The 144,179-nt window shown below is 41.7% G+C and overlaps 4 protein-coding genes and 1 long non-coding RNA gene across 7 annotated transcripts in view; 2 read left to right on the top strand and 3 right to left on the bottom strand.

The window, feature by feature from the left end:
* LOC128816920 (uncharacterized) overlaps positions 1–21,426 on the bottom strand; it is a 32,330-nt gene extending 10,904 nt beyond the window's left edge. Inside the window, exon 1 of the long non-coding RNA XR_008440052.1 lies at positions 21,233–21,426. This is a non-coding gene — a long non-coding RNA (uncharacterized LOC128816920). The remainder of the gene's footprint in view (positions 1–21,232) is intronic.
* CACNG4 (calcium voltage-gated channel auxiliary subunit gamma 4) overlaps positions 1–28,400 on the top strand; it is a 43,541-nt gene extending 15,141 nt beyond the window's left edge. Inside the window, exons 2-4 of the mRNA XM_053994897.1 lie at positions 17,707–17,790; positions 23,108–23,248; positions 24,065–28,400. Of these exons, the coding sequence (XP_053850872.1) occupies positions 17,707–17,790; positions 23,108–23,248; positions 24,065–24,603 (764 nt within the window). The 3' untranslated portion in view covers positions 24,604–28,400. The remainder of the gene's footprint in view (positions 1–17,706; positions 17,791–23,107; positions 23,249–24,064) is intronic.
* Positions 28,401–32,509: 4,109 nt separating this feature from the next.
* Positions 32,510–42,352, top strand: CACNG1 (calcium voltage-gated channel auxiliary subunit gamma 1). The gene is made up of 4 exons (XM_053994774.1): positions 32,510–32,826; positions 38,371–38,445; positions 40,565–40,702; positions 41,416–42,352. Exons 1-4 carry the CDS (start codon positions 32,586–32,588, stop codon positions 41,640–41,642), a joined length of 681 nt encoding a protein of 226 aa, XP_053850749.1. The 5' UTR covers positions 32,510–32,585; the 3' UTR covers positions 41,643–42,352.
* Positions 42,353–48,770: 6,418 nt separating this feature from the next.
* HELZ (helicase with zinc finger) lies at positions 48,771–134,769 on the bottom strand. 3 transcript variants are annotated; one of them, XM_053994639.1, is made up of 31 exons: positions 134,737–134,769; positions 117,463–117,690; positions 115,640–115,676; positions 112,172–112,296; positions 109,995–110,051; positions 109,093–109,141; positions 108,596–108,671; positions 105,595–105,793; positions 104,457–104,564; positions 103,856–104,153; positions 100,344–100,611; positions 95,525–95,858; positions 91,563–91,693; positions 89,080–89,259; positions 88,458–88,562; positions 81,705–81,883; positions 80,025–80,143; positions 78,512–78,657; positions 75,926–76,073; positions 73,434–73,617; positions 72,222–72,450; positions 68,892–69,096; positions 64,865–64,916; positions 63,841–64,034; positions 61,270–61,477; positions 60,719–60,795; positions 59,948–60,524; positions 59,322–59,562; positions 57,644–58,157; positions 54,563–54,815; positions 48,771–51,387 (listed from the first exon to the last, which is right to left on the bottom strand). In XM_053994639.1, the coding sequence occupies exons 2-31, from the start codon at positions 117,670–117,672 to the stop codon at positions 51,056–51,058; spliced, it is 5,835 nt and encodes a 1,944-aa protein (XP_053850614.1). In that variant the 5' UTR covers positions 117,673–117,690; positions 134,737–134,769; the 3' UTR covers positions 48,771–51,055. The 3 variants fall into 3 exon arrangements, with proteins under 3 accessions (XP_053850614.1, XP_053850616.1, XP_053850615.1); XM_053994641.1 differs by having other exon boundaries at positions 61,270–61,384; XM_053994640.1 differs by having other exon boundaries at positions 88,458–88,559.
* A 6,913-nt stretch (positions 134,770–141,682) lies between these two features.
* PSMD12 (proteasome 26S subunit, non-ATPase 12) overlaps positions 141,683–144,179 on the bottom strand; it is an 8,721-nt gene continuing 6,224 nt past the window's right edge. Inside the window, exons 8-11 of the mRNA XM_053994990.1 lie at positions 144,107–144,179; positions 143,605–143,779; positions 143,023–143,100; positions 141,683–142,131 (exon numbers count right to left, since the gene is read on the bottom strand). The exon at positions 144,107–144,179 is cut by the window's right edge and continues 40 nt beyond it. Of these exons, the coding sequence (XP_053850965.1) occupies positions 141,922–142,131; positions 143,023–143,100; positions 143,605–143,779; positions 144,107–144,179 (536 nt within the window). The 3' untranslated portion in view covers positions 141,683–141,921. The remainder of the gene's footprint in view (positions 142,132–143,022; positions 143,101–143,604; positions 143,780–144,106) is intronic.

Here is a 144,179-nt window from a genome sequence, read left to right as displayed (position 1 = left end):
ATTAACTAGAGCAACATCCAAGCTGAGTTTGGCCCATTGTTAGCCAACCATTTATTACAGGGTTGAATTAAAACCCTTGGCCGTGTAGAAGAAAGGCTTTTATTCTGAAAATTGATTGTACAAAAGTGAAACACAAGGACAGCCCTAATTCACAGCAAGGTGCTAGGTACAAGCTGGTTTATCTGATTTCCTCTATCCTGTCTCCAGAAGCTCCAAGTCCAGCCTGGTTTTCCTGCCTGCTGCACACTGCTGAGGTCAGAAATGGTTTAGTAAAAAAGGAATCCTGATGTTAAGAAGAATGTGCAGCTCACAGTGCTCAATCCCCCTTCCCAGAGAGTATTCTTCTTCTTGTAGGTTTCTTTTTTCCCTTTAAAATAAGTTCATATCAAGGCTGTAAGCACAAAGACCCAGATTTAGACTTCAGTCCCTTCCATTGCTATAGGAAAAGGCAGAAGTCCTGATCCACAGCCCTGCTGTCAGCCTCTAGCAGCTGTTGCTGCTGGTCTTTCATGTGCCTGCTCCATCCACATCGGCTCAAAGCAGAGACCAAAAGCTTCCATGCTGCAGCAGGGAGAAGAGCTGGCATTCAAAGAGTTGTAGCCCTGTCACCACCAAGGCCCCCTTTGCTTCCTCTTTGGTTTCTTTTCTTCCCTTTAGATGTTACAGAACTGCCAAGGAAAGCTACATCCTGCGGGTATTAGAGAGCACTGAGCTGAACCTACAGCGACATGGGAAGACATAATTAATGTTTCTCTGGCGTTTTTTTCACTTCTTTTCACCACACTTCTGTGCTCCCCTGCCTCCTCCCTGCCATGATCTGCCGTGGGCAGATGCTGGTGTCGCTTCTCCCTCCCAAAATCTGGATTTCAGCTCAGCTTGCTGTGCATCCCCCTGGCCAAGGCTGCCATGGGGACAAAGTCACCCATCTGAGGGACAAAGTTACCCTTCTGAATTTATCAGTTTTGATGTTTATTTGCAGGGATTAAATGAACACTCATAACACGTTGGATTCAGCCTGCATTCCTGGCAAAATTCTTCCTGGTCACAGTCACAGTCACAGTCAAATGCAAACTAATTCAACCCCAACTGTGCATGAGGGAGTTACTGGCACAGGGCACTGTCTCAAAGGGAAGTGTTTGCTCCAGTCCATCATTTGCATCACACATGAAGCTTTTCTTGGAGATATCTTTGGGTTTTCTACGTAAGAACTTCAGGGGAGGGGATGGGAATGGGGAATGTTGCTGTTAGACAGGCATGATTCAGGTACCCATGGCGACATGAGATCACTCTGCATTGTACCAGCACAAGGAGATTACCTTATACAAGAATAACTAAGAATAGAATTTTTGACCTTCAATATTTCCTTATCTGTAAACATTAGATCTGCAGAGCAGTGCAGCCCTGCTTGTCAACAAGGAGAAATAAAAGAAAAATAAAACTAATTTAAAACCCCATAGTGGCAGTGAAATAAATCCATACATTTATCATTTCAGAGGTTGCCATCACTCCTTCTTCCTTTCCTGCAAGGTTTAAATGATTACATTTTTTGTGTGTGTGTTATGTTTACTCTCCTAAGGCTAGAACACACTTTACAGAAGCTCATATGGATAAAAAAGCATTTTCCTTTTGCACTGTTGCTTACAGTTAACACACACAAACCTGCACCTTGAGCTTTCCAAAACCTTGGTTCATACCATCAAATAAATTAATGACACATGCACACATTTATTTTTAAGTCCTTAAAAGTTGAATGTTTATTACTTGAACTTTCCTTTTAAGAAATACCATGGATCTTGGCAATTGGTGCAAGACTTTATCTAGTCCAGTAAAAGGGGCAGATTCTTCACAACACTTGCACCTGCCCCTGCTCCTGCCAGCATTAACGTGGAGGTATTTGAATGAAAAAAAGATCCTTAAAGTGAAGAAATGCAGGATGAGGTTCTAAGCTTACCATAACAGCTGGAAAGAACGTTGTAAAATGAAATTCTGCATCTGCCTCTGTAGATGTCTCAGGTTTTAAGTTTCTGAGGCAGAGGGTAATTTTTAAGCAGAATCTTAACTTGCACATACATGAATTATTTCTAGTGACTGGCTCAAAAATAGCGATTTGAGCCTGTGCAATGTGTTCACACAGGGCTGGAGCGTGGCCAGGCAGCCTGGCCAGGCCTGGGCACACAGAACTTTCTGCACACACCTGGATCATGCACCCCGCCTTGCATCCCTGCACTGTGGGCTGGGGACGCGCTCTGAGTGTCCCTTGTCCCTTCCTGGGCACGGGTCATCAGGGAACAGCCAGAGGTTGGGGTCCAGACATCTTGCTGAGCTCTGAGCCGTCGTTTGGAGTCACTGGAGGCCAAAGGCAAAGTGCTGTCCCCCAGGAGCAGGGGCTCATCAGGCTGTGTGACTCAGAGGTGCAGCTGTCACAGCCTCCGTGGCTCCTCCTGTGATGGGAACAGCTCAGACACCCTGCTGGGATTGGCCTTCAAATCACCATCCAAGCCATGGTGCTCAGGCTCCTCCTTTGCTTCACGGGGAGAAAGGACTTTGCACTTCTCTGAGAAGAAAAAGGAGGCTGTCGTGTGGGAAAAGCAACTCCCAGGTTCTCACTCATGAGAACACTGTTAGAAAAAAAAAAAAAAAAATCCAAGAAAAACCACATTAAAGCACAAGGGGATGGCACTATCCCTGCTGGAGCCCCCCAGAAGTCCATGAAGGGACCCCTGGTGTATCCAGCATTTGCAGGTTAGCAGGACATGTTGGGTAGGACTGTAGGGAGCTGCTGCAGGAAAGCACAGATGTCTCTCCTACTCCAGAGCCTGCAGGACTAGGTCTGCAGAGGAGTTTAGGTGATGCTGTGCCTAAAAAGTCAAAGCTCAGCCTATAAACCCCAGCACCCTGGACAACAAATGACACTGAAAAGCAGAGTCAGGAGCTGGACCCTCATGGTGAGCAGGCTGGCATCAGACCTTCCCTTTCCAGCCCACAGGGTTGTTTGGGGCTGTACTCATCCCCAGGGATGGACATCCCATCTCAGAGCCCTCTGGCTGGAGGCAGCAGTGCAGGAGTGCCCAGCCCATCCCTGCCCTGGCAGCACCACCAGAGTTCACTGATGCAGCAAATCCTCAGTCCCCAGCAGGTATCTGCTGGCCTTAACCCAGTGATTCCAGTCTGTAGAGCAGAAGTAATCCACAGTCACTGGGCAAACTTTGTCCAGAGCTTATTTGGGAGAGAAAGCCCTGCTGCATCCTGCTGGGTGCAGGAGAGCTGCTGGAGCTGGGTGATGTTTCGACATGACTGAGTATTTTTAGAGCCATCCTATAGTGCAGGATTTTTAACTTCCATTTCACAGCCCCTGAAGCCTGGCAAACTTTCATTAACATTTGATGCCTTGAAGTCATGCAAGGTCTGGGGGGAAAGGGAGGGGAAGGAGGGAAAAGGAATACACCTTTTTGGAGCAAAGTTGCTGGGAAGCTTAGAAAAAGCCTCAAGTCCCTCCTTTTTGTACCAGGTGGTTTTAAAGGACCCCAACCACTCAGAAAACAAAGCTGGAATTCCAAGCCATGGCTGGGTGGAAGAGTTTTAATTAACATGTGAAACACCTGGAGTCTCTCAGGCCCCTGGGGAGCTGAACCCCACCACCCTGCAAGGATCATGCCTCTCTTCTTTGCCCATTATTAGGCAACTTTGCTCATACAGGGCTGTTTGACCCATCAATTCCCAAATTATTTTAAGCCATCAGACATCCATCCTCAAGCAGAGAACATAAACCATGGAGAAGTCAAAGGATTTGCTCCCACTTCCCTCACTGCCATTTCTGCTCAGCACAAAGTAAGGCTTTTTTGCCCAAAGTTATAACCAATGAAAACAGTGCTTCCCTGGCTACAAGGCAGACTTTCAACTGGAAAATAAGTTAACAGAAACTCTATTTTTCCCCCCTCTAAATATACACACATACACACACACACAGAGCGTCTCTTCGCGCACACAACTGAGATTTTTCATAGGCTGAGGGAGTAGGAAGAAGAGACGTATTTTTGTCTCCTTGGCAAAAATATATTGGCAGCATATCACTGAGTTGTAAAGATTGAGTAAGTACCAGAGCACGGCCCCGTCGAGCGGGTTTTGGAAAGCTGCCCCTTGGCTGCCTCTGCCCGGCTGCCAGGGCCTGGCAGGGACACTGCCCTGGGACACTGCCCTGGGACACTCAGCCTGAGGGGCCCCAAACAGCCCACCCAGGCTCCTGAGGAGGAAGAGGAGGTTGCACTCCATGGAAATGAGGAGCTGTCAGCTCTGCACCACGCCAGATGAGGTGTCTGAAGGGGAGAGGAGCTGTAAATCTCCCCCTGGGCATGGCAGCGTTCCTGGGCACTCAGAGTTGTTGCATGGCTCCTGATGTGGATCTGGCAGGAGGTGTCACCGCAGGGGTGACAGACTGGTCCTCCCCTGCTTTCTAAACTCAGTGGGAAATCAGGTCCCCAGGATGCTGTTATCCAAGGGCAGGGAGAAACACAAAGGGCTGAGGGAGTCAGTGGCACAGCAGATACCACAGCCAGGCATGGGGCACCCGTCCTTTGCCCAGTCTTCCCAGCAAAAGGAAAATGTTTTGGTTTTCTCCTCCCAGCTCTAAATATTCCTGGCTTCTTCCATGCCATCCCAGGACAGCAGAAGGCAGGGAGCATTTCTGGTTACAATGGCAGATGTGCCTGATGATGGTAAGGGCTGGGAGTCTCACATACATTATTTAAAGCGAATTCTGGGATTCTAAATTGGATTGCTCAAAGCTCCCATCACCACTGCCCTTCCCCAGTGCAGGTAGACACATTTCATAGTAGAACACAATCCTGAAATACTGAAAGTAAACTCAGAAATCTCGACCATAAAATATTTATGAGTCTGTGCTTTGGTGCATTGTAATTTTGCATGATATGTTTTGCTTTTCAAGACTGACTAGATTAAGGCTCTTCTGATTCATTAAACACATTTTCCCAAATGCTGTTTCTACAAATATTGTTGGGTCATTGTGTTTAGTTGCATTTATTAGCTGGTGTAACAAGGAACGTACATCTCCCATAAACCTGAGAGGAACCCACTTGAATGTGTTGCTCTGAATCTCAGCAGAGAAGAAAACAGTTCTCATGAATAATTAAAGCTTAAAGAGGTCATGCTGGTTTTGCAGCCTCATTTTTATTTGTCACTGCTTAGTTTGCATTAGGAAATAGGAAGTTTCAGGTGCAGGAGCCAAATGGAATCTCTTCTCCATGTGTTCATTTAAACAGATCTATTTGGTAGCTGTCTCCATTTTTATGTATTAGGTCATTTGTTAGCTGCAATCATTTCAATCAGTCCTGGGAATTAGAAAGTTTAAGGCTTTTAATTTTCATCAGGCAGTGGCTGTGCATCCCTTTGCATTCTGGCAGGAAGGAGCACTGGCTCCTCAGCTGGGCAGGGCTGGGGTGCAGGCAGACATGGGGTGCAGGCAGGGTGGGGATTCAGGAACACCGGGATTCAGGCAGGACTGGGATGCAGGCAGGACTGGGATTCAGAAACACTGGGATTCAGGCAGGGCTGGGATGCAGAAACACTGGGATTCAGGCAGGGCTGGGATGCAGGCAGGGCTGGGATTCAGAAACACTGGGATTCAGGCAGGGCTGGGATGCAGGCAGGGCTGGGATTCAGAAACACTGGGATTCAGGCAGGACTGGGATGCAGGCAGGGCTGGGATTCAGGCAGGACTGGGATGCAGGCAGGGATCTCAGGGGGGACCTGGGTCACCCTCTGCTCCCCATCTCCACAGGCCCCTCCAATCAGCCAAGCCCCTGCTCTCCTCCCAAGCCCCTCACTCACCTCCAGCCACCCCCTGCCTGCCCTTCCCATCTCCTCAGCTTTCTCTCCCTCCCACTTTCTCCCAAGCTTCTTTTCCTCCTCCTCTGTGAACCACCTCCCATTCCTCCATGTTCTGCCCCAAAGTGCTCCTTTGCTCTTTTTCTGCTCCTTTGCTCTTTTTTTTCACATTACTCTCAGCCTTTCTCCACGAGTTGCAGCACCTTTTGGGTTGCACACACTGCTGGGAATCAGGAATAACCAAGGCAGTAGTAACTCTAATTCAAGTTAAAATCCTACATGCTGCCTTTATATTCCCTTCCAGGATTTAACAATGGTGAAATATTCTTGTTCCTTTCATTTTCTCCCTCTGGAAGCTGCTCAGTCTCTCCAGCAGCTCTGCTATTTGTTCCCAAGGTTAGATATCAGCCCTGGGTATTCAGCTCGACAGTGTGCACAGCACTGATCTCTCTTGGTGGAGTGTCTTTCACACTGATACATCATGTAGATGATTACTGAGACCTTTGCCTTGCATTTCCCAAATCCAGCCATCAGCAGGGTTTGGCAGTTCCACCCCTTTCTCCCAACCTTTAGATTCCCTGTTGTCATCTGCCTTGTTTCTGTCCCGCATCACTGACTGTGCATGATCAATCTCTAGAGGCTTCGCTTCTATGTTTAACTCAACAAGCTGGCAGAGAGACCTGGAAGACTCATTTGTGTGCTCCAAAACGAATGGAGATCCAGCTCAAGGTCACTGCATTCCAAAGACAGACACATTACAAGCATTCCTTTCAACTAAGATGATTTATGGACTGTTATTTCCCTATTGCTTCTTCAATATCCAACTATTTTTCTGAATGCCATCATCTTATGATGAATCTGCATGGATTGAAGAGATGTGGAATCATTACAAGATTCCAGGAATGTCCAAATATCCCGCATATTCCTAATCAATTCGCTAGCAAGGTCTTATATCACTACTTTCCAGTGTAAACTTCATGCCTTTTCATTAAAAAAACCCAACTTTGCAATGTATGAATGAGCCAAAAGAAAGTTTGTAAAGAAAGTTCAGCTCTAGATGTCAGGTTATAGACATTCCCTGCTATTGGAGCTGACAATAACTCATTTAATGCAGAGAGGTAATTATTTAGTGCCTTGCAAGCTTCTGCTACACCAAGAGATCTCACCATCAATAATCAGAACAATCAATTATCAATTCTCAGTATTGATTGCATCAATAATATGAACCATCTCCTTATTAATAAAATATCAATAGTATGAAGCATTAATGACATGAATAATTTTCTCTACTGACTAGATCTGGAAGGTTTTTCCATCAGAGAAGAAGACACCAGGTGCACCCTGTGCAAGTTACCCCAAACATCCCCAAGGCTTTCCCAGGGGAATTCTGGAGAGTTGTTTCTTAAATTTTAGACTGCTGTATGCCAGCTGCAAACCTTGCCTGGTGTGAAATGAAAATGTTTCAGAAAATGGGGGGGAAATGGCAGTTTAAGAGAAACTAAAAGTAGAAATTAAGAGCAGGAAGGCAACAGCTGGAGGTTGTGCACATGTGAAAGTTGAAGTGGCAGAAAATAGAGGGGATTAAGCATCACACATTGCACTGGAAGTGTTTCAGGTAGTTCAGGAAGCAGCCCAGAGGTGACCATGACAATGATTCAAATTACAAACTCAGTAGAGACTTTAAAGAGACATCAATGTCCTTTTGCTTGAATTCCACCCCCAGGCAATGCCTAGCCATGGGACAGGATGTGCAGATGTGCTGTGATCCTAAAAGGTGAAGCCACCGAGCCCTGGTTGATCAGATGTTAATGAGGGAGAACTGATGACTTACCAAAGGAAGGGAAACCATATGGGTAGAAACCAAACTACCCCTTAAGGGAAACTTGATTGCAATTGTGCAGATGCAGGAAAAAGGCATGGTTTGACATTGTGAAAATAAACATGAATTGTCATTTTGCAGCATATTCAGAACTTCAGTTGCAGAACTTCACCAGGCAGAACGAGGGCCTGCTCTCAGAACTGCACCCGATACAGTTTGGCACTTCAGCCCTCTCAGTCTGATGGACTGGCAGCAGCCTCCCTGCATGAGTCTTTGTACCACTGAATCTATGTCAGGGTCAAGAATACTGGGGGGAAAGAGCAGCTTTTGGTGCAAATCCTGGCTAGATTCAGTCCAGTGCGGTTCATTTCCCACACTGAGGTGTTGGGGCGGTGATGGTCACTGTGGGGCCATTCACAACTCTGAAAAACAGCTCAGTCTCTGGTATATTGTGCCAAAATCACTGCCAGTTACTAAAGTACATCTTTAAATTAAGGTATTTGGAGCTAGAATGTGAGTAAGAGCTGGAAACTCATCGGAGGATGACTCTCAGCTCAGAGCTCTGATGGATGGAGGCTCTCACCTAAGAAGCCAACACCAGCTCCTCAAGTGTTAGACTAATTTTAGCTAAGGTGGAAAAACCAGCTACAGAACTCTAATGGAGGTTTCTATCCAAGCTCCAAATTCACTTGAAAAGGATGAGGGGGATTATATCAGCCACCCAGAAACAGCCTCAGCAAAGTGGCAGCAGAGCAAAATATGGAAGTGAGTGGTGAGACAAACTTCTGGGCTGCCGGGATAAAGGACTGAGGCAGGAGACGCAGGACGAGACGAGGTGCGAAGGCAGAACACAGCGAGTGTGGGCCGGGGTGGTGGAGAGAAAAGCAGACACAGAGAAGTGAGTTAACAACCCCACGACAAACCAGAAATGTTGACAGTTTCTTGAGACTGAGCCAGGCATGAGAACGCTCACCGTGGCAGGGCTGACTCGTGTCTGACTTGAAAATGTTCCTCAAACAGCATCACCAGTGTTGCCCCAAAACAACCACGGCATACCCAGGCTGAGGGATTGCCCCTATTTTCCTGTGCTGTTAATTTACAAAATGCAAACTGAGCATCAGGGGTGGAAGTTTGTCAGACTTCCTCCCTAGAAAACACAGAGTCACTCCCTCAATAAGCTCTGTAAAAAGGTACAACAAAAGAGACTAAAACAGAACCCCCTGAAATTTGCCCCACTTTGCCATTCAAGCAGCAGCAGGAGAAAATTGCAAACTGTAGTAGGAAGACCCATCAGCAGGGCTTGTGGAATTACACAGCACACTCTGTTATCTGCTGCTTGGCCAAGGAAAGGCAGCTGGGAAGGGCTAGGAGCACTGCTGAATAACCTCAGTCATGAATTCCGTGGCCAAAATGCTGCTTGATGAGGCAAACATTTGAAGAAACTGGAAAGTGAGAAGCCTAAACCAACAGGTAACATACAACTCTCCCCTGCTCTGCCACTGCCCTGCGTTTCCCTGGTACCATTGGTATTCACTGTGGTAGCACAAGGACACTTCGTACTTTTGGCAGCAGTTTTGTAATGACTGAAGAGAATTCAAAGGACAGCAGCCAGACACTGTGATGTGTTTTATTAGCTCCCAGATGTGCAGGTGAGGTGAATCTTTGGGAAATTAGTTTTGCTGCCATGAGTTTTCTAACATCGCTCAAGGTCTCAAAATCTTATAATGGAACAAAAGGCTGTCGTGGAATTTGAAAGGCATCTTTGGCAAAGCATCTTTTCTGAATCTGTTCATTTCTTACACAGAAATACAAAGGCACAACATCTCTGATGATATTTGCCCAGCTGAAAACAGGAGGTCAGCTGCTGAGGCTTTGTGTTTTCCACATGAATTATAAGTGACTGAGCCTCTGTAGGCATTTCCTGGGATATCTTCTGGTGTAGGTGATCCAGAATCTAGAGATGCTTTACCAGGCTGTATAAAATAGTGCTTGGTGCATCCTGGTTTGCAGAATGTCACAAAAACCAAGAGTACTTTGCTCAGAGAGTAAAATTGTTCCTGCCAGAATTAGAAGTCACCCCCCCCCCACAACAGCAGAGGTGCTCCATCCATGGAAGTGTCCAAGGCCAGGTTGGACAGGGCTTGGAGCAGCCTGGGACAGTGGAAGCTGTCCCTGCCCATGGCAGGGGATTGGGACAAGATGAGCTTTAAGGTCCCTTCCAACCCAAACCATTCTGTCATTCCATGAGCAGTGGATTTTTTTTACCTCCTAAGCAAAGTACCCCTTCTGCTATGGAATAAACTTCCCTGGGAAATAGTGAGCATCCCCTGGCATCTGGAGGAGATCAGCTAAGGCCACAGGAAACTCAGGAGTGTTCAAAAAGGGGTGGCTGTGCCATGAAGGTCGACCTGCCCAAGCAGGAACCTCTCCAGTCGCTATTTGCAGCTCTGGAGTTGGCACTCAGAGCAGTGGAGGTGGCTCCTCTGCCACGCCAGGCATGAGCTCCACTGCAGTCTGAGAGCACTGCAAAAACAGCAATGCAAGGACAGAGCAGCCCAGCCTTCCTTCTGTGGGGCTGGGCTGAAAGAAGGGCTGTCAGCAGCCTCTCCTCCAACAGAGAGGGCTTTGTGCAGGGGCACCAGGGAGAGGTTGCAGGCAGCAAAAGGGAATGGGATCACACTGCCAGAGCGCAGGCAAGTTGGGGAAAGCAGATCAGGATATTCTGAATACTGGAGACTCATGGTGTAAGAAGTCTCTTCTCTCACAGAAAGTCTACAGTAAATACAGGAGGGAACATTTACTATGTGAAGGGAAGAGAATGAAGTGAGCACATCAATGACAAGATGAACCAAGACCTGTTCCTGGAGAAAACGTGCTCCTGCCAGGCTGGAGGGGAATGGGGAGCACTAAATAAAGGCCAGGCAAGAGCTCCCTGCCAGCCCCAGCTCCTCTGCAGTGCGTGGGCAGCAGCAGCTGCTCCGGCGGCTCCTCCAGCTCCTGGGAGCCCTCCCGAGGTGCTGAGCACACTGGGAAGGTGTTCTGCCTTTAAAAGCCCTAAAGAGGAGCAAAATGGAGCAGGCAGCAAATCCTGAGTGGTTGCTCCTCACCTGACACCGAGGGGACTGCCAGGAAGCTCCGAGCAGCGGAAGGTCTGTAGGCAGCAGAGGGGGAGGACTGGAAAAAGGGGAAATTCATGTCACAGCAGAAGATAAGAAAATAAGAGACTGTAGGAGGAGTTTTGCTTTGCCCACCAGACAATTGAAAATAGATCAAAAGAAGAACCCAAAGGGTTTGTTTGAGATGACAGCTCCTAAGGAAGAAAGTGGGGCAAATTTCATACATTTCAACATTTTAAAATAATTGTCTTTCTGCCCAGGAAGTAGATGGGAAGCAAACGAAAGGGAGTAGGCCAGATTCTGATATCACTGGGTGAGACAGATTTGAGTCCAGTACAGGGAAATCAGAATCTGGCCCAAAAGTAGGCAGTTCCTCTCCCTGCAATGAGAAACAAATGAGTTCTGAGTTAGGGAATGAACAATAAAGAAGAAAAGGACTTCTATAAGTGAAACAAAATATTATTTTTTTCACAGTCTCAAGACCTGTAGAGAAACACAGTTAGGAATAAGGATGAAAAAAGACTCAAACTTTTAAAGCTGAGCTGAATTTGCTTTGGCCTGACCACAACACACACAGGCAGTTTGTCCTGCCCAGCTGGTTTATGGCACCAGGGTTGCCCACAGTTATGGGAATAAAGTCCTACTCTTTTTATGTCCTCAGCATTTTCCGAACACAGGATCAACCCTGGCAAAAGTATGGCAATGACCCCAGGTACGAGCAGTGCTCTTCATCAAATTCATCTTCAGGATGAAACAAAAATACAAACTGTCATATGGACAAATTTCCAGGACTGGCAGGACTCCGAGGGTGTCAGACAGAATCTGTCTCAAAACCAGCCTGTGCTTTGAAGTTTCCAGCTCTTACAACAGCCAAACTTTTTTCAAAGGCAGACACCCAATAAATGTGTATTTAACCTCCTGAGGCTTCTTCCTCTACTGTCTGCATCCTCCACAGTGATGAAGGCAGCTCACAGCAGCATTGTGGAGAAGCAAATTCACATGAGGTGTGTTTTGCACATGACCTGCATCAATAGTTCATGATTTCTTTTATAACGACAGCATTAAACATCTCCAGGCAGAGGCTCGTGGGATCTGTGCTCATTCGAGTAACTTAAGGACAGGCTTGTGAAACCCTCAGCAACCAGCAGGAGACAAATAATCAAACTTGGGACAGCTTAACACAAAAAGTTCCAAGCTACAGGAAAATATCTAATGCTGTTCCTTGTGGTCTGAGGGGAGAGCTCAGGACTAGAATAACCCCTGTCTGACCAGCAGCACCACAAAGCAGGTTTTGAAAGTAAAAGGAAGTGCACCCTTGATTCCTCTTCTCAAGGGTTATTTTGTGACAAGAGGAATGAGAAGAAAGCAAAGGCAGCAGCTGCGTGTGCTGCGGTGTCAGTGCAGTGAGACAGGGGAGCTGTACTGGTGGAAAATCAAACAAATGAACACAGTGCACAGATAGATATTTTTGTGGAGATGAACATTTTTTGGCATGTCTGATCTCCTTTGCTCACTATTGCTCAAATCACTCAGCAAAGGGTTTCAGAACCTGTCAGCAGAGAAATCCTCCTAAGGAAAAAATACACAACTGTTTCTCTTCTCCCCTGGCAGAGTCCAGCACTGAGACACTCTCACCCCTATAAATAGAGGTTCTCCACTGATGTCCAAGGGAAGTGTAAAGCCATGCCATTAAGGAAACCCAGTCCTGCACAACGTGCTGGGATGGACACTGTGTTCAGGCAACTCCTGTTACAACAGCCCCACTCTGCTTGTCACACTTTTCTCGTGGTCTGTGACGCTGTCTGTCAGTCAGCCCTCTCTGTGCTGATATATTCAGAAAACTTGTCATTTAAACATTCAGATATTCATGTGTTGCAGTAAATCAGGCTGACAGCTGGCTCTGGAACTGAGGCACAGTATTTAATCACAGAATAGATGCAACAAGCAGAACCATCGGTCCAAATTTCCCATGGTACCTTACTAATTGCCTTGTTTTTAATATACAGTCAGCTCCTTGCAACTTGTATTCCCTGTTTCCGCAAGCACTTGCTGTCAAATGATCCTGAAAATAATTTCACTCCATGTCTCCATCCCAGAAGTCCCACATTTGCCAGAAAGCAATGGGCTGGTTGGTGAGCTTTTGGCGTGGATGGCTGTGGGTGTATTTACCTGCCTGCAGGTGACTGCTGAAGCCAAGTGGCCACTTCTGCAGCTGACATTCACAGCCCTCATCCCACCAGTGCAACTCCTCCAGGAGGATCCCCTGCCTCACACTATTAATAGTGTGCACGTGTGTGCTCCAAGTATCCAGAGCTGCTCGAGAGCCACAGGAATGTGGCGTGTTGGCAGGGGAGGTTTGATCCAAGAAACTGCAAATGTCTGGTGTCCCATGAGAAAACGAGAAAGGCTTCTCTGCCAGGTCCCAAACCCAGTGTTTTCTGCATAAAGGAGGGCTGGCAGCTGCAAGAGTTGACGGGGCAGTGGCTCTGCAGAAGATGATGGCGGAGGGAGCAGCTCAGCCCCCCTCTCCCCGAGTCTCCCACTGCTATCAGATATCGCCTCCCGCGAGCCTGCTCAGCACAGGGAGACAAAAATCGCTATTGACAGAAGTCCCCCGCAGACAGGGCCCTCTGCTGCAGAGCTGCTCGAGTCTGGAGTGGTGGAAACCTATTTTAAATGACAACAGAGCAGTAATGCTATGGGAAGATCTTGTTGTGCAGAGTTTTCAAGATTAGGGCAGGGAGAAAACAAAAGTCCAGCTTTGTATTGACAAATATTGTCAGACATTTGAGGACTCTGTTTTCCAGTGCTGATTTTTGCAAACACTTCCAGGGCATCAGGGAATGCTGTCACTGATAAACACTAACCACAGGAAATGGCTGGTCTCAAAGACATGGCTGATGGTATGGACAGTAACAGGATCATGTAATGCATGGCCACCAAATTAATAAGCATTTGCATCCTAACCATTAACCTTCACTCTCAGTCATCAAAAAATAAAAACCCAATGAACAATCTGCAGTGGTAGAGGCAGGATTATTAAAGGATTATTTGAGAAAGAGCAAGGAGAAGGCAGTACATCATCAGAATTTGGGATCACTACTTTGATTTGCTGTTGAAACCTTTATGTATTTTGAGATCTCAAACCCCAAAACAAAGCTTAATCTTCACTTAGGCACTACAGTTGCCTCCCTTATCATGTTATCTGAGTACATCACACTCTAATTATAGTTGTCTGAACAACACTTAGTGAGATTGAGAAGTACTAACCTTGCCAGAGAAGCCCTTGAACACAGAGTAGAACCAAGTCAGAAATGCTTTTTAGTTCCTAATTGCCAGCTAAGTATGCTGCAGCCAGTGGAAAAAAAATTGTTCTTACACCATCAACAACACTTCAGAAAATTTACCTCTTCATTATCATTAACACAGATCCTGAAGTCCTGGCTCAAAATTCAGAACAAAGTTTTTGTTATTATGAGGGGAAAAAATGCATTCTAATATTTGTATTTCTAAAAGCATCATTAAAAACGTATCAGTAATCATTCAAAGAAAGAAGCAATACTTACAGCATCTCAGTGGGATATTATATCTCACTCTCAAGAGGTATCCAGGAGGCTTCTCAATATTTTAGTATCTGTTAGGCAGTGATTGCAGTTTATTTATCTCTCTCTAGTGGGTACAGCAGTAGGAGTTAAATATTCCATCTTCCTCTCCTGAGGATATAAGGGACTGTATCCCCAAACTCAAGCAAGAAGGAAAATCTCTCTCCCCCATCCCCTCCTGGGGTGGGAAATGGCTTTGTGTGCCTCAGTGAGTGTGGACCTGTGGCCACATTTGCCTGCACATTTCTTCAGGGCAGCTCCTGGGAAGCCTTGGAGAAGAGGTTCAAGGAGCTCAGCCCTCGTGCAGATGCTTGCAGAATGATTGTTACTGAGTTAAATTGAGGTTTTCCTTTTCTGCCACCTCTGCCATTCCATGACTTTTATTCTTTATGCATTGCTTTACATGCCAGGGCATGGAGATGAATATTCCACCAAAGCCCAGCTTTGACTTGCTCCTATTTTTTATGTATAAATGCAACTCAGACTCTGCTGTCAGCTTTTAGAGCTGACCACTGCTTCAGTAGCTTCTCCAGCTAGTTTTGCCAAATCTGAGTTTCAAAGTCCATCATTATGAAGAGGTATTGTTACTTTTCCTAGCAAACCTTTATTTCAGATACTTTGTGGATTGAAAGAGGCCTCAATACTGTGTAGGTCATCAGAGTTCTTGATAGCAACTTCAAGCCTCACTGAGAGTTTAATAAGCTGTTGCTGAATTACATTAAGTTTGTTAAGTTTATAGAAAAAAGTTATTCAGTGTGCTGCTGTTATTAGCTATCAAACATCACAGACACTAGAGAGAACCCTTAACCAGTATCTCTGGTCTGAACTACATAAAAAATACTGGGGTTGAATATTTTGAATTCCTAGGCTTTGACACAGGTCCAAATTTCACAGTCATCTGCAATTTCTATAATAATTTAGCCAGATAAATAATGACCAATTAATAATGACCAATCCCAGTATTCCTAAAAACTGAAAATAAAAAGGAACTCTCAAGCTCACCCAGATTTTTCTGAGGGAGGGGGACAGGGCAGAGAGGTGATTAACCTGTTTTTTACCTCTGCTAGTCTTGCTAATACTCTTCCATGTGAAAGGAAATGAAGGTCTCATCAGTGCTGTCCTGCTGGTGCATTCCAGCCCTGCTGTGGAAGGAATGGCTTCATGGCCTCTGCGAAAGTTCTGCTGAGGGGCCCATTTCACTCAGCAGTTTAATTATGTTGAGCCATTTTACAGAGCCCAAACCCCTCCATCAGTCCATCAGTGCTGCAACACAAGAGGCTTTGAGAACATTTCAGTCTTGCAGACTCCTCATCTGTTCAGTGAGTTTCTGGAGGGAGGTGTTTGGGCTGTTGCCATGTCCACACTGTGAACATGCAAAAGGAGCCTGTGGTGGGGACACAGAGCTCCCTCCTTCAGGCATCTCCCTGTCTGCACTGCAGCTCAGTGACCTGCCATACTTCTGCTTTTATATCAGCTCTGGATAAATTCGGCCAATTGCCTTAACCTTTATTGGAGAACCATAGAATCATGGAGTGGTTTGGGTTCAAAGGGGTCTTAAAGCTCACCCAGTTCCACCCACACCTTCCACTATCCCAGGCTGCTCCATCCAACCTGGCCTTGGACACTTCCAGGGATGAGGCAGCCACAGCTTCTCTGAGCACAGGGAGGGATTTCACCCTTTATCTCCTCTAACCTTGCCTTCTGTCAGTGTGAGAAGGACACAGAATACAACACCCTCAGACAGAGAGATGGCCCCACTCATACACATACAAGCACAGTCATTGAGAAGCCTATTTCCACAGGAAATTAGGATGAGAAAATTATTTAGAGTTTTTTTTCCTTAAAAAATAGGATAAAAAACACACTCTGAATGTATTTCCTGTAAATTGCACACCTTAATGGAGAGACTCAATGAAATGACCATCCAGTCTCAAAGGCTCTGTAATGCTGGGGGTGATTCAGTTCTGTTGTGTGAACTGCCTTGAAAATAAGCACTGGGATCTTTAAAATCTGAGTTTTGCATTGCCTTGCCCGAGAGCCGTGGCGAGCAGCAGCCCCTGTGGTGGCCAGCACAGGATGCACAGGCACACAGGCTCAGCAGGAACAGGCCCAGCTGAAGTGCTCTCCCACCTGGCAGCCAGGACAGGTGTGTCACTTCCAGATGTGACATGAGCCACTTGCATCTTGTTCCCAGCCTTTGAAGTGCTGCGCAGAGAAAGCCTGAGCCATTGCTGCAATTAGAGCTGATACATCATTTACTGGAAGAATTTAATGCGCTGTAGTAGCAAACCTGCAGTTGACACTCACAGGGTGCAATTTAAATCCTCCGGATTAGTAATTCTTTTGAGATTTTTGTAATCATTGGTAATAGGTAGTGAAATAAATCCACATTTATATCCTACAGACTGCAGCTGTGCTTCTGTTAAAGTAGTATTAAGTGATGGGTTTTAAATCCTTCTGCCAGCTCGAGCTGTAAGCACCGAGGCTCCTGTGCAGGGATAACTCAGCCTGGGTGATGTGCTCCCGAGCAGGAGAGTGCTGGTTAATGAATAATGAAAGCAGCACGGCACAATCACAGCTCAGGGCTCACTCCTGCAGGAAGCTCTCTGGGGAGAGCTCCCCGTGTAGCTCCCTGCACCACAGCGACCCAACTGCAGCTCAGACTGTGGATAACTGTGACAGGAAAGAGCACAAAATGCTCATGGACAGCTTTACCTACATGGACAAAGTGCTGAGGTGTCCAGTTGAGCCAGGGGTTTGTCTGGCCAGCTCTGGTGTTGTCTCTCCAGGGATCAGGAGTGCACACCATGCTCTGACTTTACTGCACAGGCTCCCAGTTAGCTAAACAAATATGCCATTAAAAGCTGAGCCAACCTTCAGTGGGACATACAGGCTTAAACTGCAGCAGGAAGAGATTTATGGACTTGTTTTTGCAGCCTAGAAAGTAATTGAAGAGGCCTGAGACAATTCAGCATTTACTGGCACTTCACTGGGGTGAGATGGGAAGGGTGATGGGAGCGAGATTGGCACTGGGAGCCCCAGCCATGGAGCAGGGACCCAGCCTGACAGCCACTCTGGGAACAAAAAGAAGCTTTGCAAACTCAGTATGCTTGTAAGATAAGCACAGCGCTGATAAAGTGAAGCACTTAGAGATTAAAAAACTCAAGAGAACGATATAAGTGGCTGAAGGAAAGAGCCCAGGAATCCTGGCTATCCCTTCCTTCAGCCCAAAATTCATTACTTTAGAGATGGTTTCTTGACCAGTTATATAAAGCACATTTACCTGGTTCTGTTCCTTATGGGTTCTGTTTGCTTTGTTTCCATTTAGGAATCTACAAAGGACATTGTTTCCGGATCAACCACTTCCCTGAAGACAACGACTACGACCACGACAGCTCAGAGTACCTTCTCCGTAAGTGAGCAGTGATACCTAACACACAGGTGTGGCCACAGGGGCTTCCCTGGGCTTTTCTTCTGCAGAGAGCAACCCCACTTTTACTCACTGCCAGACTGGCCCAAACTGGGCTGCACAGCCCAGTGGTGGCACGTGTCCACTTCATGCAGCAGCTGACACTATCACCACCCTTGGGGACCCCACTTCACAGAGTCATTGAATCAAGGAATGGTTTGTGTTGGAAGGGACCTTAAAGACCATCTAGTTCCAACCCTCTTGCCATGGGGTTTCAAGGATTTTTTCCAAGGGTTTCCTTCAGCCAGGGGAATGCTCACAATTTTGGTGCTTATTGTCTATACATCATATGACAAAATGTCAAATGAAAACTGCCGCTATCATGCCCAGATCAGCAAGGACATTTTACAGAGGGAGTATTTATAGGGTTAGTGTAACAAAACAGGTTTGAGGAATGGCTTCCAGCCCATTAGGAAGCTTTACCAAATGCTTGAACCTAACCCTTACTCAAGCCTCAGCCTTTGCAGCTGGTGAGCCACATCCTCCTGCAGTGAAATTACTGCACTGTAAGAAGGAAGCTGAAATTTCTGCAGCTAACAGCAAAATCCCAGCATGAACAGGGGCTGTGGCTTCCCTGCCTGGCCAGCCAGCCACTGCTGCTCCAGGCTGGCATGTAATTCCCCCCAGAAGGGATTCCACCCACCAACCTGGTGCTTGGAATCAGGGCAGTTGTTTCATCCCCTCCACATGACCATTCTCTCAGCTGATGGCAGGTCTTGGAACCCAACCATGAAGCCTGCAAGTTGGAGTTAGATTCCCCTTCCCCAGAGGACTCCTTGCCTTGTTGCTCCTTGTGAACAAAAGAGCTGAGCAGCCAAGCTGAAAGCAGTGCCCTTTGCCAGGGAGAGGAACTGCAGCTCACAAGGTGTTGGGAAATCAGGGAGCAGAGAACAACACTGCTGGCAAGGCAGAGAACTCCTCAATTACAATATTCATTACCTGAAACACCACTTAGAGAACCACTCTGCCCCTTCTGCTCACTTCTGGGCAACAACTTCTTGTTGCTAAGACATGAAGAAGGAAAAAAATCTCCAAAAAGTTTGCCTCACCAGAAAACCCAGATGTTTTTTTCCTCTTTGCTCTTGTCGATTTAGATCAGTCATAGCACCCGGGTGACATGATTTCAGAGCTCAGGCAAAGGCAGAGTGTGAGCACAGCTGAATTTATCTTTCATACAAAGCCTCGGAACTAATGTTAAATTGATGCCAAGTCAGCTTTAGGAAACAAACATCATTAGTAAAAGGAAAGAGGAATTAAGTAACATCTTGATAAAAGCACATTATGCCTTCTTTATATGGAGAAAAGTGAGAATTGGGAAAAATAGTCTCCAGCTCCACGTTAAGCTATGAGACTGGTAAATTGTTTGTAAGTGTGCTTGTGACAGGTATTCCTAAAAGCTGTTTGCAAAAATGACTAAGTACAGATCTTAAAAACAAGTTGGTCCAACCCTTTATGTCTTCTGCAAAATCAGTCTCCGGTGTCTCCCCCGCAGAGCAGGGAGACTCACAGAGTCTGCACGGAGAAAAGGCTCCGTGGCTTTAACTTTCATAAGAAAACTGCAGTTTCCCATGCACAGAGTTGATTTAGAGATTACTGGAAGGTAACATGTCTAATCCAGAGGAGATGAGCTCATACCTATATGTAATAGGGACCAAATCATTGTCTAAGACAGGAGAATATTTGCATCCTGTTTCACGGGGACGTGAGAGCTTCCGTCCTGTTTTTGCCCTCTGCAACACTTTTGCAGTCTACTGGCTCCATTCTCCACTATTTCTGGCAATTTCTTGGCACAGTTTCTCAGAGGGACATGTTGGGACTAATATTTCTTTTTCCTGCCTGGCTTAGACAAAGGCACCCACACATGTATTTTGTGCTCCTGAAAGAGCAGCGTGAGGGGTCTCAGCCTCTTCCACAGCCCCCAAATTAACTCGGGCTTCAGAGAAATGCAAACACTGTAGTGCCAGCAGGATCGAGCCCTGCTTCAAAACCCCATGGAAATCAGTGACAAAAATGACTAATTTTGGGAGACTGGTCTAGGGAATGGGTAGAGGCAGGAGTTTGGATTTTGCCCCTTGATGTTCAAGCTGCTCCCTGCAAAACCAAGCAAAGGACAGTGTGGGACAAGCTGACCCGTGCAGAGGAGCTCAGACAAAACCCTTCCTATGGAAACCTTCCCCGTGGCAACACACGCCCATCTGTGTGTTTAAAAAAATCCCCCTCACATGCCTGAGCAGGGCCCCAGCGAGCAGCAGATGTCCCAGTGCCAGCACAGACCCCGGGCTGCCACCACATCCCCAGCGGCAAACGTGGCCCGGCTTCCCTGGTCCCCGGTCTCCTGCCTCCCTGTCTCCTGCTTCCCTCCTCTCCCGCATCCCTCTGAGCACACAAAACCCGAGCTGCTCCCATCCAGCACCGCACGAAGCACGGGCGCCTCTCCCTTTGCAGAAGGGGGATCTCACCCTCGCTGTGCGCTGGGGATGTCGGGGCTCTGAGCAGGAGGACCCTGCTTCAGGGGCATCTCTACACTTTCATGCCCTTCCTCCCTGCATGTTACAGCATCCTCTTTTCAAAGCCATTCCCTCGGCTCCTGCCTTTCTGGAGATTAAAAGCCCGAGCCGAGCAGGGCTTGCAGCCCCATGGGGAGGAGCAGCGCCGCGGCTGCACCGAAGGTGTCACCACACATAGCGGTGCACAGCAGGCGATGCAAACCGACAGGACGGTAAACAAGGGCGGGAGAAAAGCCAGGGAGAAAGCAAAAACCAGATTGCCTTAATGTTTTTTGATGTGCTGTCACTTTATTACCAGTATCAGGAGACATATGTAATCCTACGTGGTACCTTATGAGCTTCCTTTGAAATTTCAGAGCTAAAAGTACACATTGTAAGAAAAAAATATACTGTGGAATTTTTCAGGAAGAGAACACTGTGTGTTTTGTTTCTCTTTGCATTAATTACCTACTATAGAAAAATTATCTCTGAAGATTATTAGTACAAATAAAACAACCTTCCCCCTAAATTTGATACATCTGACAAGTTCCTTCCAATGATATCACTGAAACATTTTGGGAAAGCTCTTTGATTTAACTGAAATCATTATAAATAGCATGACCATAAAGTGCAGGAAACAATAACCAGAAAGGGCAGGCCAGAGGCGATTTTAAGCCTTTAGCCAGGGCACAAAAACAGACAGAGATTTGGGGTGCCTTAAAGTCCAGCAGCAGAGACTGACTTTGAATCTAACAATTTCTAACTGACTGAAAAAAACTGACCCAAAAGCCAAAGTGCTGTTAATTCATACCACACACGTGGGGATACACCCAGGCCAAGGGAACAGGCTCTCACCTCTCAACAGGCTTTGAGCAGAAAGAAACCTTACAGCCACTCACATCAGTTGGGTTTGGCAGCTCCTGCGAGACGCTGTCTGAATAGCAATGCACCCGCCTGGCCCGGCTTCAGATCCGGCTGGAAACTGCCCCATCTGTGAAGGACACGTGCAGCGACGCTGCCACTTTGGGAAAGGATGGACTTTTCTCCCTGCTGCAGATCGATAGAGGCAGGAGCTTCCCAGGCAGGCGCTGTCTTTTTGGGTTTGTGTCCGCACCGTCCCTGCAGGCCCGGGCGGAGCGGGGGCCGTGCGGGGCGCAGGGAGCGATGCCGGTGCGGAGCCCCCGCCCCGTCCCTCCCGCAGCCACTGGGAGCTCTGCCACCACTTACCAGGGGAATCGTCAGGAAGAGATTCACTGGGTCGGGAACGCCGCGGCCATCGACAGCAAAATGAGAAAGCAGCAGCTGGAACATCTGCCCGTTTCTCGCGGGGAAACGGGCGCCGCTGGCCGTGCGCGTCAGCCAGGAGGATGCACCCGGAGAGGCCGCGGCGCTCACGGCACCGCAGCGGCCCAGATGGCGTTTGCTCCTCTCCGCTCGCTCAGCCCCGGGGTGCCCGCGGCCTCCCAGTCTGCTGAGGGGCTTCCATGCTGCTGTGACAGCAGCCTCTGACTCTCCCTCGCCTTGGGATCCCCCCAAGCCTGGCACCCCTCGCTGTGGCAGGGCTGCCCTCCGTGCCCTCGCCTTTCCCCAGCTTCAGGGTGATCCCATTCTCCACAGCAGTGTTCAGCACCTTATCTCCCCTTCTTCAAAAAATAAATCCTCTCTCTACAGCAATAAAACTCGGTTCCTCACTCTGCCTTTCAGGAACCCCTGCCATCTTTTACCCCTTTGGTTTTTACAATACAGACATCTCTCTTCTCATGTTTGTTTATTTTTTCTCAGTCCTTTTGTTCCCTCCCTGCCACTTCCCAGTCGATTGCTGCTCTGTCTTGTTGTGACCCGACTTTGAAAGCTGGCTTGAAGTGGTATTTTAATATTTTTGTGGGGGGTTTAATATGCTGATGAATGGACTGAAGCATGCAGAATTTTAAATGACTACTTTGCTGTCGGGAAACTAAACACAAACATCTAAGACACACTTGTTAAAATTCCTTCTTTAGAAATCTGAAAGGTTTCAATGTCCTTAATATCCAGCAAAAGAAAAAGGGGTTATTAGCTGTGCTTGCTGGCAACGTGGATGCTGCTGACTTCAAGGGCTGTAATTTGCTCACCTTGTGTGTGCACCATGGAACAGATTCGTCTGCGCCAGCTGTCCCAAACGTTGTAGGGTTCATAGCCAGCTCATGAATTTTTCACTGCTACTCCCTGCATGGTGCTGGGTCTTACTGTCACTTATCTCATGCTTTGCCAGAAATATTCTGCACACGGTGGCATCAGAAAATGCCAATAATGCTGGACTTCCTGGCAGAAAGCTCAAAAGGCTGAAGCCACTCAGTTGAGAGTCTGTGTCACACTGGCCACCTCGTGGCTTTGTCGTCCTAAAAGCACGCCCAGAAATGCAGAATCAGTGCAAATTCTAGCAAAAAGGAATAAAGAACATAATAAGTTAGATATTAGGAAAAATTTATTTGCTGAAAGGGTTATGAAGCACTGGGACAGGCGTCCCTGAGTATGTTCAAAAAATGTGTGGATGTGGCTGGCACTCAAGAATATGGTTTAGTGGTAAGCATGGTGGAAGTGCTGGTTTCACTGTTGGATTTGATGATCTTAAAGGTCTTTTTCAACCTTAACAATTCTCTGGTTCTATTAAATCATTCTTCTTAACAATTTTAGGAAAAAAACCAGGGCTTTTGAGACTCTGATCTCCACACTTGCACTGGAGGAGGCACCCAAAATGATTGCTCTGTCTTCCCTTCCTCCCTGTCTCCCTGCAGGCATCGTCCGTGCCTCCAGCGTGTTCCCCATCCTAAGCACAATTTTGCTGTTGCTGGGAGGACTCTGTGTCGGAGCAGGAAGGATTTACAACAGCAAAAACAACATTATTCTCAGTGCTGGGATTCTCTTTGTGGCAGCAGGTATGTTGTGTTTAAATTGAGTTCTTAAGAAGTGCTGCTGTTTTCAGCAGTGCTTTCCCTGCATCCCTTTCCTGGACTGAGGGCGTTAACAACACCACACCAGGCAAATTTCTCAAGACAAAATTATGCTCTTGAAGCCCCACAATAAGTATATTCTAGAAAAGCTTTTGGTTTTCCTGCAGAAGGAAGTGAATTTCAGTAACAAGCCTGTTTTACACTATTTAAAAGGTACTAAACATTAGATGAATCAGGCATCTCTTATACCTAGGGCCTTTTTTTTTTTAATATGAAGGCAGAAAACATTAACCTCCGATAGGTGAGCCCGTTTTTCACACTAGAAACATCTAGTTTCTAGATGAGAGTCAGCCCCATTGTTCATAGCTCTCCCTGCAGCCTGGATTAAGCATGCAGCATTTAGATGAAAATTCAGCAAGGTGGAAGAGAACTTATTTTGATCAAGGTGAACAGCCATAGCCCTAAGCTCCAAATGTATTTTTATCATTCTTCTGGCTGTTAGAATCCCACTCACAATATTAGCAAGCTCTCACAAGCTGCTGCTTTTCCACTGTGGCAATGAAGAGATGGGAAAAAGTCCTGCTGAGTGTTTTGGGATCCATGTGAGCACATGTGATCCATATGTTGATCTATTGGTTGTTTTTCAAGAATAAATGAGTCCTTGACATAAATGTAAGAGTAAATAAATGCAACAAAATTTCCTTGTCCCAGTCTTAGAACCATTCAGGTCCAGAAAGTAACGTGGCTTGAATCTTACCTCCCCAGCCACATAAACACTGATTTATGTTTTTCTTCCTCCAGGTCTAAGTAATATCATAGGGATCATTGTCTACATCTCGAGCAATGCAGGTGACCCAAGTGACAAGCGAGACGAGGACAAAAAGAACCATTACAACTATGGCTGGTCTTTTTATTTTGGAGCCTTGTCTTTTATTGTGGCCGAAACCATAGGTGTTCTGGCTGTGAACATTTATATTGAGAAGAACAAAGAGCTGAGGTTTAAGACCAAGAGGGAATTCCTTAAGACTTCTTCCAGTTCTCCTTATGCCAGGATGCCAAGCTATAGGTACAGGAGGCGGAGATCCAGATCCAGCTCCCGCTCCACGGAGCCTTCTCCATCCAGGGACATTTCTCCAGTTGGCATGAAGATAGCAGGCACCATCCCCATGAACGAAATTTCCATGTACACCCTTTCCAGGGAGCCTTTGAAGGTTACCACGGCTGCCAGCTACAACGCAGACCAAGAAGCCAGTTTCCTGCAGGTCCACAACTTCCTCCAGAAGGAATTTAAGGAAGGACTCCACGTCAACATGGTCAACAGGAGAACAACACCGGTTTGAAGCACCTTCCTTCCTCGTGCTTTTTGAAGAGATGCCCAAACAGAATGGATCTGTCAGGAGCGATGTTAAAATACCCTCTCACCTCTTTAATTGTGGCATGTGTTGAGGTAGCAAGTGGAGATCCTCTGGACCAACATAAAGATATTTACACGCTCGTAGCTTTTTTTGAAGCTATTTGGAGTTTGTTTATTTCCGTTCTTGGTGTCACAAGATGAAGGCAGTTCATGTTCCTGCACTTTTGTAGTGTGTACACAGTCTTAGAGAAATTGCAAAGGACTGGCCACCAGTGTGTTTTAAAGGATTACAGAAAATTTGTTGTACTTTTTTTTTCTAATATTGAGATCCCTTAATACAAACTTGCAAATATAATTTATAACCAAGCCCAAGGATGAAAATGAGCTACTCATCAAGTGAGCCACTTTCCTTCAACACGGCGTAAGCTTTGCCTCTTTCAAAATAAAAAAAAAGAAAAAAGGAAAAAAAAAAAAAGAAAATATTTTTGAAGGCAACACTTTCTAAAACTGACCTGTGCCACTGAAACCATAGAGCACCCACGTACTGAGCATTACAGACTCTCTGATGGGGTGGGAAGGGGGTCTCCCATTCCTGGGGTAAGGCATCCCTTGGGGCAACACAGGCCAAGGAGCAGAGGGTGGGTGCGTCTTGAAACACCTAGAAAGGGAAAAAGATTAAAGTAGGTGGGACTTGAGCCTATTTGCAAGTGTCATTTCTTGCCTAACGTTTAGAAAACTTGAATTCTCATTTTGACGAGCCCTAGTGCCTGATCTGGCAAGGTGCTGAGTGCTGTCAGGAGCCCCTGGAGACTTCCCCGAGCGCGGCGGGGAGCAGGGCTGAGCCGCCGCTCCCCCGCCACCGCGCTCCTGATTTCCTTACGCTTCACAAGTGCAACACTAACGCGACTGGAAACGGAGATCTCTGAGCAACGAGAAGAGAACGCGCCCGGACTGGCGAAACTTCCCACAGCAACGGGAGCCGAGTGTTAACAGAGCAGATGACAACTTTGTATTTTTTAAAACAGAACAAAAAAAAGAAAAAAAAAAAAAAAAAAAAGGAAAAAAATTTCACCGTTTATGAGATATTTATTAAACTCTTTTTATTATGAATTAAGTGCCGCATGGTGCAAGGTATAGTTGCTTCTAGATGGAAATGGTGGTTCGACCTAATTTAATTTATTTTGTAATGATGCATCTACTTACGTGCAGAGAGCCCACAGCAAACTCTATGCATCACGTAAGGAGGGAACTAATTTGTACCCTTTGCTTCTGTATGTTTCTAAAAGAGTCCGAAATATTATTTTCTTTTCTTATAAATTCCTGCTTTCAGTTTTTATACTTAGGCTTGGATCTCAAAGCTCGATGGCCTGACTCAAAGGTAATTTAATTTAATAGTACTCATGCTGATTTTAGTGACCACTCGACCAAGCCATATGAGAATGAGGTGCCCGATTCCCCTCAGATGAATTAGATGCAGTGAGAGAGGAGCATCTAATTCCTGTAGATTCCTTTGAATATCCCCATCATCTTTGTCCAGAAAATCTCTGCTAGAACACTAGACAAGTGGTGACAAGAAAAAAAATCCATAATTTGGAAAGTTTGGGTCACTGGTAGTGGGAGATCTCAGCCAAACTGTTAAAACCTCTTTAGTCTTAATTTATCCTATGATGGCCCCAGGGCCAGAGACTCAGTGGTGGTTTGGATATGAGGCTTTCAGCTACTGGAACCAAGTCCTCCAGGGAAATCCTGGAGAAGCTGCCTTAACATCCCAAAAAGGAAGTTGAACCCCCTCTCCCCCCAGAGAAACCCACTCAAGCCTCTCTCCTTGCAAGAACCAAGACACAATTCTCAATTTTAAGCGAGAGTCTTCCCCTAGTCACTGTTAAGCTCTGCCTGGCCCTCAGCCTGGCACAGCCACATCGTTATTTTGGCAGGGGTGGGTTGGAGCCTTCATCCCTGCTCATTAAGAGTTTCCATTCAGGTTAAAACTCCGCTGGGATCCTTTTTTCAAACCTCTGAACTCTGAGAGCTAAAGCGAATGGAGCGATGGGAACGATTTAAAACTAGAAAATGTTGTGCTACTTTCTGTATCAACACACTATGGAGAAAGATGTTACACAAGCTTTTTAAAAAAATTCAAACAGAGGCAGAAAAGAAAACTTTTTTACCTACTTTTCGGCTAGGACAACATAAAAGGGTTCTAAAATTATTAAAGTTCTTGATGAAAGGTTTTTTTTACAAGAATCTTTATGCTTTCAAACAATAAATTATTTCCTACTTTTTGAGACTTCGTAATATTAAAATACTTTGATTAGCTATGATAGAAGTAGAAGTTTGCAATGAAAAAAAACCAACCTTCTGTCTCATTAGTGTGTCATACTAAGTGCTAATTAATTTCATCTAATTATAGTCAATGTATTTTTCAAGTGCAATTTCCCAGAACTATTTGTTTCCCACTGTGTTAAAAAACTAATAGTTAGAACTAAGTCCTCATCCGTGTTTACTGTAATTAAGAATAAAACCATTCCCTTTCAAACCAGGAGTTAGATATAGGCTGTTTCTCTAAACTCATGTACCTTGAACTGGAAGTGGACAGTGTGAGGTTTGCTCCGCGCGTGGGTTTTGTTCTTTTAGTCGTCGTTCTCCAGTGAATGTGCTTCAAACCACCCATCTGATTCCAAAGTCCAAGGTTTTTCTTCAGCCCAGCTCAGACCTGCAGAGGCACATGCAGTATTTTTTGGCAGAAAAAAGAAAGTCTTGCTGAGCGTTTTGGGATGTTGCTCTTTGCCAGAGCCTCCTCCTCCCCCAGGGCAGGGCTGGGTCCAGCAGCTCTCCAGGAGTGACGCCCTGTTTTGGTCCAAGCTGGAGCATCTGCTCCTTCTCCAGCAGGCACCTTCAAGAAATGGAGCTGGAGTAGGGATCAGGAGATGCTCATGGGGTCTGGACAGGGAACAAAATCGTGTGGACATAACAGGGACCAGAGGTTTTGTCCTGTGGAACAAGGGCTGCGACTGAAAACTCAGCAGTTAAGTTGCAGTGCAGCAAATTGTTCAACCGAAGTCAAAACAAAAAAAAATTCATTTGACAATTCCAGAAAACAAACAAACAAACAAAAAACAAAACCACAAAAAAAACTCAACCCCCCCGTCCTTTCCCATGACAAACTTTGATTCTGACAAAGCTGAAAAATTTGCAGCTTTCCTGCCCAAGAGCAGTCTTGCTCCATGGTTGATCTATTTGAACAGAGTTAGATTGTGATTTGAAACCGCTCAGTGATAGTTTAAAAAAATCATCTGTTCTTCCACATCTCTCTGGTTTCCCTGGACACCATCGAACAAATGAGCCCCATTTCCCAGCAAAGCCTGCAGATATCATAAACCCATATCATTAACAATAATCAGTCTTTTGGTATATAACATACTGTAGCAACAGAATTTAAATAAATAAATAAATAAATGCTATTGGATCAGATTTGATTTTCCAAGAAACAAAAATTTCAGGTATACCATGAGCTCTTTCTTCCTTGTTTCTCATACACAATAGGAGTAAAAGGAGAAATCACTTCAGCTGCCCAGACATCTAACAATAACCTATTTTTCTGTTTCTTTTTCTCTCTGTATGGATCACATATCCACAAGGGCTAATATATCATGTCCCTTGAGGCTACATTTCTGTCTGCAGTTCTAAAGTGTTATTTCCACTGTGCTTCAGTTCTACTGGTATAATCACAACCATGTATAATGTACTTAATCCTTACTTTTTAAATAAACCATTTTAAATGTATTTGGTTTTGTGTGGAGAAAGGTATACAGATTTTTAATTTCCAGATTCTCTGAGCTGAGATTTCAGGTTATTTTTTCACGTTTTTCACTGTTTGATTGCAGTTGGCCATGTTACTGGGTGCCAGTATTTCAGAGGAGATAAAATTATTCTTGTGGTCCCAGAGACCACAAAATCTCCAAGATTAGCTACCTTCACATTATTTTTGGTTAGTTGGTTGGATATTAAGAAAAAGCTTCTCATTTCCAGCTTAAACCTGTCCCATATGGGTCTCAGTGGCCAGTTTGAGCCTGCTGTGGTGGCCAGAGGCCACTGTAAACCACCCTTGAGGAAAACAGCCCAGTGTGTTCTAAGTGCCTCCCTGAGCCTGAGCTTTCCTCCAGTTTTTGAGCTTTCTTATGAACTCACCTGGAGCATCCTCCTCTCCCTGATCTTTCCCATCTTGCCTGAAGGAAGCCTGGCCCCAGGTGCTGCAGCTCCACACAGCCCTGCTCTGATGAGCACCACGAAATCCCGGCGGGACGAGCGGTGCCAAACGCGGGTCAGCAGCTGAGCAGCCTCTCCCCACCCCAACAGCCCCAGCCATCCCCCAGTCAAAGACAGGATTCCTTCTTCAAATACTTCTTTCAACTTCACCTCCCAGTTCCTCAGCCTCCAGACTGTCTCCAAAGATGAGGACTGGCTGCCTGTCTCTGCCCACCTCTCCCAGGCTCACGATGAATTGGCACGTCTGGAGGGTGGCAGAGGATTCATCTTTTCAAACGCCTCTGACACGCTGTAGTGAAGCCATTTAAAGCTCAGGCCCAAAGCTGCTTCCCTTTGACTGAAATAAATAAAGGTTTTTCCCACATTTATGAGCAAGTCCATGGGTAAAAGGTGACCCCAGGAGCTGTGGCTGCCTCGCTGTGAACAGGGGTGTTGGGAAAAGTGATGTTTGAGGAGGGGGAAACAGAGACAGGTTTGGAAAGTGGAAAAAAGAGGATGTGGCATTTCCTTGGAATGAGAGAACCAACAGACATGGGCAGTGCCTGTGTCTAAAAGGGAAAGGAGAGTTTGTGCATCTGTCTGCAGCCCAGCTCGGCTTTCAGCCGGCGCTGCCGTGCCCCCAGAGCCAGGATCGCTTTCCCCAGCGGCACAGCCGGCACCGCCCGCGGTGTTTGGGGAGCTCGGAGCTGTGGGTCACTCACAGGGGCAGCAGGGATGGCCAGCTACACACAGCGGGGTGGGAGTCTACTGCAAAATAAAATAGCCAGCCAAAACTCACACATTTAGCTCTTGTGTTCCATGATTGCCACCCCAGAATTGGGGAGCTTTCGGAGGGTGCCGTTGGTGGCATTCCCAGGTGTTGGCTGTGCAGACCCCACCCCGATCCCAGTGGTCTCACCACACTGGGGCAGTGCACGCTGGGGAGCCCAAATAGTACTGAGGAGACCCTGTTTGAAGAAAGCTCTTTGCTGAACTCCTATTTGAGCTGAGAGCAGAGCAGGTGCTGCCTCCCCCTCTCTGGGTTATTCTGACTGGGATGGGTTTTCTGCAGAGCATTGTTCTGCAAGCAGGGAAGCACAGAGTGAGGTTAATCTGCTTGTGCTAAATGCTGAGGCTGGTCTGGAAGAAATACAGAAGAGTGCAAGTGCTGGGGAGCAGAGCCAAGTCACCACCTCTGCCAGGGAAAAAAACCAACACAGTAGTTGGGCTTCAGATGCCTCCTCTGGCATTTTCTCCAGAAGAGAAACAGAATTGTGTCCCTCACTCACTGCTGCTGAAGTGCAACTGATTGCAGCCCTCTCTGCTTTCCAACAGGTCCTCATTAATAGTTTGTTTATATTTCATGTGATATCGATTTTTAAATGTGAATATTTACCAGCTGACACAGGGAGGCTGCAGGAACCATTCCCAGAGGATTAGGTATCGTGGTCTTCTGGATGTGCAGAAAACTTGCAGGCTCTGCTTTAGTCCTGTGCTCCTCCAGAAATCAGTTTTGTTTCTGCATTTGCCAAATGCTCACAAATAACCCACAAACCCCATTTATTTCCCATGGGCTGGCAGCTCTAGGTCATTTTTGGAGGCTGGACAGAGTGTTTCACCTCAGCTGCAGCAATGTGAGCTTGGGAAGCCACTGCTGCCCATGCTGGGGCTCACTGAAACCTGTTCACACTCCCAGCTCCACTCAGCAGTAGGGAAGGATCAATTATTCACTTCTGATTTCACTTCAGTTCCCTGGAAATTAGGAAACTCAAAGCCAAACCAAACCCACAGAACTTCTCCAGAATGAAGGATCTAAATGAGAACAAAAAGTGTGATTCTTGCCAACAGTGGAAGAGGCACAAAGACCAACACTGGGGAAAAAAATTAATGAGTTCCCACCCCTGCAGTCCTTGTAGGTTGTAATTAGTCTAAAGCAGGATCATTAGCACTTGATGTTCCAGCAACCAGAGCCTCACTTTGTGCCCACATTTGCAAACGCACATCCACTTCCCTCTGCTCCACCTGTGGAGTTTGTAGCATCAAGGAATTGAAGTTGAGATCAGCTGATGTCTAGTGAAATTTAACAAGAGTCTACCTCAAGGGAAAAAGCATTACATCTTTAATGTGTTTTTCAGGCTTAAAGTCTGCTCCCTTTAGGTCTTTCTGCTTTCACGCTTGGTTCTGGTTTAAATGGAAGCCTCTAATATCTCTGCCAGCCCCAGCATGGATGTGCCTGTGGTCCCTGGTCCCTGTCTCCATGTCCCCACTGCCCTCCCTGGTCCCCTTCCCCTCCAATTTTGCACCAGGTACCGTCACTCCTGCCCACAGTCCCCGCATCCCAGCAAGAATGGGGCTCCAGATGCCATCCTGGGTGTCCACATGTCCCTCAGCCCCACAGGGGTGTCTAAGCCGTCCCTGTCACACATCAAGCAGAGTAATGTTAACCCAAGTCATACTTCAATTACTTATTTTATTTTATGTTTCAATTTTTATATTTCAATTGCTTATTTTATTTTACTTCAGTTACTTACTTACTAAGTTTTAAGTGTAAGTTTTTGAATTTACACTTTATTTTCTCTCCCTTTCCCTACACTTTAATTCCTTGCTCCACATAGTCCTCATCAACCTGAGCTGACACCTCTGCACCTTTATTTTGACATCAAACTGGAGTGTTAATAAAGCAGGACTGGAGTAGCTCTGACATTATCTTGACACAATGATATTTGCAACTTTCCACTGGCATTTTTTTTAACCATTCTTTTAACATTCAGGTACTGTCACCCTCCTCAGTTTGACATCACAATTGTAATGTCACCTCCACAGTGGCCTCTGCATTGACATTACCATCAAATTGGCTTTACAATCAGCTGAAATATCAAAGGGAAGGAGAGAGGCTGGCCCAGCTCCAGCAACCTGGGCTTAAGAGAGAAGTCACTTCTGGAGAAAAGAATGGATGTGTTGGGTGGCTGCTGGAGCTACTGCAGGCATCAAGGGGAACCTGGTTAATAGGAAAGCAAACAAGTATTTGAGAGGTATTGCATTAGAAAAAGAAAAAGAAAAAAAAAAACCAAAACCCACAAAAAACCTAACAACAAAAAAACCAAAACAACAACAACAACGACAGCTGGAACCCACAAAAAGCCCCCAACAACTCAGAACAGTTCAGGTTAATTAAAAAATATTATAATAAAAGCTTAGAATAAAAATAACTATGATAAAAATAAACAATAAAATAGACATAAACTAGCTGGCTTATTTTATCACTCTCTGCCACAGTTCTGGGCTCTGGAGGCAGATCCACCTCTGAGCTCCTGCGAGCCACAGGCATGGGGTGACAGGGCTCCAGGGCTATTATGCTGTTTAGGATCAGTCTGCACTCAGGCCCAGCACTGTTATAAACACAGATGTTTTTATAACCTCGCTGAAAAGTTAATCATCCTATTAATGCCTATTTCTGGGCATGCTGCAAGTGAAGAGATCTCAGGCCCTGCGCGGCGGCTGCAGCCACTCCGGCGAGCGCCCGCCCGGCCGGGCGTGGGAATCCAAAACGAGCCGGGTGGGACGGGGCCGAAAGCTGAGCTGTGCGTCGGGAGCCTCCTGACACAGCCCAGCAGCTGCCCGCGGCCCGGGGCTGACATTTCCAGGCACTCAGATGCGCCAGGATTTCGGGAGCCCTCGCGAATCCCCCGCCGCGCTCCGCTGGGAGCGCCGGTCCGGAGCGAGATGGACGAGAGCAAACCCCTGAAGGTCCGCCTGACGTTCTCCGTGATCCTGGTGGGCATCTCGCTGCTCTTCGCGGCCGTAGTGACTGACCACTGGGCCGTGCTCAGCCCCAGCGTGGAGGAAAACACCACCGCCTGCGAGGCGGCGCATTTCGGGCTCTGGAGACTCTGCACCAAGCGCATTTTCATGCAGGAGCAAGGTCCCAAAGAGAAGAGCTGTGGGCCCATCAGCCTGCCAGGAGGTACGTGAACACGCACCAGGACTCACAGCAGGCTTTGCTTAGGAGGTTGGAGGAGATGGCAAAGGAAAACAGGCTCCATGTCCCTCGCGGCAGAAGGAAAACGGGCACTGAGTTTGGGATGGGGTGCATTGGGCTGTTTTCGTGTTGGTGTGCAAACACACACACCTCGTTGCCAGCTCCTGCTGGGGTTGCTTTGCTCTGTTGCCTGGGTCTGTTTGTGACCATATTTGAGTCTCCCGTGCAGCAGCGACAGTGGTGGGGAGAAGGGGAGGAGGATTGGGCACAGTGGGAATCACAAAAGGGAGACTGGGATGGAGGGAATCTTGCTGAACCCCAGCCAAGGGTCCTACAGACATGTTGACAGCAGCAGGCAAGGGAGAGGATTTACAGGTCCACCAAACACAGCTGGATCTTTAAGATTTCCAGATCCATATAATCCCGGAGGAACAGCCCATCCACGGTGGGCACTGGGTTATCTCTCAGCTGTTCCAATAACAGCCATTCCTCAGGGCAAGGAGGGAGAGGACCTGCAGGGTGCTTTGTCAACTTCCAGAAAAAAAAAGAGTCATAAATGGAGATTGAATCAATTTCTCAAGGACATAGAGAGCCTCCTCACCTCTCACCAGAGGCACCTGCTCCCACACACGTCTCCACCTCCAGTTCAATCGATGGGGAGGGCAGTGGGCACGGCAGCTTTCCGGGAAGGCTGCTCCATTCCCATGGTTAAAGGAGCTCATTATGTTTTTGCTGATTGCCAAGTCAGCAACATCCGCGCCGTTTGCTCTAATACACTCCCTCTGTGACTGAGCCACGCTGCTTTTTTAGAAGGCTTAGAGGGTACTGGATGCTTTCCAGAACAGAAATAACAGGATTGCCTTCGTGTTAGACTCACTGCTTGAAATGAAATATATGTTAACACATATTTGAAAATTTCCTGTGAAAAATCTTCCTGCTTGGGCTGACTCTATATTGCCTGTATTACTGCAATTCTTTATCTCTTTGGCCAAATTACATGTTGTGAAGAGAGGAGCTGAGCCTCAGCATGTGGATCTGCCTCTAACCAAACTTGGGAGTGTGTCATCCATATGCTTAATGTCTCTCAGCAAGGTACTTACGTGCCTAGAGACGTATCCCTCGCTGCACGCCTTCCCCCACGCACAGAGAACTCCCACAAAAGGAAAAACAATAGAAATCGGTGGATAAACAGCAAAACTGCACGACCGTGGGGTAAATATAAAACTCATAAATATCCAGCTGTCTGCACAAAGCAGATTCGCAGGCAGGGCACAGGAAAGCAGCCACTATCTTTGACAGACATCAGCATGTGCTTGCACAGACGTTGAATCACATCCCAGCGCCGCATTCCGCCAGGCACAGAGTAACTGGGAATTGCGGAGGGGCTGGGCTGCCCCCCACACCAGAGCTGGTTCACCCAATTCTTAAAGATATTTAGGAGTTCGGATGACAGCCTGCATCGTAACCACGTTCCAGAGGGTGAAATTCGCACCTCAATTATAACATAAATACCTTCATCCCTGCTTTAGCCGGGAAAGGATCGGAGCAAGGGGAGGGGAGAAGAGCCCCGGGGCTGGGGCTGCTGAGTGAGGCTGCGGCCGCACGGCTCCTGCTCGATTGATTTCACACTTCTGGGAAGGGATGTCGGCAGGGAAACACCAGGGCTGTGAAACCTGCAGCAGCCAAGAAAATGTGAATGAACAAACGCGCAGTAAAAGAGCAGATGCAGGCGCTGCTTTTCCTGAAAATCATGAGATATAACCAGACATTACTGCCAGGACTGGGAAAGAGGCATCAGAATTTATCACTGAATTAATAACCATTTACCAGTCACTCCCTGTGGAGGAAATGGATGGCATGATTAACGTTATTTATTAGGTTTTGAGCTCAGCACAGTGCAGAGTGGGGAGGATGACTTGACTCGCAGTCCACAAAGCAGGGCTGTGATTTAGGCAGAGGTTTAAAATTTTACAGCACCCATCCGAGGGCGTTGACAAATTGAAAAGGGTTCAGCATCCTGCTGTAACAAATAAAAAGATCAGGGAGATGGTTGTTAAAACCAGGCAAATTCAGATTAATACTGAGACATTTTTAACTGTGGTCAGTGGGCACTGGGGCATTTTACTGCCAGCTCAGTGTCACTGCCCATAACTCTGGTGCTGGTGCTGTCCTGAAGAGTGGCTCCTGGGCAGCAGCAGAGGTGTTCAAGAGCTTAAACAGGTCCTTGTAAATACAGGAACCTGAGCACAGGCAACGGGAGAGGAGGAGTGCTCGAGCAAATGGGCTGTCAGCAGGGCTCTGTTCCCTGTCACACGAGACTCACCCTGCAAGACAGGTGTGAAATGAAACTGCTTGGAGAGACCATCTCCAAAACTCCGTGTGTGTCAAAGGCTTCATCAGCCAGGTCAGAGCCCAAGGCCTGGCCCCTTCCACGGCTCAGCCCTCACCTCAACACATCCTCTAAGGTCCTGTCTCCCAAACTCATCACAAGTGGAAACCCCACACAAAACTCAGGATTTTCCAACCACCCACCCTGCCACAAACTCCTCGTGCTCTGCCCGTCTCAGGTTCCAGAGCAAGGTGGGCTCCAGCCCTTTCCCAGCCTGTCACTCCAATGCTTACAAGGGACAGCTGCCACCTGAAACTCTGCATGGCCTGATCATCTCATGGTCTTTCCAGCCTTTCTTTCCCTCACAAAGTCTCCAGATTGCAGCTCCCCAAGGTTCAACCACAGTTCAGTGGGATTGCACTTCTGCATCCCATGGCTTCATCCAGGAGTGATGGATCTGAGGGGAGGGGAGCAGGAAGGCTGTGAGGGGGTGTCTTGGAGGGGTGAGGACACTCTGTGATAAACCACATTACAACCCTGAAGTTTGTGCAACCACAGAGCCCCTGGACTGTCCCATCAGCACACTGGGGTGACCTTGTGGCAGAGATAATGCAGTTGGGGTGGAGAGAAAGGAAGATTGCCACACAGCGTCCATCCATTATCAGCCCCAGTGTAAATCCTGCCTGATAGGTGAACGTGCTGTGACATAAATGGGCTTTTCTCTTTTTCGTGGTGGCACCAGAGTCATTGCAGTGCCTCAGTTCTGCTGAATAACACACTTGTTGAAACAAATATCCCCAGCTCAAGAGAGCATGGGAGCATCTTCAAACTGAAAACAATTCAGCATTTCACCAAAACAAATCTAGCTCTATTTTCCCACAACAAGTGTATTTTCCAAAAACACCAACCCACTTGTGTGATGACCCCTTTTATCATACACTGGCAGAGCTTTGCTAAGGGCCATAAGGGACAGAGGTAGCTCCATCTCCTGCAGACAAGTCCACCTCTGAAAGGTTTATGAGGATGGAGGATGGACTGGCCTGGTTTGGTTCCCCTGCAGTGGACACAGAGCTGTGCTGTGCTCCCACCACCCCACCTTTGTACTGCACGCCTGGGGGCCTCCTTTGAGTTCAGGATTTTTAGAGAATTCATGAAAAGCTCAACCAAACAATCCCAAAATAGTGTCCCAGACACAGTGCTCAGCCTCTGCCACCACTGAGTTGCTGGTGGAGGCACACAACCACTGCTTTGAGGCCCAAAATTCACAAATAGAGTCACTGAGGGTTAAGTTCAAATGTATTTCTTCCAGTGATTTGCAAGGATAATAAAGAGTAGGTCAGGAGATTCCAGAGCTAAACATTAACCTTGTCTCCAGCAAGGAGAATCTGCAGATGAAATAAAAGTCAGCTTATAAACTTAAGTAGATAAGAGTGTCTCCAAGGAATCTTCCCCTAACAGGCCCAAAAACGCTGCTTTGCAATTACCTATCTCCTGGGAGAGGGAAAATAAATCCTCCCTGAGTCACCAACTCCAGCAGCCAGCATTTACGTGACAGAAAAAAAAACCCACAAGAACCAACAGGTAGAGCACAGGGATCTTCTGCCTGAGAAATTAATGCTGCAAGGAACCACTGAAATGCTCACAGGCAGAAACCCACAGCAGTCCCTGCATGCTCCTGCACCCAGCCTGGCTCAGGCTTCACCCTGTGCTGGAGCAGCCTGTCCCAGCCTGGATATGGAGAGGGCCACAACTTCTCCCAGGCTTCCTCCCAGCATCTTCTGGAAGCTGGTGCTAACTTGGTTACTTAACAGAAGAGATGCCCCTAAGGGAAGGGGCCCCTATTTTTGTGTTTCAGGCAGCCTTGGCTCTGTTTCCTGGGCCACTGGGAGCCCCCTGGGTGCTGCAGGGGTGCTGGGGCAGGTACTGAGTGTGTCCCCCCAGCCAGCCCAGCTCAGCAGGACGGCGGGGTCGGGGCTGGTGCTGCTCAGCATGTCCCCACCAGTGCACCCTTCCAGCCAAATTCCTGGTGAGCAACTGTTCTCCCAGCTCCACACCCCTCCAAAGCCTCAATTAAATCAGTTATAAATAGCAAGAACACCCTCCACCCTTACCCTGCTGCTGCCAAAGCCCCGAGTCAGCAGGTTCTCCCCAGAGCCTTCCCGTCCCGCCGGGGGCCGGGGCTGAAGTCTCTGTGTCTGCTGGCAGCAGTGACATTGCTGCCCCGGCTGACCCTCGCCAGGCTGAGGAGCAAAAAGGGTTGTGGCCCTCGAGAGACCCAGCTAACAACTTCCCTCATCCCCATACCCCCCTGCCCCACAGTCCTGATCCCTGCTTGCTTCTCCGCCCCCCTACAAACACCCCGTACCTGGCACTGTGCTCATGTGCAGTCCAGAGACAGGAACTTCATAAAGCTCCCTCTATCTAACTCTGCTGTCCTATCAAATTAACTTAATAGGCTGATCAAACTTGGATAATGCCTGGCATGATACCCTCTTTGCCCTTGGCTCATGCAGCCTTCCCTTCCCTGGGCAACTGCTTGGGCTTCAAAAAGCTTCGGTCTTTTTTGCTTTGTTCTTTTTTTACTGACAGCCAAAAAAAAAAAAAGCTCTTAGCATCCCTATTTTAGTAAAACACCATGTGCTTTGCTGCATTGCAGCAGCCTCATCTCTGGGACCCCCAGATCAGCAAACCTCCTGCATGCAGCAACCCTCCCCCCCAGTGCCACACAGGATCTGTGAGCTGCAGAAGGGAAGAGCCAGAAGGGCAAGGTGGGTGAGGACACTCCAAGGTCACCACACCCCGATGGTGTGGGTTGCTGAGGGAAGGGAGCTGCCAGCTCAGCTGTGGGCAGGGCAGGGCCCATTCCCAGGAAATGCTGCAACACTGAGAGGCAGAAATGAGTGATGGCCAAAGACAGAAAGAGAAAAATCATCTGTAATTCATATTTCAAACAGGAGAGCAATCAGCTCTGAGAGGGATACAAAAGGTATCAGAGGGGCTTCAGCCGTGTCTGTGCTGGGTCTGGTGTCCTCATCTGCTCCCAAGGAAATCAGATCCAACCCAGTTCCTTGGTATCACCAAGGGTAGGGAGCCTCAAAACCACTGCAAGCTTGGTACATCAATAAAAGGCTAACTCAGTCTTACTACATTTTATCAGAGCCTTCCAAGAACATGAAATTGAATTTTCTTTTCTCTTTCAGACCACAACTGCTCCTACTTCAAGCACTTCACTCCAGGAGAGACCTCAGAGATATTTGAAGTGACCACCCAGAAAGGTACAATTCCAAAAGAATATTTTCCTAATGTTGTATGAAGTGATGGGCACACGAGATCTAAGGAAAAGGGGTCCCCAAAATGAGGGCTCATCGCTGATTTCAGTGAAAGATGCAGGATTTCTAACAAGCACCATCAGCTGGGAAAAATGTGGAAAATGCCCTGGACAAGGTTAAATCCCAGCTTCCTGGGGACAATTATTTTTATATATGATCACACCCATAAACATGATTTTACATAAGTTGTCCCACAAATATATAACAATGTCAATACCCAGGAAAATTGCAAAAAGTCCTTCCAGGATAAAAATGACTTTACAACATTGGCACTATCCATGACACTCAGCCTTTGCCATTGAAGGGGAAGATATTAATAAAACCTAAATGAATAAAACATACCCCAAGCAGAGTCTTGACCCGAAAAGAAGTGCAGAGGCTCTCTGAAGACCATTAGGAATTTTATGGTTCATATTGATTTTATATTAAAGTCACGTAAAAAAATAGAGCAATCGATGAATGGAAGGAACAGGGATCCTGCAAAGACATGAACTGTCAGTGTTTACAGCAAAATTGTCTTCCATGGACAAATTTCACATCATTAATATGTCCAGATATTTTGAGGGCTCCCCTTACATGGTCCTTTCTCTTTCTCATCCTCTCTCTGGGGACAAACTCCTTCATAGTTTGCAACACAACATATTTACTGTGGAAAATGTGTGCCATTGGATACATTGCATGTATTACTCTGCTTTGCTTCTAGTGGAAATTGTAATGGTGGAAAACCCTGAAGATAGGTTTCCTAAAAAAGTAGCTTCCTAAGACAGGAAAGGCAGGAATTTTAACTAGGCAGAAAAGCATATATCTGAGTCACCTGCTTTTGCTCACTTCTCTGCTATCTGATCCAGCCACCTGATCTTCAAAATGCACCCAATGCCTTCAGGGCAATGCAGAAAAAAACCAGGAAGAATTTCTTCTTCAGGAAAAAAAACCCAAAAAAACCCCAAAAAAAAACCAACAGGAAGAACTTCTTTTCTTTGGGGCAAAAAGAAAATCTTAAGCCCAGCAAAAGACTTTACAATGAAACGAACACTTTCAGGCAGTTCCAGCACAGAAAAAAGAGAAACATTTAAAAAATGATAATAAAACAGTGATATGAAAAGCAGTGAGAACAAAGAGTGATCTGCTGTTCCCCTTTGCAGAAATAGCTCATTTGGATGGGAGCTAATTAGTAACAGGCAAAAAAATTCTTCATGATTTTGCCTGGGAGATATTTTTTTTAATGGCTTGAAAAGCAAATATCATCAGGCACTGTGATGTCCATGCATGGCTACATGTGTTAAACATTAAACCAATCTGAAAACGAACACAACATGCAAATGAAGGCCTGAATTACTCAATTAGCAACTCTCCCCCTCCACCCAGGCCCTGAGCAGTGCTGGGCTGGGGGAAGTGTCCAGCACAGGGCTTACAAAAACCAGGACTTTTGGGGAGGGTTTAATCCCGTGTCCTGAAGAAGCTGGGTTTTTACAGAGCTGGAAATCACTGTTGTAAAGGCAAAGGAGTAAAAAATGAGCTGTGCAAACACTTCACCCCTAGCCTGCTGTGCCCATTGGTGTGCTGGGCCCACGGAGCACTCAGCTCTCCGTGCACTGGGACAGCAGCAGCACCGTGCACGGGCCAGGGCTCTGCAGAAAGCACAGAATAAAAGCAGCAGAGAGCTGCCTATTTACTCTGGGAGCAGAGTGTGGGGTGATGCAAGGGACGAGAGCACGGAGCCCAGCAAGGCTTTGGCAAGAACATTTCCACGGCAGAGCCAAAGCTGCTCCAGCAGCCCCATACAGGTGGGCTGGTGAGCAAAGGTGCCCTGGGCTACCTCAGGGTGTGTTCAGAAAGTGTTTTCCCCTTCTGCTCTGCTTTTATACCCTTCACATTCAAAAGATACATGGCCAATACTTGCCCCCATTTTCACTTGAGGGAAATAATTCACCAAAGCCACCTCTCCCTAGCATCAGGGGTGCACGTATTTCTCAGAGTGAGCTACTGCAACATCCCACAGCTGATGGCAACGGGCTCAAAATGTGCACACTGTGTCATTTTTGGGTGTTTTTTTTCCCTTTGGCAGAATACAGCATCTCAGCTGCAGCCATTGCCATCTTCAGCGTTGGCTTTGCCATCATCGGGACGATCTGCGTGCTCCTGTCCTTCAGGAAGAAGAGGGATTATCTGCTGAAGCCAGCATCCATGTTCTACACCTTCGCAGGTACGGACAGGGCTGCTCACATTTCTGTGCTCATTTATAGGACAACACAGAGAAACTTAAGAGAGATCCCAAAGGGACAGAGACACTTCTAAAAATGCCCTGCAAGCATTTTCTTCCTGGCCACAGACTGCAGGTCCCTGCGTGGTGTGAGAACGTCCAGCTGGTCTGTGTTTTCTTCAACCCCCTTTAAAAGTATATTCACTCCCTTCTAATATATTCATTGTCAGTCCCAGTCAGAACCAGGGACACACAATATTCTATCTCATTTATTAAGATTCAAACCAACAAAACTGCTGATCCAGGCTCAAAATACACGAATGTCTCCCAAACACACAAAGACTGCACTTGTACATGAGCCAGGAATACTTTGACAGGCCACGATGAGCGAAAGACAGAGGTGCAAATTGTCACCTCAATATAAAATCTTCCTCAACCTCTGAAAAAGATCCCCAGGGAATGCAATTATTCCTCCCCCACTTTGAATTTCCCATCCAAGACTGCCTAAAAGATCACACTCAACAAGTCAGTGGCTGACCTCAGTTATGGCAGAGCTCCTGGCAGCTCTGAGCACTGGTTCCTTCAAACACTGAAGTCAGTGACTCACCTGTGAATCTCACTGCAGTTCCTGTATGCAAAACAACAGATGAGGCGGTTAATTAGGGATGAAAAATTGACAGCTGGTTATTCAACCCACTGCTCCTATCTTCCTTCAGGTCTCTGCATCATCATCTCTGTTGAAGTCATGAGACAATCCGTGAAGAGGATGATTGACAGCAAGGAGACAGCCTGGATCAAGTACAGTTACTCCTGGTCCTTCGCCTGTGCCTGCGCCTCCTTCGTGCTGCTCTTCGTCTGCGGCATCGCCCTCCTCCTCATCGCGCTGCCCCGCTTCCCCCAGAACCCCTGGGAGACCTGCATGGATGCAGAACCCGAGCACTGATGTTCCCTGCACCCATGAAAAATATCCAGAAATTGTTCTGAAAATATTTGTATTTTTTAAAACGTCTGGGTCTCACTACACAATGTGCTCTCCATCAAGTGAGTCATTACTGAACCAAGGCATGTTCGATTGCAATCATTGCTTTCTTTTTCTTTTCCTCTCTTTGTTTTCCTTTCTTTTTTCTCTCTTTTTTTGATTCTTTCTTTTCTTTTTTTTAAGAAAGCAGAAAGACCAGTCAACGCCACCATGGGTGCGTGCAAATGGCACTGCTCCGTACCAATTTGGGGTTGCCCTGTGCTGATGCAGTTGAGGGAAAATGTGTGTCTGAGACAGCTTGGGCCACAGAGGAGACAGCTTTGTCATGGGGAAGATGTTTGGTGCAGTTGGGCATAGATCCATGAGGGATATCAGGTTTTTATACCTTACTTGGTCAGAGAGAGACTCTGTGGGGAGTCAACGTCCCCATTTATGCCACACTCCTTCCCTCAGAAGGGTTAGCTTGTTCCCCCAGGGTAAGTTGGAGATCCTTATGCTTTCTATTAAAATGTTAACATTTGATAAAAAACAAAACAGAACTTTGCGTAGCATTGGGATAAAAATCCTCCCTCCAAATTTACACCCTGCAGTTCCATTCTTTTAAATCAACCATAAAACCCCACAAAACAGAGTCTTGTGTTTTGCTTAAACTTCAGTGGCAAAGCCAAGAAGTACAGAACATGAAGAGTGATATTTCCCTTTAATAAAAAGCATAATTTTCTGGTAGCATGATCTTCTGGAAAATCATTTTGATGGATGAATCACTTGGCCCATCAGATCCTGCCAGGTCCAGGACAGCAGAGCAGTGCTGGGTGCTGTTTGCTGCACGGAGCTCTCGTTTCTTCCCCGTGAACGAGCTTTTTAAGAGCACCCTGCTTTGCTCACTGCACTTGTGTACACAAAGCTACATCTCAGGAAAAATCCTTCAGAACAGCTGCCAAGAGGGAAAGGATTCTGCCTGAAGGAGCCGGGAGAGGCAGCCCTGAGAGCGCCCTGGCGGTGCCTCCCTCGCTGCTGCTGCAGAATCACAGAGCCCGGGCAGGGCTGGGGGATGCTGCGGGCGCTGCTTTGTTGCTGAGAGCCTCCAGGGCTCTGCCACAGCTGCCTGAAGCACTTTGGGGGCTGGGGGGTCCCCCAATCCAACCATCAGCAGCCCTGGGGGTCCCCCAGCCCCACACCCTCACCCAGCCCCTCCAGGCAAGCCCTTTTCACCCTCACAGTCCCCCAGCACCAAGAGGCAGGGTGTTTCTTCTTTTATTTTTTTTTTTACAGTTCAATTTTCAGAATCTGCTCAGCATTTTCCCACCAAGCAGGAAAAAGTACTTGGCTTACAGTGTACTCTTTTCACCTGACCATTTAAAAAATCAGGAGAAAGGGGAACTGAAGTGCTCTTCCCTCTGTCCACAATCCTAAAGAAAACCAGAATTCCTAACACAAAAATCTCTGGTGGATTTGAAGAGTCTGAAATCATGGCATGTTCAACATGTGGAGAAATTCCCCAGCAATTCCGTGCTGGCTCGAGGGGCTGCCCTCGGCCCTGCCATCGGGGTGGGCTCAGCCCCAGCAGCCCCAGCCAGACTCAGGCTCATCTCCATTTTCCCCATCAGCAGAGTGGCAGCGAGAACAGAAGCCTTTTGTGAAATTGCATTAATGTTTTCCAAGCTCTTTGAAGTTGAAAAGCACTACAAATAACACATATATTATAAAGTTTTGGGATAAAGCACTCACTGGTGCTCAGATCTGAGTGTGAGCTGAGGAGCTCTGCCTGTCTCTCATCATGAGAGACAACTGCAAGTCTTCACGTTGTCACAGAACCACTCTGAAATGCTAAATGGTTTTGAAATCTTATTTTTGGGTACAGAGCTGACATCCTGAATTTGCATTTTCATTGTTCAGGAAAACAGAGGCTAGTTCCTAGGGAGAACCTTTACATGCAACAACAGAAAGGAAAATAGTCAGTGTGACCACCAGGGTGGCTGACCCTGGGTTGGGACATCCAAACCTACACAGCAAAGATTATCTAAGCAGAGCAGCTGGCAGGAACAACAGCATTCCCAGCTCAGCCATCATCATCATCCTCATCATCACCTCAGACATACCATGGGTTGAGATAAGCAAGGTTTGGGGACAGGGGTCTGAGTTCATCACCCCACACAGAGCAGTGGCACATCCTGTGTCCCTGGGAAGCCCTTCACCCATCTACACCTTTTCTGAAGTGCCATGCCTCTCTTTCAATACCTCTGCTGGGAGAAAGTAATTTCTAGGTGGGTTCTCATCCTGATGGGCCAACTTTTTGCCCAGTCAAGATGCCACTCAGTCCCCTTCGTGATACTCAAGAGCAAGACGTTCACATTTCAGACAAACACACCCTGGAAGGTCTCACCCATCTCCTACACTCTCCTGACCCACCTCATCCAAGCCCCAGTGAGGGCAGTGGAAAGATTCCTGGTGAGTGCTGGGCTTTGGCCTGGAACCAAGGTTTTACAGCCTCTCTGGGATCACTTTACTCACGAGGCAGAGAAAACACACAGCTCATGGCATCAAGAACCCACACCCACAGCCAGAGCTCAGGCAGCTCAGCCAGATGCCTCCTAAAGCCCTTAAGATTCACTGAGTTTTATTCTCTTTCTGCTCCAGGCTAAGGCTTTGTGATCATTCCCTGCTCTGTATGGTCCCTCCCAGACTGAGAAGCACATGGATAACTTCATTTTCTTCTTCCTGATATTAAGAACTGCTGAAGAGGGACCCATCCATTAAATCAGGCATTGGTATTCACGGTGGGAAGGGCTCTGCTCCTGCAGCAGGTTTGTTCTGCCAGAGCTGATAATGTGTTTTAAGAGAGTTAATAAAAGTAATTGGCCTTCATAAAGGAAAAGGAATATAATGTTGGAGGGGGGAGCTGTAACCAGTTTCAGTTTTCATTCTCTCAGCTGAGCAAACAGCAGGGAAGAGCCACCAGAACCTCAGGAATGTACCATGAAAATGTGAAGGAAATACCCTCACCAGCAGGGAATCACCAGAGCCAAAGAGGGATGGGAACCCAGCTGCTACACATCCAACAGGAGCACTCCTGGGTTTGGGACACAGCCAAAGAACCGAGTGGGAAACAGGCACCAGAGAGAGAGAGAGAGAGAGAGAGAGAGAGAGGAAATCCATTTGTAGAACAAGGAACAACCACCAGCCACCACGAGATCTTGAGCGCTGGCCCTGCCATTGCCAGACCCACAGACACCTTCAGTCATGGGCTCCTTGGGCATTTGTCACTCCCTAATCCAAGACCAGTGCCTGTCCCCTCCTCAGACAGCCACGGAGAGATGCCCCAGGGCACTGCCCAAGCCACAGTGCTGAGACTTGGGCTGCTCCAGTCTGCCAAAGCCCGAGTGTTAAATCACAGTCAACGCAACAGAAGACGTGAAGGTTTTTGTTTATGTAAGATTTGCTGTGAGGCGTGGAGAGAATCTGCTTCCCTTGTTTTTAAATGCTGTGCTGTGTGAATTTAATGTGCAGAAAAGGTGTCAGACAAGCAACCCTGAAGAAGAAAACTGCCTGTTTAGCAGCAAGCCGAGCTCTTGAACACCCTTCATCTGCAACGAGGTTCTGCAGGCACAGCCCAGCACCAGCGGGATGGGGGAGAAGAGCTCAGCACAGATGGGTGCATGAGCAAGGATTTCACCCAGAAATCCTGGCACACACCCCTATTTCTCCTTTAGTCCAAACCTAGAAAGAGCCAGCACATGCAGGATGCTCAGGTGTTTGATCACCCTGATCAAACTGTTTACAAAGGCACAAGTATTTACTAATTTACTTTTTGTTTTTTCACTGATGCCATTTCCACTCTGTGACTTCCTTGGAGCCACCACCTTTTTCTCCTCACTCAGAAATGATTTCCAGGAAGCCCTGAAGATCTGGGAATATTGCCCCCTGCAATGAGATCCCTGGCCCTACTGCAGAGGGACACTCTTACCTGGGCCTGCCAGCTCTTGAGGAGCACACCTGATACTGGAGTGTCAGGAGAAGTTTGCAGCACTGCCAGCCCTGGGGAGGGCGCTGGGGATTCACATGGAGCCCCTGGGCTCTGTCCAGAGCTGCAGCTGGGCAGTCACATGCCAGGAACCTGACCACAGGCAGAAACTGTTAGAGAATAAACCTCAGCCTAAACTTAATTTAAAACGAGCTTCCTCTGTCCACAGTGGGACAGTGCCCCTTGGAACACTGCATTACTTTATAACTTAACTACAGGAGCATTAGGCTGCTCTGTACCATAAAACACACTCAGCAGTGGGACCTGCTCTAAAAGCATCCATTCCAATTATTTCCCCTTTCCATTGTCACCAAGGGACAAGAAAAGAGCGTCACAACTTTGTTTTGACTGAAGTAGAGGATGAGATTGTCGTTGCTTTGTCACACTTGATCGATGCTCGGGCTCCACTGAAGCTATTGAACATAAATTCAAGGCATGCAGACATCACACATACCCACTCTGCATCAGACACTGAGCTGCTTTGCTGCTTTCTTCAAAGAAATGCAGAGAAGGGAATAAACTCGGATTTCTGGACTATTTTCTACGTAACAGAACCAGCAGCACAATTCTGTTTGGCAAGGCTGCACGCAGGCTGTGGCTCAGCTTCGTGCCCAGTATCACCAGTCTCACTGGGAGCACCTCAGTGGCTTTACAGCTGGTCTTGTTGAGGTATTTACCCTCCAGCAGGAAGCCAAGTCTTCTGGAAAAGGGACTGACAACATCTTTTAACCAGTCTTGGATAATTCATACCACTGAGCGTTCTATAATTTGTCAGAAGCATCTATTAATCCTTAATGAGGTAAAAACTCCTCAACATTTCTCAGCTAAAGTTGCCAAAAAACCCCCACACCAAACTGACATTTCCATTGCTTCTGTTGCTGCTGCAAATCCTTTTACTCCTCTTGAATGAAAGAAAAAAACAAATTTAGAAGGATTCAGCTCTTGCTCCCTGACACAGCCAGCAAAAAGAGACTGGCGCAAGTATTGCTACACCAACAGAAATAGCCCATATTTCATGTCAAGGAATACGATGTGCAAATTTTCATAGGCACCATAGATCATCACCATCTGTCTTGACAAGTTAATTGTCTGCAGTTTTTCTAGGAAAACTAGAACCTTTAAAAACTAACAAAACAAATGAGTTGAAGGATGATATGGGCAGAGCATGAAGCATCTTGGGCTTGCTGCCCTGGAAATGTGCAGGTTCTGATATGCTTGAGTTCAGTCTAAAAGGAAAATCTGGAGTGGTCAAACACTGCTCTTGGTGCTACTTATAGCACTGAGATACTACATACATAGCAAAAGAATTGCTTATGGAGCACGATCTCTGCAAAAAAAAACAGCTGAACTTGACAAATTTGGGAACAAAACATTAATTAATCAAAGTAGGGAATGGCACTCACAGGGTTCGCAGTCAGTGGCAGGACTCACATCCTGCAAAGGGTCAGCAACACCACAGCCCATACAATTAAAAATCCAGGACAAACTGTATTGGATGACAACCTCCAGGAGAAAATATGGATGCTGGGGCCTTGGTTCTAAGCAGCCAGCTTTATGCAAAACAGCAATTTATGAGCTGTCTTGTGGAAACACTGAAAGCTGCCACGTGAGCACAAAGGGGGATGGAGGGGAATTGTCCCTACAGCCCACTCTGGGCTCTGAGGAGCCTGGCACTGCTGACACACCCGAGACACACTGAAGCCATCCTGGGGACACCAGCCCTGCAGGTGTTTCAGAGGACAACAGCACACCCTGGAGGGGCCCCAGCAGCCAGAGCACTGACCAAGTGACAGGGACGTGCCCCAAAACCTCCGCCCGAGCCCGCCGGGTCCTTGAGGACAGGCTGGCAGCTGCAGGGTCAGGGCAACCCAGGCTGGGGACAAGCACAGCCACGTCCCACAGCATAGCCCAGATGAGCCAGGACACCACGGGCAGGTCCTGCAGCACAGGAGGTGGGAATGTTACCTCAGAACGCAGCTCCAGGCCAGGCTGAGCTCGCTGCAGGGCAGCATCACCTCCGGCTGCTCCTGACCGACGATGGCCAAGGGGAAAGCTCACAGTTTCAAAAGAATTCAATCCTCAACTACACACAGAAAAACATGCCAGCTGCATTCAGTAAGTGGCTTTTTAAAAGGTGGAGACTCTAACTGAATTGTAAAAAAAAAATATTTTTCTTAGAATTGAAATTCTTTTTTTTTTTAAATCTTTCCCTTCATTCTTCATTAGTTCTTATTACTGCACTGACAACCTCCCATAAGGCATCCAGATTTTTCTCATCAAAAACTGGAATGAAAGAAAACAAAACCAGGAATTATTCTTGATATCAAATACGAGCTTACTAAATTTAGATCTCTCATTTAAATTTTCCACAGACAACAATGAGGAGTTTATTTCTGAACAAGGAGCATGGGATTTGGCACTAACTGAAGCATAAAAAAAGTCAAGGAGCCAAATACCCAGTGGGTGCATATGCCCCAGCCTCCACTCATTTCCCCCAAATTGAGACAATTTACACAAACTGAAATTTGAATTTTCCCTGTAACTGCAACAGGTCCATATTTACAGTGCAGCCTGAGCAGTGCCCACTGGAGCCATCTGTAAGGCTTAATTTCATTTTAACAGGAGTTTGACTGAAGCCCTCAGAGAGTTGAAAATACAGCTTTGGGGTTTTCTAAACATGACTTCAATAGACATTGGATAATTTGCTCCAAAAACCAAGGATCTCACTCAGGGCTGTGTATGTGACATACAATAACCAGACAAGATATTTCAAAAAAATATAATCTTTTGGAAAAAAACTAACTCTAAGAAATCCAAATGATTCATGCCAAAGCCGTTAAGTCAGATCATCTCTATCAAATCATCCTCAAATTCCTGGGTGAGAGCACTTATGAAAATTTAGCACCAAAACCAGCTGGGGTCTTCATAAAGTTAAAGAACTGAAAATCTAAATCAGAGAGAAAATGGGATTTTATCTGTAATATTTTCAGTGTAGATAAAACGTCAGTGTAAAACAGAATAAAATGTGGTGAGATGCGACCATCTCCCCCTTAACTGATCAACAGATAACAGTAAATTAACAAGTGATGTTTATTAGTTTAATATTCAATATTAAATGGTGAACAGAATCAAAAGGCTGCTCCATAGAACTGAGTGACTTTGAAAACCCTGAAATTACAAAATGCTGACTTGGGGACGTGAAGTGCTTTGGATCCATCTCTGCTCTGCCAGTCCTGTTCCTCCCTCCACTGGATCCCACCTCAGCTCTGCCAGTGAATTTCCCATGGACTGATTCCTGCAGCCAGCAGCTTGGCAAAAACCCATTTAACAGCAGCTTTGCTTGATTCAAGGTTGCAGAATTTGGCCTCTCCTCGTGTTTGGGTCGTCTGGGTTCCATGCCCTGTGCTGAAGTGCTGAGCAGAACTTGGCAGGGGCTGTCCCCTCCCCAGCATTGGTTGTTTGGTATAACATTAGGAAATAAATTAAGGAGTTACACGAGCTTTGCTTTACAGCAAAAAGAAGGAAAAAAAGTTTTCAGATAAGTTTCTGAATCATAACCCAGCAAAGATTTATAATAAAAAATTTATATGCAAACCTCTGCAGTGTACTGAGTTTAAATCAACCCCATTACATAATGACCCTTGTCTTAACACATGAAGTCAAATGCAAAAAAAAAATGAACCTGATTGATTGTAACTAGAGCAAAAATCTGACTGAACAGAGCAGAGCCACCGCTCCCCAGTAAGGTGTCCCATGGACAGCTGTAAAAATCTGAAATTGCCCCCTCACAGCTCTAAAATTTCAATTCTCACAGGTAATAAATGCAGGAATTCTGAACTACACCCAGCTCATCCCTGTAAACCAGTTCCCAGATTTAAAGTTATTCAAGTGTAAAAAGGAGGATTAAGGAGAAATAAAGGAGAAACTCTACAACCCCACCCTGGAACTCTCCAGCCACAAAGCAGGGACAGTGTGCAAGACCAGAAATCTTTATCCACAAAGTTTTTATCTTCTGAATTTTCATTCACATTTGTTTAATTTTTTTTTAATATCCCATAATTAATTATTCAGACTGGATTCCTTAAGGGCCAGGTTCACAGAGATAAATAACCTGGTAACCACTGTGATCCCCAGAAGATTTAGATTAATTTGGATACAGCTTTGACAAACATTAAATCTCTTCTTTAATGATGTTCCTCAAACAAAACAGTTAGCAAAATATCTGAATTTCCTTGTATAATGTCACATTTTAATGTAAACATCAAATAATGTACCAAAAGTTTTACCGGAAAAAAAAAAAAATTAAAGCGGCACAATTCTTTATACCACTGGAGAAGAGGGGAGGAAAAAGCCAGATTACAAACATTTACACATGCATAGTGGAAAAAAAATTAAACAAACAAACAAAAAAGTATTTTACTAAATTCACGCATTTTTTTTAAAATAGTTATTAAATCTACTAAGCACCAACATACCTAAAAATTTATTTTCAGCTTCATGATTCATTTAAAAAACCTATCAAATTAACTTTTCAAACAAGCTTATATTATTAGCTTGTCCAAAAATAAAATGTAGAGTTTTTTTGGGTTTTTTGTTAATTTTTTTCTTCTTTTTTCTATTTTTTTATTATTTTTTTAAAGTATACCAATACTTTTATCTGAATGTTTCCAAACAATGGCATAGGTGTCTGCAAAGAATGCCTTTACTTTACCCTACAGTGGATGGAAAATACAATACCACATCATACAGAATCTAAAACTATAAAAGTCTGAGAATGCAGCATCCCTTCACAAAAAAGCTGATAAAACTGAAATTATTTAGAAGATGCTGCACCTTTATTAAAAAAAAAAAATTAAATGAATTTAAGCAGAAATAACATACATTTTTACATTAACTGGCCATTTCTGGTACAGAAACCCAGCATAGTATGCTAATGTTATTGAATAAATGTAAATGCTACTTACAATCTTCTTAAATACAATTTAGACAAACTTTTTTTTTTCCTTTTTTTTTTCTTTTTCCTTTTTTTTTTCCTTTTTTCAAGTTGTACAGGTAATCTCTCAGCTGCTAGTTTAATGCAACATATCATTAACATTACACAAATTAAAAAATAACACGTGTGTGTCTTCCTACAGAAAAGCTTCCAAAAACCCGACCCACATCAAAAAATGCAAAATAATGGAATATAATTAAAAAAAAAAAAAATTAGTTGCAAGTCTAGCAGCAAAGCAATTAAGTGAGGATATATTTACCAATATAAACAAAGGGATTATTTGCAACTACAGGTGAAGCCCCAACTATCTTAGATCTACGGACACAAATAAAAATTAAATTCTCTCTAAAAAAAATAATCTGATTATTTAAAATAGGAGTAAAAGCCATTGCTACCTGATGAACTACCTAGGCTAAGTTCCTGAAACAAGGACAGGGGGTCGCTGTTCTTTTTTGTCTGCTCAGGAGGAGGTTTGGGCTTGGGGGGAGCCCGCAGAGCGCTGGCGTAGGACATGACGGGTTTGGTGCCGCCCGCGGGCTGGGGGCTGCTGCTGTTGGACTCCACCAGCTGCTTGTTGGGCATCAGAGGGGGGAACTGGCCCAGATGCTGGAGCACGTTGTAGTTGAAGGAGTTGGAGAGCTGGATGTTCTCGGCCTTCAGGTGTTCCTCCGGGGGCTTGGCCGCCTTCGGGGGAGCTGCGAAGGAGAAAGCGGAGATGGAGCAAACGAGCGGCTCTGACTCAGCCAATCCACCTGCAGCAAGCCCAAAGCCAGAGCTGCCACCACCCCTCTGGTAACCTCCTCCCACACCACCCATCTGCCGTGTTTAGTCACTCTGAAAATGAAGTTCACAGAATGACACAATCCCAGGATGGGCTGGGTTGGAAGGGATCTTAAAGCTCATCCTGCTCCATGCCCTGCCACAGGAGCAGCTTGCTCCAAGCCCCATCCAACCTAGCCCTGAAGTGATCTAAGTTCATTCCCAGCTCCTGGATCATGCAGCAGCAGCACAAGACTGACAGCACTAAGCACATCCTCCGTGTGTTTGTACCCTACAGCTGCAACCCCAAACCTGCAATTCCGCACAGCGGATTCTCCGGGTGCGCTGAAGGGAAGCTGCTTCCGAATGGGATCTACTCTAATTTAAGCACTTTATCCACTCAGACAGCACAAAGAGTATTTCATTCTTCTTGCTTTACAGCTTAATAGGCTAAAATTAAAATTTACAGCACCATATATAATTCATTCTCCAACAGCAATTCAGAGTCCTGAATGCCAACCAACTAATTATTGGTATTTCAGGCTGAATGCATTCTTGCTAATTGATATGTTCTTGCTCCACATTTAACAACTCCTGTAACTATCAGAAAAAATGGTGCTTTAAACCATAGGTATAAAACTGCTTTCAAATGAATTTCCTGAATCCTAATGAGGTCCCCTATTTTTTCTTTACAGAATTCTGCTGTCTTGCACAGCCAGAGAGACACTACACTGAAACACAGCTCCATGTTCTATCTGCAACAGTCTAAGAACTGGGCAACAGTTCCAATATTCTGTAATTATTTCAGTCTTTAAGCATATAATGTTATTTTTAAAGTGCACGTACAAAAACATACCACCAGAAGAGTGCAAAAGTAGAAAAACAAAGTAAAGTTTCTCACTGGAAGGGTCACACACAGGCTTCTACTTTTTATAGAACACTCAAAAAAAAAAAAAAAAAAAAAAAACAAAAACAAAAACAAAAACAAAAAAAAAAAAAAAAAAAAAAAAAAAAAAAAACACACAAAAAAAAAAAACACACAAAAAAAAAAAACCACACCAACCCATAGAAGAATGGATATGGGAAGAACACAAGCAAAGCAATTTTGCTAGGGTTGCTATGATTCAACAAAAAACAAACAACCCAGAACATGAGGAAAGAACCTCCTAAAATAACCACAGCACTCAGGAGAAGACAAGTAATGACAAGCAGGACAAGAGGTGAAAGCTGTGTGTGGTAGAGGTGTCTAACAGAAGGAAAAATATGAAACACACATCTTGAATAAGAACTTAAATAATTTTCTTTCCATCAACAGAAAAAGCAATGCATATCAAACTCTCAAATTGTAATTTTGGGAAGTGCCTGCATAGAACAGCCCTGAGGAATTGCCAGCAGCTCTCCCTGTGCTCCATAAATCCCTCCTGATCCAATCCAACACTGGTGCCACAGCCACTCCTGGTGTGCAGGAGATAGACCAGCCCTTGAACAGTCTGGAGTCAGGGTCACTCCCTCTCAAACAAGCACAGGACTTTCACAGCATCACATTCTCACGGGGTTTTATTTCATGGATAAAAACCAACAGTAATGAGAGCAGTGCAGTTACTGGTCATTAACCCTTAGCTCTATAAAACACATTTGGGCTGTAAATATGATCAGAGGCACTGAGCTGTAAACGTGGAAAGCCACAGCAGCCATAAAATGGAGATGTGTTTGCATGAACCATTAGATACAGGGCTCTGTTTCATATACATTTATTGACAAAACAGAAACCGTGCTTAACTACAATAAAAAACATTTCATTGCAAAGACAGTTACCAGTGAGAATTTGACATTTTCACTTAGAATTTAGTACTTGACAGCAAATGTGTGTGTATGGTACTTTTTACATACACATCTGTCCTCTGAGGACTGTACTCACACACAGGTTCTCAAGCTTTTCATTAAAGCAAAGAAATGTGGGACTGGCTGATCCCAACCCAAATGTGCCAGAGTTCCTGAGCTCCTCTTAGATAACCACGGAGTTTGGAGAGCAGCTCTGTGTGAGCAATTCAGTGATGAATGCCACATAATACTGTGCATTCAGCTCCTTGATTTTCAGTAAAAATAGAAATAGATTGAAGGAGGTGCCCTGAGCTTGAAGCTTTGAACTTAGCATGAAAGATGCTGCCATAAATATGGGTTTGCAAAATAACATTTTCCTATTTTGGAAATTAAAAGGCACATTAGGAATTTAATTCTTGAGTGCTGTTGCTGATATAAAGAGCTTTTCTCATTCATTCTACTCTGCATGTTCCTACTTCAGAATTACTATGAAATTACAAGATGTTTTACGTTTATAAAGTTTGGTGAAAAGCAATTAAATCTTTTAAGGCCAATAAAACCAGCTTATAAATATTTTTCCACATTATTAAGTGGTTTCAATATCCACACTGGAATACTATTTGCATTTTTATTAAGTTTGTTTTTAAATTACCACTGGAGATTCTTAAAGCAAAATCACAGGGACAAAACTGTACTGTCCTGGTAATACTGTTTTCCATAAACACAAGAAATACAGAAAACAGAAGAACTGCTCCAGCTCTTTCCTTGCAGCTTTTTTTTTTTTCATCTCTGAAAAGTTAATTTAGTTTCTGTCTGCTCAATCAATCAGCACTGCTGCTACCACCAGGGAAGCCACATTCCACTGAGATTCTTCCACGGTGAGAGAGAATTTAAACTCGTCACTCCTTTGATGAAGCACCAGAATTTGCTAGAGAAACGCTGAGAGCACTAATTCAGTTTATGTGTTGCTCCCTCAGACTGTAATACCAACACAAAATATCACTGATTCTAGAAACAAACAATCTATCTTGCAAATAAATCCCACCAGTCACCTTAGCTCCCCTCCAGCACAAATTCAGCTGCACTTGAAGCCACTGCAAGAGACTTTCTGGGCTTAGTGGAGCTTTTGGAGAAGACTAAGAAGCAGCAATGCTTTTTTTAGCTGAAGAGCAGGATGTTATCAAGAAATGGGATTATTCCAAGCAAACCTGTAACAACTGAAACAAGGAATAATTCAAGAATCTTTGCTTAGATTGGTTTTGGGAAAGCAGCAGCTGCAGCTGTACCCACCTAGCAGCTCCCGGGCTGGAACGGCTCTGCTGGCTCCGTTGCATGGAATGTTTGGGTACGGGGCAGAGGAGGAGGAGTTCACCCACAGCTCAGGGGAGGAGTAGTTGAACGATGACTGGTTACTGTGGTCCTGAAGCTCTTTACACTGACCAAGACTGTCTTGAGGAGTGCTTAATTCTTCAGAACAAGCCTGGACTGAACTAGAGGAAATTCTTCTTTGGTACAACGGCCTGCCTGGTCCTCTTGGTTCATACTGTGAACAAAAAAAAAAAAAAAAAAAAAAACAAAAAACCAAAAAAAAAAACCATAAAATAGCCTTTTGCTCTTTTGATTCAACTGTATGTATCAAATACCATTTTCCCATTCAACATTTTTCCCTGAAATGTCTTACCATAAAACCCCAAGTTCTTTGCATTTCCAAAATACTAACACATTTCAAGTTATATGATGCATACTGCAGTCACTGATAACGTATTTTGATCACACAAAATAGAGAATTTTAAAGAAGTGCAAAGAACATCAACTGGGATTTCTTAATTCTTATCAACCTTTATATCTAACACTCCTACGTGGGTGTTGGATCACACAGTGAGGAGGAAGATAGCCAGCATTTACAGATGAAGCAAAGGAAGCACAGAAACACAGAAGAGCAAGAAAAGAATGTTCTTGCAATGCAGTCAGGAAAAATTGGCTTTTCCTTTTCCAAAGGATAAATTAGTTACTCGTACACCAGGATCTGGGTAAGCAGGATACATTGGTATACTGGATTTTGTACATACAAAACAAATGCTCTGGAGCAGCAAGTGCCCTCGGGAGAAATAATGCAGAGAATTTTATTTGAAACCACAGAAATTACTTGCTTCCATAAACCCTGAAGATCATGTAGATGAAAATAGCAGGAGCTCCATCAATTAACCTGTGGGCTTCAAGAGTTCAGATTTAAGGGCCCTCTACGCTTTCTCAAGATTCAAAGCAAGTCTGTTGTATTACAGTTTATTTTGAACAATAAATATAGTATTTACACCCATCTGCACTGACTAACGAGAGCAGCAATAGCAGAAAAGTCATATAGGTAAATCTAGACTTGTTAAAGGGAAAAAAAAAATCCTAATGAAATGTCACAAGAAATTAGCTAAACAATCAACAATAACTTGCCTGCGGAGTCCAACTATTGTTACTATACCATCTACAAAAAACAGACAGGAGAAAAAAGTGCATGAAAGGAAAGTTCTTATTACATATCTTATATCTTATTTCTGTCACCACAATCAGGGGATCAACACTTGGATATCCTGACAATCCACTCCCCTAAGGAAATTCTTCAACGACAAAACAACAAACAAACAAAAAAAAAGTTCATGAATTACTGCCCAAATCAACCCAAAAAGTATACATTCATTGAGTTTAAAAGGGCTATTTTTGTAAGCAATCAGGAATTTATCAAAGTTCTGGGCACTTGCAAGTGCAGAACCATAGAGAATAACTCCAGTATTCCCTTTGATGGGCAGTTCAGATCTGGTTTGACTAAACACATGCAAAAGCTTTCAAGTATCAAGTCAATTAACAGCTTTCTAAATAGAGATTGTGGAAATAGTTTAGTAAGGATACCAAAAGTCAAGAAATCTCCCCTGACAAGTGCCTTGTCTGAGGGATGTCTGTCCAAAATACACCTAAAACCTCATTTTGATTTCTTTGTGGAGTCAGTCCTACCTACCAGCTGAAGAATCAGTTTTGGAAAGTTTCTAAGCAAGGCTCTGTCTTGTAACACTTTTACTGCATTTGGCATTTCTATCACATGTTTTGAAAGGAAGAAGAAATAAGAACTAAACTGAATTTGCACTAATTACATAAAGGCTCACTCTATTTGTCTTCAGATAGCAGGAACTGTCACAAGCTCTATAGGAATATTTATTGGTTTATTACTGCTGAAAAGCCATTGTTCCTACGTCCTGCTGTACTGACAGCATTAACTGTTGTCACAAAGTATTAGATTTTCTACAGGGTGGTATGACTTAATGGAGTGAGACAGCAAATTTCTAAATGTCTATAAACTCAAACCTTACTACAGCTCTGGTGGGCCTGAGGACTCCATTAACCTCTCTGGATCTGTGTAAGACAGAAACTTGTAAAATGCACTGGAATTCAATTTTAGCTATTTTTCTCAGGCTCATAAACTAAGTATCTTCTGTTTTCAGAAGTTGATAAACAAATAAATATGTATTGTGTGAGACAGCAATGAGCAAGGCTCCCTCCCCAGCTCCTGTAAAAACCTTAACAGAAATGCAACACAGAACAAGCCACTTATGTACAAATATTGGATTACGTGCACTCAGTGAGAATATTAATTCTCACATTCCTGGAATGCAACCTGGCTTCAGGATACTCCGTGTGTGCACATCATGCACTCCTTAGCACCTCAGATTCCAACAGGGATTAAAACCTCCTGTTCAAAACATGACCTGTCCTAGCTGTATGTGCTGGCACACCCCCTTAGAGCCCAGGACAAGAGAAGATGGAGAGGGACAGAGCCAGCTGTGTGTGGCAGGGTGTGTGCTGGAGCCAGCCTCAGGCAGCACAGCTAGATGTCTCTGAATTCCAACACACAGCCCCCAGTATACACGGGGTGGCTTTGGATCAAATTAATGCAGTCAGGGTGGGATTATGAAATCAGGTTTTGGACCATGTTGGAACAAGTCTACGGTTCTGGTCTCCTCTGAGAAGTAACTCAAGCACATTCACAGCTCACACTGAGTCAGCTGACTGGGTGATCCCAGCTGACTGTCCAGAGCTTCCACCTGGGCTGTGGTTGATTTTCACGGCAGATACAGAGCAATGACTGCATGAAAACTCAAGAGTAACGTTCCAAAAGCCGAGGCTTCCCATTTAGCAGAGAAAATGTTACACCTACAGCAACAAGAACCACAGACCTGCTCAGGGAGAACGGCAGAGACGCAGAGAACAATTCCACCTCACAGAAATTCCCACTGTGAGCTTTTAATGCGTGAGGTGTTTTGCATTCATGACCACTTCACAACCTAATTTGATGTTACAACGACAGGACAGAGCAGACAGAACACCCACCTCTTCTAAGCTGTGCAGCGAAGAAGCAGAAACTGCTCGAGATGCGAGTGGATGAAATGGCTCCTGACCAACTGCGTGCTGATGATTCTGGATTTGTATAAAAGGGCTTTGCTGCGACCTGTGGGGCAGTGGAGGTATTCCATAGTGAAAGCCCTGCCCCAGGAGGTGATTCTGCTGGAGGTTAGCGTAAGTCCAGGACCCATCAGGTTGCAGGTATTTCAAGGGAGACGGGGTTATGTGTTCGGATGGCATTGAGAAAGGGGGGTTGTACATTTGGGGTAAATGCTGCTGAAATGCTGGGTTAGTGGGCAGTTCAATGTCTCTGCTGTTCTCAGTGAAGTTGGGGAAGTGGGCGCTGTGGTTGGAGTTGCAGGAAGGAGAGGGGAGTGCTGGTGGGCTCCGGGGCTGGACTTGTCTGTATTGCAACAGTCTCGACTGGGGGGGCGGCATTTCAGCTCCGTCCCGGCTCTCGCCTGGATCGCGGTGCGACAGCTCCCGGAGCAAGTCCTGGAATCTGCACGGACACAATAAATGCAGCAAGGAAAGAGAAAAAAAACAAAACAAGTTTTGCTGAAATCTCACTCTTTTTGAGGTGCAGAAAACTCAGAGAACAGAACACTGAATTTAAATATTCTCATCTTTGCACTTGCTGACCCTAACTTCAAAGGATGTGACTGAGCGATCAGAATTAGGCACAAGAGGATTAATTGGATGAAATACCCACCTGAATCATCTCAAAGTTTTAATAACCCTTGAGATTTCCTTTCCAGTCAGAAGAATCAATTTTTTGTTATCTCTTAAGAGACAACTAAAGGTAAGGATTTCCTGCTTTACTACACAAAGTAAAAAATTCACATAGTTAAAGACAATTTTAACCCCTTTCAAGGCAAAAGCCAGAACAATCAGGGACTCCCCTCCCTTGCACAATATACTTCTAAACTTCTTCAAAAGATCAATTCAATTCAGCACTTCAGAGAGTCAGCTAAGAGGGCATTTAGATGCTTTACCATGGCTATAACAAACCAGATGGAAAAGAAAGCATAGTGGGAGATGACAGTAAACAGAGGCAATTTAAAAATCTAGCCTTTACAATATACATGATTAAAGTTGATGACCACTGGAACCATTTTTCTGTTGATGTTCAACAGCTTCCTTTCTTGCCCCCTAAAGCTCCATCTCAAATACAAGCTTTTTTTTTTTTTTTTTTAAATCTGCTTTTCAAAACAAAGGTTTTTTGAAAAGGAAGAAAAGTTTAGGTTTCACTGGGGAGCAGTGTTTAGGGAGGGGCTGTTTTGTTTCTTTTCAAGCACACAAATCTCAGACTGCTACTTCAAACTGAAGAATTTACAACTTAAATAGGCCTTAACTACACACGGACACCTCTTTCATAAAAACACAAGGTAGTTACTCTCTATCCATTCCTCATTCCATAAATACAGCACTGAAAAGCTCCATAAAAATATTTTCCACTACAGCTTTACTACCCAATATACTAACAGAATAAAGCATAACACATAATAAAAGCATAGTTGTAAGTCAGCCTGCCAACTATTTTAACCTTCATAATAACAGCAGCAAAAAGCAATACTTTTAAATGCCTTGCACTTGATCACAGTGTTACAGATAGGTGCCCACTGCTCAATTTTACACAAGCTCTGATGACTCAGTAAACAAATACCTTGAATATGTTGCCTCTGTTTCATCTTCTGTATTACTGGCAAGTTTCCAGTTTGCCCTAACTTGCTGCTGTTGATGTAATCCAATTGGTTGCTGAGGAAGATGTGGTAGATGAGGATGGTGATGGTGTTGATATGGAATAGTGCCTTGACTGAGATAGGCATTATGTTCATTCCATTGCTGTAACCTGGCTTGTTGTTGCTGCCTTATTGTTTCCAAAGCTACATTTCCATGCATACGATCTATAAAAATAGTTTTAAAAAAAAATTTTATCTAATGCCCCTTTTTAAAGATCTTTATGTCAGAAAAAAAAAAAAAAAAAAAAGAAATAATACTTTTTATACAGTTTATTCCAGGGTCTATTATACACTAACTGCATTGCAGTGCATAACCTGGTTATTTAAATCATATGGAAAATCATATAAACATGAATCTTCTAATAAAGTGCTGAATATTCAAACATGCCTCAAGCAGCAAATTATGCTCAATGACATTACTTATGGAAACTAACCCAACAATGACCCAATTCAGAGCAATATGCCTGAAAAAGGTAAATAGCTCCTTCATTTTCACTTCAATGTAGTTATAATTGCACACTCTGAATTTAAATAAAGAAAAGTCACCTACCTAAAGTGTCCCCTAAGGGCATTCCTGATGGATTCTCTTCAATGAAGTTGTTCAAGTGGGTTGGCAGAACTGGGTTGTGCTGTGCAATAGGCCTCAAAGGATTATTGACTTCTTGTAACAGAGGTGGGGGGTGTTGTTCTGAAATCACAGCATCTACAGCAGGAGAATGTGGTCGGTGGGGAATGGGATTATTAAAAAAGGACTGGCTGGGGCCTGCCTGGAAAGCAGGGGAAAGCTGCGAAGGTGGTGGAGGCTGCTGATTCAAGTGATTATGCTGCTGAACTACCTGGCTCTGCTGGGGTGGCATTTGGTTGGGCTGTTCAGGCAAGTGATTTTGCTGTTGGCTTAAGAGGTTTTGCTGCTGCTGCTGCTGCTGCAGAGGGTACGGCTGCCTCGGGAGCTGGGAGAGGTGCTGGAAGTGGCGGTTGGGAACTGCGAACTGGGAGTGGGGCGGGGTCAGGTGCAGGTTCAGCTGCCTGGGGTTGGGGTTGTCTTTGCGGTGGAATTTAGCGTTGGGGTAACCAACGCTGGAACGGGACTCTGGGCTTCTCTGCTGAGGGTTTGCTTCTAAATCAACCTGCAGAAGGAGAGTAAAAGGGTTTGAGAATTAGCTTTTTAAAAAATTGAAATGAAAACATTTCGGTTTGACTAAATGAATGAATGACTAAATGTAATTATTAAATTCATTAAGAGAAATAACAAACAAACAAAAATGCCCAAATCCTCAAAAAATAAACAAACTAACCAGCTATCCAGAAAAGAGAAACCCACCTGCTTGGATTCCAGAGGTTTCTTCTCAGGTGTTCGAATTTTACTGATTTCAGGTCCAGCAGTGTTTTCACTTTTACCTAAAAACATTTACAAAATTATTTCATTTCAATAGAAAAATTATTGTTTTGGGATTTTTTTTCCCCCAGACACAGGAAAATTGACTTATTAGTATGGCATTTACAGCACCACAGACATTTAGTATCATCTACCTAAATAACACTTTCCCTTTAATCTCTACACTTTGTTCATTAATAACCACTAAGCAGTTCTTCCAACTTAATTGCAAATAACATCAGCAGTACTGTGGAAGGGAGATGGAACAATTACACCCTCAACACCCCTTCCCACCTCCCATTCCTTCTGAATCTCACAACATCCCAGTTATTCTACTTGTAATGGCAAATCCCAGCTTATTTCCCCCATCTGTGGATCCCTCGATTAGGGAGGAAAGAGCCAAGGACAGAGAGGAAGGAAAGTCCTTTCACAACCCCATTTCAAGCAGGAACTCCCCCCAAAGCAGAGCAGTTTGCAGAGCCATTGCAAGCACTGACCATTTCGAGTTTGTTCGTGCTGCTCCTTGTCCTGGTGTGGGAGCTGCTGCTGTCCTAGGCTAACAGGGGAGTGGTGGCCCAGGCCATACGGGATCGGAGACCCTCGCCCATGTGCCTGTAACAGGTTCATGTTATATGCCATGGCTGCTTGGTGAGTAATGAGGCGAGGGTCGACTGCAAACCTACCCTGATACCCCGTCCACGGTACCTACGTGGTAAACAAAAATTAAAATAAAAATAAAATTTAAAAAAGAGAGAGAGATGTGATCGGTTAAGGTACATGAAATTAAAGGCAGTGATAACAAGCATGCTGATATTAGGTCAGTGGCAGGAGTTTTTCAAGGACCAGGTGATCTGACACACACACAGCTACAGCTGGTGCTGGGAGGGGAGAGCTCTAAGGGCAGGCAAAGCAAGGGACACAGATTTTCAAGGAGAACCTTGGGCAAAAATTTTTCTATCAAAACCCATTCTCATTCCAGTGGTTTCAAAGTTCAGAGAGAAAAGACTGATGGACAAATTATAGTTTAATAAACTTCAGATTAAATCCTTCTCTATTGAATAGAAATGGGTGAAGTTCAAGCAAATACAAAGTCCTTTCTCCTGGCAGCTACAAGACATTGGGCTGTGGCTCGGGGGGGGACAGAGCGAGAAGCCTCAAAGGTGAGGACCAGACCTTGCAGCACCCAGTGCTGGGATTCTGGGCCACAGCAGGAGGGGCTGTGCCACCCCTGCACCCACAGGACACTCAGTGAAGTTCCCAGGACTACTGGAGGAACACAGAGTGCCCACAGGTGAGCAGTGACAGGGAATCACACTCCGAAGTGTCTGTGCTACATGACACGTGTACTGCAGAGTCAAAGCAAAATCCACCTCCTGAAAGCAGGTAAAAAGTCAGGATTTTTTTACAATGGCTTCAAGTTTATTCATAAAAGGAATGCTAAGGAAGACAGCTCTGCATCAAGTGAGTTCAAACTCGTCCTCTAGGGAATTTATTAGAAGAAGGGAAATCTATGAACAAGAGGAGAGTGCAGGAAAAGTCATCCCCAGCACTGAGACTGCCAAAGCATCCTTTAGTGATGGCAGCAGACAACCTCCTCTAGCTTTTGCCTTGGGTATGGAAACTGCATTAAACAAAGACATCATTTTATCTTCCTCAAACATAAACACATTTTACTCCAGTCCCTGCTTGTTTCAAGTGTAACAACTTTCATCCAATTCTTTTTTTAAATTACTATTTGCCCTTGAAATGTGCACTTTGAACTTCAGCTTTAGGCTACTACTGCATCTGCACAACCCCAAATCACCTCCAAGCTTCTTTTCAAAAGTAGCAGTCTCATTAGTACCTCAGTCTTCCCACTTAATTATTTAAAAATCCATCCTCAGGGAAGGTGAGTTCAAAATACTTAGGTTTAATACATTTCTTTTGATTGGAAACACATAAAAATATATTAACCTTGGAACAATAAGACTGAGCTTTTAAAATTACCTTGGTTTGATATTAATATAATGTGAGCAAGCATGACAAAGATACAGCTGCTGGCCTTCTCATTGCATTTAAATTTATCCATCAAATGCAGATTTCTAGTAAGCTTGGAAAAAGGAAAATTCCTTGGCCTAGCAAAGAAAACCGAGTTACAGCTGCCAGCTGATCTAAGACACAAAACTGAAACTATAGCAAGTCCCCTGTTCAGCATCCATAACCCAAATTGCAACAGAGGACTCATAATTATTGAAAAAAACCAAATTAGCTGTATTCCAACATTTAGCATTATGAATGGAATTAAACACATCTGCATGTGTGGCTTCCACACCCTTGCCACGGTCTTCAGGAGCTGTGTACAACACAGACATGCTACTCCACAAGCATCTGCAGCCTTTGTTCTTTCCTTGCATTTTCCTCCTGGAGTATGTTGACTGTGAAGGGTAAAAATAAAGCAGAGACTGCTTCTTTAATGCGTGCAAATTTTGGTGGGACAGTTTTATTTGTAATCCAAAATTCCATGCATATATGTAGCCTAAAAGACCTGGTTAGAGATCTTCATTCTGTTCCCAAGTGTCACTAAGGGAAGGGATTGGAGAGGAAACTGGTTCACTATGAGGTTCTGGAAGGCAAAAACATCCCCTTATGCTTATTTTTCTTATCACTTCACTTCAGACACCTTGCACTGCAGACATCCAAAACTTGTAATTTAGGCTGTGCAATGCCAATAAAGAGAAACAAACTTGGTGTGAGGCCTCTCCAATAATTAAGAACTGAACCAGGCAAATAATTCAGAGGCAGTTGTCTCAAGTCAGATGAGACAGATTCCACTGGTATGCCTAAAACACACCGAATTACACGAACATGAAATTGCTTTTAGCCTGCCTGGACTTATTTGGGGGAGCAAAGCTTTCAGGTCCTTATTTTCTGGTTGTCCTCTGCACTGCCACTCCTAAAGCCAGCAAAGCCCACAGATTTGGAGTGCTGAAAAAACCTGCAAGAAATTCACTATCTGATTTTGCCATACATTTATGTGCACAAAATAACTTGAGGTGGGGAGGGGGGAGAAACAGAAAATGAATTCTTACAGGCAAAGGCACAGACATGACCATATTTCCTCCATAGACAGCAGGTACATATAGAATACTTGTCCCAGTGTGTGGATCTATCCTTTGAACAGGACTTGGAGATTTCCCCAGATTGGGGTGAGGTCCCAGAGGAGGAGGGGGAGGAGTATATGCTCGGATAGGATTTCCAATTAGAACAGAAGGATTGGGCTGAACTGAAAATAAAGATAAAAATAACAGATATATACATACCAAAAAAAGAAGATATATATACACAAAAAGAACATGAAGATGACCATTTCTTTGTTTTTTCATCCTAACAGTATCTATCTTGATAAAGCAAGCGTGCAACTCTCTAACAGCATAGGTCTGATACACCAAGAGAAAGCATTAATCAAATCCTGTATTCCATTTCAAAAACTTGAAGAGGCAGAAAATATGAGTTGAGATAGAGAAAAACAGGTAGCTGGTAAGTGCATTAATGAAAGATTGTCCCAAACCAATTAAATACACTGACAGTCAGAGTGGCTGTTAAGCACTGCATCAAAAACTAAAATAACCCTCCTTTCTTTAGTAGGGAAGACAAGCTCTAAACTAATGCTTTTCCAAATTAGTAACAAAATTGTTCAGCTGTTGCATGCTACCTTGCAAAGGTATGATCAGTAATATCTGGACGTATGACAGCAGAATTTAACTTCAAAGTACCTCAGAAAACAGTGCATGCAAAATAATGTCCAAACCCTTCTAGTGCAAATACCCTGGCACAGGGCTGTGCATGATGAATTTCAAACACAGCTATTTTTTTTTTCCAAAGGCCAACAATTGTGTTTATGTTAAAGCTTCAAAATAAGTGCACAAAACACCTATAAAGGGTGAGCCTCAGAAATACCAAATGTCCACTTCCCAGTCTATGATCTGATTCCCATATGCAAACAACAAGGAAATGGTTTTCAAACAGATAAGAGACCAGATACTCAATGTATGTCAAACTACTGTCAGCTTCAGTGGGCTCAGGAATTCCCCCAGGAACTGCAGAGGCACTCACCAATTCCATCAGGTGGGAAATGGTCGTTCTGATTATGATGATGGACCTTGCCCTTTAAAGGAAAAAAAACAGTAATAGTGATCTTTGCATTCTTACACAAACCAAAGCTTTTTATTTCAAGTGAACATGGTAATTAAACATAAAACAGAGTTTGAAAGGAGTCAGCCCAACAGCTTATTCTTACACATTCAACTATCCAGTTCCTCCACCTGCCTATGAATCCACAAAGCTGGACATAAAACAGCACTAATTCAATTAACCAGTGGGTCATTACAACTCCCTCTGGGAAAACCCTCTCCCAAGGCCCGTTTTCAGCTGCAAAGAGAGTTACAGCAGGTATTTTGAGTTTCTTTTCTGTCCATTTTATTTCCCACTGTGCCACACCTTTCAGGAGCAGCACCCAGGACCAATGTAACCCTCAGTACTCCTCTGCCACGGCAGTTTCAGTGGAAGCACGATCCATTTTCTGCTCCAGGTTCCAGCTCAAGAATGCTGGAGAGAAAGGAGCTGCCCCCAGTTTTACTCAGTTGCTCACCCAGCCCCATGAGACATTGTCTCCCTGCCCCATCTCATTTATCAGCTTCTGGGCTCTGGCTCCTCTGTGACTGCTCCCCAAAAGTGCAACACAGGAGAATAAACAACCCCAGTGCTGGGGGGAAACTGTTCCTCCTTGGTGAAACATTGGAAAAGGATTTTAACAGACCTGAGTTATCCCTCCTACCTTCTCATGAGTTTGCAGCATCAGCTAATTAGTTAATATTCATAAACTGTGAGCACATATTCCACTGCCAGTATGCTCTCAAGTCCTTTGCAGCACAGAAACACTTTGCTTAATCTGGACCTAAGTACGTTCACAAATTTGAAATAAATCTAGAAATGCTTTGATGCTGCAAAACTTTTCTTGCCCAGGAGATAAGTCTAGGCACTTTTCCAGCACTCTGAGCAAATTAGTCAGGGTACAAAGACAGGTTGTTTGACAATGTTGACTCATGCATAAACCAGATTAAAGAACTGGTCTCCAAATTTTCCTCTCATTTGAAAAATGAATTATGGAAAAATAAAATAATAATTGCTTTTCATTGCAGCACTTAAACAAAGGAAGCCTGTTTATTCAGCAGAGAAAGATTCAATCTGAAACCGTGGAGGAGCTATAGCCTTAATCACTCATGGCCAGCACACAGCATTTCTGTATCTGTTACAATGTCAGAGGCAAGCAGCTTGTGCAGAAGTCTGACAAGCCTCTGCTCCAACCTGTCACACCTGTATTTTATAGGTGCCATATTTTTCAAACCAAAATACCACACACATAAGTTTGTAAGAAAATAATGACCTAAGTTTGTAAGAGGAGCTGTCTTGCTCAGTGGGAGCCTCAGTATGTCCCTGGATCAGATTGGTAACTAAAAGTCAACTGGGGCCACCAGGAAGTTGGGGAAGGGAGTTGCTGCCTTTCTTTTTTCTTTTTCTCTTCACAGTTTTGAAGGTTTTACTATTTAAAACAGTCTCTTATGAACTCAATTGTTCCCATTTCTCAAAGATTTTCACACCAAGGCTCATGTCCACACCCATCTCCAGGATACCTAAACCTACCCCAGAACTGATGGTGACTGACAACACTGGAGCACAAATACACTCAGTTTCCTCTAAAAACTCACTGCACCTTTGGAATATAAAAATCCACATTACATAAAGGCTCTCAGAGGAAGCCCAGACCAAGATCTGGGTGAGTGCAGGCAGTATACAGCCTAATCATTCCTTGGATCCCCCTTCAGTCAACAAACAGGAGTAGAGAGAGTTCTCCAGAGATTTATTCTGACCTGTGATCCTCACTGACTGCAGGAGATGTCTGGGATGATGATGCACCCTGATTTAAGTGCCTGAACCCAGACCCAAAGCTGGCAGGCAGCGACTGGGAGGTAGGAAAGTTGTAAACTCTGAGCTTCATTTACTGTAGGTGAACTACCCCGAGGGAAGCTCTGAGTTCTGGAAACTTTCCCTTTCCACATCATCACCTTCAATAAAGGCTGGCTCCATGCAGCTCCGAGCCTCCTTCCCACTGCCATGCCTGTCCAAGCCACACGAACACGGGGCAGGGCTCTGCCCTCCCAGCTCCATGCTGGCTGCTGGCCTCTCAGACAAGACTGAAACATTCTCCCTTCTTTAAAATCTAAACAGCAAAGAGGTTTTTAATGTCCCTACATAAATCCAGGAGCAATTCTGCTGAGTAAGAAGTGCTGTTTCTACAAAACCACTTTTCAGCACATGTGAAAGACAAGCCCTGAGTTGCACAATGTCCATAAACTCACCACAAAACACTGTATTGAGGACTGTTCTTATTTTTTTTTGCTACAAAATATACCAGCACTAGGTTTCAATCCTTCATTTTTAATGTTAAATATACTGTGCTTAAGATGTCTAAAATAAGCAAAACCAACCATCTGCTTTTAAAACTTGAGCAAAGGGAAATGCATCCCTGATCCCAGCTGTATTCTCAGAATATTTGATTATTACCTGTGCTGTTACTGCACACACTTACTACCTGTCAATGGCATTCAGAGGGAAGACTTTATTTAGAATTGTGATACAGGTGGTTTAAACACTTCAGATCTTAAGATGAAAATAGTGTTGGCAGTTGGAACAGCACAAGGGCTTAGTTTACCAACAAACTAAAGCAAAATAAACAGAGCTGTCTACTTACAAGATTCTCACTTTCCCCAACACTCACTCCCCTTTTTTTCCTAAATGTACTCTACCTGCATTTTCAAGTACTTTTTTTTTTTTTTCATTCAGGAAACTAAAAGTATTAATAATGACGTTCTATTATTAAGGAAAAGACTGAAGAGCTCATGAAAAATGAGAGTACAGCATTGGCTTTTAAAGACAATTTTGTAATTTCTGGTTTTCTGTAGGCCCAGTGTTTTGACACATGACTAGAAGCTTTAGAAATCTGGTGTTTGTTTCAGAAAGTAACGCATGCATCTTGATGAAGAAACCAAATGTTCTCCCTTACAAGCTCCCTTTTGGGAAGGACTGCCAAAGGGAAGGCTTTCCTCTTTGTATTAAAACAACCTGTCGTAAAAATTTCATTTCAGTGATACAGCCTGGAACAAAAATGCAAAGCTATGGGAAATATGTGCAGTTCTTCCCTCCTGTACACTGAGTTCATCACAAAGCTGACAACCTGCATTTCAGTTCCATCTCTAAACAAAATTTAATTAAATTACAACCCAAATGATTTTGATATAAACTACAAAGAACTATTAAAACATAATTCATTACTAATATATCACCCCCCAAGAAAGCTCTAAAATTTAGTGTTGTTCTTTATCATCTTAAGGAAGCTATGTATTTTCATCACTTCTTCACCTGCTTTTATAAAAAGACTTGATGAAATTACCACTCAGAGGTAATTTTATCTTTCTGTCCTCTTGATGCTAATGAAATCTGGTCTTCTGAAGGACATTATCACTGAGCTAATCTATGCAATAAACCAGTTTACAACATATTTTTAATTACATCAAAAATTATCTTACATAACTTAAGTCCTTGAATTTTAAATGCTGTTTTTAGACCAAACCAAATCCCTTCTGGCTTTTATTTTGTTGGCTTCTTTTACTCCTTGTCACTGTCTGTATCAACCTGTTGTTTCTTGGGGTACAGTCAGAGCACAGCTTGGGACAGGGACTGGCTCTTGCTCAGAGGGTTTAATCTGATTTATTTAAATCCTGAGTTTCCATGGCTGAAGTTCTCCAGGGTCACTGCAAAGCTGCCAACAAACAGGCCAGAGTGAGCCAAGGTGAGCTTTAGTAAGGAAACAGAGCTTGGACAACCCCAAGCTATATTGCTAAAAACGTCGTGACAAGTCTGGAGCTTTCACTTGAAAATGCTGAGGATCCCTCTGGAATTTGCATTCATATCTGATTGCACTGATGCAATTTTAAAACAAACAGCTTGTTCCATAAACCTTTCATGTAATTTCTCTAGATTCCCTTGCAGCTGCTGACAGAAGCCATCACCAGGAACACTGTACCTTTGGAGGTGACTGCTGCTGTTTGGTGGGGTTGGCTGAGTGCTGATGCCGCAGAGCTCGGGGGATGAACTCGGGGGCCAGAGGGTTCAACACGTAGGTTTTCTTTAACTCCAGAGCTTCCAGCTGAGCTTTGATCTGCTCAAACGTGATGCCATGAAGACTTTCGTTCTCGTGGCACAGGGCAATAAACCTTTCCCAGAATTTCCTATGGAAATGATTTTTACAAACAGTGAGGAATGCTCAATGGCTGTTATTAAATTGAAAGCAGACTGAATGTAATTGTGGGACACTTTTATTGTTTGTGTGTGCTTATTTTACACACCAATCCATCACCCTGAACCTGCTCCCTGCAGCTGAACCCCACAGCACAGTGCAAAGCTCCCCAGGCATTCCAAATGGACACACAGCTCTGTCACGTGCATCAGGCCACGGCACTGGCTGGGCACACATTTGATATTAATGCCATGGACAGCTCCAACTCAGAACTTTTTCCCAGAAAACCAAAACCAGCGAACTCCATGCTTAAAATTCTGGAATGTATGATTTAAGACATTTACTGAAGCTCAAATAGTGACAGGAATTACACAGATTCTCAGTCCCAGAAGATGTCAAGAACATTCTCTGAATTTAGGCAGATCCTTCAGTGTAACAAATACCAAAGCTCACAAAAAACAAATACAAAGGGTTTTGAGATATGACCTCAAAACCACTCGAGTGAAACACTTCAGAGGCACACGAAAATTAGTATTTCTGGGAGTTTCTAGAGATTCTTTGAGATCCTCTAGTGGAAAACAAACCAAAGCATGAATTTTAGTACATGTCAGATTTCTCTATAACATACAAAAGTATTTTTGAGCTAGGAAAACAATCACCAGATGATGCATGGCTTGTCTATGAAAATTCTGTTTTCAACTTTTTGGAGGGTGGAGGGGTTATTGAAACCATGTAATAAAAGAACATTCCTCCCTGTCATCTGCTTTCTCATGACATGTCTTTGTACTGTTTTATAAAAAAAAAAAGTCTTTTTTCTTTGGTTAACATCCACAGCAGGATCTACACAAAATTTTACACTTATGATTTTTGGTTTTAACCTCAAAAGGAACTTTTTGGGTGAAGTTACTGATGTTTAAAAGTTATTTAAATAAGGTCTGAAGATGTCACTTTAAAAAAACCCAACAAACCTGACTGAGCTGTTTCTTTCAAAAATATAAAGAGTAAAGGTGTGCTTGACTGTAACTCCCGCTTGTTCACCCTTCAGTGATAAGGTCTGGCCTATCAGCAAGCACTGTTCTTTCCCAAAACCTGCAAAATGAGACATTGCTGCACACTGATTGTACCAGCAGTGTCACATTTTGCTGAGTAGCTGACTTTCTGAGAAAGAACAAATGTCTGTCTTGCAAGAATGCTGTGATGCTAGTGATGTTTTTAAGAATTTAAAATCATTTTCCCTAAAAGCCCATTTCTGTTGTGATTTCATAGAGGCAAGAAATGCTCTTTTAAAACTCAGGATGCAAGTTGGCCCTTTTTCTGCATTTTGTTCTAAGGCAAATAGATCTTGCAAGGGTTTAAATGAGAATTAAAAACCAAAATTAAATGCATCATTGGGATGCTTTAATGATGGAATTCCCTCTGATTAATCAATTCAGTCACCAAACCTACTGCCAAGTACCACAAATCCACTGAGACCCATCCACTTTTGCTGAGAATGCCCCAAGCAGTCTCTCTACACATGGAACACTTGTTCTGGGGTGTAAGAGAATAAAACCCTGCTGCCTCTGAGTGTGCTCAGGAGTTTAAAGGGGGTGTCTGCCAAAACAGCTCTGTCTAGTCCAGCTGGAGCACACAGGACTGTAATGATTACCCTGGGCATACTTCACAAAGCTCTCTACAACTATCATTACAGTCTTGACTCATTTTGACAGGTATTAGAATATTTATAAAATTCAAGTACACTCTTAACTTTTTTGAGGTCTGTTTTTGCTAACGAAATGTCACTTCTTTCAGACTTCTCTACTCCTGTTGTACTAAAAAAGAACCATCTTCCCAGCAGCCTCCCTGAGCCCCTCCAGCACTATTTTCAAAGAGTGAATGTTCAATTATTCAGTGAATCAAGACAATGGTGTATTAAAGCGAAAGCTCGAGATACATCTTAATAAAGTTTCAGTGCTCCTTGTTTCTTAATTATCTTTCACTTTTATAATTTGGAGCAGCTCAACATCCATAAACAGCTGCTGGTTTTCAAAGTGCAAACCCAATCCTTAACTGCCAGCCCTGTAATTTATTTACCATGCTGACAGCCTATATTTTCATTTTATTAAGTTTTTGCACACCCTATTTCAAATGTTTTGAAGGAGGACTTGGGAGGCACAGGGGCTCCTTCTCATCAGCTCATTATATAAACCACTCCATGCCTAAAAAACCCAGCCAGGTAAAGGGAAAAGTGAACTAAACCCACCACAATTATTTCTCTGTCACTAAGATGTTAGAAGCCATTCAAAGCAGATCACTGCATTCATGTACAGATACTCCTGACATGGACCCAGCAGGGAAGTGGTGAAATTCAGGTTATATTTCATAAATACAGTAAACAAAGGTTTGAATTCCATTTGGCTTTTTCAAATCTAATCTTTGAAAACCACCTCCCTTTTCAATACAGCAGCAGAAGCAGTGCTCAGGAAAGTAGAACACAACACAGATATAACAACTAACATGTATTTTTAGATTTATTTTAATAATGTAGTCAGTGCACTGTTTCCCCTCTTCGACAATAAGCTGCAGGGTTTATCTCTGATCATCTCAAAATTTCAGCTCTTCCATCGGAAAAAAACCCTTTGAAGAACAAAAACTTGGAACCTTTAACATAAGTGTTTACATATCTCAGCATTTTCCACATTTCTTCATTTAGGTCTATAAAATGTAAATTCACTCAAATCTTAACAAGTTTTTTCCTAGTGTCATGAAGACCTATCAAAACATAAATAATGTTTTTCAAGTTTTCTTCCATCCTATGACTGCCATAATATTCAAATACATTACATCACAATTTTAAACTCCAAATTATGCATTACCTTTATTTGTCTATGAAATTGTAACGGGTATACAAAAAAACCCTACTAGAAAGTAAAATTAAGCATGTTCAATTGTTAAGTGAAATTTTGAGCAATTATAAATATATTAAAAGACAGTTTGCTAGTGGCCAGGTGTAGGTGTCTCACATTTTTCCCTGTTGTACGTGATGACAATCCTCACTTTCCTGAATCCACCAGTCACAGCTAAAGACATTTTCCAGTACCCTTAGCCCTGATTAACCAAGGAACACAGAGAAAGTACCTGCATCTTCCAATGGAACATAAAGCAATAGGATCTCCAACCACAGCTACCAAGGATTGTGCTCTTGTAATGGCAGTGTTGAGAAGTTTGTAATTAGACAGAAAACCATAATCCAAGTCTTCCGTTGAATCCTCCAGTAGCTGCTCTTTCCTTTTAATTGGAGTTTGTTTATGTTTGCACGTGTGCCGTGTTCGTACTGTGCTGAGGAACAAAACTCTGAACTGTTTTCCTAAAATAAAACAAAAAACATCTCTGAGATAATTGTTGCTATTTCTGCTCCTACCACTGCCCTTGCCAACCAGATGTCACACCTAGATGTTCTGAACTCATATCTACCCTTCACATGAAGAGCTTTATGCAAGAATAATAAGATTTAAAAATTTTAAAAGATGCACTATAAATAGCATATTCCATTACAAGAATATTTCTTCTTTAAAAAAATTACTTTTTCACCTTGATATTAATCACTCCTGAACGTTCTGAAATGTTAATTATCTTTACAGCATTGCCTGTGAGTCAATAACAAATCTTGAATTTATTTATTCTACCTTAAAAATAAATTCTGGACATTCTTGATTCATATTTTTAAAATTCTCAAATACATGAATATCCACCATGAAAAAACAGAGCAAACCACTCACTGTCACTCAGTTACTTTATCATCTGCCTTTGTTTATTACCGACTAGAAGTGCAACCTAGCAACAGGCTATGCCTACACAAAATCCTTGTTATCAATGTGATTTCAGGAAGAAACACCTCAATTTTTAGACTCCTTGCAGTTTATTCCACAGATGGAAAAGAAATCAGTAAAACATTTTGAGGCTAAAGCTCTGTTACATTTGTATTTGGAACTCTAAATCCTATCAGTTTGTTAAAAACATTAAAATTCTGTTAAAAACCTATCGCTTTCCACAATTTCCACTCAACTTATTTTTTAAGAAAGGCTGAACTTAATTCTGAGAAAAGATAAAGGTATCTTTCTGAGAAAAGATAAATCTCACATCCATTGAGATAAATGAGATCAAGCTCACATCTCACATCCATCAAGCTGATAGTCAGCGTTGGAGCAACATCTGTATCACAGCTCTCCTTTTGCTCCCACGGCTTGAGGGTAATTTTAGTAAACTCTAGGGTAATTTTATTAAGTTGTTATTGCAGCAGACACATTTCCCCTCGGCCAGCCCAGCTGAGGGGCCAGCCCAGCTGCTCACCCTGCACGTTGAGCACCCTCTCCACGCTGACGTCGGACAGGCGCTTCTTGCGCAGCTCGGCGCGGATGCGGAACACCTGGTCAGCATACGGGGTCACCACCCCGATGCTGCCGTCGTCCAGCTTGCCCCAGGCCACTGGCCACTTCCTCCTCAGCTCCTCCACACGCTCCACCACTTCAAACACCTTGGGGAAAAGGCAGGATTCTTAAAAGTTATGCCCCACCGAGCATCACTCTTTGATATGGGAAGGGAGTTTGAGCTTTAAGGCTTTGAAACACTTACATGACACAGTGTTACACAAGCAATGATATCACTGCATCTACAGTGATACTCTGAAGTATCCTGGAGTAAAACAAGGTATTCACTATACAGCACCCTTTTTTTATCAGGAAATAAGTTTTCCCACAAAAGTCACAGTTAAAATGATAAACTTCAAAATTACATTAATAATCTTAATTTTCATTCTTAGGTTCTTACAAAAATGTCAAGTGCACTAAGACCTTTCTTGCCATACTTGAACTTATTTCTGTAAGTAAATGTACTGCCCAAATCGCTGTAATTTAATTTTTATTCTGCATTTGATATATGTCATCTAATCATGTCTGGTAACTCTAGACACAGCATCCATATACCAGAGCACAGTGATCTCCCATTCTAAAGGATACCATTGGGAGTTTCAGATAATTCATCAACTGCTAGTTCCTCTCTGTGAAATACAATGAAATATGCTACCTGAGAAGACTAATGTGTAATAAAACCTGAAAACCTCCCCCTGTGAGGAGACAGCCTCCAAGTAACCTCCTGCCAGAGCAGCTCATTTCAACACACCAGAGGTACTGCACTGCAAAAGGCATTTCTGAGTAATCTTATAGAAGGTTTGTGATTCCTTTTCTTTCTTTTTTTTTCAAATAAATATTTCTCCAGCTATTTAAAGCATGGTAATTCATGGTGCTGCTTTCCTACAGCATCACAAATGCAAGCTCAACCTCTTAAAGAAAAAAAAATCTCTTAATCCTTAAAAAGTTACAAATAGTTTATTTTTGGCAATTTCAGAGGACAGTGAAAATATGAGACTGTTTGTAAACAAGTCCTGAATATTTTTGTGACATCAATTCTTGCATTTAAAAGCCAACTCTACTGACAAAGGATATTAGAATAAACTTTGATATCTATAAAATCTGTAGCATGAAAATAATGATCTTTTGTAGGTATTTTGGCAAGACTCTCTGAAAGCATATAGCTTCTGGGTATGTATTTAGAATTAATACCACATAGGGAAATTTTAAAATGAAGACCAACAAGGGAAAGTGTATTTCCCAGAATAATTCTTAATATAGGCATCAATGAACCACAAGATGCCCCAGTGCAAACATCCATTAAGGGTCAAACAGAAAAAATCTCCCTCATCATCTAATTCCAGTTTTTCCTGCTGGTGTTTAAGGAGCCGTTGTCCTTCATTTCTGCCTGTGGCCATTAATGACTCACAGTTTTCAGACAGTTACTTGGCCACTGAAGATATTTTTAGGTCTTTTACAACTTTTTTTTTAAATGGCAAAGCAATCCAAGTAGATTAATGAAAGCAGTCAGGTGTGCAGAAGTCATTGGAGCTTCTTATTTAGGAAGATATTTTAAGGCAGCAAAGAATGTTTAACAAGTGCAGCACAACAACAGCAAACAGGTTTCAAATTGTGCAGCAGAGGAACCCCACCATGATCAACAAGAGGAAATAGGCAGCTCTGCAGTGCTTCATAACAAGCACTACCCAGAAATTCCTCCTGAGCTCATGAAAATCACTGCTATTTGATTTTCCCTCCCTCCCCTCACTGGAGGTGACTGGAAAAAGGCATCTTCCACTATGAAAAGCGTTATCAAGTCAGAAGGTGGGAGGTGGGTGCTGCTGCATGTGTTTGTTTTTGTGGGCTTGGGTTGTTTGGTTCTTTTAAACACAAGGGAAGGAATGAGAATGAAAGTAATTTTTGAAAAATACCAATAAATCTACGTGAAACAAACAGATAGAGAATAAGTTCTCACCTAAAAGAATCTCATCTGCACATTATCAGTTAGACACTGATCCTAAACATATTAAAGGAAATGTGAAATGTTACTCCAGAGGACTCTTATCTGAGTGGGAACATTTCTACAACAGTCAAAGAAATCTAAGTTTTACTTCAAATTGCAGTTACTCTCTGTTGCTAAGATACATCTATCAGAATGTCACATAAATTATCAGGAAAGACAAATCTTCTCTCCTGAAGAATGAGCCTGGGAGAATGAGATGCAGCTTACAATTTGCAGAGAAAAAAAAGAAGGTAAATTAGTGGAAATGTTTACTACAATTGCAATTTTCATTACATCATGTTTAGCAAACTCCATGTTCCACTCTTCTAGTAGGGGACAATTTATGTCTTCCACCCACACTGAGCATAAATCAGTAAATTTGGGGGAGTGAAGCTTTAAAAAAACAATCAACAGTAAAAGCAAAGAAGAGTTACCTCTGCATTATTGTAAAAAGCTGTACTATTTTTTTCTTGCACATCTTCTCCACGTGCTGTGAAGAAAGTCAAAGGGTAGAAATCTTTGTGTGCTGGCTGCTTTCCACTTGCCATCAATTTGCCTTCATAGAAAAGTTCGGATGTGTAACTGTAACGAGGCAAAACAGGGTAAAATGTGGAGTCTACACATGAGCTCACTGATAAAATATGCAAATCTCCCTGATGAAATATGCAACCACAAAATACTTCATAAGGAAAACAGAACCACTGATTACTATTCAGCATCTTCAAATGATTTCTCTGAACTGATATTTCCCTTCTACAGACACAGCAGAAGGCACTAAAAATATGCTTCTCCAACACTTTTTCTACAAAGGCTGTTTCTTCTTCTCATCTAAAGCTTGACAAAGTTATGAACATTCTCACTGATGTTTCACTCAGAAGTTCTGATGGCTGGAAACTGGGCAAAAAGAACACTTGCTGTCTGGCACTGGTTATTCCCCAGGCTGGACAATGAGCTTGCTCATGTCACTTAAGAGTTATTGAACTTGGAAGATAAATTTACTACAGATTTTGTGTGCACTGAGCACGACGCAGGCCAAGCGTTCAGCTGTCAACCAAGCTTTTCTTCTGTGACTTCTACTCCAGGCTCATCTATGTTGCTAGAGACCAGAAACACAACCAGAATAGAGTTCCTCTGCTGGCAGCAGCCATTCCAGCAGCTGGCTGACTGAAAAAGAAATGAGGCAAGAACTACTTCATGGTGAAAAGTAGGAGGGAAAAGGCAAACTGAATGAAATGAGACAAAAAGGCAGCAAGGAGTGCTGTAAATGATGTATGCCATTGCACAGCAGAGCTAAATTAATGCACTGGCTTCCAGTAATGAGTGAATTTTGGTATCATCTCACTTTCAGTGCTCAGCCTCCAACCTTAATGTTCTTTGGATATCACTCAGAGGCTGCAGAAACCTGAGCAGAGTCTGACATGAAGACAACCAAAGCAAGAGAAGGTGCAGCTGGTGAGTCCATCCAGTTCTTCCAGGATTCCAGCTATTGCAGCTTAAGATGGAAACAGTTGCTCATGGAAAAGCCACAGAAATTTGTCTGCCAGAAAATCACCATCAAGCACTGTAGCCACCCCTGACCTGAACTGGCTTACCCTGAACAATGCTGAAGAACATTGGGCTCCTCTCTGGGTTAGACTGCAGTAGTCACTGCCCCAGGGGGCAAAAACAACCATCTCTTCTGCAAATTAACTTTCAGTAATGAGATCTCATTAAACAACAAAACTTTTCTGTGTGAGCTGTTTTTTCCAATTACAGCTCCAAAGTCAGGCTGAACTAATGGCTCCTTCTTTCCTCCATTTCTCATGGTGTCTCTGCTTCAGTGAGGTAGAGATGATTAATGAGCCCTTCATCTTCCTACACTTCTGTCCTAAGTGTCATGGTCCCATTTGTCAGGGGAAATTCCACAATACACAAAAAAGGAGACTTGAGACATCTCCTAAAGGGACCACCATGAGAGTGTTCAGCTGGTTTTACCTCACACAGCAACACTTCCCAGTGGAATTGGGCACACTGGACTTTCACCAGAGATCCAACCAGCCCCAGTGGTGTTTCTGCATCCTCACCTTGGTGTTCAACAAAGTGGATCTTTCTTGGAACTCCCTGTCTGAACTCGAGCTGCTGAAGTGAATTTTCATGATCTTTCTAAGGTAAATGACATGGAAGTGATCTCTAAAGAAAAGCTGAAGTGATCCCTTCCTTTACAGATGTTCTCTCCTTTCAAACTCAGAAACTCAAAAAATGGGTAAGAAATTCAGCAGCACTCAGCCTATAACTACAAAGTCCATAAAGTGAAGACAGATCAAGCTACGTAAAAAACTATTTTACATTCTCACTTTTGATTCCCCAGAGCACTTAGATATTTCTGCCTTCGCTTTGAACACAGTGATAACCTAATTAGTATGACTGGATACCAACATAATATTCCTCAGTACATATTTGAGCCAGGATTTAAACTTTAGCATTTTTCCCCATGATTGCACTTATTCTTTCCAGCACAGCTCTTGGATGAGCTCATTACACTGGCAGCCATTAGTTTATCATAGCATAAAAATGCAAACCCTCTGATTAATGTGTCTTGAAAGAAGTAATAAAAGATGTCAACAGTAAAGAAACATGCTCAAAAATTGACCTATTTTTTCCATTCACAGTTGCATATCCATATGTTCCTTACATTGCCCACAGCTTACCATTCCAAGACATTCCACCCCAGTAAATCTAAAATTCTGAAATGGTTCAAAGAAGCACAGAGCCTATATAATAAACTGATGGGTGGTTAAAAAGGGAAAGTTGGCTCTTCATTGGTTTAGTGTGCAAGCAGCCAAAGCATCCCCACCTGAATGAGGGCTCTGTCCCACAGCTGTGGCAGCTGCTCTAGGAGTCCAAATAACCACACAGAATTACTAATTAACTTTGAAACAAGTAAGATTTCATGACAGAAACACTCCAGCTGTGCTTGGCTCTTTGGTTCACTCGCAGCAGTCAGAAGAAGCACATGATAGAGTGAAAAAGTTCACACCTACTTGATGATTGCTTCATGGGAGCGATAGTTCTCACAGAGCAGGATCCTGCACGGGAACTCGGCAGGGTAGTGCTCGTAGAGCCGGTCAAGCAAGGAAACATGAAGGTTTCTCTCCCTGGCAAATTCACTGTAGACAAAAGGACTGAGCTGTAATAGACACACACACACAAAGAAAATGTAACTAAATGGGTGGACTCGGAATTTCACGCTCCCAACATATGTATTTGCATCAACCCAAAAATGAAACCTCCCTTTCACTAGACATTCATTGTTGGACGACACAGACCATGGTTATTCCAAAGAAATGATCCTGCCTCCCAGAAAAGTAACAAAAGACCAGCATGGTCTTAAAGGAACAATAAAATACTCCATAACTATGCAAAGAGCCCTTCTATTTACATTTAACACTCCCAACTGTGTTTAGAATGACTTTACACCATTATTCTGACAACCACTTCTACAATTAAGTTATTACCACAAATAGTACATATCAGAAAACAAAGAAATTTTCGTACCATTTAAAAAGTTAAATAGAAATGTTGTTGAAAAAACAAAAACCCAGTGACCTATTTACTGTACACTAAACTCCTACTACCAACATCTACTATAGCAGGAAAAATAGAATCAAAGAAGATGAAAATGAAATTCTTAAAATACAATTTCCAAGTGTAGAAATTAAGCCAATCTATTTTGTCATTCTGAATTCGTATGATTCAGCTACATATTAGTTTTTGAAATTTAAATAACGGACATCTGATAGAGGATCTTCTGTAAGACCCTGAGCTATACAGCAGCCTGAGCCACACGGGCCCTGGGAGGAATTCATCCACACAGATGGGCTGATGAGATCAAGCCTGAAGTAAGAATTCCAAACTCTTGAAAAGCACTTTGAGAGCAGTATTTAAAAAGCACTACCCCAGTCCTTGGCATTACTAATATCATTGAAATTATCCATTTGTATTAAATTATTAGTGGCAACACCATTCTGAGTTTGTTACTGTACCAAAGCAAACATCCACCCTACTGCTACTGTAAGATGCAAAGAGAATTAAAGGCAAAACCATAAAAACAAATAAATCTGGCCTAAATCAATAAAGCAAGTAAAGCTGACTTTTCCAAGCATGCTTTCTCATGCCTACAGGCTGAAAAATGACAGGCATAATCAGTGTTTTAAACTCTCCAAACCAAGCAGCTCCCAGGCACTTTGCAGCAACATAAAAGCACTGGCTAGTTTCAGCTTCCCATTTCTCACTTGTTCAAATCTTCACCAGATTAGATGCTTCTAATAAAAATTTAAAGTTCTCTCAATCCTGATTCTCCATATTCTTGAATTCTTTTAAAAACCAACATAAACTCCTGACTGTAATAAATATCCTAATATCTTAAACAACATCCCTGGAATTCTCCTTGGCTTCCCCATCTATTATATGATTTGGTGCAGATAAATAACTTAAATAGATAAATACAAATATTATACATATGCACTTCATATTCAGAAATTGCATAGCTCTTACCTGCATATGGTCTCCAGCCAAGACAATTCTTGTGTTTTTATTAGCTAATGCTAGAGGCATAATCGTTTCACACTCCATAGCTTGAGCAGCTTCATCTAACAGAATGTGTGTAAAAAACCCTGTAAAACAGAGAGATCAGCAAATAAATGAAACTTGAAATTTGCTGAAATGAATCTTGATAAAAAGAACTTGAACTTAACATTCTGTATTCTGATAGTAACCAAAAGTAGAATTTTAAAAAGTATGGCTTACACAAATTAATTTCTAGCAGCTACTGAAAACCACACAATTTTCACACCCATCAAATGATCAACAGTGGTCACCTGGTTGCCAGTGACATTAGCAGGAGCCCCCAGGTCTGCCTCTTTCTTGTGATACACATGAAATTAAACACGTTTTATCTGAACCCTCCTTACCCCAAGAAGAAATATCTCTTGGCAAACCATCCCTCAAGAGGTTTCTCAAATCTGAAAGTTATTTTGCCACCATGAGACTTGAAGAGCTATGGACAGTGACAAGGAATTCCTCATGTACTTGAGTCCTAGTAACTATTTTATATACTAAAGTTCCCATTAAAATTGCACACATACCTGAGCACTTTGCTGGTTATGGGCTTAAAGGAATGTTGGGGGGGAAAAAAGGAACAGAAGTTGAAGGAAAATTTAAATTCAATCTTACGATAATATTGGACCAAAGGTTTGGTGGGAATCTATGCACTGGAGAACATGCACTTGAAAAAAAACTTGGCCACTGTAGACTTATATTTTATGAAATCTAAACTCAGGACAGGTATAGAAGTGGTTTTATACACTGATGTTTGTGATATATTAAGGTTGAAAACAAAGTATTAGAGGACTTAGTGCACCATCCAATTCAGATTACATACATAAAAATGTAGCCATTTTCTTTGGAAAATACAAATTTCATACAGCTGCACACACATTGCTATGGCATGACTGTACACAGCCCACTGCCAAACAAAGCAGCTATTTCTATCTAAAGACCAAAAAATATTTACCATAAATTCCATATTAGTTTTCTTTGTTGCAACAAATGCTTAAATGTAGCCATAAACAACTATTCCTAACAACTTATGTAAAGAAATTCCATGTTCTCCAAAAAGCAGATGGATTTAATTTGGAGATCAGGAAAATAATAAACCCTAAGCAGCCTCTGCCCCAAAAAATCAGTCTAATATATTTCAGTTTAGAAAACAACCCTAAATGTATCATGTTAACAAAGACAGGGCTTGTATGTGTAGGAGTTGCTTGAAAAGCTAAACAATTCACAAAACAAGGGAAAAAAGCTCTCTGTTATTTATGCTTACATGCTCCACTGAGTAATGACCTTAATGAGCATAATATTCAAAGTCAGAATCTCAAACAGAATTTTCCCTCTTGGATCTCAGAAACACCAGATCATAGATAGTACTGCTTCTTTATTTAGTTTGTTTTTTAAAGAAGAAAAAAAAAAAAAAAGAACAAGCAAAAGGTTAATTAGAATGCCAGCAGTTTACAGCTTTGTAATAAACATTTATTCATAAAAAAACAAATGAGCATGTTAAGATTATCATCATTTACTTTATTTTTTAACAGTTCCAAGAATTGGGTAAGGGACCAACAGTGGCAAGAGGAAGGTATTTCTTAAGCATGGACACTTCTTGTCTGGAAATTCTCTTACCTGGTTCAAGATCCAGCTGACATAGGTACTGTGATGTATTTAAAGTAACAACTACTACTCGTTGCTTAAGAATGTCTTCTTTCTGTGGCATCTGAAAGGTGGAATGTGTGCTTGAAATCAAACAGTACTGATGCACAACTGGGTGAACAGTCTTTACCCAGCGATTTCGGAAATATACCCTAGGAAAGAAAAAGGGGCTTATTTTCCATGAGCTTTGGACACAGCCTCATATTTCAAATATTTCAAACACTAATATTCCGTTTTCTGAAAAATAAACATCATCTTCAAGAAGAAAACAGCACAACTATGCAGAATTACATGCTAAAATGTCTTGGATTCACCTTTTATTATTGCAGTGCAGTTTTACATACATGAACAGCTAGCACATTTTATTTCACATCTGTAAATTCTTCAAATATTTATGTCCTGTCATCCTCACATCAATGCCTATTTAATATTAAACTTAAAATAAACACATTTTTAAATAAATATTTGCTGAAAGACCTGAAATGTAACTATAGCCCAGAGTATGGAACTGACAGTGGTCTGCATATCTCAGCCACTGCAGCTGATATATTAAATATATTCCAATCCTGTTGTTCCTTTCACCCATCCCATGTGTTGTCTGAATTCTACAAACCAAACATGAGGTGGATTCATCTTTTTATCATACAGGGCCAAAACTGTGATACTCTGGATAAAAGAATGGGAAAACAGTGCCAGAAGTTTGGAGTCTAAAATATAAGGACATTGCCTGGACTTCAGACTGGACCCTTCAATGACACATCAGGTCATTTTAACCACCATCCCATGGGATCAGTGATGAATTTTTCTCAGGAAGGGATGACCTGTTACAGCCAGTTTGGCTACATGGAAGAGAAACACAGAAGACACAAAGGCTGTGCCCCAAAACACAGGGGACAAGTAACTCCACAGGGTGAACACATCCAGCAAGAAGCTGGGTAAAGGTGCCTTGTGACACCTCCATCAGGTGTTCCTCACCACCACAATCTCTATCAATAATTATAAATCTGAAGTAGAACCTTTAAACTACAAGAAATTATTGTACAAAAATTGAAGTTTAAATTCATTTCCAAAGATGAAATTAATTAAATTAATTTGAGTTCTAAATATGGGATTTAATGCTGTTCGCTTTATCTATTCATTATTTTATTTCTCCTGCACCCATAGTTCAAATCCCAAATCATTAATAAAGTGTTTGGAAATGTGTAATTATGCACCTAATTGCAGAGCATGATTGCACTGGCTGGACTCTAGATATCACATGTCCACCCACGTCTGAAAATTACAGCTGAGCTCCATGTGATGTGAGAGAAACGAGTACCAGCATTAGAATAAATCTGGTTTGTGAAGATACATTGTCCATTTTGGACAAAATTAAATTCAAATGCACCTCAGTACCCTGAATAATTTTTGATTTGACAACACAACCAAGGCTAATCCACACTTGGAGACCAAAGGTAACTCCAGGTAAAACTGGGTTCAGTGCAGGAACAACCCCCACACTCCTGAGTCATTCTCAGAACAAGAGACTTCTAATGTTACCCCCACAGATTTATTTCTTCTCAGCTATCAAAGGGGAGAGCTTTATTTGATAAACTGTTATTACACCAAGTCATGGCCTAACATCTACAACAAGGGAGCAAGATAACCCCTGCTCCACTTATCCAGCTTTTTAATCCTCAGCTTTTGTGTGCTTCACTTTCCCAACCTTAACTGAGGTTATACTTACCCAGCACCTCACAGGAGCACTGTGAGCATTACTGAGTTTATTGGGAGTTTATGTTTGTAAAGCACTTTGAGATTCTTGGATGAAAGGTGCTATTGAAATGCAAAATATTATGGTTATTAGACATTATTATACCATGCACTGTCTTTTATTACAAAAATTCAACTGTGGGTGACTCACAGATTGGCTGACAGCATTTCAAACTGCATTGCTGCTTACCCATTAATTTCTTTTATTTTGATGTGAGATCAAATAGGTATCCCAGAGCTATTATTCACCACTGGCATAAAAACACCTGACAGATGTGACTATTTCGAAAATGTCATGAGAGAAGTTAAGCCTCACTGAACAAGGACCTTCTTTTTCAGGTGCAACTCGGGCTAATAAAATCACCCATAATTTCATTATTAGGTATTTTTTTCCTCCAAGCTGGAAGAATCAATTACAAAAATGGGGTTTACCAGCTTAACACAAATCATAACATTTCACCCTGCAACTTGCCCTTAACTTCTGATTAAACGAAAGACTGAACTTCTGAAATGTTTTGTCTTAACCCTGCACGAGCAGAGTCCCTGAACTCCAGCAGTCAGGTAGTTACTAATCAAAACACTCATTAGCATCCACAACACACTTTATTATTATTTGGGTCCAAAGTGGGAAAAAGCTGCAGCCACTTTGTACCACTTTGTACAGAACCCAAACCCAGCTTACAAGAGAGATTTTTCTCCCATCACATGCCTCATATCAAGGCTTTAATTCTGGAGAAATGAAAACCTTGCAGGTTAAGGTTTACCCAAACCACAGGCAGTGAAATTACTGGCACATACATGGAGCATTGCCTCAAAATGGAAATCCCAGAAGATTATAGATTAGGGACTCAATCTTCTGCAAACAAAGGTACTGAATATATCCACTGTATTTAATGCTTGGTTAACATGCAAGGAATCTGCATTTCCTTTGGAAATTTATTTCTAATTGTGGCATCTGGGTACCTAGAATAGAAGCCTCAATTTCTGTGCTTCTCCAGCCAATGAGGCAAAGAATGCAAGAAGCTGGCAGCTGACCTGCCTGTGCTTCCATCATCTTCCCTGCCATGGCATCACAAAAGAAATTTTCCCCAACTATTTCAACTAAGTGTCAGTCAAATCAAGTAGTTCCAGGCTGGGATTGCTTCTAGCCACTTAAAATACACTTCTAAAATGTAATAAAGGGGGAGTCTGGAGTCAGAACCTCTGAGGGAGGCTAAAAAGAGTTTCATTTGCACTCCTGTCCTACAACAGTGACTTCTTCTGGTGACTCCTTACAGCAGTGGGGACTAAACTTCAGTTCTTCAAAACTTCCTTTCCCTGTTCTGAACTTGACTCCTCTCAGGTCAGAGTAGAAAGGCCAGGACTCTGCCCTCCAATAAACCTTTCTTGGATACATCCCACCTCCTCAGCTTTGGTGCTGTTACTGCTCACCTGAAATCCCCCAAGTAAAAAGAGCACAAAAACTCAGAGGGAAAGGAATCTAGCAGGGTAATTTCATGTCTCTCTTAAGAGACTACTAAAAAAGAAATAAATCTAACTAGTTCCAAGAAGCCTAAAGGAAACTTTAAAAGCACCTGATTTCCCTCTTCCATTTCTTTAGATCCATCTCCAAAGAGAGGCTCATTCTCACAATCAAATTTGTTCCTTGGGATGCAGAAAACATGTGAAAAACCTGTCCTACAACTTGAAAGTTGTCTTTTTTTAATCCCTTTTTCCTTTAAGGATAGATAAGATGGAAGCTAGAGTTTCAAGAAAAAGGTCATTGGCAGAAGAGTAATTTATTTTCCAAACTAACATTTGCTAAGATGAATTAATTCCATTTTCAGTACAAGATCTCATTTGGAAAAAGGGGCAATGGTCTTTTAAAACCTGCTGGTGGTTTTTGGTCTGGGTTGCTGTTTGCTTTCTTTTTTAATTCAACTCTGGCTCCTATGGGTTATTTTTTATAACCTGGATAATTCTCAGCTAGCAGACAGATACTGAAGCTACCTGGTTGCAGGATATATGCTGAACTTACACATGAATGTTATGATCAAAGTAGTAAAAAAAATTAACTGAAAGGGTTTCAGTGAGGTATTTTTAACAGAATCACCTTATTTCTTGACATTGCTGAACTGAAAATATTAGTTTTATTTATTCCTAAGCAAGACCATGCATAGGAATAAATAAAAATACTCAATATACAAATAAAGGCTGGATCAACATCTTTCTTTTCCCTTAGTATTCCATAGAAAACCAGTGTATGGAAACAACTAAATCTGAAATATGCAAGTAAAATAATACTAAATTAATATTACAATAATACCTCAACCACTGCCCAGCAATATACAGAGGAATTGCTGTTATCTGCTTGCTGGAGTTTTTAGGAGAGGGTAATAATCTGAATTCTCCTGCTACAGTGCTCTCCTCCCTCAGCACCCACCTCCAGAAGGTTCCAGCAGCTGATGGAGACAGGCACATCCACGGAGTAAAAGAAAATACAAATCAGGAGCCAATTACTCCCTCTTCCAGCTCTGACTCACCATCTAAAGGTGCCTGGCTGCCCCTGCACACTAAAAATCAGGTGTCTCACCATCAAACAGAAGCACTTAATCCAGGCTCTCTCCTCCCAGCTGTAGCTTGGGTTTGGGTTTCATTCCTTCAGAAACATTTCTGCATTCATTTACATAAGTATATGAAATTGTTTCAGTGTCAAGTTTCTCCAGTAAAAGGCAGATTTTGGAGTGTGCCCCTAATACAGTTGACTCATCTAATCAAACCCAGGGGCATAGGTCTTTTCTGGGTAATAATTTGTTTATGGGCATCAGGACTATGAGAATTTGGCCTTCAGGCTTCACTGGTATTTCATTTAGGTGCAGAAGTTAGATTTAACATAAATTCTCACTGTTCACTCTGACTCTGTATTTTCCAAAGGGCATAGGAAGTTATTTTATTAAGAGATAATACAAATTTATAACGTGATATTTAAACAAAAAGCCCCACAAACTGTACTTTTCAAACTTTTACATCACATCATTGACAGGATAATTTATTTAATGTTCATCTTACCCATGGAAATATCTACATGGTTTTCAGTACAAAATGTTAAATGATTTAGGTCTCCTTCTTTTAAAACAACATAAATATTATAAAATACTGTGTTGCTCCCCACTAAGCCAACTCATCACTTGTAGAGTAAATAAGGGATAAAATCTACAGCAGTGTTCATTTATTTAGAAACACAATGAACTCTGCAAGCAGCACATCTACTTTGAATAATTAACTGCTTCCACTCCACTTGATGCTTCCTTTTAAATACTGCAAGAGGCTCAGATCTGCCTGTTTAATCTAAGAGTAATGATTTTAATTTGAAAATACACCTTTATGACAGTCAATAAGGGAGGTACATCCATAAATAATTTTGAATGGGGAGTCTCACACAGCTCCAGTTTGGATTCAGAAAAATTGACCTTTAACTCCTGCCAGAGCAGGTTAATGCACTTTGTGCTCAAACAACATTATCTGTCAGATTTTTTATCTGAACCATACATTGTGGATCCATTAACATATACACACAACTGCAGAGGTGCCTCAGTTTTCTTAAACTTCAATTTTTATAGAGGTGTCCTGACTATTTGAACAGCACCAGACAATCTACAGCAGCTCTTTCTTAAGGCTTTATAACAAATACTACAACAATTAAATTTCATTTCAAACGTTCAGTGACTTTTAAGTTATGTGCTGTGATTCTCTTGGCAAATACACAAATAAATTTTAACCATAAGAAATATACCACTTTTTATGTTTTTCGTATTTCTGAGACTGGACTACACAGTTGAAAACAAGGCAGCAACAACCTGGCAACAATAAAATTGTATTTAATTCCTTGCACTGTTAAATCACACTTCAATATTCCCAAAAGGGTCAATTACACACATTTTTTCCCTTCAGAAAATTCAGACTCCATAAAGTTTTTCATCCCAAAGTGCTTTACAAATCACCTTAAGACAATCTGTGTTAAAATCCAACCAGATCAAAGACATCTTTTAAAAAATAACACTGCCTTCTTTCCCTTGGCCAGACCCTCAGTGTCTGCAAAATGTCACATGGCAACCAAAGCCAACAGACCTAAGAGAATTTACACCTGTTGCAAATGTAGCCTTTTCACATAACTTCACTGGCTTTACTGACATTGCACAAAATATAAGTCCAGGATAGCTTTTAATAGCTAGCAAGTAAACACAGAATCATTTTCTTAGTAATATTATAAATTCACCCACTGGCATTCAGAAAATGATGCCCATAATTTAAAAATATATATACACACCAAGTTAGCAGTATAAAGTATACACTGTGATTGCTGGGCAAAATGTTCCCAGGAGCAGATTTATGTCCATAAATAAATTCTCCTTTAACTATTTCCATGCAAGTTTACCCTCCTTGCTCTTAAGATTCTGCTTTTTTTTTTTTTTCCTAAACCAACTTCCCCAATACACATTAAGTAAGTACATTTCAACACATAAACAATCACTTCACACTGATTTATCAGAAGAGGCCAAACTACTTTCACATGTTTCTCTAAGTAAGTAGCTCCTATGACACCAAAATGTTTCTCCAAGAAGCCAGGTGGGGAGCCCCAGTTTCCAAATTAGCCTTGTAATTGTGAGTCAAAATTTTCAGAAATTAAAATACAACTGAAGTCCATTTTATTTTATCATAGTAGCTTTTAGAGGAGTGTATCAAAAGCTTGCTCATTAGGAAAGACACATTTATCAACAGAATAATAAAAGCTTAAAAAAGGATGTCTTTATTTTTATGTAACAAATGACCAAAAATTATGTTACAATATTTCACATTCCTTTTAGGCTGTTTTTAAAAGCACTGCTGGTAATGCCAATATGCTTTTATGTTTTAAATGTTCTTTAATCTTTTTTTATAGACACCTTTTCTTAAGAATAGTATTTTATAGATACATAATAAGCCTTAAAAAAATACCTGAGAGGTCTTGCCTGGGGATTGCCTGCTTCTACATATGGATGTAAATAATCCTTTATGTAGAGATCAGCAGCACTATTAGAATGGGTGCAAATGAGAATCCTGCTGGAATAAATGGATGCAAATAAAAAAGCAATGAAGAAACAGAAAACAATTCAAAGCAGTAGAATACAAAAAAAAGGAACAGTGGCCATCTTCCTGCACATTCCTCTTCATGGAACTACTCACTGACCTACTGCACTTCCCATGGTTCAGCCCTCAGCTCAAAACCTTCAGTTATCACTTATCAAATAGGTTTTCAACAATCATTTTGTAATTATTAATCTAGACTTGATTTTAAAGACCAGCTTTTGTTATCTACCATGCTGCAAAACTTCCCATGCCGAGCAAATCACAGCCATTCTACACAACTTCCAGTTTAATTTGTTTTGTTCTAAATGGCAAATACAAGCCAAGATTATAAAATTACTTTATCATCCCAAACAATGAAGGACGGCTTGGGTTTGTTGGTTTCTAAGCTGGGTGGAAATTCTGTATTTCTACCTTTGACTTGAATTTTAGCAAAAAAAAATCCCATCCTTTGAGCTAGTGGGGTCCTGGTGTGTTCAGTGCCCCCTCTCACCTGGTGTCCTGCTGCTGGAGGATGTGCTTGACTGCCTGAGCCAGAGTGAAGGTTTTTCCTGTCCCATAGGGACCGATGATAAGAACAGGAGGCAGCTGTATGGAGAGTGGGGTGGTGATAGCCAGAACAGCCTCTTTCTGCTTCGCGTTCAGCCGAGGGTCCAACTGCTCATCCCATTGCCTGTGCAAAGGAGGCCACTGAGTTACAAACAGGAGCTCTCACAATCCACTGCCAGGCAGAAATTAAACCAGGGACGGTTTCAAAAGCGTTAAAGAAACTGAAGAGCCTTTACAGAGCTGCTGTGTGGATTGTGTTGCTGAGGCACATGAAACAAACCAACAAATCTAGCAAAACAATCACGTTTTAATCATAAAAATTTGCTATTTGCAATCAATCAGTTGTGGGGTGGGGCTTCAACCTATTCTCAATTTACATCATCCCACCTAACAACAGAGCACACATTTCAGAAGAAGGACATACTGCACCATTCCCTGATAAAAAAAGCAGGGAAACATACTATGATTTTTCTACTATTATCATGCAAATAAAAGTTCCAGTAGTTATGTTTTTTCCCTGCAGCATTTACAGTGTTAACTTTAAAAATAACCAGTTATACAACCCAGAGCTTGGTAGAAGTTATCTAAAATCAAATTTAAAAACTACTGGCTACCAATTAACTACAGACTTCTCCTCTTTTTTTTTTTTTTTTAGATCATCAGGGCACATACCTCTAATGGGAAAGCAGTCTAAAAAAACTATTTTTGTTGTAAGCAGCCAGTGATGGCAGAACTGGGAGGAAGATGCTTTCAGAAAATTCCAATGAGCATAAGTTAAAGATTTCTAGACAGAGTTTTTAATATTCCCACTGACAGATTTAAAAGTAGACGTGCATAGTAAAAAACACCTGTCACTGCTGCACATATGGCCATACTTTAGTAATGTGATCTGCTTTGGTACAAGCACCACACTTCTTACAGACTGAGAAAGTTTCTGTTCAGAAGTAGTTAGCAACAGGGAGCAAGATCAAGAGGGAATTGACTGAATTTTAACTTTTAAGATGCCTATGAACAACAAGCTGGCAAGAAACTAAGAAATACAGGAAAGGAACAGGGACATAAAGCAGACACAGAAGAAAAACAGGAAAGACAGTTTGGAGTTAGTTTGATTCTTAAGGAAGGACAAATCAAGCCACCAGATGGAACTGATTTAAACCGAACTATAATCATTACATATTTTATTTATGCATACAAAAAAAATATAAAGCATTATACCAACGTGCAACTGGTATGTACAGAGAACATAAACGTTCTATCCTACTTGACGTGCCTCCTTTTTATTGAAATCACTGCTTACTTCCAAGCTATTCTCAAACACTATTTCCTTGTAAGATTCACTCAAAACCTAATTAAGTCAGTGAACAGATTGTCACTGACCTCTATTAGCTCTGTAGGGTAACTCTGAACAGAACCTATTCCCTTCTTCCTCTCAGCGCTGTCAAAGCTCTGATGCACACAGTGATCATCCCACCAGAACACTGATCCCACCCTTGTACTGGATCCCTTCTTACAGTTCCAGAGACAAACTATAATTTTTCCAGTGTTTTTTGTCATACAATACTCACTGTCTCAGCATTCTGACAGATTGTTTTCCTTTTAATGCCTGGGCTATCTCCTGATTTGTCCTGCATCACAATCACGTTCCTAATTCTCACCTTCAAGACCCCACACGACTCCTCCCAGGCTGTGCAGACTATCAGTTCCACATTCCTCTCATTTCCCTGCTCTCCAAGCACAGAACCTCATGCCTCTTTTACCAAGAGCAAGAATATTGACCATATTCCCTGAGCCACACAGCCTCACATTTCTCCTCCCTAAGCTTCCTCTTCCAGACAAACTATTTTCACTGCATCAGCCTTAAGTTTCTTTAGAAGTATTTCTATAACACAGGGGTTTATAATTTCATAGAGGAAACTGTGATATGTGTATAGAAAGAATCTCTGGGCTGCTTGCAAGCACAGGGCTGGTCCTTTAGGAGTCAGTGCCACACCTTCCATAACCACACCCTCTGGGATATGTACAAATCTGGGCTCACTGCAGCTCAACAAGTGCTAATGGCTCAAACTGGACTCTGCACTCTTGGGACCCTGCAGAGCACTCTTGGAACTGGCACTGCCATTCCTGTAACGTATAATGTTTTCAGAGGAGGACAGCAGCACAGAAATTAACAGCAGCAGGTTTGTTCTCTGCAGCCACAGTACAACTGTGATGCCTCCAAAGCCCCAGCTCAGCCCCAGGGAAAACCACTCAGTGGGTTCTGGGCCTGGGAGGATCATTCCTCTTGTTTTATTCAGCACAGTTTCCCTCCCCCCCACCAGTAATGAGGAGCAGGCTTATTTCCTGTTTGAGGACAGATCTCAGCCATCTGCTCTGAGAAATTCAGAGCTGCATTCCCACCCAACCTCTGATTTTGAAGTGTTTGTGTACCTGTTGGGACTCCAGGGTATGGTGGGAGTCATGCTGACATCTGGAAACAAAATGCCGTTGTCCTTAATCCTGTCCAAGGCATAATGCATTTCACAGAGGGGTAACCGGTTCAACTGGAACTGAAGCTCAACCTGCACAACAAACCAATAATAAACAGACAGGTGAACAAAAAGGGTTCATTTAGAAAATGCTCATTAGACTTTGCTGTACATTATACATTTTTATCTTCTTGCACACCACTGGCTCTCAGAAGAAAACAGCAAACAGCGTTCAATCCAAAAATCTGTGATAAAATTATCTTGCTTTTTTGTTGTTGTTGTTGTTTAGAATCAAAGATAAATACAGCATTTTATTTAATTTAATTTTGTTGGTTTACTTTTAAGATTTGATTCCACTGTACTTTTGGAAAACAATTAAAGGGAAAGCATTCTTGGATTTTTTTTTTTTTTAATACAAAAAACACTCCTGGAAAATATTGTTCCAGGATAAAATATTGTTCTAGATACCAATGTATTTGTATTCGTAAAAACATTGTTTTTATAAATGTAAACTTTCATCTCTTATTCTAAGAACAACCTCAAGAAAATGTCAATCCAGAAGTTTTACCATATCAACAGATTACATAAATCAGGAAAGATAAACCCCAAACATTATTTCTAGTCAAACACTCTGGAATAGCATAACTTGTCATTTTTGTTCAATTATTAGGACTCCCCAAAAGTTAATTTCTAACAATTAGCTGCTTACATTCTTGGTTTTGTTCTCTCAATTACAGGTGTTTCAATGCTAGTAAATAAAAGATATTGCCAACATAAATTCTGGTACAAAGCCAGAAACATCACGCAGAGCACTTAACATTCCTGATTCAATTCAGAACGGAACAATGGATATGAAAGTAGTTGACACACACACACACACTGAAAGGGTAAAGAGAAAAGCACATTCTAAATTTGAACGAGGGATAAAAGCAGCTCCTGGGGAAATTATTCATAAAAACAGTTCACTCAGATTATCATTTACACTGATTTAAATTTGCAATAATTAATCTCTCCAGAAACAAATGAATCTGATCAGAGTATTATGCTGAAGAACGCCACATTCACAACAGAAGCCTTTAGACAAAAATTGACACAGATCTGCACTAAAACCAGCATAAAAGCACCAAAAACTGCTGAAGAACTTCAAGAGACTAATACACATTTTTAGGTTTATTTCCAAAGCACTGCTATCACTATATATTTATGTAATCACTGTGCTACAAATCTAGTAAGCATTTTTGATTAAACAGGAGTAAGTCTCTTTCTGAGATTTACAATGAGTGTGAACATGTCACCAACAGCAGCCACATCACTGCAACCTGTCTGGAAAAGCACCCCCCATTCCCCTGGAAGTAGCAATTATTGAACAATTTCTATGGCCATCTGAAGCGAGAGATTCCACATCCTCCTGACAGAAGCTGGTTCTGTCCTAGCAATGAGGAGAAGAACAGACCCAGAGCAAAGATGACTGAATCTGGTCCATTAGCACCATCCCAGCTGAAGGTGCAGCCCCAGTGTCATCCCAGAGAAAAGCCATGGAGGTGGCAGTCATTCCAAATGTACCCCATGCCCACACCTGCTCTCAGATCTAACCATTTTCTCCTCTAGCACTCATTGATCTGATGTTAGCCCATTCTTACTTAATCACACTTTCATGGTAATTAGTGCTACCAACCAGAAAGTTCAACAAATACAAAGCAATACTAGAATTTATTTTTACAATTATCTTTTTTGACAACTTATAAAAAAACCTTAAGAAGTCCTTGACAGTTAAAAAGGAAGGACAGAAGGAAGGAAAAGAAAAGTGATCACTTCTCTTTCAAAGCCATATAAACTCCCCTCAGGAACCTTCTCCTACAGAGGAGAATTTCCCATACAGAGGAATAATTTATTCTTCTAGATTTAACTGCTTGTTGTACCTGACACTCCTTTATCTACCCACAAAGCCCCTTTCCCACCACAGGGATCATTCTGGTGTACCAGTAATGTTTACTACTTGCAGATCATCTCCTTCAAAAGACTTTGTAAATTAGCATTTTCTTTTTCCTACTCTTATTTCAGTATTACAGTGTTCATATCATTATGTAGCATGTAAAATCAACACTAGCTTTGCTGTAAATAAACAATGTTTGCTTGTATCCCTGCAGAGTGTAGCCATTAACTTTCCATCTCTGGCAGATATAGAGACATTAAGTATTCATCTTGACTACCACATTTTACAGCAAGATGTACAACCATAAGTCTGAAGACAAGGGCAGCAACAAATCTGACAGCGTTAAGCACGGAGCTCACAGAGGTGTTTGGAACTGCTAAGAAAACTTTTTTTAACAGGACACACGAAAATTCAAGAATTCTTTTTCCACCCCACGCAATTTGTGGCACCCAGCCCCTCAGCCCCATTCTGCACAGCAGGGCTGGCACTTCTCAGCAGTGACAGAGTGACAGCACAGCTCATCCTGCCCCATGGGCACCTCGAGCTCCTCCCCAAGCTTTGTCCTACCCATCCCTCCCGGGGCTGATTTGTCCCCCAAGCACATCCTGCAGATGTTTGGGAAAGACTGCCACTCAAATGGCAGTGGTCCCAAACTCCTGGTTTGATCTATCCAAGGAAAATATCTCTGCCCAGACAGACCCAAGGCTGACAGAAAACCACGCAACCTAACGAGGGTAATTTAAATGCAGAAATACTGTGATGCTCATCTGGGTGACACTTTAACAGCCCCTTCTGGGAGTCCAAGCAAGGTGCCTGGCATTAAATATCTCCTATTATCTACCTGCATTCACCACTTTTTTAACAGCTTGAGATTTGTTTTGCTTTTAATGCTGCTTGGATGGAATCAAATAGTTTTATTTGCTGTTGCAGAGCACTGAATGAGGCCATCTGGGAAGGAGAGGCATGTAACCTGCTTTAATACACATTCCACAATCAGAAAACAGTGGGAAAGAAAGTTAATCCAATTCCAGGTTCACAGAGCAGGTTGAGACAGTAGAGAACAGAGGAACCACTCCAGAAATAAAAGTGTGGCAGCAGCCACAGTGCTTTAAAGTTCACTCCACTCCAACTTCATGAATGGTTTACCTGATAAAAGCAGAATTGTGTCTTTATTATAGTTAAGCAGAACAGCAGGTAAACAAGGCACCACCAAGTTTCTGAGACTAATTATAAGGAAAATAAAAAGGAAAGAAACCACCCAACTTATCCAAAATCCACAGAAATAAAAGCAGTTTTATCAGGGTTTAAGAATCACATAGGGAATATCAACTCTACTGAAGAGAGCAGCAAAACCTTCAGCACCTTTAACAAAAACTCTGCACATCCAAATTACAACCTCCTCACTTCTAAACTGAGGACTGCTTTCCAAAATTTCAGTTAATAATAATCATTAAAAAATTCCTCATAATTAAAATTCATTCAAATATAGGTAATTCTTGAAGAATCTGACCACCACTTCAGTCATACACATATAAAGTACTAAATGATTTTACAAACAACTTTAGGGCTCAATTTCTAATGCAGAATAGATCTGCTGCCTCAGGCCAAGATTATTAAGACACTCAAGGAAAAATTAGCCAGTTCCTGAAGCCCCAGCTCATTTTGCATTCCAGTCAAGCTTCAAATACAATCAATTAGTAAGTTTAATTATTGTTTTAAGAAAACAAACACAAAACCAAGAGCTCAGAACGACATAAATCTTCCCAGACCAATTATCCATGTTAAATTAAGACATTAGAATTCTTGCATATGTTTCCCCAAAACAAAACAAATGGGATGAGATAAACCATGGGTGAAAATGCATTCATTCCAGGCAATTCCAGTGACCTTAATCTGAGGTTATTTGTGTTTGGTAAGCAGATCAGTTATGGAGGCAAAACAAACACAAGGCAAAGAGCTCTGACACCACAACCATCTCCAGGCAGACCCACCTGCATTTCACAATCTGCCCGAAGATTCAGCTCCTCGCAGCACTCCCTGGATACCCTCAAGAAGATATAATCCTTTGTCTTCTCCTCGATAGCTGCTTCATAAACCTTCTCTTTGGTTCCTTGGGTCTGTGCTGACTTCTCTTTAGTGACAGGCAATAAATAAACAGCATTGACTTTGGTCATCACCAGCCGTCCAGCCAAAGTGTCTTCGGAGAGCGTCTCAGTGAGCTTAAAGCGGCCAAAAAGTTGTCCATTTTGGGCATATTTTGCACCTCCAGAAACACCAGTGAGCATGAAGCTTGCTACAATCTGCAATTGCACTTTTATGTTGAACCTAAGTGAGAAAGCATCGAGTCAGTGCACAAAAATGCTCTCAGATTTTGAAATTTCAGGCGTTCAGAGAGAAGATTCACTTCATTAATTAATTTTTAAGTATGAACAAGTACAGTCAAACTGGCCCTTTGTAAGTATGCAGCTATCAAATATCCACACTTTTTCCTCTTGACTGTAGCCTATAAAGTACATATTTAAAACAATCAACATCTATGAAGTTTAAAAAAAGAACGCTCACAAGAGAGAAACAAATACTAGATACCAAAAAAAGCTTAGAGTGACTGAACTACATGTCCCAGAGCAGTAAAATTTCTATTTAAACAGTCTGTAATCTTATGGTAGGTATGCAAGGGGAGACAAGCAGGCAAAGAACAGAGCAAGATTCCTGTTTATCCCATGTGCCTCTTCCAGGCTGCACACCAAAGAGGGCAATCTCCATCTCAAAAAGTAAATGGTATTATACCTATAATTCAGAGGGATTGATCAAAATGCTTTCAAACAAATCAGATTGTAGGCATTAAAATGATATCATTTGATTTGAAATGAGGGAATCACAGGCTCAGCCCTATAAACCATCTATCCACAGAATTCCTATTAGCAGCAGCTTCCTCCTGTAATCAGAGATGTAACAAATTCATCCTTTGCAGTTATCATTTTCCAGAAGTCACATGCACAACACATTAAAGTGACTTATTAGCACACTTTATTGACCTCTCACCAATAAAAAGTAATCTCTTCCTAGTGTGTTGGAGTTTTTAAAACAGATTGCTTCAACCCGGTTTTAAAAAGAACAAAGGGGAAAAGAAGTCTGACAGTAGAGTAACAATATTCAGTTCTTTTCTCATCAGCAACTTTTTCCTAAATTTGCAACAAATTACAGAAAAAAGTAAAACCCATTCACAAATGAAATGAAACCTCTTGGAAAAATACATTCTTTTCTTATAATACTTTACAGACTCATACTGGTTTTATTTGAGCTGTTCTTCTTATAATTTCTATTTTAACCTAACAAACTGGTAATTGCTCATTTAAGCCCTGCATGTCAATAATCATAAGCCTCTAACAATGAAATCCAACATTTTAGCTTGGTAATTAAACATCTACCAAACCAATCAGATGTATTTTTTCAGATCTGCCAAACCACAAATCTTGCACAAAAACTGCAAGCTTGCCCCCATGTGGTAACAGCTCCTTCTTTACAGAATATGGGTATTGTCAAATCTGAATTTCCCAGTCCTCCACTCCCCAAAAGCAAGGGAAATTTTCTCACCTAACAGGGATCTCTTTGGTTATCACTGACCACAGAGGTTACTGCACGAGCTATAGTGAAAGCATTCACCCAATCCTTCCCATTTCCACACATACCAATAAAAACCCCATAACAAAAAGAAAACCTCTCTTCTATTGAAGTGCTGCACTATTCCAAAGGAGCTATCAGCAAGTCAGCCACATCTGAAACAGAACTCATATCTCCTTGTTAAAACACTATATAAAACATTTAACTGAGTAACAAGGGCTGGGAATTCTTACTGAGATACAGTCATTTGCTATTGTGAATTTATTTTGTTCAAACTTCCCTAAAGTTGATCCCTATGCTGCTGAATATGTATCAGCTGAAATTCAGATTCATAAAAATGTGCTGCAAAACAATTTTATTGCATTTCTGAGACAAGGCACAGGTTAGTGTTTTCATAAATGACTGAACTGCATCTGCTGTGCTAAAGGGAATCTCAAATTTAGATTACCAAGCAATTTCCACTGAGCAAGCTGACACCTTCTGGCAAATTACAAAACTACAAAATCCTCGCAGGATTTGATTTTTAAAAATCAGAAGTTGCTTCTTTCATCCATTTCTCACCCTTGCTTTGGAGAGTTAGACAAAATAAGGCTTTCAGTCAGGCTTATAAAAAAAACCCCAAAATCTTCTGTTTCCTCCTAAGCACTGCAAATGCCAGCCTGCCTGCAGTGTTCATGAAGCAGCTACAAGAAAACCTGTTGTTCATACTTAAAACCACAGAATAATTATGAAGAATGACTTCATAAATCATTAATCATCCAGTACCAATGCAAACAATAAATTCCCCAAAGGCAAACAAATCCATCCTGGCCAAAGCCCCAGGTGCCACTTTGCAAAAGCACATTCAGCACATTTGCTCTGACACTGACACCTGCAGGGTTCAGGGTGTGCAGTGGGACACCTGCCTGGGGAGGGATCAATGCAACACACAGTAATGACAAAAGCAAATTTATTTTCCATCAGAGCCAGTCCTTGACGTGTTCACAGCCTTGAAGATAAATCTGCTCTGTAATTCTGGGAGCATGGAAGGAGCTGTCTGTCACCTCACACCCTTTAATGTTCATACGAGAAAATGTTCTAGTCACTCTAACAAGTATATGTTGCTTTTCTCTTCAATATGCAAGAGAGAAAAGAAGAGTTTTAAATCCATGAACAGATATTTAGACTCTCCAAAACCCAACTACTATCAAGATTGGAATGCTGCTTTGGTTTTCCTCAAAACCAGTGTGTTGGTACTTGGAAATTCAACAGCAGTGACTCCCTTATTCTATTTTGTGATGCTCATGTGGAGTAACTTGTACAAATGTCTCTTGAAATATTAAAATAAACATTAACTTAAAAGTAAAGTTCTCTGAGACTGTGCAGAACTCCCTTATAACTGAATTCAAGATATGTTCAAGCCACTGCAACTTTCACCCAATACTGTCCAGTTCCACTCAGGTGATCCCACACAAAGTCTGAACCAGCACCTTCCTAGAAAGTGAGAAACCAGCAACATTCTTCAAACCCAAGGATCCACTTCAATGTGACACTCCTGTTACTCCAGTGCTGTCAGAAGACCACACTGCCAATCCTACTACTTTTACAATGTACATTCACAAACTCTGAAAGTGCAACAGCTCATCAGCACTGTCACTGTGGCACCACTTCAGAGGTGTTACAACCCACTTGCATCTGGATTTCTCAGCCATTTCCAGGCTTGCAACCCTGACACTTCACTAGAGAATACCAAGTGTGTGATCTTAGCCACAGAGGAGTGGAAATGTCTGCTGGTTTGAGCCTTCTTGCAATAAAGTGGGTCAGCTACAAGATCAAAAGAATGTTTGTCATCAACACTATCAAAACAGAAGATTTCAAGAACATTATTAACTTACTTTTAACTTAATCAAGTAATAAATTACTGTTGCATCAAATAGACCAAAGGGGAAGCATTACATACAGGATATACTTATTTTTCTTTCATTTCTCCAGGTTTGCTGCTCTTTGGTGTCCTATGAGGCATGAGAGTGCAACTCCCAAGGTGAAAATTCTATCAGTAAAAATACTTCTTATATTTTAATGGTATTTCATAATATTTACTTTAAATCCACTTTTGTTTCAAAAGGCCTTAGAAGAGTCAACCTGTTTATAAATATGTATGATGGAGAGTATTTCTGTAAGCTGGAAACAGTGTTCAAGCACGATTCCTCCATGTGTTAGACTCCAGCTCAAGAGCAGAGAGCAGCAGTGATAAAAGATAAGAAACAGCTCAAATACTGCCCTTCAGCTGAGATTTAAAAAAGAACCATTTTTCTGCTTTAAAAGCAATGGAAATACAACTATTCACAGTATTTTCTTTCTGAGTTCTAGGGTTCGTTCAGCTGAACCTCTGTAGCTCCAGGAATGGTTCTTCATCTTAAAAAAAGACTTCTTGATTTAGAACTTCAGGTAATTGATAAAACTAATTTTGCTACCCAATTAGGCTACAATGAGATTATATGTTTTAGACTTTCCATTCTGAGTAGTGATAAAACTCTAAAACTCTTTAGTACCACATGAATACAGGAAATATTTTTGACCACAAATATTAAACTAAAAAAAAGAAGAAAAAGTCCACATGAAGGTTAGTAAGTGTGAATTTCACATCTTTTACCTAAATCCATATTTTTCAAGCATCTACACCAGTTGGGTAATTTGTACATAACAACAAACCAAACAATGTATATTGTATGCCTTTTATTAGAACTTTTATTCAGAAACTGTGTGTCAACCTATTTAGGAAATAAAGTCAGCTGCAACATTATCACAAGATCAGTCTGATCCACCCACAATTCAACTCTTTTTACAAAGATTTTATATATTCCTTTGCTATAACCTACTTTCACACAGGAACAAAAATATAACTATTATTAATATATTTTTGTATAGGCAGACAATAAACCAGAAACAAATTTAGCAAAATCCTGTCCACCAGCTGCTTAGTGCCTGCAAGTGTAAGCACAGACTGATACACACTGTTTGGTTTCAGTGAATTAGCAGGAATTTACATTTAAGTGCTAGTGACCTTTACCAAATATTACTATTCCCTGACTCGTTCAGGTTCAGTTCAAAGAAACAGGAAGCCTCAATACTTTAAGAAGCAGGTAGCTTTAATGAATAAAGCTGTCACCCTCATTTTAATAGGAGTATTTTTATAAAGGAATCACTTACTTGCTAACTTCCTTATACTGTGCTATTTCCTCAATATACAGGAGGTCATGGAGCCGTGACTGATAGTTGGTCTTGGTCAATGATTTGTCCAGGACAGATTGTGTGAACAGCTGGTCAGCAGACAGAGGGATTTGGTATCTGGTGAGAAGGCTCTTCTCCAATTCAGTAGTTTCATTAGGCTCAAACTCCACAATAGTCTTGGACGTGGAATCCCAACGCTTGGCTGTGGTCAGGAGCTGTTGCCGTGCGTGCATCAGGTATTCAAGGTCTGCATGGACAGAGCAGGGAAGGGGTGCTTTGTTTGTACAAACCCCAGCTGGCTTGGTTTTATTGAAAAAAAACCCAATCAAACAAAACCCACCAGTAAAAACAATCCCCTCAGAGATGCCTAAACACAGGCAGAGTGTCCTCTGCCCACAACACCTTTAGGAAGTTCACTGCTGGTATTTACTACCCCTACTTTTCAGGTGTGCACAGACAGCAAGCAGGCTCTTCATGAGTATCAGAAAATAAAACATTCTATAGATAGCAATTAGAAAGAATAAAGACAAAAAAGCACTTTCACATGAACAGCTTTGAAGGACTTGGCACTGCAATACACTTTAACACTCAACTGTAACATTCTCTCATTTCAAAATCATTAAATAGTGTGGAACCCTACAATGTATATTATAACATTTAGAAGGTCATAAAAACAAGCTGATAAATCAGCTGGTAAGGAATCATTGCATTTGCAACACTGTTAAAGCCTTTCAAAAAGTTCTACAATCCCCTACTCTGTGTGTGGTGCAGACAGTTACATAAAGTAACTAAAGCTACTTTACTAGCCAAAACTTGGGAAATGTAACCTAACATGATATAAAATAAGAAAATTCAAAGGAAATTAATTTTTCAACATACCCTGATTTCAGGGACCACATAGCTTAGATGTGGTGCCTGATAGGGACCACATAGCTTAGATGAGAAACAGAAGACCAAGCACCTGTCTACAGCCCCTCTAGAATATATCCATTAATACCACAAAACCACTATGACAACATTGAATCAGTTAACAGAATTGCAGTTAAATTGCAGAGCTGAAAATATTTGGCATTTATAGTCAAGCTATGCTATCTTAATGTATAATCTCTGAGTAAGATTTAACATAGGTATCCAGGATATCACACCAACGCTGAAAATGTGCAAAAAAGACATTTTCAAATTCAAATTAAATCTTAACATCATCTTGACTGTCTTTAGTCTAAATAAGAAAAAACCCCCAGCATTTTAGCAAAAGAAATCTCTGTTCAGCTTGACTATGACTACAGGACCATGGCTTATCTTACTCACTGATCTCATGTGTTCACTAAGAAGACACATTTAAATATATCCCTCAAGCCTGAACCATATCAGTAGCTACAGTTGTACAGCAAGAAAAAGTCCAAGTTTGTGTGGTTTGTGTGTCTGAAATAACATCACCATAAATGAAGCCTTCTCTGCTACAAATCACACCTCAGATCCCAAAAGCTCAGTAATTATGCTGGGACTGACTCCTTGCTTGCTGGAACAACAGCCATTTAATTCCCAGCACTGGAGAGGCTTTCCCTGGAAGCCTGACATAAACAGCTCCTGGCACAGATTGCACACACAGTGACACTTTCTTAAAGAGCAGTTAGTACATAATCAGTGCACAGAAAACTTCCTACAGCTCCCTTCTTCTGCTGTAAATAAAGATTTCAAAATGCAGAATGGAGGCTCCTCTACTAAAATATTTTAATGTTGACCTTTAATTCCTGCCTAAACATCTCAACAGGGCCCTGAATTACATGCAAACATAGAGACCTCAGGCATCTTTCTGTTAGAAAAGCATTTCCACAAGATCTCAATTCATATATACCAAAAAGTAAAAGAAATTATGGAATTGGGCACAGATCCAATGTAGTTATCCCTTTCCCTTGCCTATTACACACACAGCAAAAAGCCCAAGATTCTGTAGTCACAGTTTTCTGTAAAGCTCTTACACACTCTTTCCATTTGAAGTAAGTATTAGTGGTGACCTGCCTGAAGAGTTCAGTGTCCCTGTGCACACAGACAGGCAACCTGTGAAGGCAACAGCAGCACCCAGTGCTGGGGCTGCTCCCTCCATGTAGCAGCACCTCCTCCTCCTCCAGCCTCCACCTCACCCACCATCTCCATGTGGAATTCAGCTGGCTGTTCCTGGGATCCCTGTGGTTAGCACTTGGTTTAAGGCCCCAGCCCGCAGATTGGTTTGACAGGAACTCTGACTCTGCAAGTAACTCATGGCTTGGTTCCCTTATCTTGCCCAGGTTTACAAGGCAAGGACTGTTCTCCACAGCCCCAGTGCCTCAGGAGATCTGGGATGACCCACGTGCTCCATGGAGATCATGGAAGAGCTCCCACTCCCTGGCAGTGCCACACCCTCTGCTCAAGAGATGTTACACCATGCACAGTCCCCCTGCTCCTGGCTCCAGGCATCTCAAAAGATCATGATCTTTGATATTTGCTATTTACAGCTTTGTTCCATGAACACTGCAAATGCTAATCTGCTACATGGAAATAAAGGCCAGGAATAGAAAACTGCTGTTTCCTCAGCTTCATCTTTTTTCCTTCCTTTTCCCTGTTCTTCTTCTATCTGCTTAAATCCCAGTGCTACAATTCTGTTTCATTGGTGTTTTTATCTCTCAAATTTTCATTAAAAATTAAGATCCTGTATCCCACCCAATGGCTTACTGCCAAGTGATATAGTGACCTATATCTAGCTCTCTTAAATCAAAGTGCTTCCTTTTTTTTTTGCACTCTTCACACATCTTTCCATTTTCTGATATTTTTCTCATACTGGAGTTATTTCAGGTTTGAACTGAGAGACAAAGATCAGTTTAAGAAACATACTAACACAGTAATTTGTAGCTCTTTTTTTTTACTTCAAAATACAAATATAGCTCTTTACATTTTCAAAATTCATGTCAGCAGCAAATTATTGAGCTACAAGCCTATACTCAGCCTCTTCCCTTTGACAATCCTATTCAGGTATTGCAAGAGAAGAAATAAATACAAACCAACTTCTCAGATAGTCTGTTTTAATTACTGGGTTTATTACCCTGTGTATTCTTATACAGAAACACTTCATTTCTCTAACAACCTTTTCTGACATATTTAATGTCTTCATCAATATAAGAATGCTTATAAAAACATAAACATGTTTTTATAAAGGCAGAACTTGCCTTTATAAAAGTGCTGCACTCAGACACACACCAAGCTAGAAATTCTCAGCATTTTAATCATACTTAGGAGCCATATCCTGACACAAAGTAAGTCATATTCCAATTATCTGCCTGATTTACACCCTCTGAAACTGTTGCCTGCTATTTCTGTTCATATCTATGAAGAACATAACATACAGCACAAAACATTCATGAGCAGTTGACAGAGATGCTGTTCTGCCCAAAACTGAAAAGGAAAGAGATGGCATGAAAGATCTCCACTATACCAAAAAAAAAGTTTTAGTACATTACCTTCAGTTGAAGCAGCATCAATCATCACTCGTTGCATGAGGACTGGCTCTAATCCAAAGTCAAACACCACAGTTTGGCGAAAAGTCCCAAAGATTTCTGTGTTAAAGGCTATACTGACTTTGTATATATAGTGATCTATTCCATTCTGGACCATCTTTCCTCCTATCCATTCCTGACAGTTTTCTGGAACTTCTTGTGATACCTGGGTAGTGCTGTCTCCAGCAGATATTGCAACGATACTAAAGTGTGGTCGATGGGCATCATAAAGCAATGCCACTCGATACAGCATTCTTGCAGGCTGGAAGAGAAATACAAAGGCTGAAATACTGAAATTATTCCAGGAATATCTCCATTTGCAACCAGGTTAAAAGGGTTAATAAGAACTATCAGTTTCTCAGAGCAGGTACAGATCCTGCCCGATTTCCAAAAATCTGGGCAATTTATACATAATCACCAGAGCTGCTGAGAAAAAAGAGAGAGAAGGGATGGTGCTAGGAAGTTTCTCTATTTTAAGAATGATGCAACTGAAATCTTAATTTCAAGAAGTTATGGGTTGCATTCTAGTTATTACTGAGTAACTTTAAAAAATAAATAGTCCTACCTTACATGTGAGAGCAAATGTCCATGTCTGGTGAGACTTTTTGGTGGTGACAGTTACCGAGAGCTCGGGATTATGTTCTACTCTCACTCCTTCTACACATTCACTAAGCTAGATTAAAAGAAAAGGAAGACAACATTAAACTTCTACAGGCAGTATCAAAACACAAACATTCAGGAAAAGGTTTTGTTTAATAGAAAGAGGAAAGAATGGTTTCCCAGATTGTGCAGGATTGATGCAAGTCCCACACAGGAATTAATGTAAATATGTGCTAATGCAGAGAGACAAGCTAAATCTACCAGACCTCACTGTGTAAGTGAAGAATAGAACCATTTAGGGACAATTAACCACAAGACTTGATTTTCAATAAACAACTTAATTGGAAATGTCTAAAGCAGAACAGAATTTCATTTGGAAAAAAGGATCTGTGATACAGTGAGGCCCAGAAGATCCCAGATCTCACTGATATCGAGACTATTGAGACAACAGGAAACAATAATCAGGCTTTCTACTCATCAATGCATTTTGCATAAAGTCCACTTTTCTCAGATTTTAATCAATAATAGTTGGACTAAAAACTCCTTAGGGTCAGTGGTAAGTAGAGCTGGTCGAGTGCCACAAAAAATGTTCTTTCTAACTCCAAAGAGCTACTAACTTTGATCATATCCATATCCCACATTCCCTGGTACTCAAACAGTTTTGAATATTTGGGGGATTGGCTGTTCATACCAGTGCCTGCAGCTGCAGGCAGAGAAAAGGAGCCACATGCAAGTAAGAGTTATTCCCCACTAAAGAGTAAGAGAGTAAGAGAATTCCCCACTAAGCTGTGAAACCTTTACCACTTATTCTCCAGTTTAAGAAGTTCTGCCATCTAGTCAGGGAACAGGAACAATACCATGAGACTTGCTGACCCATCCTACACTGGGAGTAGTGAATATGCAAAATGAAAGAGCTGTGATTAACCCACAAATCAGCCTAAGTCTCTTTGCAAAAAGACCTAGGGCAGTTTGGAAAGGGGAGCAAATTGGTTGGACAATTTCTCGGTGAGGAGTGATTCGACCAACTCTGATAGTCAGTGCCAAAACCAGGCTCATGTTAGTTTTAAAAGGGAGCACATGGAGAAGCAGGATATTTTCCTTACCACTTTCTCAGGAGATAAGGAATTCATCCATTTCTCAATGAGGGTTTCCATGTAACTGCCCGAGCACTGTTTGTTTTCCTTCTGCTGTTTCAAGCGGATCAAGCGGGAAGCGTATCGTTTCTGCCATTCTGTCAGCTCTTCCTGGGAATGTGCTGAAGTACACTGGGCACCATACCTGCAGATCCCTTGCTCTAAAAATCTATACAAAATAGAAAAACCATTATGCCTTGAACTTTTCAGCCTCCAATTATGAAAAAAATAAATCACAATTTTACTTGTAAAGCCAGAAGGAGGTTTGGACATTCTTTAAGTTTCTCACAGAACTAAAGGCAGTTTAGTCCATGTGAACTACTTTGGAAATATATATATATTTATACAGCATTTTTAAAAGACGCAGCAGCTTTTCTCATTGCAAAGCCCAGGAAAATATATAACATTTCTTAGAAATACAGGGGGATGGAAGTCTTAAGAAATTTCCAGCTTTAAAGAAAACAGAATCAAGTGTTTGTAGAGCAATTAACACAAGGAGATCACAGAGCATCCCTGAAATGACTAGGCACTGTATTAATATGCACAAAGCCCCCTGTTAATCAAGGGCAAAGGAAAGATGTAGCATAATTTCTTCCAGTGATTACATTATTAGCTGATAAATACTCAATCAGCAGTTTTTCCTGGAGCAACAGTGACATCACATGGTCCCTTCTACTAAATACACCTCCACAGAAACCTCTAGGAAAAGGTTTAATCCTCCTCTTTGGAAAGGGTGTATTAGACTAAAAGGATCTATTCTTGCAGACACTAAGAATTTCTTAAAGAAATACATTATCCACTTAGTGGCATGTGCTGATGCATCGAATTAATGCTATTCCAAAGGCCTGTATACAATTGAAGCATTCTAGTTCCCAGAATTTACTGCAAGTCTGGGCAAATGCCTGTATAACTTGGGGGTTATTTTTATAATTTAACTTCGTATTAAAATTATAAACTGCAAGGCAGTAGCTGCAGCTCCATCATTCTTCAAAACTGAAGCACTTAAAAAATAAATGACAAAATGAAAATTAAATAGGGGGAGAGATTTAAGTTCTGCAGCTACCAGGAAAGCATTGGTTATACAGAATAAAATTTTGGCCAGGAGACTGTTTTGTTTGTTGTTTGTTTTGCAAAAGGAGACTATAAAAAGTTAATGCAAACATCACTTTTTTTTTTTTTATTTCCACAGTACATGCGTTATATAATGTGAATTAAACTGTGAACTTTGAGCTGAGACAAAACCAAGCCATACCTGACTGTGACATGAAAACCTTGCAGCACAAGTACCTGCACATCTAGGTCACACTTGCATCAGTGGCTATAATTTGATTTAGCATACACTTTTCCTTTATGAAATGAACTTGAAAAGTTTGCATGCCCAAATTGTAAACACAATAAACATGATGTATAACACCATGTCACTAAAGGCCTTCTCAAGCTATGTTTCTTAATATATTTTAAATTAAAACGTTTTTTCTTGGCAGTCAATTTCAGTATTCTTTCTGTCAATTTTCCAATGCACCACTGCATTAGAATGCTAAAGGTACAATTATGAATTTCACTTCCTAAAGTAAATGGAGTGCAAGCATAAAAAATTGCTGACCTGTTCTTATAACCTACATAGCAGATTTAAAATCAAGTGAGCTGCCTTTTCATTATTTAACAGGAAAGCATATTACTTTAAAATTTGTCATCATTATACAGGTTTTCCAAGATCCCATTGTTCATATTTTTAACACTTTTTTTCCCCCCTCAATTTTACTTTCTTATTTAATACCTCCTGCAATTCCATAGCTTCATTATCTAGAATAAATATGCTGCACTCCTACTGCTTTATGGCACAGGGGAAAAATAAACCAGACCTTCAAAAATTCATATTCAGTATCTGTAACTGCCTCCTCCTAAGGAACTAAAATCTTCAGTCCCTGCTCAGAATGATGCTGTTCACAGGGATTTGCTGAGCAAAGCATATCCTTCTTACTAGAAGGGTTAACAGCTAGCCTAAAGCTCATTACAGCTTCAGTGGAAAAATGTTTCAGAGCAATGGTTGGAAACATGGGATAGATGTTACTCAACAAAAGATCACCACAAGCTAAAAATTGTAAATATCTGATTTTTTAAAATTGCTGAATAAGCACCAGACGTGATTAAGAGTCAAGAAGAGTTGCCAAGATTTAGCATCTTTAGAAAATCATGCCAAAAGTACATCAAAATCAGTAGTTCAGTCATGCCATTTAAAAAGCAGGTCAGAGCTTTTGAAAATAATTTGCATTAGTTACATAAATGGCAGAATCAAGTGCATAATGATGGCTCCTCTCCATATAAATTAATACAGTTTTATGCAGAGCAATGACAATTAACAACACAAAGTGCAGGCAATATTGACCAGACGATTGGAAAAGACAAGGAGAAACACCAATACAAGCCTTTGGATCCTCTCTGTGTATCTGACTTTATGCAAAAGGGAAAGCAATGAGATCTGAGGGAAATTCTGGTTTTTTTTATCTGAAGACAAAGCCCATCTACCAACAAAGTTCATTTACCAGAAGGCAGCACCTAAAGCTAACTGTGCTTCAGTCTGCTTACACTGCTGCCTGGGGAACTTTTCACACCTCTGAAATCACCCAAATTAGAAAAGGTAGGGGAGAAAGAGAGATGCTGACCTGCCACTAGAAAAATGCCCCTCAAATCACTGTATTATGAAAACTGAGTTAGTGATTCTATTCTATAAACTGAAGTGCTGCTGGATAAACTGAAAAAAACCTTCCAAAAACCTGTGAAGAGGTCAACTCCTGTTCTAACAACCTTCACTTTCCTGGCCTCTTCATCATTCTGTCAGCAGGTAAATGAAAGAGGAATCATTCTGCTCCCTTGGAGGGGGTTAAATGAAGCAAAGAGCTTACCTTTTACACAGTGTGTACTCCTCACTGCTCTTACCTTTTACACAGTGTGTACTCCTCACTGCTCTTACCTTTTACACAGTGTGTACTCCTCACTGCTGGTGACGCCCCTGGGAGGGGGACGGAAGTGCCAACCATCCCGTGACCCTGCCAGGACACAACCACGGTTATTCCTCAATTCTCAGTTTTCCAGTCAGACAGCAACTGCTCAGGGAGCCACATCTCTGAGCATCAACTCAAGGTCTATCTGAACACAAGCAAAATTACACACCCTCCCACCCTAAAACTGATTTACAATCCATGACAAGCTCTTTAGAGCAAAGGTGATGAAGGCAGATTTCAAATCATCTGCAGAACACAACAGGCTCTGATACAGCCCCCTGGTCAATAAACAGAAACTTCTGCCCCCAAATTCAGTCAACACTGAAATAATTCTACCTCACTGGGGCTCATCACAACAGTCAAGCCTCTTTTTTGCCTCTTTTGCCTGCAATGCAGTGCTGAGCATTCAGCAGGATCCAAGTCTCCTCACTAGGAAATTACGTAGCTTTAAAATTGAGTTACATACCTTCTTCTAAATCTTCTACATGATATCCTGATGGTACTTTACCAGCTGCCTACAATTATATAAAAAAGCCCACAGTTATAAAGGAACTCAAAACAATTTCATCAACAAGAACTGCTGTCAAAATGAGTTTTAAAACAACTATTTCAAAAATATCAATCATAAGTTGGAATCACTTCCAGTCACAAACCCTGCTGATAACAGGGATTCTGATAATAACAGGAATTTTGACAGGAACACCGAGTCAACTGGTTAGAAAAAACTTTTAGAGATTTTTAAAAGACCAAATTCCACCCTGCACTCAACTTAACATGGACTGCAGTGAATTTCTGAAACACCAAAAACTAAACTACATTGACGAGTCTTTCAGTTTTCAATCTACATCAAAAATAAAGCTCAAATAAATAACTAAGCATAAGGGGAAAAAAGAGAGGGGACAATTTAATCAGCAGACATGAGAGTTTGACCTCCAGTACAAAAAAAAAAAAAAAAGAAAAAAAAAAAAAAAAAAAGAAGAAGAAGAAAAGGTGGTTGAGAAGGTATTTATAATCTTTAAAAATTTCTGAAGTCATGTTTATTACTTCAGACTAATTTCCAACAGAGAAAAATGTGATAGATAGATAAATAAATAAATACTGCAGAACTAAATCCTTGGAATTCTTTCTACTTGCTGCTTCAGGAATCAACAACCTATTAGCATCACTTTTTATTTTCTCATACATCCTGCAAGACTGGGATGAAAAGTTCCTGAAGAAGCTGGTGGGTAAAGACCAATACAGCAGAAACAATAATTTTTGAACCAGGATGTTCCCAGTGAGCCTGGATCTCCTGGGACACATGGAAAGCAGCCCTTCAGCTGCTTCAGGTACTGCTCATTATTTTCCCAATAATATCCTCATAATTACCTCTGTTTCAGCAAGAAGTGTTTTCAGTCGTGTGAGATCTTTAGTTACCATCCCGTTCTGGAGGCAGAAAGAATATTAATTATTGAACACATAAACCTTCATTATGTGCACTAAACCACAGCAACCAAGTTCATTTCCCCCTCAACACCAGGAGAAATAAAAATGAATTTGGTTTACAACACCAATTTTAAATGACACTAAATAAAACTGAGTAAACATTGTGGTGAAAAAGGGAATTACACACTGGCCAAACCAGCACTAGACTTACAGCAAGTATCAATACAGGACAATTCAGGAAAGCACTATATTAAGAAGAACTTGAGGAAAAAAATATACCATGGTACTGCAACACTTCAGCTCTGCAGAATTAATATAACAATCTTTCACTGCTGTTGCAGTGATGAATTAATTTCTTTTTAAGGATCTACTTTACAGATCACTAATTTCTGCAGCTCCATAACTCTTCCTTTTCTGATACAGACTGTGTCATTTTTGGAGTTTTCCCTCAAAAGCAAAGATCAACCATGTGACTAACTGCACAGTCAAGTACAATTGAAGTAAAAATCTTTCAAAACTGAATTTATGTGAAATACATAGGTATTTGTAACAATCTCACACTCTTGTAAGTCAAAACTTTAATTAAAGGAACCCAGACCTGTGGCTTTTATTTCAGTAATCTCTTGCAGAAATTTTAATTAAGTGCTACTACATATGTTAGACTTCTCCACATTCAGACTGTTCTACTGAGCAGGAGAAATTACTCTTTGCTGAAAACTTACACACTTAACAATCCTAACACTTAGGCTTTTTCCAAAATGATTTTTCACTTTTTCAGCAGAAGGCTGGAAATTGAACTTGTTGAGCTTAAATGTAATAGAGCAAAAAAACCAAGAATCATTCTCTTAAACCACTGGGGAGGAAACTGGATGGATTCCAACTCTTCAATAAATTCATTCCAAACTTTGTTTCACTTCTTCTTTCAGACAATGGCACAGTCAGTAAATCAGCTGCTGATTTTAATATTCCTACTGAAAACAACTGTGTCTAACAACCTAAAGCTTGTAAAAACCTCTCAAACCCTGCTTTGGGATGACACTCTGGAACTCTATACAAAGGTACCTTTATTTGCACAACAACAGCTCAAAACAAGAGCACTCCACATTCCCTGCAATAAGACTATTTTACTAATTTTTCCTGAAGGCAAGTTTCCTTCAACCTCACCAGGAATTTTTCAATGAAACATTTTTTTTCATGAGAAAACAGCTAAACAAAGAAAAAAACCTCTTTCTTCATGTAAAAATATCCAATGGCCGGGGGGAAGGGAATTCAGGATACAGCCCAGACAAACAGAACTCTCAAAAACAACCTACTGATTCAGCTAAGCAGGATCCAATCTCAAGGTAAGAGGTTCTCCTGCAAGTTTCTGATGTCACATGTTCCCCTCAGTCTGACTAAGCTATGACCATGTTTCTGGGGGTATTAAGACCAGCAGTCCATGCTGATGAACTGCCTATTTAATCCAGACTACACAAATTAAAAGGACACTTCTTTAGAGGCTTACATATGCCCCTAATTTCCCCAGATAAGTAGTCACATAAAAGTCTGAAGTTACTTACATGTCTGGGGTTAAAAGCATCTTTACAAGTTTTAACAGTTCAAGGGTAAAATAGAAGCTTTGAACTCAAGCCTTTATCTTCATCTTGAAATGCAAAGCTTTTTTTCTTTTCCTGAAAAGCTTTTTATGCTGTCTTACACCTTATCATGGGCCAGTTATTTAAAAGTCCAATCAATATTTTTTCTGCTTTAATGGATAGAATTCCTGAAGTCTAAAGAAAATGGGGTCAGGTGTAATTCAAAATAAGCAAGGAAAAATTTGAGATTTATATTATTCTTGTAAATCGCACAAACACACAAATTTATTTTATGTTCCTTGAGGATTCAGGGCCAGCAATGAAAAAACTTTTCAAAATCACAACTCTTAAACACTGGTTATGCAACAACCTGGCTCCTGATGATATATGTGTGCCCATACATTTATCTTTTCCACACAAATCATTTCTGTTGCAAGCTGCCAGTGAAACATATGTTTGGAAGTTTGTTATTAAACAGATTTTTTAGAAGAAGGAAATACAAAACTCTTTCTTTAAACGATGTAGATTGCAGCAAACAGCACTTACCAGTGATTCCCCCATCAGTGATTTGGAAAGAACATTAGACACAATTTGCAGCTTCCCTTTGAGATGCATGCAGCAGAGCACTGCCCGGAGAGATCCATCGCCCTTGGCCAGCCCCTCTCCCAGCACTGCAACACAAACCAGCCACTATTACCCTCAGCACACCACCCATTTAAGTCATACATAGAGTTTTCCTTCATCCTTAACAAGAAAACAAAGTCTGAAGCTCAGGTTAAATCCATGGCTTGTTGGATGTAAATTAAATATCATGTGCTGTTGTCTAATATTAACTTGAAGCTTGTCTCCCACCAGCTCATGAATGTTGCACATGAGCTCAAAAAAGGTTGTCATGTTTACATGCTAAAATAGACATAAATTAAATATGGGAAGGGTAAATTCAAATATCTGATGCAGACACAAAGGACCTCCTCTCACAGAAAGGGCAAAAAAGAAATAGCAACCAACAACCTCTCAGTAACACAAACATGCTCAGGAAGATCCATTCATGCTCACAAAACACATGCCCTGTCGTTTCCAAAAATAGCCAACCTCCTCATGGGCAATTCCTGCTCCTCTAAAAGGGCTTTTATTCACTTATGCTGCAAAGTGTGGCATATAGGAACGATTGTCTGAGGCCAGAAATTTACAGGCTCCCTGCAACAGAAAACTTTCTGAATGCTTCCTAGCACGGATCAGCAGCGAGCAGTGCCAAACAGACACTTTCTGAACACTTCCAGCAGGGACAGGATTTATTTCACCATACAGACGTGCTTCAGACAAGCTGCAACAACACTTAATCACACGTGTTACCTGTCCAGAAAACGAAACGCCAGAGTGACTAAAAAGCTTAGCAAGCTAAGCGTGTGAATTGAAAAGAAGGCTGGACAGTTGTTTAAAATTAAGGAATTATAGAAAAATTGTTATTGCAAGCAACATCAACATCTGTGTTTATACTGCTACTCATGCAGATGCAAACAGCCCCTCTCAGTGCTAACAGGAATTTCACATTCACCACAACTTCAGGATTACATTTTAGAATAATAAATCAAAACTCTTCACTCAACAAGACGTTCACGTCACTAACAGAAATTGCATGAAAGACTCAATAAATAAATAGTCCCACAAAAACATTTAAATAAAAACAACTAGATATCTCTTCAAACTGCAATGGTAACTAAATCCATTTTCATAAAGTGCCTCAAAGATTAGTCTGAATTCACCACTCTGATAGTACAGACCACATTGCCAAAAATAGAACTTACTTCCCAAATCAGAAACAGAAGCACCAAAAATAGCTTTAACATGTCTGACAGCTTGCTATTTTAATCTCAAAGATTAAATCTCCAATTAATATATCCATAGATATAAAGATATAAGATATAAATCTCCAATTATTTTATTTCATATCATTATCTGCATAATATCACCAAGTTAAAACATACAGTTGCACATAAAAAGTTGCAACACATTAAGTACTATCTCCTGGGAAAGGTTTGTGGACTAATTTAATAGATTTTAAGTTATCATCATTCCCTGTAACACTGCAAGCAGCATATAGAAGAACATGTAAAGAACTATAAAGAACACGTATTTCTCCAGCTATTCCAGAATACACAGATCATTCAGGTTCAAATAAAACACATAAAGCACAGCTGTGCAACATGTCAAGTCTTGTAAAAAGGCAGAACAGCAGCTTGAATAAAGCTTTGCCCATTATAAAAAGCCTGCGAGTATCAAGTACATGCTAAGGTAGTTTCTTCCCAACAATAATTAAACATAAAACCAAAACAAAGAACTTCTGGGATCATAAATGCAGATACTCCAAAAGTCAGGTGCTGGGCTACAATTGATAACCACACATCCTGGAGAACCACAACCAAATCAAAGTGTTGTGTATGTGTTTATATATATATAAACACATACACAACAATTTTATATACATACATAAATATGGTATTAGTAAATTCAAAACTGTCCTCAGTTTTAGATTTGGGAAATAATATGTGCAGAATATGCCAGCATGAATGAAGTAAATTAACATAAATATGGATGCTATTTCTTTGTTAACTAATATACATTTAAAGGCTGTTTTTTCTACTTAATTTTAAAAAAGAAGACAGACATCAATGGTCCTATTCCACCCACTTCTATGCCTGTCCAGTGAGAGATGACAAGCAGTTACCATGACAGTTCCTTTGAGATACTGACAACTGACACAACACCAAGAAAAAGTTCCACAGATGAAAGTCACCCCTGTCCCCTATGACAAACCCATCAGAGCTGATCGATGAGAACACTGTTCATTAAAAACAGCGTTCTCCCTCCTACCTCCTTTAACCATCACTCAGCTTTCCTTATGTCTCTCGCTTTTATTTGCCATCATGAAAGACAACTCTGAAGTTAGAATATTACACCCTTACAGCATACATCAATAAGGTAAAAGAATTTTTTTTTTTTTTAATTTCAGACTATTTCAAGAATTATACTGATTAAGCGACAATCAGACTTTTTTTAAGGTATGAAACTTAAATTTTACACCTACAGAAAGCAAGTTTATTTTTCTTAGTCAATTTTATGGAGCTTCACAAGCAGGCTGCAGAGCCCCACAAATTCCCCAAACCATGATTTGACTATCAGTGAAGACAAGCACATTAAAAAAACCCCAAACAATATAAAATCCACAAACCCAGAAAGGAACAATTTAAAGATTATCATTGCTAGCATAGGAATGTCAGAAGAGTAGATCACAGTCTGTGTAACAAAACTGTCACCTGAAAAAATTTCCTTTAACATTTAGGAGTAGTTATAGAATTAAAACCAAAAGGTAGGATCTACCCACCTTTTCTTTCCAAATCTAACTGATAAACTCTGTTCCAACACCCTGCAAACTCAGTGAGTTCTCAATGAATTTTGAATAATTTGCATTATAAATGAACAACAGAGGATTAGGAATTTTTGAAATTCCTTCAAAAATACCCAAACTGAACAAGGCAGTGACACACTAAAGGCTCAACTTCGATGTGACATAGGCACATTTGGAAGTTTCAACAAATGTGCATCATTTTGATTTTCTCTGAACTAAGTCCCAAATGCAAACCAAAATATCCACCATGTCCCTGGGAAGAAAGGCAGAACAATCAGCTGTCTTTGTGAAATCCTGACATTATCAACTCTTCCTACATTTGTACACTAAAATAACTATTAGCCAAATAGCACCACTGAGCCAAAGACATGGATTTGAGTACTGAGACTTGAGTAAGAGCTGAAAAATAGTGAGATCTCTCTTTAAGGGGAAAAAAAAAAAAAGGGGAAAAAAAAAAAGGCAGAAAAAGTATTATAAAGCAGATACATCATTTTAAATAGGAAAAAAATCACTGTTAGCAAACTAACAAATCTGGGCATCAGTTTTAAAAATTCAGACAACTGACTGCAATTCATAACACTATGTAATAAAAAAAGAAATAAGCATACCATGCCTACAGTCTTCATCTGCTTGCCCATACTTTTTCTGAAAGGTAAAACATGAAAAGTTTAAAAATAGCATTATTGCAGTTAGCATAAACAACTACATGCTTGAATTACAAGTTTTTAAAAACTTTTTAGAAACCATTACCTTGTCTTTTCCTGGGTGGAACATGTAAAGAATGTAAGTTATATGTCAATTATAATATAATTAATTCTTAGAATTAAGACTAATTTCTGGCTTTTTCTCAAATTCTCAGTTAAAATGTTGATTTTTTTTTCTCAAATTGTCAGCACGTGGGCATTTTAAAAGTGGAGCCTGAATGGGCAAAGGTGTGTGTGTTATATGTTTGTGGGTGGCTCACAACACCCAGGAAAAAATATAAAACTTGACTTTCTAGATACTGTTTGGTTTTTAATCTTGCACTAAAATAGTAATGTTCAAATTTTAAGATATGATTTTATTCTGTTTTTTCAGTAGTGATTTTAAAGATTATTTTGTTTGGTAAAACAAGAAGGAAAATTTGGATTGTTTTCCTCTTTTAAGACTTTACATATCTATATAATTCAAGTCTTTAATAAGAAGGTTTTGATTTCAAGTGTTTTTCCAAAGTCCCTGCACACTCACTGCAATAATATCACTATGATGAACATCCAGATAGGTGCCTCAGAGGATTTTCAAAGAGTGTCAGAAATGTATTAAATACATTTAAATACATTTAAAGCACCAATCTGCATATTAGTTTACAGAAATAATTTTGAGAGGTCAAGTCTTTGGTAATACAACTTCTATTAGAAAATCCAACCTCACTTATTTGTGAATCTCTTCCCCTGAGGAGCCATAAGATAGGTCACTTCTTCATTGAAGAGGTTTCCCAATTCTTGTTTTGCACACTGAATAGTCCAATCCAGCTATTTATTTAAAGAATGCTTAAAAACACTCCCTTAATCAGATGGGCAGGATTTGTCTTAAAGCTGCCCAGCAAGGTCTTGTGACTTGGCCAAACTTTTTCCACCTGGGAGGAAACTGCTCCTACTCAATCCATGAAGATTTGGAGCGGACAAGGCCGCTGTGAATCTCTAATAGCATTTCAGAAAGGTAAGAAAAAGCAAGTTGTAAGTTTATTCTTAAGCACTGAAATGTCCTTTCCTTTAAGAAACTGTAGCTCTGATGCTTTAAAGGAAGGACACAACTTTGGCAATGGGGTCACCTGTAATTCAGGGTTATGCCTCTTGCTTTGCATTTACAAACCTTTACAAGACCCATTTTCACCTTTCCACTAAGTATTTGCCAGAGTCTAAAAGTTACATCTTTCACCAGATATGCTCTAGCCTAGCCTTGGAAAGCTGGGATTAAGCATAAAAAGACTAATTTTAGGCCTATGCAAATGGAGCTAAAGCTCCAGGTATGAACCAGCTACCTAGATTCTGGCATTTCTTAACTTTGTTTTTTGATTATTTTTATTTGCAGAAGCTTTAATTTGATGCTCCTAAAAGATAAAGTAATCTGGTATGTAATTCAGCATATGTACCTTAACCCAGCTATTTTTCCTTCCTGGAATAGATATATTATATATATTTTAAATGTTTAAACTATTTTTCCTTATTTGTTTAGAAAACTGTGATTGAGACCCAAACCAAGAGGTTCAAATCCTGAAAAATAAATGGATCAGGGAGAGCTACAAGACAGAAGCCTCATAGATGCTATAGCAAGAGGGATTCTGTGGGCAGAGCAACATGCCAAAAATTCTGAGTGGTATTTAAATCTTGACAATACAAGAGATTTGACTTTTCTTTCCAGTTCACTAGATACTATAAAGAGTCACACTCACAAGTTGTAAAAAGGAAGCAATTCTATACAGAAGAGTCTCGATTTTGATGCGGTCGAGTTCTGCCTGGCAGGGCTCCGGGAGGTGAGCTGGGGGGTACTGGCTGAGGGAAAGGAGAGCCTCTGTGCAATGCTTCACTGCCACTTCATAATCCTGCTGCTTAAGGGATTCACATGCTTGTTCACATGCCTTCTCTGGTCTTCTGTCTGCCATGACTCAGGGACAGAAATCCTAGAGCGGGGGCAGAGGGGACGATAAAACGTTGGTTAGCTGTGGAATGGCACTGACAAGTTGCCAACCAACTTCCATTCCCGTCTCAAGGTGTTGTATCACATCCCCCTCGTGCTGTGCCAGTCACATTTCCTACACCAAGCTTCTCACTAACTGATTTCTTCCCAGGCTTTCCTCCATCGCTGCCAGCTCTCGATTTTGATTCTAGTTCAAGAAGGTACTTAAAGCCCACGACTGATTTTAAGAATGTAAATAGGGGTTTCAAATTTTAAAGTCAGCATGGATTTAAGCAGAGGCTTTTGGGTCTTCAATGGCAACACGACTTTTGCTTTGGAAGGAACACAACTCATCCCCTAAGTGCTGTCTCTGAGCCTGCAGCCTCCACAACAGCTTCTCTTCCAAGCATTTCTCACCTACACTTGGGAGGAGGAGATGCTTCCTCTGGGTGAAGCACAGCAAGGATGGACAGGGAAGGACAGGGAAGACCAGGGGGTCAACAGCAAACCAACCACTTGTCTCTTCCTTCTGCTGGTTTAGCTACATTTATGGCTGAGAAAGTCTACATACCCCTGCCACACCAACACCTTTGTGCAGAACTTCTTAAATAATTTTAAAGTAAATATTTGGGGGGGATTGAGACAGTTATTTAAAAAATTCTGTCCACACACAGACATTATCAGCCAACAAACTAAGACAAATGGTTATCCACATCTGAACTGCAGGCAGAAGAGCAAAGTACTTCTATAATCCCTGTCCACATTCTCCCTTCATTGACATATTTAAATACATTATACACATCTCTAGAGACACTGCACATTAAAGCTGACTTCACAAAAATGGGTTCTGATAACGGAAAGAAAAATCTTAAGAGTTCTCATTTTTGCTTTTAGCAAGCAGCATATTGTCAATATTCATGATTAGACATCAACTGTTACAATTGTCTCAAATAACTACTTTTAGTCCACTTTAAAAATTCACTGTTAAGAGCTTTCTTTATACTTGGTATTTTCTGATTTTCAACCAAAGGTAAAGTAACTTCAAGAATTTAATGTCAAATAAATGCATTTTCCTCATATGAAAAATAATCCATTATCCCACTTTTCCCATTAACACATGCCTAAGCCAACACTCAGAAGAAATGTAAACAAGTATTTTCATATATTGTACAACATAGTGTTCTATGTGTTCCCCTCTATTCTTAAATTTCCAATCAGTATCAAAATAATTACATAAAGGAATATTGATTTTTCAAGATTTAAACCAGCTTCCATTTTAAAACACTAATATAAAAATTTCTCATTTACAACAAAAAAAATCTTCTCTAAAATGAAGGAGCACAAGCATGAATATTTTGCAGTTATCCTGGTACAAATCTGTGACGTGTGCCTCTTCCTTAATAACAGCCTTACAAAATATTACCTCATTCATCCAGATATTTCTTTTTCTGCTAAAAATAAGTCTGCATTTTCAAACAATAGGAACAGGCAAGTAGGTTTTGCATTTCCATACATGTGACCAAATTCATTCATGAGGTAATTCTGTTAAAGATTCTGCTGGATCACTTCAGCACGGATTTTCAATTACATAAATGTTAGGTATTCTTAAGCTGTGTATGCAAGGACCTTTTCTAGATACAACTAAAAATTGCACTGGTTTCCACTCCAGTACCATTTTAGGTCACTGTGTATTTCACAAATCTAGGATCTGCTTCCACAGTGACACAATAGTTAATTGATGTTTTTCTCATGTACATTCTGTTTTCCTCCTAAGGGATTGAAAATAGAGGACTCCATGAACTCTGCTGTACTTTTGATTTCCTCACTTCCTGGCTGACATATAACCAGAATTCCTTTGACCAAAAGGCTGAGCAGAGCTTCTGTGTGTTTATTCCCAAAGACTGATTAAACACAGATCCCATCCTAAGTGACCTGGCCAGCACAGCTGACAGATTTGAAACCTTTCTCCTCCAACATGGCACCATGTAAAAGACAATGTTCCTTACCAACTGCCTTATGCTGAATGATTGGAGAAATACAGAACTCAGCTGTTTGAGAAGCTGGATTTTACACACCAAGCAGTGCCCACACAATTTCTCTGGTCAATTTGAAGACTTCAGAGGACAGAACTGAAGCTAAACTGAGCTAAATCCTGTGTATTAAGTGCAAACAAGAGCAGTAAGGCCCAAGCTCCTGGATAACTAGCTAAACTGAGTCACACCAATGGAGTTTTAGAGTGTAAAAATCCACCAAAATCACAGTGTATGGAACACAATGATAGATAAGGAGCCACTGCAATGTAATTTGTTTGGAAAAAAATCAAATTATAACAAACAAAACCAGGATGTGGGCAACATATGGAAAACTATGCACTCAGGCTCTCAGATTTCATTTCAATCACATCTAGAGCCATATATGCAGACTTAAACATGCACATTTATTAGGTATTTGTGCCATCTACTCCAGACTCCAATCCAAGTGCTCTACACTGTTCCTTGGAGACATCTGACTTTTCCTGCTGACTTCAGAAACCTTTTTTCCTAGTTTTGGTACCCTAAATCAGTAACTGAGACTTGTGAATGTGACTTACAACTACCATTTCTTAAAATCTAGTCTGTTGAAGTACCTGACTTATCTCCATTTCAAATCATTCAGAGCAGTTCCCAAATCCCAGCAGGACCAGGAACGTGACTGTTCCCCTTTGCTGGGCACTGCTGATGCCTCACCTCAAGAAGGGCATTAGGGACAAAGAGGGGAACAGAGCTGGGGAAGGGGCTGGAGCACCAGTGTGATCAGGAGCAGCTGAGGGAGCTGTTGGGGCTCAGCCTGGAGAAAAGGAGGCTCAGGGGGGACCTTCTCAATCCCTACAATTGTCTGAAAGGAGGCTGAGGCCAGGTGGGGGTCGGGCTCTGCTCCCTGGGAACGAGTGACAGGACAAGTTGAAAATGGCCTCAAGCTGCACCAAGAGAGGTTTAGGTTGGATATGAGGAAAAATTTCTTCACTGGAAGAGTGGTTAAGCATTGGAATGGGCTGCCCATGGAAGTCACCATCCCTGGAAGTGCTCAAAATACAAGGGCACTTCACAATATAGTTTAGTTGGCACAGTGGCATTTGATCAAAGGCTGGACTCAACGCTCAAGGTCTTTTCCAACCTTAAAGTATTCACAGCATTATTAACAGCCAAGGAGCAAAGGCACTTGTAAAAAGAAATTTATTTTCAGTTCTACAGATCTTTATTTTCAAGATTTCAGGCATAAAATTGGAATTTCTAAGAGCAGAATTTATTACAGATTAGAACTGAAAGAGTGTCACAAAGTCTGTGCTATATTCCCAAATCTCTTTGCAAAACTGAGCAAATTACTTAGGAGCTTCACTTCTGTCTGCAAAACTGAAATTAAAATACTAACACGTAACAGAACAAACATCAGGATTATTCATTTTCTCAAAGAGACCTGGAAAACCACATGCCAAAAGACTTCTAAATTCAATTCTGAGAAATAATTTATCCTCTAGTGAAGTTTAATACATCTTCAAAATATTGAAGAACCAGTAAAGAGGCATATTCGCACTATTTAAAGCTGCATATCTAAAATAGGTGGACATACCTAAGAAATTATATATATATAAACATATAATCTGTCATCATACATAGTACCTCAAAAAAGCTCCTGCCCTTAAGCAGAAGAGAACTTACTGAACTTGCATTTCATTGAAAGTCAAGTTGTACTCTGCTTATCTTCCACAAAATATTATTTCAGAGACCTGGTTAGTTGCAACTGGTGTAACTTAAACCTTGGTGGCTTTTACAACTAACCATGGCAATTTTTTTTCCCCTACAACTAATGATTTTCAAGCTCAATGTTCCTAATGAGTACTCCACCTTCTTGCCAAAGGGAGTTAGTAAACAAACATGAAATGAGGAACTAAAATCCAATCTCCAAATAAAGCTGTATGTTTCCCCTCCAGAGCTGCAGAGGGGGCTGGGGAAGGCAGAAGGGACAGCTTGAGGAGGAAGAGTGATAAACAACGTGATCCACACAGTCATTTATTTCCAAGTAAACACTACGCCTGCTTGGTGCACAGGAGGTTCTGAAGAACTACTCCACAGTCTGATGAGTCCAACTTCAAATTAAAATCAATGTAGGAGGAGAGAACATCATGAACTATAATCCAGTGTTTCATGGCAGTTTAACTCATGACTGTGCACTTCCATGCTCCACATCTTACTGATGTGTTTCATGGAATCAAAGGGTCCATACACTAAGATAATAATAAGTTAAAGCATGTGACAGTTCCTAAAAAAATTTCAAACAGATGCTTTTTCAATTCACTGTAAAGCATCAAGCCAGATAACTCTCGCTGTACTTCATAAACAAACAGATTAGAGGGCACAATGCTGTTCCTATTAATGTTACTGGCAAAATTCCCAATGTCTGCCAAGACAGAAGGATCAGATCCAAGGTCTCGCATGCCAAGCTGACAAACAGTAGACAAGTCAGTAAATATTTGCATATTTTAACTAAACATTAACATCTCTTGTAAAGATTTATGCTAAAGCAATGATGTTCAACTTGCAGTCCTACAGTGAGACTGGTAGGGATTTAGTGTCAATTGAATTTACTTCAAGAGCCACATCCTGGGAATCGCAGAGTGAAGCAAATGAATGAGACCCATTGCCATGGGGAACGTGCAGGGGAAGAGCCTCTCCAGCTGCCTCCCATTACAATCCATAACCCTTCAAACAGTTCTGCTGAGGGAAATAAGCACAAAATATTCCCTGCCAAGGCCATTCAGCCGTGTCCTCCTGCTAGCAGCCCGCTGTCCTGCGGGAAGGGAAGGCAGGAGATGGATTTGCCCTTCCATTGCCTATTGTGGTCAGGCTGGCACAGGCGAGCAGGGAAGGAATTCCACTCATCCTGCCCCTCTCTACAGAAATGCAAGCACTCTGTTTCCCAATCCTTTGGGATTGCCCAGCCCATCTCACAGACTGGAAAGGCTGGCCACGAAACTGGAGAGAAGTTTTAAACGTGCAATAAATTCAGGCAATACTCAAGAAAAGACAGCTGGTTTATCAGAACTTCCCAGCAATTCCTTTTACGAGCAAGAAGAGACCTACTAGATTTATTTACGAGGCTGGTTGTTCTGTCCTTCCTCAGTAACTTCTGAGCTTCAAGTCAATTGGAACTGAATTTCCCAGAAGTCTGAAGGGTCTTCAAGATGCTGCAGTTTTCAAGAAAAATGTGTAACAAGACAGATAACAGACCCAGGGAAAGGTTAAGTTATAACTCAGCCTCTTACTGCTACCAAGACATCAGTTACCCCATCAATTACTGCCACGTGCTGCCATTTACCACCAAGAGCTGCAGCAAAGTATCACTCACCAGTGAAAGAAAAGTCTTATTTTTCTTATCCATAACAGTCAATACCATAGGCTGCATTCATCATTTTAACTGCTCCAGGATCCATCCAATAATCTCCAGGTTTAAGCAGAGTTTCCAAACTTTTAGACTACAGACCCAAGCAGCGCACATCCCATCCCTTTCTCAAAGTTGTTACTGGTAAACTGAGATGTAAGCAATTCACACATCGAAAAATTGTTATTTCCATAATATATCCAAGTAATATTTGGAAAGTCACAAAGTTGGTATGGCTACAATCCCTACAATTCTCTCTCACTCAAAATTATCAAGAAAAAGTGACAAGATACTTTAGTTTATACAGGTATGGAAGGACCCGGGATATAATCTGAATTAATATATTGAATATGACACACTAAAAAAGTTAGCTACTGTGAACATGCCAATATTACAGCTAGAAATCATGGGCCACTGGAATTCAACTATCAAAACTCTGCAAACATACTGCATTTGTCAGTCCACACACTAAAAAAAGGGAACAGTACATCTGTCCACTCTTGAATCATACTAGAGAGGTGCTCTGGCATCTCTTGTGATCCCATCTTAAGGCATGCCTGCATCTCTACATGTCAATTGGTTTGTATTATTACCAAATACCACCAAAATTCTTTTAGATCAGTAAAGTAAAATTAAATATCCATTTATTTTCCTTACCCATTGTGGTAAAATAACCTAATCTTTGCCTTGAGACAAAAAAAAAAAAAAAAAAAAAAAAAAAAAAAAAAAAAAAAAAAAAAAAAAAAAAAACCCAAACCCCCTTTATTCAAGCCTCCAGGATGGAATAAAATAGAGCTGCACAAAATACAGAAATGACTACAGAAGAGACATACAGAAAAAAAAATGCACTTTCCTAGTGTCATGACATACACATCATAAATAATCCCAGTCTAAAAAAATCATTTCATAAAATGAGAGTAGATAATGACAGTGCACTGTACCTAAGTAACAGAGATGAAAAGGATGGTGCATCTTTCATACACAGGGTGTAAAAGAAAGAATTATGTGAAAGGTGCTTTTGGCTTTTTTTTTCTTTTAAGAAAAATATAACAGCAGAGCTCTCATGCATTCATTTATTGCAATTATGGCTGAAGTCCGTAATAGCAGTTAAGGAGTTCTCAGAAATGCACTGCACACCTTACAGAACAAATACAAAAGCCTCCACCCTTGAGAGAGGACAATCTAATCAGTTTTCTGAAGTAACTGAATTACTTTGGCTAATGTTGTACAACTCCAGGCAAAATGACCCTACTTTCAATTCCAAAAATGATGTTAAATCTGAAATGGAGCATACAGAATGAGGCAAGCACATCTCAAGGTTTTATTCTATAGTGTAACAGCAGCAAGAATCCTGCTCCAAGGCCTCTGAGGAACATGATATGCCTGTTGGGGAAGGGAAAAAGGGGAAAGAAGAGGTTCATGATGCCCCCGACCGTTAAATGCTTAGACTATCCACATTGAAACATCAGAGACAGCACCATAACTGAGGAGGGCAAGTGATCTCTGGCCACGTAAATGAAGCTTTGAGTCTGATCCTGTAAATTTAAAGTATAGAACAAACAACCACATTTCTTGGGAAAGGAACAAGAGCCTGTGGGTGGTTTATCATCCACATAACGACACAGGCAACTGAGATTAAGAGCAAATGCCTTCTGCATCTGGCTCCTCTGCAGGCTTTAAACCACTTTACATACATCACAGATAGTAACAAGTTACACTTTTTTGCATGCTAGTTATGACTTTAGTACAGACTAGTAAGTGATTATTAACATTTTGCTAATCTCTTTTATTTTCATTTTGGAAATAGCAGCAAAAGGACAATCTGTGCAGCCAGCAGCAGCAACACTCAGACACGGACACTGGCTATCTTTGGCTCAAAATCTGGAAATAACTCATGGCCTCAGCACTTGCAACCACCCCATCCCTAATACCTTCACATCCTGCCTTTAAAAAGATCCTTTTTCACACAGCTGTCTGAAAACATCACCTGTCCTGATGAAACTAAGCAAAATACCTGGCAAGGCAAAGCACAGCATCTACGTGACTTGTGCTGATGCTGTCTGAGAGCCATTCACAGCCAACAGATACAAGGTTCCTGTTTAAACAAAGCAAATATACACACACATATTGCATTCATTAACTTCACAGAACAAATACTGGGTTGTAAACTTCCATACTCTGAGGTTGTGTGAGGACAAAAGCATCTGTACAAGCTTATGCTGGCCTTCTGTGTGCCTGCATTATTATAATATTGCCTTTAACTGTGTTAGTCTCAGAGCACATTTTCCAAGGACTACCTGGCAGAATGAGTGGGCAGAACGGAGGCTGCTGCCTAATGGACATCCAGTGAAATACTTCAGCACAGGGATGGAGGCCTTATTTACTGCATGCTACTCAAATCTTATTCAGAAGACAGCATTTGAATGTTTTCATTAACTTTTCAATAATGCCTACAATACTGCAACTGACCACTTTACAAGAATTAAGAAAGCATCTTTATCATTCTGACAATATTCCCATTTTACAGAGAATTAAGATAAGAACATACAAGGCAAAAGTTTCTATAAACTTCTTATACACACATTAAGAGATCTAGAAGTGATTTCTCCCCGTTATGCTCTGCCTGTTCTGTACAGCCCTTTTACATGACCAACACAGAGCACCTGGTGTCTGCAGAGTGACTTAGGAGTATCCAGCATTTCTCTACATCACAACATGGGAAAATTCTAGAATTTTCCCTAGAAATTTCCTAGAATTTTCCCTAGAAATACTAGAAATACAGAAAATTATGTATAGCAAAGATGGGGATTGAGTGGATTTGCCTTCTCTTTTTTTGCTATTCCCTACTCCATTTCAGAAACACTTTCTAATTCAGGCAGATAGCAAAACTGTATTCCAACAAACAACCGTATTATCATTATGAAATAAATCATATGTTCCCACACTGCACAGCCTCCCTTCTATTTCTTTCGAATACTAATATTTTTCAATCTCCTTCTCCTCATTCAGCCACCCCCACCTCTACATTTATTGTATATAATTCTGTAAAAATCTGCATCTTGCACCTTCTGTTTTAATCCAGTCACTGCTTCCTCTGTGCTGCAGGAAGGTAGAGCTGGGAGGAAAGAGAACTTGATATCAGGAGAACAGAAAGGGAATTTTCTGCACTCTCATTTTTTATCCAAAATCACACCAGGGAGGAATGCAGGAGCCCCAGCCTTCAAATTACAGAGAAATCCTGTTTAGCTGAGGCTGAAGCATATTCACTGCAGGGATTATCTTTTACATTTGTACTTAATGCTGATTTGACCAGCACTGAGAAGATTTTCACAAGGTTGATCACAAGTACATCCTTGGCAGAAACATTATACAATAACACATCTCAACTTTGCACAAAGCAGCACTATAGGTCATTAGGTTATTTATTTTCTAATTTATCATGAACACAAGAAAGTATTTTGCCCAATTTTTAGAAAAGATGGAATCATGTTGGCAGAACCTTTCTCTCCTCGACAGCACCCAAAAAGTCCGACTATGAAAGACGCCTACCATGGGAAATTTCAACCCAAATAATTAAAATTTGGCAAACAATAACCAAGTGAAATGAGGAGTATGTCATAGTAAGCATCAGGTAACATAATAATAGGTGGTGCTTCTGCCCCACCTAAAGTTTTTGGCTTCTTCACAGAAAATCTTTACGTAAACAATCTTTCATAATAACTGGTTAACAACAGGAATTTGTACTTCGTATACCTCTATGTTCACACTGAGTTTTGAGAATAGAGTTTCTCACACTTACCCAAGATGAGGGCATTTTAATTGAAATATTGTCCCATGGTTACCATTTTATCCCCATAACAACATCACCAATTACTTACTTTAAAAAAATGCATTAGAAAAGTAATTTAATCTTTGCTTCTCTTAATGAAATTTGCCAGAGAAAAACAAAGGGAAGAATCAGCACTGCACAACCAGCCAGCTCTCCATGGAGCAGCACCAACCTACAGGACTCAAACCCCAAACTCAAATTTACAGAACAATATCCATATTCTAAAAGCTGGTTTAAACATCATGATCCACAGCTTTCCAAATTATGCCTTACTTGTGTCAGAACCTCTCTTCTCAGCACTTGATAACAGAACACGGCCTTGTTCCTCTCTCTGCACTAGTGTTTAGTAATAATTTTGACTAAAAAGCGAACACTACTCATCTTAAGGACTTACCCAGTCCTGCATTTCCTAATACTATTCTCCACTGAGTCATACAGTAGTGCCAGAAGTCCTCTCTGAGAAATGCCTGCTCTGTGATATAGTCACATCTGTGTCGATGTGACTAAACATGTGTCACCTCATTTCCAAAATGCCAAGCAAGTGCCAAACTGTGCTCCCAAAGAATGCAAAGGGGAGTCATAGAAGATTCCCAAGCATCATTTCAACACAGAACACATATCACTAGATTTACAAATATATTTCAGAAGTTTAAATGGAAAAGCATAAAGTTTTCCAGTGCTCATTGAACCTGTCACTCATGCAGCACTGTCTGCGGAGAGCACTTGACCATAGTTCATTTGCCAAATTCACCAATTTAATCAGTCTCAGAGGCAGAATCAAAATTAGCAGTTCCTAACTCTCAGTCTCATGTTCAATTCACAGCTTCATCTAATACAGCTGTATTTGGATTTTAGAAATAAAAGTGTTTTTAAACTAGGAAATTATTTATCACAGCATATTCCCATTTCAAAAACCCCATGCAAACTCTTTCCCACCCCCAGCAGCTCAGCAGCTCCAAAGCTCAGTGGCTCAATCCACATTTTCTCTTCTTAACAGGATATTGTAGCAATGCTGAAACAGTCTTCCCTCAAATGTCAAACTTTCACTTTCACACAAGAACTTTCCCCACCCCTGACATGACCTCCTGACAACACCCTCCTGGGAGCAAATCTACCTGAAAATACAGCTTTGATCCCCAGGGCAAGTGCAGATGCTACAGGTATCTATCACAGTTTTACAGTTGGATGAATTGGGAAAAAATAAAAGCTCCAAGTTTATTTGCTGTTTGAGATGTGAAATATGAATCACTCTTTCAATCCATTCAAAAGGCAAAAAGATTTTTTACAATCTTCATGCTGATTATCAGGTACATTGCACAGGTCACAAACCGAGCACAGGAATCAGCCAGAACACTGTGGCACAAAACAGAAAAAAATTCTTTCAATATACCTCAGCCTTCATTGCAGCTTTATAATGAACTTTAATTTATTATAGTAGTGAATAATACTGTGACTGAGTTTTTTGTTACGCATTTACACAGTGCTTAGCACAAAAGGGTCCTACCGTAACAGATTTAATAACACAATCATGCCACCCACAGATCCTCCAAACACATCTTTCCCCAAACCATGCCTATTATGTAACTGTACATGGTATTTTTGTGCACAGTTTTGAAAGTTCAAAGCAGTAACTAACCCTCCATCACTAAAAACTGCTATCTTTGGTGTAAATAATCTTTGAAATTCATTTTTACATGATCGTGCTTCAAATAGCTCAGCATAATATAGCTAAGCCTAGTTTGGGGACTTGTCTTTTAACTCTGTATTTTAATTACATTAGCCTTTCTGCATATGGATAATGCTTTTATAACGTCCCTGTTTCCTCTCCTCTAATGCCTGACCATGGTAGCACCAACAGGTTCGATTTTTAGACTCTTAAGAATAGAATATGGATTCCCAAGTTCTCCCCTCACAGCAAACCCTACAAGCAACACCACGACGTGTACCCAGAACACATTTCCCAACAGAACTCACCCTCCTCATTCCTTTTGAAACGAACATTAGTGATTCAGTCACGTATTTGAAACCCCACTTAAAGAACTGCATCAGCAGGAATGAGCAACGATCCTGCTGTGGTTAACAGCATAATCCTGACAAAACTTGGGAAGCAGAGGAGCGGTGTCTAGCCCAGCCAAACAAATATAAACAAAGCTACAGCCAAGTAATATCAGTCAGTTCAAACGACAAAACAAATGTCCTGCACCATTCCAAATGTGTGAGTGTCTCAAGATATGGCCAGAGCACAGTTACCTCAAAACCATTCGCACAAACAACTATAATCAAAAACATCACTGGAATAAAAGACCCACAGCACTGCCTTAGCACAGATTTCGAAGTATGCAAAAAACATTCCCCTTAACGACCTCCCCGTGTAGATAATGAGAGAAATCCAACAAATTCTGGCTCCCAAGATAGCAGAGGAGTAGATGCAAGGCAGCTATTGTGGCTGGTCCAACACTATTTGGGAATCCCAGCCGAGGGGGAATTTAGTTGAGACCCATGAAGGAACATTACTTGGGAACAGAGGCCAACTGCCCATCCCTGTCCTCCCAAAATTACCCCAGGATAAAATGAAATTTTCACTTAAAAAAAAATAGAGATTACCTTACATTAAGAGAAAAGAAACATAGGGAAGAAGTGTTATTTTAGGTGGTGCCAAAACCACTATGCTTTTCATTTGTGGCATTCTCCATTTATGATGTCCACAAAGATTTGTTACCTTCTTGGTTTGCTGAACCACTGAACATTTTCCAGCAAATTAAACACTTGTGCCACATTACTAACAACCAAGATTCTCGAAAACAGCTCATGTTACAGATTTCCCTCTTGCCAGTGGGGTCTGAAGGGCTATGAAAGACCTTTTAAGCATATTTAAGTACCGTAATTTTTAGTGTTTTGATGAATACAGTATTTTTGCTATATATAACTATGGGGGGAAAAAAACCCAGACCGTGAAATTCACAGACTGAAAGATCATTTCTAAGTAACACTTACCCTAACTACCATAAAACCAGCTCAGACGAGTCCACACAGTGCTCACATTTCTATCCTTCACTTCCTGCCACTGCAACATTCAAAATTTCATACCAAACACAAACCTACTGTTCTTTTTCTTCCAATATTTCATCATTACAGCTCCAAGAATCACTAGCCTTGCTACTGCTTACAAGCAGGAGCATGAAACTTATTTCCCCAAACCATATATAAGCCAAAGATTCAAAACATTCACCTCAGACACATCATTCTTCATGCAAGTGATATTTCCCAGGACTAACAGCAAGAAATGGCAAAACAGCTCCCAGTCACATCTCCAAAATATATCTCCACATAACATCACCTACAAAACTTCTTGCTACCAGCTCAGAAGCACTGTGTATCCGCTACTTCTTGGAAAACCTGTGTAGTTCAGTGCTATTAATTCTAAATTACCTACCTGCTACAGTTCAAGCCTTCTAACATCCAACAAAGACTCCATGCCACTCAGAAAATCTCATCGTTTGTACTCATTTGGAAATAGGATGGGGCCACAGTCACCACTCAAACTTTGTAGTCACAAAATGGAATCTCTCAGTGTAGTAAAACTACATTTAAGGAGAAAAAGATTGAAATCTAGCATTTCTTATCTGGCTTTCCTGTAATAAGGCTGTAATTTGGTATTATGGAGGACTCTGAGAAAAGACTGGATAAATAACCAGTCCATTTCTAATTTACAACAATGAATGAATTTGCATATAAAATTATGGAGGAATATTTGGGTATTCCATTATAGCCCCATTAAGTATCCTTTAACTTCAACTGGCAGTGCAATAGAAATTCAACAGAACAACAAATTCTCACCCACGGGTAATTACAATTTCCCTGCTTCAGGTCCCAATCCCTTCTTTTCCTAATGTAATATTCACTTTTCTGTGTTTCTCAGACATGAGGGATTGCTTCTGTTGGAAGCCTCATGTTGTAAAACATTTGTGTGAAAAGCTCAGTAAGCAAGACTGTTTTGGAATAAGGAACCTGAGTCACATATTAGTGTCACCATAATGAAATCCCCAGAAGCTGGCCTGCTCCTGTGGAGCAGCCTCTGACCTTACAGACTCCAAATTTCCCTGTCTATGAAGTTTAGTTATTTTCTCCCACCCCAAAACATTTGGGGAAAACAAATGTTTATTTTCCCAATCAGTATCTTCAGAAGACCAAGAGAAGACCAAGCATTCCTTCATATTTCTTTTTAATTCCATACCAATGCTGCATGGAAACTTTTGAAAAACCAGCCTCTTTTACAACATTCTCTCTTCCTTGTTGAAAAAGAATGGCAACCACAGAAGTTTGCACTAAGGGGAGGAAGAAATCCAACACAATATCATGTCCCTAAATGTATGTCATTGATATATATAAACACAAGTGCTGCCTTGCTGCCAAAGGCCACAAAGAGATAGCAAGACAAACAAGAATGAAAAAGGAAGGTCCTGTTTGTTCTGAACATCTAACTCACAATCCTTCCATTTATGGGGGGAAAATACATGAACCATATAGTGAAAATGAGATTTTGCCACAGCATCTCAGCAAAAGAAGTGAGAAAGGGTTCAACAGCTGCAATACGAGCAGGAAAGAGGGCTGGGATTACAAAATTTGGAATTCTCCCTGCCATGATGAGCCACTGGCAGCGTTGCACAGAGAGGAACACTGGGGATCTGCTTCCTTCCAGGAAGAAAGCTTCAGCAATGCCAGGAGAAACATCAGGAGAGGATTGAGGCTCGCTGGGACTCTTGGCCTGCTGATCCCCCAGGCAGGGGAATTCCAGCTGTCCAAGCACTCATCCCTGAGCTGGAGCAGTGGCACGCCATCCTTCCTTCTCCTGCTCCAAGCCAGCTCTCACAGCTTTCCCCACTTACTCAGGCTGGACACAGGGGATGGATTTAAATTAATTCCAAAGACTTTTTAAATTTCGATTTCACTCCTGCTACCAGACCTGTGAGGTCCCACTGACCTCAGGAGGGGACGCCAGTGAGGTGAGAGATTCAAGGGCTTTAATAACCTGAATTGCTCCAGCAATTGTTTCTGCCACTACTAAAATGAAAACACCAAGAAAAATGTTCAGTAGCAAATATAAGATGGTAGTAAATAGCAAATAAAAATAAAAACATACCAATACACAAAGTCAGAAAGAATATCCAGCTATAAATGCAAAGGGGATTTTACTAAAAAAAATAATTGCCAACAATGGAGAAAATATTTCATCAGACTATGAAATTAACAGAGTTGGAAAACATCATTAATATTATTGCCCAGCTCCTACATGGGCTCTTTCATCCACTGGCGTCAGAACTTCTTACCAGTCAATAAGATTCACTGTCCCTATTTTAAATTCCTCCAAAAGGAAGCACAAACAGGTGAAGTGATTTGCTTCAGGCTCTCCACATCCCTCAAGCACTAGATCTGTACCTTACCCACCTGGGAATATCCCCTCTTCAAGCTTTCCAGATACTGTGACTTACATCTTTTGAGATGAGAATTTCTCTATGAATCCAGGTTTTGAGCAGAAGTTCTCTCCAAACTACAGCCCTTCTTCTACAGCCAGATCTACTCACACTGATCCCAAAGCCCAGGAGGAACTTCTCTGAAACCAGTGAGAATTTACAAAGGAAAAGGATCCTCCATGGTTCATCAAGAAGCAGAACTGGGACAAATTAGAGAATTAGATGCTGCTTCCACATCTCTCTTTAAGTTTTAGTCTCATGGGAGGAGGTAAAAACAAGCTCCCAAACAAGCAAACAAAAAAAAATCCCAAAATGGACCAAAAAAACCCCAACAAAATCACCTATTACAACCTTTTAAGTCTTAAGCCATTACTTTAACAAGCCTCTACCACAGAAAAATTCATCCGGCTCACCTAAAAAGGCACGGTGTCTGTATGAATTAAAAGAGGGAAAATACACACTGTACATTTCAGAAGTCCAAAAAAATCACAGAGGTGAAGAGTGATAAAGGAAATGTCATTTCAGCTAGGAAAAATAAAGAAGCAATTTCTGCTTTCAGAACAAATTACAAAGAGAACTCAATTTATCAGTAATAACACATAAAATGTTCCTTCACTTACCAATAAAGAAAAACTGCTCTGTTAATTAAAGTTCAACAAAAAAAAAGCTTAACTCAGCTTCTGCCACTTACAATTTCAGCACTGTAAAGGCCAAGCCTACCAAAGTCTGCTTCCCTGGGCTTGCACCCCAAGGAGGTGGAGGGAATGTGGTGGCCCCTTGTAAACTTTCCCCTCCTCGAAGTTTGAACTGAATGTTCAAAATCAGCTCCTCCCTATAGACCTGCCCAGCACTCCCAGACTGTCCCCATCACAAAAGCTTTGCCATAAAAAAAAAAAAAAAAAAAAAAAGGAGTTTTCATTCACAATCTGCTATGGTTCAAAAGTACTGAAACAACCCAATTTAACACACATTATTTTAAAGCCTCCCTGATCTACCTATCAGTCCTGGAAAATAATGCAAACTTGCCAAGTATCACTAGCATATTTTTTTTATTTTTTATAAAGGAACATGCCTTTTCTTACATAAAGAATGACAGGTGGTGTATTTTATCCTTTGCCTTGCTTCAATTACACTAATCATTAAGAACAACAACGTCAGATGATGTCAACAATCCAAATCATCCCAACAGGACCAGCCATGGTGATGCACTCAATCTGTCAATGGGGATATCCATTTTCAGGGTATTTTTCTGTCTCACAACTGAATTATTTTGTTTTTCAATGAAAATTAAAATGTGGTATTTTAAAACTTCCTCTCAAGCTCGCTGTACCTTTGATAATGCAAAAATTCTATTACCTTGTTAACTCTTACTCATTTTGTCATTAACTGGGAAGCAGCCCTGCAACTGTTTCCCCGCAGTTATTTCTTCATTTCCATCAATGATCTGTTTAATCATGTTACCCTGATCGAACAACAATTGCCTAACAAAGCGCTGAAGACAAAACAACTGCGCTCCCTTTGAAATTAACAAAAGGACACGTCCCACTGCAGGAAGGGTAACACAGATCCTTCTCCTGCCTGGGGATGTGCCCTGAAAAATACATATATAAGTGTCTGCTGGAAGGGCTGTGTTGCAATGTGCAGTGGAAACTCTCCTGTTTTCAGTTTCAGAGCTGATCCAGGGTATAAAAGCTTCTCTCAAGACCTGTGTTAAACCTCCCAACTTCACTTCACTCTCCCTGCCAAAGCCTCCTGCAGAAAACAAAAACATAAGCTCATCTGCCCACCCTTCAACCGCTCCGAGGGGGTAATTTTACAACAGCTGTTAAATTCTTCCAATTTATTTTTCCATCGCTCCACAAACCCTACCTACCCCATTTTTTTTTTCCCCACTTCTATTTCACCATTGTTATTTTCTGGCCGTCTCTCCCATCCCCTCCCGCCCCGCCCGGTACAAAAACAAAGCTGCCTCCCACCCCCCCTGCATCCCCCCCGGAGCACCCCCGGCTCGTGCGAGGCATCCCCGGCTCTCCGGCCCGGCTCCCGGGCCCGGCCGGGCGCGGGGCCGCTCCGCCCGCCCCCGGGCCCCGGGGAGCGCGGCGGCGCCGGGGTCCGGCCGAGCGCCCCGTAAACACCCCGCGAGCGGCGGCCGCCGCAGGCCCTCCGCGGACACAGGGCCCGCTCCCGCCGGCACCGCGCGGCCCCCGCGCCCCGCACCGCCCGCCCCGCCGGCCGCGGGGCCCCGCGGGTCCCCCGAGGGCGCGGCGGGGCCGCGGGCGGCCGGTGCGGGCCGCGCTCGGTGCCCGCGGGGGCGGTCGGGGAAGTCCCGACTTACCTGTCATTACTTTCTACGCCATCTTGGATCCACTTGTCAACGTCCCACAAAGCATTGTGGGAAAGGCCGGCCCTCCCCGCGGCCCGGAAGGCGGAGGGCGGCGGTGTGAGGGGACGGGACGGGGACGAGAGCGGGGATGGGAGCAGCAGCGGCCTGGGGATTGGGACGGGGGCAGCAATGGGGCCCGGGTGGAGACCGGGACGGAACGGCGATGGGGACAGGGTCGCGGTCCGGCATAGGGGATGAGGATGAGGACCGGGACCCGCTGTCCCCTCAGCCCGGCGGCCGCTGAAGCGCAGCCCGGGGTCCCCTCACGGAACAGCATTCGGAGCCACCTCCGCTCCGCCCACGCTAGAAACCGGCAACTTCGGGGGGTTTTCCATGTCTTTTTTTAAATTTTTTTCTCTCTTTTTTCCCCCTTCCCTTCCCTGGGCTCGGAGCGCAGCTGCGGAGCCCGAGGGTCGCTGGCGGGGCCGGTACCGGCAGCCGGGGGGCCGGCCGGAGCCGAACACGGAGCCCACCCCTGAAAAAAGCTTGGAAAGTACTTTTTCTCGTGGTTTTTCTACTGCGTAAGTTGGAATTTTTTTTTTTTTTTTTTTTTTTTTTTTTTTTTTTTTTTTTTTTGGTCAGTTTGGTTTGGGGTTTTTTTATTATTATTTTCCTGTGGCTTTTTAAAGTTCCTTCCCTCAAAGAAACTTGAGGGAGGCCGGGTGCGGGTGCCGAGGCTGCCGCAGGTGCTGGAGCAGCTCACGCTGTCACCGTGTTTTCCAAACCCATCCGCTCGTGCTGAAGGACTGCTGGTAACGAGTTGCTGGCTGCTCATGAATCCCAGAAACTGCTTTGCATAACAGTTTTATTTTCATGGAGTAATCTTCCCTGTTAGCTGTGTTTTCAGACTCTTTGGCAATCAGTTCTTAATACCTACGCTGTTTTGCAAACTGGCTTTTTCACTGGCTTTTTTTATTTTTTTACCGACTTAGCTGCCGTGGATGGGTACCCTGTGCTCTGCATAGGCTGTTGTGCTTTAGGGCAAAGCAGACAAGAAATTGGGGAAAAGCAGCTTACTTCAGGATCTTAGGAAAGTTTATCACCAATACAGTATTTCAGTGTTTTTTAAAAACTTTTCCTTCCCCTTTAATTGAAAAAAAGATCCAGATCATTTTAGTATTGGATCTTGCCGTAAAATGTATTTACATTTATATTTAAATTTACGTCTAATGCCTCGTAACTCTTTGAAGAATAACCACCAGCCAAGCCTCTGATGCATTGCCACTGCAAGAAAATACTTGTGCCCAAGAAGGTTTTCAATATTCATCAGAAATGCATTTATAAAGAGAGAGCTCCTTGCAACAATGTAAATATAGGAGGAAATAAATCTAAATAAATCCTTTGCATTTGCCACCCAGTCTTAAATCAGTCTACTTTTTAATTCAGCTTCATAACTAGCTGGGAGTGCAGTTGTGTTGTCACTGAGGAGAGTGTGGGTGGTCCCAGCCTCAACCCAGGAGATGCCATTTCAGGATAAAACCCTCCTGTGGAACTTGCCATGGGCCATCTCTGCTGTCCCTGCTGCCAGCCTGACACCTTTCCTAGTGCTGTGACTTGTGTTTTCCGTGAGCACTGTGCAAGGAACAGGGATCAAAGAAAGCTGGAACCATGTTTAGGATCCAACTAACTTTGTGTCATTCAGTCCAGGTTGTTGAAATGGATTAAGTCCTTTTACTTTTGAGGCTGGTTGTCTTTGGTTCCTAGTGAGCTTTACCTTACTGGTCATTTTTTTCTGTTAGAAAATGGAAAAGTTTTCTTCAAAACAAATGATAATTAGAAAAAGCAGTGGAAGATAAAATTATCAATGTATGCATATTTTTAGATATAAACACATATCCTCTGAAGTTCAATTTGAAGAAGACAAATTTATTTTGGATTATTTTTCACATAAGCTTTTTTTGAGTACATTTGTTCTGACAGTATTTTTTTATAACGTGCCAAGAAAAAAATTGTGTGGCAGTGATTGAGTTATTGGAGGATCTTTTCAGTGATAGACCCATTCTTATCACTCTCTGTCTCTGCTGATTTAAAGTTCCAGATTGGATGTACTAAGAGGCACAGGCTGCTGTGAAAAGGTGGCAACTGCCCTGTAGGAACAGCCCAGAAAGGAGCTGGGGAGGACCATGGGAGCAGGGGATAAAAGACAACATGGAGACGTGCCCTTGCACACACTGCTTTTAATGATCTTGGTACTTTAACCCTTTTAGCCTCCATATGAAGGAGGTTTTAGTCTATTTTGTGGGCTGGTCAAGTGTATTGCATAAACCTTCAGTGGAGGTGCCAGAGGCTGGACAGGGAGCCAGCAGCTCTGGCATGGGGGTGGCTGCCAAGCACTGCCCTGTTCAAGCAGAGCCTGCAGGCTTGGAACAACTCCTGTTTCCATGTGCTGTCCCCTCCAAGCTCTTTCAAGGTCCTTGTTACCAGATAGAAAGATGAAGACTTTCAAAATTTGGTCCAAAACAAATGGGGCTCCAAAGGCTCATTAACCTTGGAAATTCTGCTCAAGGTGAAAATCATAGCAACTAGCTTAAGGGATGAGATCCCAAATCCAAACAGCTTAAAAAAAATAAATTTGACTTTAGAGCCACTTCTGTGGTAACAGCCCAGGAGGCAGAGAACAGCCCAGGAACTGGTTACAGATTACCTGGGAAGAAAGAGACTTCTTGTAGCTTTCACTGACGTGGTTTAATACAGTATTAATGGATAATTTAACAAAATAAGATTATTATATTCCTACTAGTGTGAGAGGAACTCAGTATCTATCTATATGAGGCATCTCTTTCTCTTTCCTTGATGTGCATTACCTCAGTGGAAGCTGCAATTTTGCCTTCCAACCTCTGCTCCCCGACACATCATTCACAACCTTGCAGGATGAGCTGACAGCCAGGCTGGGACTGAGCACTGGGCAGGGCACAGAACCAGATGTGTTACATGCTGACTGCCTTGCATTTCCAGAATTGTCCAGACTTCCTAAATTCCTGGAATCCAATGGGGTTTCATGGCAAGAGGAGAGCTTGCAGTGCTAGACTTCTGCCCAAAGAGACTGGGAGCAGGGGGTGACATAGAGTCTGAGGGGAGAAGAAAAGCAACAGTGGAAATGTAAGAAATACCAAAGGCATAATGGGGAAGCACGAGAGAGTAACAAAGAAAAGGAATTCCCACTAAGCATCATGAGACTTGACAAGATTCAGATCCTCAAAAGCCTAACAGTGATATTTCTAGGGACTCCTTATAATGATAAAATTTTCAAAAACCCTCCAATGAATGCAGCAATATCAAATTCAATTCCACTTGTACATTTTTTAGGATTTTGAAATCTTTCAAATCTGAAAATAGCAATTTCTCACTGGATGTTTAGAAAGCCCACCCTGGCAGGGACCATGTCTGCAAGGAATCCCTGTACAGAAGCCCTAACACATCGTGTCTCCCTGCTCTTCAGTCAGGATTCTGTAAATGATGCTGGCTCACAGGGCTTCCCCCTATTCTGTGAAGCTAGGAGCCATGCCCTGGTCCTTGGAGAATCCAGGCTCCTTGCCAAAAAACAGGGATTTGAAAACTGGGGCCACTCAGGGCTGCTAGGCTCCCTGCCATGAAGCAGAGATCTGAGCAGAGCGCTGAAAGGTGTGGCAGATTCTGGCAGAGTTGGGAACTCTCAAACCCTCACTTGCTCCAGGTCTAATGGAGACTTGGTAGCCAAAAAGCCCTGAAGCTCTGGCTCGCCCATGAGCTGCATGCTTGGAATCACAACTGCAGCTTGGTTTCTACATTTTCAAAACAAAACTATTCTAATTATTTGAAACCTATACTGCTACTTTTTTCTTTTTCTGCTTTCACAGGAAATTCAGAAAATCAATTTCCATTTTATGCTCATGTTCACTCCCATTTCTGGGAACTGGTATTTCATGAATACAGAAATCTCCATTTTCCATCAGCTTCACTCATAATGTCTAGTCAGAATGCAGGAAAAACCATTACAATTAACATGTAAGAGTAATAAGGACATAATAGAATACATTCAGCAGGGAATTGCCTCCCTGACCCTGCAGCCCAACATCCCAGCAGGCTTCTCAAACAGTTCGTTCACCCCTGAGCAACAAAACAACAGGAGGCCTTTCTCAATGGAAGTGCCAGACAGATTGCAGCAACAGGAGCAATGTTTTTATTGTCTTAGCACACTGGACCTTTACAAATTTTTTAACTCCCTCAGAAGCAGCAATCATGGGAAAGTAACAGAAGTTAAGTGGTTCAGCCTCTGCCACAAACAAGGCAGTGGCAGACCTGGGATTAGATAGCAACAGTAGTTCTGTCTTGGTAAACAATAAAGCGAACTCTTTCTAAACAGCCATTAATGTCTGGTTATTAGGCTGAAGAGTAGCAAGTTTTGATTTTCCAGCATGAAAATTCCCCTGGAATTCCTCCAGAGTCCTCTAATGAACAATGATCTCAACTTTAATCTTACTTCATAATTATCCATGGGTAACATTTCAACGTGGACTCCTTAAGCACATGTAATTTCTAGAGCAAGTAATATTCAAACTAATTCATTTCTCCTTTGATCCACAAAATGAGAGCATTGAGAAGCAACCAGCAACAAGGGGATGTTGAGGGTACACTGAGGAGACAAAAACTACAAAGGTCAGAGTAATGTGATGGTTTGATCCCACACTGTCAAGATCAAAGATCTTCAGTCTCTGTTCATTTTTTAAGGAGCTGGCATGTCTTTATGCTGACCTTTGAATTGCTCATGGAGGACTTATATCTGACATATATCTGCATTCTTGAGATGAACTGGCACCAAAAATTTAGAGCTTTTTTCCTAGCAACCTGAATGTGACAACCTTTTTGAGACTCAAGAGACACTTTCATTTTCATCAACAGTAGTCTGCAAGCAAAAAAAAGGAAAAAAAAAAACAACCCAAACAAACACAAAAAAACCTCATCAAACCCAAACTTCAGGCTTAACAGATTATTTTCCACTCACTTGGAGTTACCCTGTAGCTTAATAATTCTAGAGTTTTGTTTTAAAACTTCTATTTTAATTTTCTGATGTATGGGGAGGGAAACCCTGAGGGATTCTTGCTTCTGGCAACAAGTACTCAGAACATAGCAGAAGTCTCACTCTGAGGACAGGGAGGCAGTCTGCCTTGGGCACTTTGTTCCAAACCAAGACTAGGGTGTTACAACTGTGAACAAAGATCTCTTTCAGATCCAAAGGCAGAGAGCTTGATCACTGTGGATCTTTGGCACAAATACAGACCATGAAAGTGAACTTTCATAATCCTTCTGAACTGACTTTTAAGGAGATACCTGAGATGTTGAAAGATGAGAGTTCTTCTATGTTCTTTCTAATGCTGACAGCAAAAGGTGGTTTTGAGGGGAGAGAAACTTCCTCTCTCCAACAAACTCGTGCTCTAAATGCAGCCAAAGGTAGCAGGGAGGGATAGAGCCTGGACAGAGAGAGAATCTGCAAGAAATCCAGAAAGAAGAGCCAGGGAACCACTGAAACATTCCACTCTAGGATAAAAAGGAAAAGAGGGCTGGCTGGGAAAACAGGCCCAACGTATCTGGTAGAAGCATCAGAGGCTTAAATGCTTGTGGTTGAAGATTCCAGACCAGACTTCAACTGGAAGGAAAATGTTTATGACAAGAACAGGGAGAGGCAAGTTCCCATTTCCCCTGATGACCCATTGTTCCCCTCTCTGATAGCTCTTGCCTCAGTTTCCAGATGATATATTGTTTTCTAAGCTACTTTGTCCATTGTTCTGACAGCAGCCAGTTTTGTTCATGTTACTGAAACATCCCAATGGCCAGAACACGCCATGCTCAGAAATAGTGATGACAAAATTTTAAACAACTTGTACAACTGGAAATACAATTTAGGAAATTAGATGGTAAACATTCTGTGCATTCTGAATACCTGCTCCTCTTCCTTCCCTTACTGATAATTCAGCTGCCTTTTTGTTGTTCAAATGCAGTGAGCAAATTGGTAAAGCTTTGAAAGTTAGAGCCTTCCAAATTACATTTCCAAACTTCCCATCTGCTATGTCCAAAGTCAGCATTTCAAATGCAAATAACTGCTTACAAGTTTCCATCTTTTCCTGTCCCTTCAGACTTCCCTCACTCAAAATCCCTGTTTGGTATTTCCCAATTTCTGTGTATTCACATGAAAAGAGCATTAGTCTGAATGAAGCTCAGCGTGCTTGTAAAGAGATGGGATTTATCTATGTCTCAATATATCATTTACAGTGGTAGTCTCTACTTAATTAATTATGAACTGAATTATTATGGCTAGCATTAAACATCATTCTAAACCAGAGCAAATTCAATAGAAGTTCCATTGATTCCTACCACACTATTTGTTCTACTGTTTTACTTCCTTAAAAAAACAGACATGGGGGGAAAGTCCACAGCTTCCCTCCATTACAAGGAGGTTAAAGTAAATAATAGGACATTGTCTGCTCAGAACATAACACACTCATGATGAGAAGCAGCAGCTTCCAAGTACAAGCTTAGCTAACTGATCCATTGCCAGTATAGCCTTACAAACTGTACAACAAAACAGGCAAAATTAGTGACTCGCACCAAGCAGACAAAGGTTTAGGTACTTACTCATGTATTGATTGCTCTGGCAGTTCACAATTAATTAATAAATTCTAACTGTATTACCAAATCATAAGAAATAGCATTATTCTTAAGCATATACACCATTTTGTTCCAAGAGTATCTTGACATAACTTTACACTATTGTCATTTTAAGTTACGTCTTTGTAAAACCCTAGGATTTTATTATTTACAGTATATCCTCTCAATCACAGCCTCAAAATAGTCATGTAATGAAATAACCAAAGAATTATAGATAGATAAGGGTTCACATTGAAAAAAAGAAATCACAAGACTATTATTATACAGGCAATACAGTTTTATTCTGTTCTTTCACCAATTGTAGCAAAAACATTTAACAACTGAATGAATAATCAAGGGAACTTAACTGTCAACAGGAATTTCAGAATTATGTTCTAAATTTTAGACCAGGAAGGCTTGACAGGGAGAAAACAAACCATATACACACTTGTAATAATAGTCTCTATTATGAAGATTTAATGCCTTCTTTAAAAGCACTGAGATTATTGAGGCACCTTACTGCAGGTTATGGATCATCTCTTCTTTGGCAATGAGATGTGTGGTTTTGTTAACTAGGGCCATGAGGGAGTTGAGCTTGTGAGACCAGTCATTGAGTATATTGTTTGGGTCCTTAGGCCTCTGGAAATTGATAATTCCTGCCAGCCTGTCTACTTTAGCAAAGATGGTTTTATTAACTACTAGGTTAGACAAGAACTCCTCCGATTCCTGTAAAGACAAACAGCACTAAGTCAAGAAAATAGCATTTTTACCTACAAACCACCAGAATTCCTCCCAAACAGCATGAAAGCAGCAGGAACAAGATTTTCTTTATACGCAAATACAGCGGTAACAATATTGTACTTGAAAAAATGCAGGATACTTTAATATTACACATGATGGCATTGCAAGGTACTAGCACAAGCTATTAAAAAAAAAAAAAAAAAAAAAAACCACCCTTTTGTTTTTAATTGACCTGTATCTGATTATCTTTCATAAAGTTAAAGTTTAATATACAACTCCAATAGACTTTTACACTTCGGAGTATTTGGCTACACAGATACCAGAACAAGTCATGTGGCAAGCAAGGCTTGGCAAAACCCCAGTGAATTACTGACCACTGTCAAAAAGGGCTTTTCCTGAGTTTGTGGGAAAAGCAGATTCCATGAAGAGGGTAAAGCTTTTCATTTGCACTCAAAATACCAGGATGTGTCACTCTGCTTGGAAAACTCTTGAAAACACAAAGGGAGGTAGCAAGGAAGACCCCTCCACCCCATGTTCCCAAAGTGCCACCACCCATGAATGGGGACATTTACAGGTGAAGGACCCTCTCTTCAGTTGGTTTTCATCATTCATTGACAAGAACCTTTTAATACTGAAACACCAGACAAGGAGCTCCAGCATTTACACAAGGCCTTGAACATAAATGAACTTCTAAGAGCAGCTTTTGCCTTATGGGCATGTGCATCATGAAACTACGTTAAAGGTTTAATTAATAGTTTTCTAACTCCCATAAAGGCAGAAATTTAAATCAAACAAGAACATTACTCTGCTGAATACTCACATCTCTGCCACAAACACATCCCCTTATGAAAGAAGGATAAGCAAAGCAAGACTTACATCAACGGACAGATCCAGGAGTTGTGCCATTCTCTTCATTGTAATTCTGGTATAATACTTAGCCATTATTCTAATATTCTGGAATAAAAGTGTTCAGAGTAGAGGGTTATGTGCAAAAAATAATTGAAGCAGGCTGCAAAAATATAAAAGTCCATGTTAAAAGGAGATTAGAAACTGTAGTGCTCTAATGGCAGTCCAGCTTGGGGGATGTGAGGGGTTGTGAACAAACAGCTCTTTTGCTGGTAGAAGGTATAAAAGTCTCTACGTGATAAATTATTAAGAAATCAACCAATTATGAATTTAATTCAAAGCAAGACTTTCAGATTTATGCTTTATTGAAACATGAATGCTAAATCTCATTTGAGTGCAATATGCTCTTCTTGGTGACAACTATGCCAAATATAAACATACAATAAAGATATACAAGCAAATAAAATCTTGAAATACAACACAAAAGACACCTTACCTGCTGCTTTATTAGCTACTTTTTTGTCTTCTTTGTGATTAAAATACGACAAGCAGAAACCATTTTTAGCTGAAGCACTGAGTAAACAGCTGATGCCTACAGACACCAATACTTACATGTTCAACAACTCTGTTCTTTAAATCTTTCCATCTCTTTTCACCTTCCTCTGTACAGCCAAAAACATCTGTTGCAGGACTGTCAAGGGATCCTTCTCTCAACTCCTTCCCATATTCTTCAACTAGGGCACTCCACCTCATCAGCTCCATGGTGGTAAATAGTTTTAGGAGGTCTCTAAATGGTTTAGTACAGTTGGATTACAATCCTGTGTTAATAAGCCCTGGTTCATACTTAAAATAGATCAAAGACATAATTTTAAATGTTTTATTCTTATTACCATAAATAATGGGGGCAGCTAAAGTCAGATTGTTTTTGTAACAAAGATCTTTCTCTTACAAGAGACATTTATTTTCACATAGAACAATCAAGACACTTTTGCAGTATTCTTAATGCAGCATTAAATTCAGAGTTGCTTACAGCAGACTCAGCATAAAGAGATTTACTTGCACTGTTAGGGAGAGACTTTTTAATCTAAGAATTGGTTATCAGAAGGATACTTACTTATACTTGGGGATTTCTTCTAGCTTTTTGTCACTACTAATTCTGTGCACCAAATCAGACTGTTCATTGTCAT

The sequence above is a fragment of the Vidua macroura genome, chromosome 19 (assembly GCF_024509145.1).
Source record: "Vidua macroura isolate BioBank_ID:100142 chromosome 19, ASM2450914v1, whole genome shotgun sequence".
Classification (NCBI taxonomy): Eukaryota; Metazoa; Chordata; class Aves; order Passeriformes; family Viduidae; genus Vidua; species Vidua macroura.
Note: the sequence above shows the minus strand (reverse complement) of the source record. Positions and strands in the feature narration are given on the sequence as shown.

Coding starts and splice junctions, on each gene's coding strand:
- CACNG1 (XM_053994774.1), top strand. CDS start 32,586: ATGGACGAGAGCAAACCCCTGAAGGTCCGCCTGACGTTCTCCGTGATC. Junction 32,827..38,370: donor GCCCATCAGCCTGCCAGGAG/GTACGTGAACAC, acceptor TTTCTCTTTCAG/ACCACAACTGCTCCTACTTC. Junction 40,703..41,415: donor CATGTTCTACACCTTCGCAG/GTACGGACAGGG, acceptor ATCTTCCTTCAG/GTCTCTGCATCATCATCTCT.
- HELZ (XM_053994639.1), bottom strand. CDS start 117,672: ATGGCAGACAGAAGACCAGAGAAGGCATGTGAACAAGCATGTGAATCC. Junction 88,563..89,079: donor CTCCAGCAGCAGGACACCAG/GTGAGAGGGGGC, acceptor CATTTATTCCAG/CAGGATTCTCATTTGCACCC. Junction 73,618..75,925: donor CTTTTTACAATAATGCAGAG/GTAACTCTTCTT, acceptor CTTTTCCCCAAG/GTGTTTGAAGTGGTGGAGCG.